Here is a 128,041-nt window from a genome sequence, read left to right as displayed (position 1 = left end):
CCCCCCCACCCCCCATCCAGATGTGTCCAGCTGTTGTAGGAGAGAGGTTGCTTGGGAAGCAAATAATCCATAGGGAATTGGTTGCTGGTAATCTATTGAAACAGACCAGGGAGCACCCAGCTGGTGACCCCCTGCCCAGGCAGAGAGAATTAAGCTGCCCCTCTACCCTTCTCCCTCACCCCCCAACACTGGGGACTGGGGGCACAGCCAGGAGGGCAGTGCCCATGTCCCCTGGGGTGCCACCCAGGGAAACGAGACCGAGGCAGGGTGGCAGCGGTGCTCCCTGACAGAGCTTTATTGGCCAGGCAGGGAGGGCTGGCACAAGGCGTGAGGGCTGGGCTAGGCAGGGCACACAGTCCCCCAGCCCTGGCAGAGTGGCACAGGCTATAGCCTGTCACGCACTGACTGCAGCAGTGCCCCCAGCTGCTCGTCCAGGGACACTTCGTCCCCATCGTTGGTGATCACCCAATCAAAGGCCACTCCCTGGTCCAGGCCACACTCAGACTCAGCATCATCCACCCCTGGGGAGCATCAGAGAGCCCAGATGAGGCTCCTGAGTGGGGGTCAGGATCCATCTGTGTGTCCACCCCCCCCCCCCCGGAGCCTCACGCCCACTGGAGCTGGGGGGGAGCTTGATCTAAAGCCTCTGGAGCTGGGGAGGGCTTGATCTAAAACCTCTGGAGCTGGGGGGAGGTTGATCTAAAGCCTCTGGAGCTGGGGGGAGCTTGATCTAAAACCTCTGGAACTGGGAGGAGCTTGATCTAAAACCTCTGGAACTGGGGTGGGCTTGATCTAAAACCTCTGGAGCTGGGGAGAGCTTGATCTAAAACCTCTGGAGCTGGGGGGAGCTTGATCTAAAACGTCTGGAGCTGGGGGGAGCTTGATCTAAACCCTGCAGCTCCTGCAGCCAGGGCAGTGGAGGCAGCAGAGCCGCACCGGGGATGCAGCCACAGTGCCAACGGTGCAGCCACAGTGCCAGGGCCACAGCTGCAAGTGCCAGCACTGCAGCTATGGTGCCAGGCCCGGTGCCAGGCTCGGTGCCAGCCTCAGGGGAGCAGGGCTGGCTCTCTCACCTGCTACAAAGACCCAGTTCCTCCTCTTCCTCGTCTCCTCACTGGCCACCACCCGCACGGTCTGCACCGCGGCGCCGTAAGCCTTCCGGAACCACTCCACGTCTGAGGGGCGCCGAGTGTCGCTCACCACCTGCACCCCCGGGGGGGCTCCATCATCACCTGCACCCCCGGGGCTCCATCAGTGCCCACCTGGCCTCCCCCCGCCGTGCCCCTCTGCACCGCTCACCCACACCGGCTGTGCTGCCCCCTCCACCGCTGCCCTGCAGAAGAAGCCGGGGTCGGTGCTGCGTCTCTCCTCCCCCCACCGGATCATATCCTGCCGGTGCTGCTCCTTGTAGGGGCTGGCATCCAGGAGCCGCTGGAAGTCCAGGCCGTGCTCCTGTGGGGAGAAGGGATCAGTGGGCACAGCCTGTGCCACAGGGCTCGGCATGGCATGGCTCAGCAAAGCAGGAAGCAGTGTGGCGCCGGCATGGCACAACGTGGTGTGGCACAGCATGGCACGGCATCGTGAGGCTTGGGATGGCACAGTGAAGAACTTGGCACAGCACGGCATGCCATGGCACAATTTTGCACAGCAGGGCATGGCATTGCATGAGACAGCGTGGGATGGCACATGGCATGGCATAGCAAGGTGTGGTGCTGTATGGCACTGCAGGGTGTAGCAGGGCATGGCAGGGGGTGGCCCAGCCAGGGGGTACCTTGGCATACTGCTCCTTGAGTGGCGCGGAGAGGCGCAGGATGGTGCACACGTCCGGGCCCAGTCTGCGGGAGAGGGATCATTGGCACTGGCACCGGCACTGGCACTGGGCAGGACATGGCCTCCCCGCTCCCTGGTACGGGCTCCGGCCCTCTTGGGGCTGGTCCCGCCCCTGATGCCAGCCCTGCCCCACCTGGTACCGACTCAGCCCCGGTCCTGGTCCCGACCCTGCTCCCTCCAGGTGCCAGCCCCACCCCCGCCCCGGTACCAGGCTTCATCCCTCCCGGTACCGGCTCCGCCCAGCCCCACCCCTTCTGTATAGGTCCCGCCCTTCCCGGTGCCTGTCCCGCCCCCGATGCGGGCCCTGCCCCGCCCGATACCGATTCAGCCCCGCCCCTGATACCATCCCCGCCACTCCCGGTGTCAGCCCTGCCCCTGCCGGTACCGGCCCCGCAGCTCGGAGGCCACGAAATCCTTCCCCGATTTCCGCTTCCCGCTCAGCAGCAGCACCACGCGCGGCGCCGCCATCCCGGCGCCCGGCCCCGCCCCTCGATCCCACCCTCGGCCCCGCCCATGGCGCGGGGAGTCCGGCCCCGCCCCGCACACCCCCTCCGCCCCACCCCCCTACCCCCGGCAGCCTCAGAATGGTACGGCCCGGACCCGGGGCGGAGCGAGCACCACTGACTCCGCCCCCTCCCCCTGCGGGGCGCCCGCGGTACAGCGCCCCCTGCAGGACGGGGCTGGCGCAGCGCTGCGTACCGCTGAGGGGAGGAAACCCCCAAAAGCCGTCGGGAATACCCTGGGATCCCAGACCCCTCCAGCACCTGTGACACCCCCACCCCCCCATTAATCCCCCCTTTCCCTCCCAGCAGCCCCCTTTGCCCTCAAACTCCAGCCCTCCCTCTTCTCTCCAGCCCTTCCTCTTCCCCTCCAGCACCCTCCCCATTACCCCCAGCCCTCCCTGTTCTCTTCCCAGCAACCCCCGTTGCCCCCTCAGCACCCCCTTTTCTCCCCTACATTACTCTTTCCTCCCCCAGCACCTCCCATTTGCCCCCCAGCATCCCCTGCTCCCCCCCCCACCAAGTGCCATCTGTTTCCCCATGTACCTTTTACCCTTCCAAAGCCCCTTCCGCCCCCCCCCCCCCGGACGCTCTTCCTCCTCACACAGGGCGCAGCTCAGCCCAGCGGTGACTTTATTAGACGGTGGCAGTGCAACATCACTCAGTGCATCCAGTCAGGGACCCGTCCCTACCCGGGCCCCCAGGGTGTGACAGCAGCCCCCAGCTCCCCCCCCCCAGAAACAACCTGTGGGGAGCCCTTGCTTGGAGGGTGCTGGATGAAGGCTGTGGTGGGGCAGCTGCCCTGACAAACTACAGCTCTGCCCCTTGGCTCTACCCCCTTGTCCCGTGCTGCCGCGGGGCTCTCCGGTCCCACTCCTTCCTGGAGGTGCTGTAAGAGAAGGGGGGACCGTGATGGGGCGTTGGGACTTGCTCCCCCCCAGGATCCCCTGGCACTGCCTGCCCTGGCTCACCTACTGTCCCCCGCGTAGTGCCGCAGCACGAACTCCTCAAAGTCATCGGCAGCCTCTTCGTCGCCTCGCTCCTGCCGCGCCACCTCCTCCAGCAACTCCTCCACATCATCCACGAAGTCAACGAAGCGCAGGCGGTCGTGGGCGAAGCTGCCATCGGCCCCGAAGGCGCCGTCCAGCCGCGCCGCCAGCCCCTCGAAGTGTTTCCCCCAGCCCAGCCTCCCCATGAAGCCCTCCAGCAGCCGCAGGAACTCCGCCTTCCGCACCGGCTCCAGCGCAACCCCCAGAACCTCCCGGCCCTCTTTGCGGGCGCAGTCGGCCACCCCCGAGCAGCCCTGAGGTGCCCGGTACTGGCTGAACAGGGGCAGCTCTCGGGGACCGCGCTGGGGAGGGCTGTGGGATGACTTCCCCCAGGATTTGCCCTGCTTATGCTCCCGGGGGGGTCGGGGCTCCTTCCCGTGCCCATGGGGTTTGCCTTGCTCCCTCCTCTCCCGCTCGTGGGGCGGAGGGCCGGCACCGTGCCGCTTGTACCGTTTGCTCTCCTTCTTCTCCGCCTTGAACGGCTTCTTCCAGGACCCGGGGAAAGGTTCGGCCTCCAGCTCCTGACCCAGGCGCTGCTCCAGGGCACTCAGCTCCTCCACGAGTCCCTCAAGCCCCCCGGGGCGCCGCGCCCGCTCCAGGACACTCGCCAGCTCCTGCTGCACCGAAGCCACCCAGCCGTGCCGCCGGGCCGCCTCCTGCCGCGCCGCGTTCTCGCCACGGGACGGGGCCCCCGTGCCGGGGGGCTGCTCTGCCGCCGGTTGCTTGGCCCCGGGGCCGCCCAGCTCCCCCACAGCCCGCAGGCGCTGCAGCTCGGCTCGGGCATCACGGAGCGCAGCAGCCTCCTGCTCCAGAGCTGCCTGCAGCCGCTGGTTCTCTGCGGCCAGGCTCTGCTGCTGCGCCCCGGCCGCCGCTGCTGCGCCCTCACTCTTCTGCAGCAGGGCCTGAAGTTCTTCTTTGTGGGCCTGGGGCAGGGGAGTTGGGGGGGCTGTGAGTGAGGTGGGAGGGGGAGAGCAGGGCCAGGACACAGCACTCAGCTTCCTCACCCACCTGCAGCTCTGCCTGCATCAGGCGGATCTCCTGGTTCTCCTTGGCCAGCTTGTCCAGGAGCAAGCTCACAGACTGCAGGCTCTGGGGGTCCCTGGTGTCCGACACGGGGGGCTTCTGGTGGGAGTCCTGGGGAAGGGAAGGGTGAGAGTCCTGAGGGGGTATTGGGGATGCTGCCTTCCCTTGGGGGCTGAAGCCCACTGCAGACCCTTCCTTACGTTGCTGTCAGCAGGCACTGGTGACTCCTGCTCCCCCATCACCACGTCCCGGCTCACCACACCCTCCAAGGGACCTGAGGTTGGGGACATCCAACCACAGCTGAACATCTGCACTGCCACAGGGCTGGCACAGTGCCCACGCAGGGCACTCCCCTGTACTCACCATCTGCTGGGTCATAGATGCCACCTGGGGAGAGGAAAGGATGCTGAGGGGGTGCCAAGATGCCAGGCCTGGCCCTGGATCCCCAAGCTTGCCTCAGGACTCACCAGAGACAACCAGCAGCCCCACAGCCACCAGCGCCAAGGCACCCAGCAGGTACTTGCTCATGCTGAGCCCTTCCACGTCACCGGTGTCCGGTGCCTCCCGGTGCAGGGCAGGTGTGGGAAGGGGGGGCCCAGGACGAGGCTCATGGCCCTGCCTCCGCCGCAGCCCCTCCAGGTCATCATCACTGCTGCTGCAGCTTTCCTCCTCTGCTGGTGGCCCTGGGGAGGGACGAGGGAGACCTCCAAGGAGGGTCTGCACCCCAGCTCTGCCCAGCATAGTCTCCCTCATGCTGCTGCCCCTCCATGGGCCTCACCAGCTTTGGGGGTGTCAGGGCAGGGACTTGGTTCAACCTCAGTGTGGGGCTCCTCCTGCTCCCCACTGTCGGGCACAGAGGGCTCCACGGAGCCATCCAAGGTGGGCACTGCCCCAGTCCTGGGGTCCAGGTCCTGGGGGCACAGGTGCTGGGGTGTCAGACAACCCCCCCCACAGTGCAAGCAGGACCCCAGTCCCTGGTTCCCAGGCTTACCTCCTGCTTGCTGCCCTCGAGGCACTCGGTCTGGCCAGGGCTGGCAGCTGGGGAGAGGGCAGAGAGCAGCAGTGAGCCATGGCACAGGGGGGTACCGGGCCTGCCCCGGCCCTATGGTTGCTGCCTGCCTGTGTCGGTGTCCTGGGTGCTTTCCTCCTTCTCCAGATCCTCATTCTCAGCCCCGTGGGAGGCTGAATCCAGCTCTGGACCCACCGTGTCGACCTGCAGACCCTGGGAGAAGCGGCACCCCCACCGTAAAGTGGCACCTTTGGCCCCAACCGCCGCTGCCCCTCCCTGCAGCCCTTCCCTGCTCAGCCAGCCGCTGGGCTGCTGCCCACCTCCCCCATCCCTCACCTCGCTGCCCGCCAGCACCCAGCTGCTGTCCGAGTCCCGGGACGTCGATTTCTCCGCCATGGAGCCGGCCCCAGAGCCACCTGCAAAAAGAAACGGACGGGCGGAGCGCCGTGACCCAGCTCCCGGTGCCACCGGGATGTGACAGGGAGAGCTGCGAACCCCACGACGGCCGATCTCCAAACCCTGCCCGCGGCTGCAGATCCCCGGTGGCTGCAGAGAGAGGCCCCGGGATGACCAAACCTCCTCTCTTGTGTCCCTCCCCGGGCACCAGCTGCCGCCGAAGGGTATTTTTAGCCACTGATGCCGCGCCCGGCAGGTGGTCGTGGGACGCGGGGCCCGACACGGGGACACCGAGATCCCGCTGGAAGACGGCGGGACCAGGAGGAGTATCCGGGGCTACCCTCGTCGTAACCCCAGTGACCCAGAGCCGGCCCACCAGTGACAACCTCCCTCCCTCCCTCCCTGCGGCCCCGGCACCGGGCGATGTCCGTTCCAGCCGTGCCCGCAGCCCTACTGCGCAACCCCGGCCTGGCTCCGCTCCCGGTGCCAGCCGGGGTGGCGAAAGGCGCCGTGGCGGTCCCCGGGGTCGCGAGGAGGGACGGACGGTACCTGGTGCGGCTGCCGGGCGCTGCCAGCAATCCCGCCGATAACTTTTCTCCGGTCTCTCCGGTAACTTTTCCCCGATGCCTGTCACCGCCCTCGGGAAGGGGCGGGCACGTGATGCGAAGAGCCAATGGGAGCGGGCGATGGCCTCGACGGACCAATGGGATGGCTCCGAGCGTAGGGCACGTGGGCCCCTCACTTCGGTACCGGACACTCTTCCCCCTCCCTCCCCATCCCCGGCGGGGGCGAGCGAGACACCGACACGCACGTTTCAGAGCTTTATAGCCACGGTACAAAAGTTTCCATTAACGATCGAATAAACTCGGGGGAGTAGGGAGGGGAGGACGGGGAAGCCACCGGGAGAATCCCGAGCACCGGGGCAGGTGGATGGGAAGCACTGAGCCCACCCCGAGCATGTGGAGGGGACGCACGGGGGCGGCTCCAGAGCCCCAAAGGGCTCACGGATGGCCGCGGGGCACCCGACTGCCCCCAACCCCCTGCATGGCACTGACCCCACCTGGCAGAGCTGGGGTGGCACCGGGGAGGGTGCCCCGGGGGTCACTGCAGCAGGGTGGGAGCCTCCCCCACAGCAAAGGGCTGGTGACAGCACGGCCACCACCGGTGTTCAGAGCCTGGCAGCAGATCCAAGTGGCATCAGGTGCCCAGGGGGGAGCTGCAGCTGATGCCCACGGAGGAGCTGCAGCCAGCGCCCGGGGGGGAGGAGTTGCAGCCAGTGCCCACGGAGGAGCTGCAGCCGGCGCCTGGGGGGGAGGAGTTGCAGCCGGTGCCCACGGAGGAGCTGCAGCCGGTGCCCCGGGGGAGAGGAACTGCAGCTGGCGCCTGGGGAGGGACTGCAGCCGGTGCCCACGGAGGAGCTGCAGCCGGCACCTGGGGGGGAGGAGCTACAGCCGGTGCCCCAGGGAGGAGGAGCTGCGGCCGGTGCCGAGCATTGTCTCTCCGGCTGACAGAGGGGGAGGAAGGGAGATGACAACTTAAAAAAAAAAAAAAAAAAAAAAAAAGGTTTGGTCCTAAATCGGTGTGGGGGGAGCGGGGTGGGGATGAAGCTGTACACGGCTGCGGGAAGGCAGCTCAGCCATCGTTGGCAGCCACCAGCTGTCCCATGCCCTCCCGCACGTAGACGGATTGGATCTCCTTGGTCTTGAGGCAGAAGTCGCAGGCCCAGACGGCCGAGGCCTCGGTGGTCAGCAGCCCGTAGGCGTTCTCCGTCATGCCGGTGCACTCCCGGTGGAACCACTTCTGGCACGAGGCCTCGCACAGGATGGCATCCTGGTCGTCGTTCACCTCGTTGCGGCAGGCCCCGCAGGGGTACACCAGCCCCGGGGGCGGTTGGTGCCCCGAGCCGCCACCGCCGGCTGCTTTGCCAGGGGCGGGCGGGGGGAGGCTGTTGGTTTCCGGGGTGCTGGCACCGCGGTTGGCACTGGTGGGGGCGAAACCAGGCTGAGCCCCGTTGACGGCAGCAGGGGAGCCTGAGTGCTGCTCCTGGGCGAAGGTGCTGGGGGGGTTATTGAGGTTCTTTCCCCCTTCTTCGCTGCTGGCAGGGAAGCCAGGGTCGGCCCCGGGGAAGGGGCTGGCGGTGGGGGGCAGAGGGGGCATGTTCTGCCCCGGGCGCTGCATGGGTGACTGTCCAAAGAGGCTGCCAGGTTGGCTGAAGCGCTGAGCCACGGCTGGTCCCCCTGGGGGGTTGAGGGCCGGCCCAGGACCCATGTCTCCCCGGGGGGGCTGCCCCATGGTGGGGGAAATCATGGGTCCGAAGCCCCCGACAGGCCCCTGCATGAGCTGCCCCGTGGGGGGGCTGAAGTTCTGTCCGAGGGGCTGGCTGAAGGGCTGCCCAGGGAAGCTCATGCCCCCAGGCTGGACGTAGTTGGGGTTCTGGGGAGGCATCCCGAAGGCCGGCCCCATCTGCCCGGGGGCGAAGGGAGGGGGCTGCCTCCGCAGGGGCTGCGGACCCCCACCGTAACCTGGGGGTACCTGCGGCGACATCCCCCCCTGGACGCGGAAGCCGCCGAAGGGTACCGGGCTGCCCAGGAAAGGGGCAGGGGCCGCCCCCACCTTGGGGGCTCCGAAGTCATCCTCGAAAGGGTTGGAGGCCACCAGATGATCCACCATGGGGGTGGGCGGCGGCGCGAACTCCGAGAGGTGCGAGTAGGCAGGACCCTGCGGGGAGAAGGCGGCGGTCAAGGCTGCAGCCCCCTTCCCGGAGCCCAGCCCCGGTGTCGCCCCTCCCGGTGCCGCCCCCCAGCCCGGCCCTACCTGCGTGTTGGATTTGCGTCGCTTCTTCTCGGGGCTCTTCATCTGCAGCCCTGCGGGGACAAGCGGCGCCGCGTCAGGCGGGGTCGGTGTGTGTGTCCCCTTACCCCGCTCCCACCGGCGCGGCCGCCCCCGCTCACCTGCCTTCCCCTGCTTTCGGCCGGGCCCGCCGGTGGCGGCGCTTCCCGCGGGGTGCGGGGGCCCCGGCGGGGGCGGCGGGGCCGGGACGCCTCCCTCCAGTTTCTCGGTGTGCGGGGCCGCCATAGCCTACTCACAGCCGCCGCGGCGCCATAGCCACAGCCCCGCCGCCGCCGCCGCTTCTCCGCTGGGCCGGAACCGGAAGCCGCGGACGCGCGGAGCCAATCACCGCGCGCCTTGTGGGGGGGAGCTTGGAATAGACCAAGCGGAGCTCAAGGCCGGGGAGGGTTAAGGGGTGGGGGTTGGAATCTGGGCCGAACCATGTGGGAGGCCCCGAGGCAAACGGAACGAAGCGAAGCCAGGGCGGAGCAGAGCGCAGGGAGGAGGATGCGTAGCGCACCATGAGCGACGCCCAAGAAGGGGGGGGAAGGATGGAAGGAACCATCTGGCGATAGAAAGGACCACGCTGGCCTGAAGGGAGGGGGCCGTGTGCCCGGTGGGTCCCGTCCCGTTCCCTGCCATCCCTCACACCAGCCAGGACCTAGAGAAATACCAACTTTAATACCAACCGCCGCTTCCTTTGGTATAGCGGAGCCCGGGGGGTACCCGGGGCTGTGCGGGGCAGGGCTGCGCTTTGGCTTGGGGGCAGTAACACCGTGCATGCTGGGGGGGGAGGGGGGGGGAAGGGCAGGAAATAGGGGGGGAGGAGCCCTGCCGCTGCCCCCCCCGCTCCCCTGGGGGCTACTGGAGCCGGCCGTACCCACCTGGGACCCCGGGAGTGGTGGTCAAGGAGGAGGGGGGTACGGTGGAGTACGTCCCGGAAAGAAAGGGGCACCGGGGGGGGGGGGGGCTAGGAGCACGGGGGGGCTCTGCCCCCGGCCCCCCGAAAATTGCATAAGAGTGTGGGACCTGCGGGGTCAAGGCACAGAGTTAACACATAAAAGTGATTGGGTACAGTCGGTGTAGGGCCAGCCGGGGCTTGTGCCTGGGGGAGCAGAGCCCCCACTGCAGCCCCCCTGCCCTAGCCTGTGGGCAGGGGACGAGGCTGGGCTGTCCCCCAGCTCCGGGGAGCTCGGCTCCACCAGTCCCGGGGCCGGTTTTGGTAGGAGATGAGCTGCTGTGCAAAGGCTGGAGCTGGTGGGGGGTCGGGGGGGGGCAGAGGGACTTTGGCAGGAGGAGCCCCCCCCAGCACTGCAGGGCAGCTCACGCCGTGCTGTGGGGCCACCAGCTCCACGTGGCAGGGGGGCACAGGCCCTGTCCCCAGCCATGTCCATGCTCAGTCCCGAGTGGAACACCCGGGTAAGAGTCCAAAAGGCTCCCTGGGTGGGGAGCAGGGCCTGGGGGGTCAGGGGGGCTGGGCAGCAGAGCCCCCCTGGGCACTCAGAGTCTCCTCTCCACTGGCTGCTGCAGGCACATCTCACTGCCAGCCGAGATGATGGGCAGGTGATTGTCCATGTGGTAGCTGATGAGGTGGCTGACGCTCTCGAAGCGGTGGTCTTTCGTCCGGACCTGGGGGGGACCAGGGAAAGGGCACTCAGGAGGAACACATCCAGATGGGGCTTGAAAGCCTCCAGAGAAGGAGACTCCACAACCTCTCTGGGCAGCCTGTTCCAGTGCTCTCTGACCCTCACACTGAAGAAGTTCCTCCTCACATTGAGGTGGAACCTCCTGTGCTGGAGTTTATATTCACTGCCCCTTGGCCTATCCCAGGGTGCAAGTGAGCAGAGGCTGTCCCTGTCCCCTCCCTCTTGACCCCCAGCCCTCAGGTACTTATAAACATTTATTAAATCCCCTCTGAAGTCTTTTCTCCAGCTGGGGTCAGTTGCATTCCCCTCACACCACTCTCCCCACAGAGGCCTTTGAAGATGCCCTGTGTGTGCCCCACTCTGTGCCCGTGGGACTGCCTCTTACCCCGGTGCTTCCCACCCTACTTGGCTGCCCATGCCCACGGGAAGCCAAAGGCACCAAGCTCCACACACTGGGCACCTAGCAGCCCTCACCCCACCAGCTCCACCAAACCCCAAACCACCCCAGAACTGCTGCCTGAAGAGTAATGGTAAAGCCAAGTGCCCTGGTGGCATTTGTGGCCTCCAGGGCCACCCTCCTATGAGGACAGGCTGAGAGAGTTGGGGTTGTTCAATATGGAGAAGGCTCTGAGGAGACCTTATGGAGGCCTTCCAGTGTCTGAAGAGGGCCTACAAGAAAGCTGAGGAGGGACTTTTTAAGGTGTCAGGGAGTGCTAGGACTGGGGGAGGGGATGGAGCAAAACTAGAAGTGGGGAGATTCAGGTTGGATGTTAGGAAGCAATTCTTCCCCATGAGGGTGGTGAGAGACTGGCACAGGTTGCCCAGGGAGGTGATGGAAGCCTCATCCCTGGAGGTATTTAAGGCCAGGCTGGATGTGGCTGTGAGCAACCTGATCTAGAGTGAGGTGTCCCATGGCAGGGAGGTTGGAACTGGCTGATCCTTGAGTTCCCTTCCAGTCTTGACAGTTCTGTGGTTCTCTGAATTATTGAGGCTGGAACAGACCTCTGAGATCATCAAAGTCCAACCTCTGACCTAGCACCACTGGATGGATCCTTGAGGTCCCTTCCAACTCTGACCATTCTATGATTCCATGACTGATTCTCTGCTCTACTCTGAGGTGTCCCTGCCCAGGGCAGGGAGGTCGGAACTGGATGATCCTTGGGGTCCCTTCCAGCTCTGACCATTCTATGATTCCATGACTGATTCTCTGTTCTACTCTGAGGTGTCCCTGCCCACGGCAGGGAGGTCGGAACTGGATGATCCTTGGGGTCCCTTCCAGCTCTGACCATTCTATGATTCCATGACTGATTCTCTGCTCTACTCTGAGGTGTCCCTGCCCACGGCAGGGAGGTCGGAACTGGATGATCCTTGGGGTCCCTTCCAGCTCTGACCATTCTATGATTCCATGACTGATTCTCTGCTCTACTCTGAGGTGTCCCTGCCCAGGGCAGGGAGGTCGGAACTGGATGATCCTTGGGGTCCCTTCCAGCTCTGACCATTCTATGATTCCATGACTGATTCTCTGCTCTACTCTGAGGTGTCCCTGCCCACGGCAGGGAGGTCGGAACTGGATGATCCTTGGGGTCCCTTCCAGCTCTGACCATTCTATGATTCCATGACTGATTCTCTGTTCTACTCTGAGGTGTCCCTGCCCACAGCAGGGAGGTCGGAACTGGATGATCCTTGGGGTCCCTTCCAGCTCTGACCATTCTATGATTCCATGACTGATTCTCTGCTCTGCTCTGAGGTGTCCCTGCCCACAGCAGGGAGGTCGGAACTGGATGATCCTTGAGGTCCCTTCCAGCTCTGACCATTCTATGATTCCATGACTGATTCTCTGCTCTGCTCTGAGGTGTCCCTGCCCAGGGCAGGGAGGTCGGAACTGGATGATCCTTGGGGTCCCTTCCAGCTCTGACCATTCTATGATTCCATGACTGATTCTCTGTTCTACTCTGAGGTGTCCCTGCCCAGGGCAGGGAGGTCGGAACTGGATGATCCTTGGGGTCCCTTCCAGCTCTGACCATTCTATGATTCCATGACTGATTCTCTGTTCTACTCTGAAGTGTCCCTGCCCAGGGCAGGGAGGTCGGAACTGGATGATCCTTGGGGTCCCTTCCAGCTCTGACCATTCTATGATTCCATGACTGATTCTCTGCTCTACTCTGAGGTGTCCCTGCCCACAGCAGGGAGGTCGGAACTGGATGATCCTTGGGGTCCCTTCCAGCTCTGACCATTCTATGATTCCATGACTGATTCTCTGCTCTGCTCTGAGGTGTCCCTGCCCAGGGCAGGGAGGTCGGAACTGGATGATCCTTGGGGTCCCTTCCAGCTCTGACCATTCTATGATTCCATGACTGATTCTCTGCTCTACTCTGAGGTGTCCCTGCCCACGGCAGGGAGGTCGGAACTGGACGGACCCTTAGAGCTCCCTTCCAACCCTAACAAATTTAGGATTCCATTAATTCCCCAGGCTGTGCCAAGCTGTGTGCCCAGCGTGTTTCCATGCACTCACCACTCCCTCAGGGTCCACCAGCAGCAGGTGCTTGGGCTGCCCACCCTGCAGGCCGGTCAGGACGTACTGGCCAGGGGTGGTGGTGCTCTCCCGCACCAGGAAGTCTCCGTTCACCTTCAGCAGCTTCTCGGCCTCCTTGCGGTTCATCTTCCCGTGGTACCAAGGCTCCCTTCTCAGCTGCTCCTCCATGGAGGCCAACACCTGGGTGGGAGGCAGCCCCATGGGCACGGCCTGGGGCACACGCAGGGCATCTTCAAAGGGTTCTGCGAGGAGAGAGGTGTGAGGGGAAAGTGACTGAGCTTGGCTGGAGAGGAGAAGGCTGAGATTTGAGAAATGCTGAGAAATATCTGAGGGCTGGGGGTGGGGGGAAGAGGGAGGGGACAGGGACAGGCTCTGCTCAGCTGTGCCCTGTGATAAGCCAAGGGGCAATGGATGGAAACTCCAGCACGGGAGGTTCCACCTCAACGTGAGGAGGAACTTCTTCAGTGTGAGGATCAGAGAGCACTGGAAGAGGCTCCCCAGAGAGGTTGTGGAGTCTTCTCTGGAGGCTTTCCAGCCCCTCTGGATGTCTTCCTGTGTGACCTGTGCTGGATTCTGTGCTCCTGCTCTAGCAGGGGGATTCAGTTTATCTCTGGAGGTCCCTTTCAACCCCTGACATCCTGTGATCCTGTGACCCTGCAGCCCCCCAGGCCTGGCTGTGGGCCCTGTCCCACTCACTCATATCAAAGAGGTCTCTCTGGGCGCTGCCATTGGCCGTGCCAGGGGTGCCAGCGGCCGATGCCAGCCGAGCCTTGTCCATGTTCTGCACGTTGACGTAGGATGGATCATCAAACAGGTCTGTGCGCCCAGATGTGCCCCCTGCAGCTGGGTACTTCTCTCTCCCTGCTGCCAAGGGCAAAAGGGATCATCAGCAGAGCTCCAGCCTGCCCTGGCCCCACCTCCAGTGGAGCCCAGCGAAGCAGACAGGGGCCTGGCCATGCCCCCTGGGTTACCTTGGGGTGCAGGGTGCTGCTTCCGGGCTTCATAGTCCCCAGGGCTTGACTGGCCAACGGGCTGTGGGCAGAGGAGGGTGGTGAACCCCACTGAACTCCCACTGTGCTCCCCCCATCACCCCTGCCTGCTCCAGGTGGCAGGGACACACCTGCTGTGGCTCTTGTGGTGGCAAAAAACCCCTGAGCAAACAGCCCAGAGCCCAGCCTGGGCCTCTTCCATCTCCCTTGCCACAGGAGGATGTGGCCAGAGCCTTACCAGTGTGGCCCCCAAGTGATTGGGGGTCTGAGCAGCTCCGTCCCGCAGCCTCATGTCCACCACCCCCCCGATGGGAGGCTCCTTGCCAGGGAAGTCATTGTAATACTGATGGTCTGGGGCTGGTTCCTCCTCTTCCTCATCCCAGGCAGAGCCATCAAACCCTGCCATCCTGGGAGGGTGCAGCACACATCAGCAGCTGCGGCGGCGGCAGCCAAGGCCACATCCTGCCCCACAAGTGAACCGCTCCCCCCAGCTGCTTCCCTCCACCTTCCTCCTTCCCACCCAGCCCTGCCCTCACCTGTCGTGGGGTGTCACCAGCTTTGGGGGGTTCTTCAGGTACTGCTTGAACCTCAGCTCAAAGGCCTGCCCGATGGTGCTGATCACGTCCTGTGCCAGGCCCTCAGGGCACTCCAGGATATGGCAGGCTGGGGAGGGAACGGGGGAGGTGGAGCATGAAATTCTCCACCCCTCCAGCCTGCCCTGTGCACCCCAGAGCTATTTTACAGGGGACCTAACGTCTCCTTTCCCCTGGCAGGGCACCCAGTGCCTCCCTGCCACCCTGAGCTGTGCCCAAACAGCCACCTCACGGCACTGTGGCACTTCAGGCCCTGGCAGCAGCCTCACCTCTCTGGTTGACAGGGTCTTTGGCAACGTAGGCAACGTACTCAGCTGTGTCCTGTGGGCAAGAGAGGGGTGAGATGGAGCTGCTGGGGAGCCCCAGACTTTGGGGATGGGGACCAACCTCCAGCAAGGGTGGGCAGGGCCCCTGGGTACTCACCGGGTCTCCCCCAGAAGCGAAGGAGATGGACTGCATGTGGTGGTTGGCAATGATCTGCAAGAGAGTTTTGTGGCATGTAGTCAGCAGCTCCTCTGTGCCCAGCCAGAGGTGGCACCACCTGCCTGCCAGTCTCCTCCCAGGGGTTTAGGAGCCTCCAGAGCTCTGGGTATGAGCCACAGGGCATCAGGAAAAGGGTTGGGACATCAATAGGGACACTGGGAGCAGGGGTAAAACCAGGAGACCTGACCCTAAGGCCAGAGGACTTGGGTCTGAGAGTCTCCAGGCCAAATCCTGCAAACCATTTGGGGTACTGCTCCCATCTCTGCACCCCTAAGGAACGGGGAAAAGCACTCAGCAGGTCAGGCAGCCCATCCAGACATCCCTTAGGGAGGCTGAGGACAACCACTGCCCCTTGGGTAGGGGGCCACGGGGATTTCTGCTCATCTGAAGCCCCCCCTGGCACCTCCCCTCTCACCTGCATGCAGTCAGAAGCCATGAGGTTGAGGCTGCTGGTGGAGATGGTCAGGGTGATGGGCATGCCAGCAAACTTCAGGTTGCTCTTGCCCAGGATGGAGTTCAGGGAGCGGCCACAGGGCTGGGGGCAAACAGCAGCATGGGGAAGGGGCTCCCTGGGCCAGGCACAGCCCAGCTACAGCGGGGACAGGGCACATCCTGCTGCCCCCCACAGCAAGAGACTGGCACCTCCTCCTCAGCACCTGGCCAGCTCTGCTGGGGTGGGAAACCAGAGCTCCAGGATGCCCTGCATGGGCACAGCCAGCTGGGGTCCAGGCTTGGTGCCCAGATGGCCCAGGATGCTCCCCCCAGCAGCTACCCAGCCCAGCCTCACCTTCCTCCTTCGCACAGCTCCCTTGGCACCGGGCACAGCCTCACACACCAGCCCAATGGCTTCCCTGCAGGGAGTACAGAGGATGTCAGAGGTGCCTGCCCTCCCCATTCCCCTGTGAACCCCAAGCTCTGGGACTGAGGACCCCAAGAAGGAGAACAGAAAGGACAGAGAGTGACAAACGAGCCCAGGAGCAGCACTGCCTGGGGGGGGTCTTCGAAGGTGGGAGAAGAGCTGCTGCCAGCTGGTGCCAAGGCAGCCTGGGGCCCACCCAAAAGCCCCTCCCAGGAGCTTGCACGGGGCTCAGACCACCACCCTCTCCCTCCCCACCCAGCAACATCCCCCAGGGAGAAGCAGAACTCACCTGGTGACCTGTGTCCTGGTGTTGAAATCCAGAGCCCTCATGGACTGGAGAACTTCCACGCAGCCCATGTACTGGGGGTGGGGGAGAGAGGGGGGTGGAGGGGAGAGAGAGAGAGGTCAGCCTGGCATGCGACCCTCCCCCACACACCCCTCCCAGTCCCCAGCACTCACCCGGACATGGTAGGAGACCCCGGGGCCCATGACCTTATCATCGGGGTGCAGCCAGCCGCGGGTGGGTTTATTGACGAAGCTGCCGTGCCTGGTCCATTCGTCCCCCCCCAGCTGGCCGCCTTCCACCCGCGTCTTCTTCCCGCAGCTCAGCTTGTTCATATCCTGGGGACAGACAGGGACAGGTCCCGCTGAGGCTGAGCCTCCAGCAGCAGCTCCCCCTGGTGCCGGCGCCGCCGTCCCGGTAGAGCTGGGCTCCCCCGGGCTGCCGCCGGCCGAAGAACCTCGCAGGCTGAGCAGGTTGGCAGGGTTGGAGAGCTTCAGGTTGGCCATTTTGGGGAAGAAGGAGCAGAGGGTGGTGGGGCTGTCCTCAGACTCGGGAGAGAGCTCCCCGAGAGACGCCGCGGGGCAGAGAGAGGAGGAGGAGAGGGAGGCAGGCAGAGACCGTGTGCCTGCCAGGGACTCCACCGGGGAAGCCAAGACCCCCAGGCCTCCCACTGCCTCTTCCAGCGAGGACACAGACTCGTTCCGCAGGTGGCTGTATTTGCTCTTCTGCAGCAGATCCATGCCCGGCAGAGGCCAGAGGGCCAGGGCTGGCCCCGTCCCAGGCAGTAGCAGCAGGGTTGGGGGGAGGGCAGGCAGCCGGCTGGGTCTCACGGGGGACCCATGGAAAGTCCGAGCCCCCTGCAGCCACCGGGAAGCTGCCCCCCAGCAGAAGGCTCAGCCAAGCTGGGGGTTAGCTCCACGCCAGCCTGGCATGGCTGACCGGGAGAGCTGGCACCAGGACACCGAGGCAGCAAGTCCGGGGGCGGGGGGGAGCTGCCCAGCTTAGCTCCTTGCCCGTTGCAAGCCGATCGATAGCGATCGGCGTCAGCAAGGATGCGCGGATCCGGCCAGATGCGGAGTGACCCCCGCGCTCCCGCCGCGGCGGGGAGGAAACGGGGCCGCGGCGACGCCCTGGGGAGCCACCGGTAACCGACAGCGGGAATCAGCGCACTCAATGCCCAGCTTGGAGCTCCTCAAGCCCCCACAACGCTCCTGCACCGGGCCAGCAACAAATCCAATTGTCTTCAGGCAGATCCAGGTCCAGCTCCCTTTGCCCCAGCGCCGGGTCCGTCCCCGCTGCCCCCTCCAGCCCCTCGCTGCCCGCTCCAGCCGTTAAGAGGAAATCAGAAGCATGAATATTTTAACGGCGTCAGACAAGGCAGGCACACAGCACATCCAAGCCCAGCCCAACCCCGTTGCCAGCCCCGGCCAGGAGCAAACAAGGTCCTTCTGTGGTGCCCAGCGCCACGCAGCCCACGTGCCGGCAGCGGGCAGCCGCCGTTGGCTCCCGGAGCTCTGCCGGGAGGAGCGGTGCCCGAAGCCGGGGGGGGATGCCACCGGGATGCAGGGACATCCAAGTGTTTCCAGCGCCAGGCTGTGGGCGCGGATCTGGCTCGGAGGGCTGGCGGGAGGAAGAGGAGGAGGAGGAGGAGGATGATGCTCGGAACAGGATACAGGTGGGCTGTCCGCCGGGCGAGGCGAGGGCTCAGCAGGGACCCCCGGTCATGGCGGGGTGCTGGCAGGAGAGGCGGCTGCGGCTAATTGCTGCTGTTTCCTGCATGCCAGGGGAAGAGAAGGGGCTCGCAGCTCATCGGCTGCTCCCGGGAGATGCAGCAGAAGCAGCAGCAGCAGCAGAAGGGGCTGCAGCCGAGCGGCAGGGCCGTGCTGACTCACGGCCGGCGGGGCAGGGGCTGCGAGGGCTGGGGCGCAGCGCAGGAGGGGCGAGGGGTGGGGACCCAGCTCCTATCTGGAGCAGAAAAATCAAGGTCACAGGCGGAGCTAGAGCGGGAGCGAGAGCACGCCGGGGGGCAAACCGCGGCCAGTTCCACTGCAGGGAGCCCGGCAGAGCCCCCACCTGCAAGTAGGAGGTGTCGGGGGGGGTAGTCCCTGCACACTGGGCACGCTGGTGGCACCTCGGGCTGGCCTGCCCACACAGTTCTCCAACCCCTCTTCCTCACCAGACTCCCTGGTAGGGGCATTCCACCTCCCGTGGACGCAGGCAGAGATTTCAGGCAGCCCTGCGGTGCTCAACCCTTCTGACCTGCCCAGGAGGTGCCTCCCGGGACACCAGGCGCTCCACAAAGCCAAGCACCGAACCAAACCCGAGTAAAATCGAGCCCAAGGGAAGGGCTCTCCCTGCCTGGCCCCACTGCCAGGCACCACCGAGCGCTGGTGGCTCCCTGCCCTGCTTCCCCAACTCTGGCACACAGCCGTGGGGACGGAGACATGGAAGCCGGGAGGGAGCTGGAAACAGCCTCCTGCATGGCACAGGGCGCGGGGGGCTGCAGCTCACGACGGGGGGGGGGGGGGGGGGGGGGGTCCATCACCCACCTCGGCCTGGCAGCAGGGCATCGCCCCGGCCGCTCATGCCACCTCCCCGAGTGCCAGGCCCCACCTCAGCCACCGCCGGCGGTGATCCCGCGGGCAACAGGGAGCCGGTGCCAGTCGTCCCGCGAAGTGCTCGTCCCCACCGAGGGCCCCTCGGCCACTTGGTGGTGACCTTCCCCTGGCCGGCAGCGCCGCTGCTCTAAAGAAAAGCAGGAAGCCGGGGGCCAGGGAGCCAGGAAGCTGCCAGCCCGGTCCGAGGGGCCAGAGCTGCCGGGGAGGGGGGGGAACCCGGCTGGGCGGCGTCCAACGCGCCCAGGGCTGTGGTTTTGCCCACAAGGGGTTCAAGTCGCTGGCGGAGGTGGAGCTGGGGGTCTCCCTGCACAGGCTCAATGAGCCCAAACATTTCCTGCCGAGATGAGAGCAGGAGGAAATTGGGCAGGAGGGGCTCCTCGGCCCCTCCCCAGCATCCCAGGGCCCGGCTGTCACCCAGACAGGCGGCAGGACTCGGGAACAGCCATCTCTGGCATGCAACCGAGGGGCTGGCACACCCCAGGAGACGTAGCCCCTTGCTCAGCCAGGCCTCTGCTTTTAGCAGATGGAATCATTCCTGATTTTATCAGCCTCTCCTGAGGCCAGCAGCCCACGCCACCTCACCAGCCTGCACCAGTCAGTGACAAGACCTAGAGCTGCTCCCAGTCCTCAGAGGCTTAGATGCCACACCCCCCCAAGCCCCAAGCCCTAAAGCCCACCCCAGGGCATCAGAGCCCCTTTCCCAGCAGGCTCAGAGTGCAGAAGGCAAAACCAAGGCGTGGGCAGAGCTGCAGAACACCAACCCTGCCCGAACAGGCAGCCCCTGAGCCCCATGCAGCAGCCCTGCCCCTACCCCTTTGCCAGGCAGGCTGGCAGTGAGCTCCTGCCCCCATCAACAGAGGATGAGCAGAGCAAGCCAGAACCACCCCGAGGGAGCTGGGGGACAGGGCCCAGCCCTGCTACTCCTCATGCTCCTCAAGCAGCACGGGGAGGCACCGGCTCAGCCAGATCCTCGCCAGAGTGGCAACAGCAGGAGGGCTACTTTTGGGCGCCTGGGGCTGGCACTTGGTGCACAGCGCCCGAGGCGAGGCAGAAGAGCAAGAGAGGGGAGGCTGGAGGCCTTGCTACCAGGCCAGCTCCCCGACATCCTCCCAGGAAACACAAACTGGGAGCTGAGTCAGAGACCTGGAACACGCCAGCGGTTTTGGCAAGAAATCACAGCCAGGAGCAGGCAGCCACGAGCCAGCCGCTGCCGCACGTAGGCGCCCGGGCCCCGGGGGTTTGGGGACCCCCTCGATCCCACAGCAGCCCTGGTGCAGCCATTCCCAACCCTTTTGAGGCTGAGAGGAAGCAAAGAAAACCACTCAAATCTAGCCAACAGCTGAGATTTCCCCCCACCACCACCACCTTCTCCCCCTCCAGATATCATAAGAGCATCGCTGGGTGTCGACGTCTTCCTGCGCCGCGCAGGAGAGGGGCTGGGAGACGCCAGCAAGAGACCTGAGGAGGAGGCTTTGGGGCCCTCCCTGGGGAGGGAGGGGAGGCAGGATCCACCACCGAAGCCACCTAGCCCTCCACCGAAGTCCTTACCACGTACTCCATCGCTGCAGAGGGCAGGGCAGGCCCCGGGCAGGGAACAGAAGGACACAGCCCCTCTCGTCTGGTTCCGACCTGCGGTTTCGGGGACAAACAGGGAGTTAGGGCAGCCCCATCCTGCACTGCCAAGGCAGTGGCCCTGGCACCAAGAGGCAGCCCTTTGCTCCTCCTCACCGACCACAGGCTGGCAGCAGCCCCCACGACGTGTTTGCCAGCACAGGGAAGCAGCCTTGCTTCCCATCCTGGGAAGGACGGCGCTGGGATGCACCAGGGCTGAGCCTGGTTCTGCTCAGACCTTACCCCCACCAGCAGTGTGGGGAGGGGACCAAGTGAGTGTGTGACCCAAGATGAGTGTTGGAGCTGACACCTGCCCTCAGCCTCAAAAGCACTGCCCAGAGACCAAGTGCAACCTGATCTAGGGTGAGGTGTCCCTGCCCAAGGCAGAGGGGTTGGAACTAAATGATCCTTGAGGTCCCTTCCAACCCTGACAGTTCTGTGATTCTGTGAAATGCAAGAGAGGAGAGTGGAAGTGGCCCAGGGAGGCAGAGCTGTCCCTTCCTGCCACCCCCTCAGCTGGCACCCTGCTGCAAATGGACAAGCAGAGGCCTCAGGGCTGCAGCCCCCTTCTCCCTGGGGAAGCAACGAAGGGAGTCATGGAAAGAGGCTACAAGAAGGAAGCCAGGAAAGGCAGGAAGCTCTGCAAGAGGAAAACAAGGCAAAAGAAACAGGAGCAGCTCTGGAGCCACTGCCCTTCCACCCCCACCTCCCAGCCAAGGCCAGGCCAGGCAGGCAGCACCCATGATTTATTCCTTGCAGCAATTGTGCCCTTATCTGGGCCTGTGAAAGCTGTGCCAGAGCTCAGGCAGGAGCTAACATGATTAGCTCATGGGGCAGCGAGATAAGGAGGGCCCAGCTTGGCAAGCAGAGCAGCACAGGGCCTGGCAGCACCACACCAGGTCACTTGGAGCCAAGCAAAGGCAACGAGGAGGCTCTTTGCACTCGAGTGACTGAGGTTGCTGGCAGTCAAGGAGAATCAAGACCCTGACCTGGGGTGCTCAGCCTCACCAAAGGCTCAGCTGTGTCCCTGCCACGGAGGTAAATGTCACCCTGCACAGCTTCAAGCCATGCCACTATCCAAACCAAAGGGCTGTGGCTGGATCCTCAGGCCCAGCTCAGCTGGGAAGAAACAGCATCTTTGACCCCTCTGGAACAAGCCAAGGCCAGAGCGTCCCCAGGGAGTGCTGCTGAGAGCTGAGCTTTGCCCACAGCCATCCACAGTACCCACTGGGCAGGACCCAGGTCACACTTCCTTGGCAGCTCTGTCTAGGGTCTCCCCAGAGAAGCACAGAGCATGTGGGCAACTCAGCCAAGAAACTCAACTGGAGAAGCAGGGACCACGGGCAGACAAATAGACACAACACCCTGTAAGGGCTACATCCACCCCTGACCACAACAGCCTGGTCCACTCAGGATATTTGCCTTCTGCCTCTTTCCGAAGGCTCCAAGCAAAAGCAGGGCTGAAGGCAGGAGGATGCACCCAGGCACTGCGGAGACCAAGCCCTGCTCCGAACCCAGCCAGCGCCCAGCCCCTGCTGGGGAGCACGTCTGGGACGTGGGAGTCTTTCTCAGGCCCTGACAGCATCCCTTAAGCCTCCCTTTCTCCTACCACATCGGCACACGGCCCTGACTGCCCGGCACCAGGCAACGCGAGCCAGAGCCCGGTGAGCCCTGGCTACACTCAGTGACCGCCACGCCGGGGAGGCCCAAAGCACCGGAGTCACACCGACGCCTGCAGACAATCAAGCGGCTGGCATAGCCCAGCACCGGCTTCGACCAGGCCACCCAGGGGACAAACCTCGCGGAGCTCCGAACCCACGGCGGGAACGCAGAGACAGCGAGAAAGGGCGGCCCGGTCCCCACAGCACCAGGCCCCAGGGGCGGCTGCGGCTGCCCCCCCAGTTCGCTCCGCATAAAGTATTAGTGGGGATGCCCACCGGCGAACGGGGAGGATTCGGCCCCGGCGGCAGCACCTCACCGAGTCACGGCCCAGCACCGCGGGGCCTCGCCCGCCCCGGGAGCTTGGGGCCTGCGCAGCCTCCGGGGGCCTTGCACAACCCAGCCACTGCCGTGGGGGCTGCGCAGGCCGCGCTGACCCCTCTGCAGCCCCCCCCCGGGCGCGGTCCCCCCCGCCCCGGGCCGGCCCGCGCGCTCACCGGGGCACCATCGGTCTCGCGCCGGTCTCCTCCGGTCCCGGCGGTCCGCGGCGCCCGCCCTCCCCCCGCCGCCAGCCACTCACTTCCGGCCTCCGCCCTCCAGCGCGGCCTCACCGCGCCCCCGCCACGTGACAGGGCGGGCCAATAGCGACCCGCGCCCGACCCGCGAGGAAACAGCGCCACGGCCTTGCCCCGCCGCGCGGGCACCGACCAATGGATTCTCGCTCCGCCCTGTGGCACGCGGCCCGCTGTGCGGCGTCGGCCAATGGGAGCGCGGGGCGGTGGCGTTTGAAAGCGCTGTGGGGGGGCGAAAGGGGGTGGGGAGGAAGGGGGGCACCAACGGTCCGGTGGGGCGCTGAGGCGAGGGGCGCGGGGGTTGCCGGGAAGGGGGCGGCCCGCCGGCATGGCGCACAAGCAGATCTACTACTCGGACAAGTACGACGACGAGGAGTTCGAGTACCGGTAAAGTGGGGTAGAGGGGACCTGGTTAACGGCTCCCGAGAGGAAGGGAGCGTCCCGGTGGTCGGTTTTTTTTGGTGGGGCGGGAGGGGATTGTCCTAGTAACGGATCCCGAAGGGGTTGGCGCGGGGTGGGGAAAAGTTTGATATCGACTGCTCGGTATAAGTGGGTTGTCCCGGTAACGGTTCCCTGGAGGGGGGCAGGGTGGCCCGGTAACGGGTTCATGGTACGTGGAGGGGAGGGAGGTGGTTCCCCGGTGAGGCGGAAGGGGTTTGCCCTGGTAACGTCCCCAAGGGTATGGGGGCTGTGGGGGAAGGAGCATTCTGGTAACGGTTTTTCGGTGAGAGTAACGGCTGGTGGTAAGGGGTGAGGAGATGAGGCGTCCCGGTGACCGTTCCCCGGCGGAGCGGGATGGAAGTCGTGTGGTTAACGCTTCCCTGAGGAGGAAGGAGGCCGTTAACGGATCGTTGTTGGGGAGGGAGAGGGCGAGAAAGGGGTTACCCCGGTAGCGATTCCCCTGTGGGTGGGGGAGGTCGCAGTAACAGCGCCCGCGTGGGGAATTTCCAGCGCGGGGGCGGGGGGACGGAGCGTTGCCCGCGGGGTACCGATCCCGAGTGCCCCGGTGGCAGCTGAGGGAGGGTGTGGGCCCGCAGGCACGTGATGCTGCCCAAGGACATCGCCAAGTTGGTGCCCAAGACCCATCTGCTGTCGGAGTCGGAGTGGCGCAACCTGGGCGTGCAGCAGAGCCAGGGCTGGGTCCACTACATGATCCATGAGCCAGGTGAGCCCCGGGAGGGGAGGCGGCGGCCGCGGAGCCCGGCCTGACCCACAACCTCCCGTTCCCCCCTGCCAGAACCCCACATCCTGCTCTTCCGCCGGCCGCTGCCTAAGAAGCTGGAGAAGTGAGTGGCTCATGGGAGCTCCACCGCCCGAGCTGAGACAACACCTTCCTCTTTCTGCTCCTCGGCGTTCCCAGCCCGGTGCTACCTGGGCAGCAGTTCAGTGACGAGGACCCCTCCCCTCCCTACCTGAGCTCCCTCCAAAGCTTCAATAAATGAACATTTGGGAACTTCTGTGTGTCATGGTTGGGAAGGTAGAAGGCGAAGGGGATTGAGAAGGGGCTCCCAGTGCTTCGGAGCATCCTTCCCGGATGATGTGGACAGGCTCCCGGAGCCTGGGAGAGGGTGAGGAATGCCTGGAGCATCGTGCGGGTGCGAGGACGGGGAGGAGTGGGTGGGGAAGGTGCCTCAGGGCGGCGGGGAGGCTCCGGTACCGGAGAGGCGGAGCTCCCAGTGCCCCGAGAGGCGCCATGGCACCGCCCCCTACCGGCCGGGATGACCCAGAGCAGCAGAGGAGGTTGGACGCAATCTATGTGGGTCCCGTTTCCTGGCCAATCCGCGCTGGCAGCGCTTCGTGACGGGCATGCAGCGCAGCCAATGAGGGCGGGAGGGCGGTGCTGCGGGCGGAGGTGGCCGGAGGCGGCTGGGCCCATGTCGGGGGCGCTGCGGGGGGTGCTGCGAGCGGGCGGAGCTCTGCGCGCCGCCGCCTCTCGCCCCATGGCAGTCTCTGGCAATACAGCGGCTCGAAACACCACCGCTGCCACTGCCGGCATCATCATCATCGGCGATGAGATCCTCAAGGTGCGGCCGGGGCCGGCGGCGGGCGGGCTGGGGTCTGCTCCTTGGCTGGGGTCCGGTGGTCTTGGGTCGCCCGGCCGTCACGGGTGCCTTTGTCACGGATGTCTCCGTCCCCTCAGGGCCACACGCAGGACACGAACTCCTTCTTCATGTGCCGGCGGCTGCGTGCGCTGGGCGTACGGGTGGCCCGGATCTCGGTGGTCCCTGACGAGGTGGATGCCATCGCCAGCGAGGTTGCCTCCTTTGCCACCCGCTTCACCTACGTGCTGACGTCGGGGGGCATCGGCCCGACCCACGACGATGTGACCTTCGAGGCCGTCGCCAAAGCCTTTGGGGAGAGGGTCGCCCCCCACCCCGAGCTGGTGGCCCTGGTGCACAAGTTCTTTGGCAAGAGGGATGAGCAGTGCCCTGAGATGAAGCTGGCTCGCGTGCCCGAGTCCTCCCACCTCAACTACGGCACGGACGGGCGCACGGGCAGCACCTTCAAGTACCCCTTGGTCAGCGTACGCAACGTCTACATCTTCCCTGGCATACCGGCGCTGATGGAGCGTGCCCTGGACGGCCTTGCCCACATCTTTCGCAACGAAGGGACTCACTTCCACTCCCGCGCCATCTACGTGGCAGCCGATGAAGTCCTCATCGCTCCCATCTTGGACCAGGCTGATGCCACTTTCCAGGGTCGTGTCAGTTTGGGCTCTTACCCAGACTGGGCTAACAACTACTACCGCGTGAAGCTGACCCTGGATTCGGAGTCGGAGCAGGACCTGGAGGAAGCTCATCGCTTCCTGATGGAGAAGCTGCCCGCGGGCATTGTGGTGCCCTTGGTGATAGACTGCATCTTGCCAGCAGCCACGGAGGTTTATGGCCTGGCTGAGTCAGGTACAGGGGGGGCAGTGCTACAGCAGGGCTCGGTGACCCCCACGCTGCTCCTGCAGCCCAGCAGGGCTGGGGGAGTGGGAAGAGCAAGCTGGGAGCAGAGGTTGCCCATTTTGTTGTGCTGGGGGCTTGATGGGTGCTGAGGTTTTGCTGACACTGCAGCTGCAGTGGGCTTTGTCCCACAGAGATGAGAGTGGGGTCATAACCCCAGTGCCAGTCCCTCAGAATGCAGCAGTGCCATGGTGCCCAGTCCAGGCAGAAGCCCTGGCACAGAAATCTTGGTTCCAAGCTGCGGTGCACATGGTGGCTTTGCAATGTGTCTGGAGACAAGATGTGCCTGGAGGGTGAGGTGCTGCAGGCAGCTTAGCCCCAGGCAGGCACCAACCATCCCCTCCCAGCAGGCTCGGCCCTGGGGCAGAAGGTGGCAGCAGCACTGAGAACCATCGAAGAGGCTCTGGATCGTTACAGCCTGGCCCAGCTCTGTGTGGGCTTCAATGGGGGCAAGGACTGCACGGCCCTGCTGCACCTCGTCCATGCTGCTCTGGAGAGGTACCTGGCCACAAGGCTCCACAAGCTCCTGGGGCAGGAGTGAGGGGAGCCCAGCTGGGCCTCCAGGGCTCTTCCCTGCCCTGCTCCAGGGGAATAAGCAGATCCCTGGGGCCCTGCTCACGGGGCCTGGGTGGCTGCCCTGCCTCCAGTCTCTATCCACCAGAGCCCAGCTACCACCAGTCTCTCCCCAGGCGTTACCCAGCGAGGCAGGAGAAGCTGCAGGTGCTCTACATCCGCATCACTTCCCCCTTCCCTGAAATGGAGCAGTTCATCCAGGCAACCGTCCAGAGGTACAGGGCAGAGAGGGGCACCCTGCCAGGCAGGGGGTGAGCAGTGTTCCCCCTGCAGCCTGGCCAGCAGCCACCTCTGGCTCCCCATTGCAGGTACAAGATCCAGCTCTGCACGGTAGAAGGCTCCATCCGGGAGGCCCTGGCCCGCCTGAAGGAGCAGCAGCCCCAGCTGGAGGCTGTCCTGATGGGCACACGGAGGACAGACCCCTACTCACGCACCCTGGCACCCATGTGCCTGACAGACCCCGACTGGCCCCAGTACATGAGGGTGAACCCCTTGCTGGTGCGTGGCCTCCACTTGCCCTGGCCCCCTCTGAGCAGAGGAGTGAGCCTGGCAGCTTCAAGTGATGAGGCTGGGAGCCAGGACCAACCCACCCCCAGCCCAGAGGACTTCCCTCCCAGTTCCCCCTCTCCCCAGATGATCTTCAGCCCTGTTGTGTGGCTCTGGGTGCCTCTTGCTGCAGCCAAGCTTCCTGCTGCTGCCAGGCAGGGCTCGTTCCTGCCTGCCAGGGGCTTTTCCTGCATTTGGAGAGGTGCTGGGAGGGATGGGGGTGCTCTGGGGGTCCCCGGGAACAGCTGGCTCTCCCATATGCCCTCAAGGGGGGCTGGTTGGCATCCCTGAGGGTGAGGGGGCAGCACACCTGCCTCTGCAGTCATCCCCTGCCCAATTCTGCCCAGCAGGACTGGACCTACCGAGACATCTGGGAGTTTCTGCGCAAGCTCTTTGTCCCTTACTGTGTTCTCTACGACAAGGGGTGAGGGCCTTGGTGCTGCTCTCCTTGCTTGGCACGGCCCAATGCCTATGGGCACGGCCAAATGCCTATGGGCACAGCCTGGCAGCAACCTTCTCTCTCCACAGCTACACCTCCCTGGGGAGCATGAGCAACACGCTGAAGAACCCAGCGCTGCGCTTCACCGACGAGCGGGGTCGGGACACCTACCGGCCTGCCTACGAGCTGCAGAACGAGGAGGAGGAGCGCACCTCCCGCCGCTGAAGGCCCCGCGGGCCATGCCGAGGCGGAGGGGGGAGGCTCTGCTGTGCCAGCCAGCCAGCAGCTGGCTCCCCTGAGGGCACCCCCGGTGGTGGTGGTGGTGGTGCTGCTGCTGCTGCTGCTGCCGGGGGTGACAGAATAAAAAGCAGCTGAATAAAGCTGCTGTGCTCAGCCTGTGTCTGCATTGCACTCGTGCTCGGCCCTGCTGGCCCCTTCGTGCCCCGCGGGGCTCAGCGGGAGCGGGGTGGGGGTGAGGCTTCGAAACAAAAGGGGCCCTGGGCAGTGCCCCCTCCCCGTGCCTGCTATTGTGGAGGCTTTTTGAAGCCTAGAGAATGAAGCAGGTTCCAGCGCTCGCCGGGGACCCACGTGTCGGCGCCGCCACCTCCCTGCGTCAGCTTCTGCTGATCCCTCACCGGCTATGTACCTCCTGGGGACCGCAGCTGCGCACCCGCCGGCCGCTCCGAGGCGAAGGGCACGGATGAGGGCACCGCCAGCAGCCACCAACGCCTCCCTGGGGCTGCGGCTGGGCTCCTGGCTGCTGCAGCTGCTGCGGGAGTGCATCTACCTCCTGCTCTGCAGCTGGTGCATCCGAGAGCTGCTGGACTAGCGAGTGTGCCCACCCTACCCTGGCACCACAGGACCTCTGGCCTCTCATGCCTGCCCCTGTGCCATGGGTGAGTGCCCTGCCTTCAACTGCCTGCTTAAGGGGTGGTGGGGGCCCAACTGTGGTGGTCCTGGGGGATAACAAGGGGCTGGGGGTGGTGGTTGAGGGGTGATGGGGTCTGACTGTGGTGTTCCTGCGAAAGTGAGGGGCTTGGCTGTGGTGCCTGGGGGGTGATGGGGGCCAAGCTGTGGTGGTTGTGGCAGTACCAAGAGTCTGGCTTGGTGGTTGGGGGGTGATGGAGGCCCAGCTGTGGTGGTCGTGGCAGTAACAAGGGTCTGGCTATGGTGCTAGGGGGTGAGGGGGGTCTGGCCATGGTGTTGCTGGGCAGTAATGGTCTCAGCTGTGATGTTCAGTTGACTCTGTTGCTTGGGGGGGTTGGCAAGGACCCAGCTGTGGTGTTTCTTGGGTGATCTGGTTGCAGCTGTAGTGCTGGGAAGGGGCTCCTCACCTCCTGTGCCTCTCTCCCCTCCCCAGGACTGCTTCTTACCCTGTAGTGTTGAAGCTGATGGACCCCCCAGCACTAGGACCCCACTCCAACCTGTGCACCCCTCGATTACAGAGACCCCAATAAACCTGAGCAGCACCTGACTGGCTCTGTGTGTTTGGTGTGGAGGAGGATTTTGGGAGCACAATCCACCCCCAAAACCTCCAACCCTCATGCTGGGTAGGGCTGAGACACCTCAGCCCACACATCACCTCTGCCTGGTTTTGAGGGTCCCCAAGCCCCTTGGGGCTAAGGGGCAGGAGTGGGAAAGCCATCACCTGCCTGCACCTCCTGCCTGTCCCTCTGCTGGGTTTATCCCTGCCTGTGACTCAGCCTCTTGGTCTCTATTTGTCCCCACTCCAGGCCGTTTCCTGCCCCACTCAGGCCCATCCAGCACTGACCCTGCCAAAAGCCAGCAGGGAAGCAGCCAAAGCAAAACGTCCCCGAAGGGCCCAACCTGCCTGGAGCCGCAGCAAAGGTCACGGCCAGCAGGACACATGGGGGCACAGCGACCCTGCTGTGGGGGTGGCTTGTTGGAGCCTCCCCCTCCCCGGTCCCCAGCACCTTGAGCCCACTGTGCCTTGGGTGCTTGCCTGTGCCAGCTGGCTGCTGGTGCCCAGCGGCGCTGCGGGGGCTGCCTGTCCCGTTGTCCCCGGCGCAGGGGAAGCTCCGAGGGCCTCAGGCTGGGGCGGCCGCGCCTGGCGCCAGCTCGGCCGCCCTTATCTTGGCGGGAAGTCGGCAGCAGGAAGCGTGGCCCGGCGCAGGATAAGGGTCCCGTTTACTTTAGCTGCTTTTGTTGTGCTTGGGCTCCCACCCTCACCCAGCCCCCCGTGGGGGACTCCGGTCACGGGGAGGGGGGTGAGAGGAGGGCTAACTGAGAATGGCAGGGCCCCCCCTTGCTTGGGGTGCCATGGTATGGGGGTTACCAGGACAGTGTCTTGCCCCTGCACCCGGTGGTTCCTCATCGCCCAGAGTCAGTTCCTGCGGCCAGATCCTGCCCTGGGACCATGCATTGGTGCCAGCCAAGCTCTTGGCTATGCTCAGGACCCGGTGCCATCCAAGCTCCCAGCTGTGCCCGGATGCCCATGGAGCCAGGCCGGCTCCAGCAGCCCTAAGTAGCATGGTGCTGCCCACAGGAGCCCACGCGTCTGGCGCCTGCCCTGCTGCTGCTACTACGTCGTAGCCCCGGCGGCGGCTCGGCCCCGGGGCTGGCCAGTGCGGGGCGAATCAATGAATTCCCCAAACGGGGAGGGCCGGGGGTGGGGAGAGTGTCCCGGCACAGGAAAAGCTCCTGGCAGCAGCTCCCGGTGGGCAGAGCGGAGCCGGCCGCCCCGACAGCACAGCCCCATGCGCAGCCCTGGCTCCTCGCACCCAGCTCTGCCACCCGCCGTGAGTGAGACCCCCACCCCCGCTTCCCCAGGGACCCCCTACCTAGCCCCGCACCGCGGAGGGGCGGCCAGGCGGGGCGGGTGGGTGCTGTGAGTAAGGGCATGCGGACCCCTGTCCTTGTCACCTCGGCACAGGCAGGTTCCGCCTGCATGAGGGGGGATTGTTTTGGGGGTCTGATGGCTTGTGACCTTGGGGTCACCCATCCCCATTGGGAGCAGCGCTGTGTCCTCTCCTGTCCGCAGGGACACGGGGAAGAGGCAGCTGCTGGGTGGCCATGCTGGGGGTCCCAGCTCTGCGGCATGGGAAGATGCACCGGCTCCCCACCGGGGACCCCCGCGGTGCAGAGGGGGGTGTGTGACAATTGTCCCTGTCCCATAGGTGGTCCCTGCCGTCCCTCCATGTTCCGCTCACGCCGCGCCGGGCTGGTGAGGCGGCTGTGGCGGCAGCGCTGCGCGGCGGCCGGCCCCGAGGAGGGTCCCGGTGCCCTCAAACCGGCGGCTCACGCCCTCTTCAAGAAGCTGAAGGACGAGGAGCTGGAGCTGCTGGTGCAGGCTGTGGAGAGCCGAGGTGCCTGGGAGTCCGGCTGCGTCTGGGCGCCACGGGGGGCCAAGCAGGCGCTGCCCCCCCAGGTCCTGCTCTGCCGCCTCTACCGCTGGCCCGACCTGCGCCAGCCCCACGAACTCAAACCCCTCTGCTACTGCGCGGGGGGCCGAGGGGGCTGCGGGGACCTGGCCGCTCTCTGCTGTAACCCTCACCACTTCAGCCGCCTGGCTGTGCCCGGTGAGTGCCGCTGAGCTCCGCCAGAGCCTCTCTTCTCGACCCCGCTCCCCGTCTTGACTTCTGTCCCCCCGGGTCAGCTCAGAACTCTGCGGGGGACAAGGATGCGCATCCTAGCCCCTCGCCCCACTCTCTCCCCACAACAGAGACCCCACCGCCCCCCTACTCCAAGGTGTCCTGCGGTCCTTTCTGGCCAGATGTGCCTCAGCACCCCGGCACCCAGCTCCTGGAGTTCAGCTGCAATGGTGGGGACTGGCACGGTAAGAGGGTCTCACCGTGCTGGGGGCTGCTCAGCTCCCCTATCCCAGCGGGCAGGGGGAGCACCAGGCAGGGCTGACACCCCCAGGCAAGCTCTTGCCCCCACTCCACAGCTGGCCAGGGCCAAGGTATGGGATGCAGAGCCTGAAAACCGGGGAGTGAAGCCCGCAGCCATTCCCGGTGGGAGGAACGGCCCCAGCACGGGACGAGGGGTTCCTGCTGGGGGACCAGCCTGGGCCTGACACCCCCCCCGTCCCCCCCCTCCAGCCTCTGTTATTTTTGGCGGCGCCGGGCTCCCCGCCGGAGGAAGTGCTGCCCACGGGGACACACACAATGTGCCTTGACGCACACAGCCGCGGCTCCAGCCTGGCTGCAGGCCACCAGGCCGCCAGGGCTCCACCTTCCCTGAGCCTGGGGTCCCCCCTTCACCACAGTCCCCAGGGACGGTGACCGGAGATGGCCTGGCTCTACGTGCAGCAGCTCCTTTAGCTCAAGCCCCGTGCCAAAGCCAGTGCTTGGACATCCCTGGAGCTCTGCATCCATCTGTCTGCTCCACTGACCCCTGCATGAACCAGGGGGCATGGACCCTGCCCTGTGCCCACTCCATCCCCATCACCTCTCCCCGTGGCCCCTCTGTGTGGCATCACTGTGCCTGGCCAGCAGTGGGTTCCTTTGTCTGGCCCCCTGCCTGTGCCCACTCCATCCCCATCACCTCTCCCCATGGCCCCTTTGTCTGTGTGGCATGGCTGTGCCCAGGCAGCAGTTGCTACATTTGCCTGGACCCCCCCTGTGCTCACACCATCCCCATCACCTCTCCCCATGGCCTGGGCAGCAGTGGGTGCCTTTGCCTGGACCCCCTCCTGTGCCCACTCCATCTCCATCACCTCCCCCTGTAGCCCCTCCAGCGTGGCTGTGCCTGGGCACTGGAGGGCACTCCCCACTATGCCCACACCATCCCCATCACCTCTCCCTGTGGCTCCTCTGTCTGTATGGCATAGCTGTGCCTGGGCAGTGGTGGATACCTTTGCCTGGCCATCCCATCTCCTCTGTCCCCCCACCAGACACCAGCCTCTCCTGGAACACCCTTAAGGACGGCTGCTGGTGCAAACTGGCGTACTGGGAGCACCGGACACGCGTGGGCCGCCTCTACGCCGTCCACGAGGCTTCGGTGAACGTCTTCGGGGAGCTGCCGCGGGGCAGTGGCTTCTGCCTGGGGCAGCTTCCAGCCGCCCACCGCAGCCGCGCCGTCCGCCGGGCGCGGGGCAAGATCGGCCGGGGGCTGCTGCTGAGCCGCGAGCCGGGGGGGGTCTGGGCTTACAACCGCAGCGAGCACCCCATCTTCGTCAGCTCGCCCACCATGGGGCCCCCTGGTGCCCGCCAGCTCCCCGTGCTCAAGGTGCTGCCCGGCTACTCGGCCAAGGTGTTCGACTACGAGCGGGCAGGGGGCGTGCTGGGCTGGCGGATCCCCGGGGAGGGGCCTTGCGACCCCCACTGCGTTCGCATCAGCTTCGCCAAAGGCTGGGGGCCCTGCTACTCCCGGCAGTTCATCACCTCCTGCCCCTGCTGGCTGGAGGTCCTGCTCAACCGGCCGCGCTGAGGGGTTGGTGGGGAGGAAGGGGAGGTGCCAGGGAGCTCCACCACCCCCCCCCCCGCCAAGACACCTGCGAGAGGGGCACAAGCTGGGGAGGGGCTCTCCCTGTTGTCCCCCAGCCTCTCTCTTGCAGGGCTGTGCTGCAGCAGGGTCGTCCTGGCCCAGTGGATCCTCACTGGGACCTTCTGCCCCAGCTCCTGGGCAGCCTGGTGGTGACCTTCATGCCTGGCTCGCAGCCCTGCCAGCCCCCACTGCCCCTGGTCACAGCCTGTTGCTGACTCCGGGCACTATTTAATCTCTTTCTCTCTCTCTTTTTTTTTATTTTAATGGTTAAATTTATTTTAATTTATATTATTTTTGTAGAAAAAGCTGAGCCCGATGCAGGAGCCCCAGGCCTGGGGCAGGCAGGGTAGGGTGAGCAGGAGCTGGGCAGGTGTGCAGGAGGCTGAAAGTGAGCAGGAGATGGAGAAGAGTCCCAGAGTGGTGGAAGGAAGAGGAGTTAGGGCAGGCAGGGAGGAACTGGAATGAACTGGCACAGCAGGGGGGGTGGGGCCAGTGAGCACAGCTGGAACATGGGGCACGTTGGAACAGCTGGGGAAGGGTGTGGCAGGCACAGCTGGAGTGAGTGTGAGGCAGGTGAGCACAGCTGGATGGAGGTGGGGCCAGTGAGCACAGCTGGAATACGGGGAAGGTTGGAACAGCTGGGTAAGGATGTGGCAGGCTCTGGGGTAGGTAGGCACAGCTGGAGTGAGTGTGAGGCAGGGGTAGGGGCAGTTAAGTACCCGTGGGAGGGGTGCAGGGGCAGGTGAGCATCCAGGTCTGGCTGCTGGGGGCAAATTTTGGCACCAGATCAGCAGCACCAGGACAGAGCTGCCAAGAAGGAGCTGAGCTTGGGGCTGGCCCGGGCCGGACACTGGGCCCAGTGTAGTGTCTCCTGTAACCTGTCCCCGGCCTGGGTCATTCTGGGCCCTTCCAGCCACCGTGGCACCGCGGGGCTCAACCCACGGGCAAGCACAGCCTTGAAGGTCGCGGGGTGCCCGGGCTGTGTCTGTTATTTATAACCCCAATAAACGGTGCCACCGGCACCTAAGTCTCCCCCGCCGTGTCCCCACGCGTGTCGGAGCCGCTCGGGTCTGGCCGCGGGGCTCAGCTCAGGGACCGGCAGTGCCCTCTGCAGGCGGACGTACCCGGGCCGCGATGACCGCCCGATCCTTCCTGCCACGCCGCCGGCCCGGCTGAGACGGGCCTGGCGGCTCCGTGGCCTCCGCCCGGCCCCGGCCACGCCGCGTCCCCGCAGGCAGGAGGTGAGTGGGGGCCGCGCCGTCGGGGCTGCCCCGGGGGAACGGGAGGGCGGGCGGTACCGGGAGCGCAGCCGCGGGCACCGGCGTAACGCCGCGGTTACGGACAGCGGCGGCCCGTAGGGGCGGGCGGAGGCTGCGCGGGGAGCGCTGGGGACCATGCTCGGGCCGGTGGCCGGAGAGCGAGGGCCAGGGCTCGGGTGGGGGCTCGGGGGGTGGATTTTCTGTGGATTCCCCCCCCCCACGTCGCCGCCCCGAGCCCGGTGGGTCGATGCCCACGGCGTGGCCGGGCAGAGGCCGGCGGGAGGCGGTGCAGGTGCACGGACGGACGGTGCGCGGAGGGAGGTGTGAGCGGTGTGGGTGGGGTGGGCGTATGCGAGGCAGGTGGACGGACAGATAGGGAGGAAGGAAACAGAGCTCGAGGCCCGGGGAGGAAACAGACACACTGGGCGAGGCGCGGCGGCAGGTGCCCGGTACCGGGGCCCGGCGAGCGAAGCAGTGGGAGAAAGCAGCCCCGGCGCTGGAGCGATGCCCCCCGGCGCGGCCCGGCCGCCCGCCCGGTGACATAACGTCTGCCGGGGCGGTGTTTGCCTTGGCAGCCCGCGGCGGCGGCAGCGGCTCCTCACACTTTCCGCCAGCGCCGGGCAGCGGCCGGGCTCTGAGTCAGTAGCGGGGATGGCGGGCGCGGGCAGGAGGGGGGGCCGGGGTGAGCTGAGGTGAGCCCCGGGCCGGGCCAGGCCGGGCCCCGTCGCTGCCTCCCGGGGGCCGGCGGCCGCCAAACAGGTTGCGCGGGGTCCCCGCCCAGGCACCTGCGGAGGGGCCGCTCGGGGGGGAGGGGGCGGGGGGGCGCCGCGCCCTGCCCCAGCGCCGCCGGGAACGGGGAGGGGCTGCCACGCCGCGCCCCTCTGGAATCCCGGCTCCCCGTGCCCGGCGCTCCAGGCCCCCCTGTGCCCGGTTGTCGGTGCCCGATCCTCCACGAAGCCCCCGCAGTGTCCTGTTGTCTGTGCTCAGTTCTCCATTGCCCCTCTTCCCCGGTGGCCTCTTCTCGGTACCCGGTTCTCAGTGCCCAGTTTTCGTTGCCGGGTTCTCCGTTCCTGGTTCTCCATCCCCCACTGCCCGGTACTCCATTCCCCGTCTCGGTACTGGGTCTCCCGATGCCCAGTTCTCGGTGCCCGGTTCACACCGTCCTTCCCTGCTGCTTCGGTGCCTGTTCTCCTGGTGCCCAGTTCTCGGTGCCCAATTCTCCATCGCCCCCCGGTGCTCGGTTCTCACTGCCCAGTCCTCCATCCCCCTCCCGTCGCCAGTTCTCCCGTGCCCGGTTCCCCCGCCCCCTCCCCATGCCCGCGGGGCGGAGCGGGACTTGCCCGGCCCCGGGGCTTGGCGGCCGCAGCGGGCGGGGCGCTCTCGGCGCCTGGCACCGGGAGAGGCGCCGGGAGGGGGGGGGAGGTGAAGAGAGGGTGCCGCACCAGGCTCTCTCCTTCTGAACACCGGGGTCGCTCCCGGCGCAGCCCCGTTAATCGCCGCCGTCCCGAGCCTCTGACTCAGCTCTTTCCGCCCCCCAGCACCGCACCCCGGTGCTGGGGGGGGGGGGGGGTTGCCCGCATGGCCCCCGCCCTCCCGGGGGGGGGGGGTGGGTGGTGTGGCGGAGTTGATGGGCAGCCCCAACCACCAATAGGAGGCCGGACCGCCGGTGTGCTGTCCAATGAACGAGACAGGGGCGGGCGCTTCCTGGAGCCCCGGCGGCGGCGGCGGCGACCGGGGGGGGGGGCGGGGTGGGGTAGGGTGGGGGGAGGCGGGCGGGGCACGACGGCGGCAGGTGAAGACGGAGGCGGGGCCGCGGCCCCCGGGACCGGCCCGTAGCTCGGGCGGGGCTTACAGGTGAGCGGCGGAGGGTGGGAATCGGACGGACCCACCGACGGGGTCTATACGGGAGGGATCGACCGACCGGTAGCGGGACCGGTGCGGCGGCTGCTTTTGCAGCCCGGTTGCGGTGAGTCGCGTGGATCCGGGATGCTACCGGCGTGCACGGTCGGGACGCGGAGCACTGTCGGTTCTCGTTTGCCGGGAGCCGACGGTGCTCCGCGTCCCGACCGTGCACACCCGCCGCTGCTCCTCGGCGCTGGAGCCGGTGAACACGTAGCCCGTGGGGTGGGGGGTGGTCACGCATGGCCTTTTCTGGGTCCCTCTGCACGGCCCTGCGGGAAACCGGTGACACTTGCATGTCCCCACTGCTTCCCGGGGCATCTGCCAAGCTTCTGGCAGGGATCCGGTTGTGCTGCTGCCATCCAACCGAAGTCCCCCCCACGGGCTCACCCCAGGGGTGGCAGGGTGCTGCCGCTGCCCCACCGCCCTTCCTGGCCTGGTGTGCGACGCGGCCGTATCCCTGGGTGCACCGGGCAGGGATGCCATTACGAGAGTGGAAAGGCTGCTCGGGAACTCCACTGCTGCACCGGTGCCGGTAGAGCCGGGAGCAGAGGGTGGCTGTCCTCATGTCCCAGCATTCTGTGCCATGCCAGTGACCCGCTTGGGCCTGGTACGCTGGCAGTGGTGGGTGCCTCACTGCTTGCCGTTGGCAAGAGGCCATACAGGGGTGCCCACTGGGCCTGGCGTCTTGGTGGCACCCGCCAAACACCGGTGGACTCTGCCCTGCGCGCACCCAGCCCTGCTGTACCTGTCCCCCCCGGCTGGCTGCCCCCAGCCGGCTGTTTGCCCGGGGCGGGGTGCGGTATTTACCCTCCCGCCGTGGCCCGCGCCACAGAAGACCTGTCGCCCTCGTTGCCCCGCTCGCCCCCGTTGCCGTGGCCACCCGTGACCCAGAGCTGCTTTCGCTGGGCCGAGGAGACGTGGTGCTGGATTTGGTGTGGGGTGAGTCTCAGCGTGCCTCAGTTTCCCCTGCCACAAGCCGGGCCGGCTGGATCAGGAGCAGGCTGGAGGGGGCAGATTGGGATCCCCCAGCACCGGCAGAGGCACAGGGCAGCTGCTGGCGGCTTGAGGCGGCGGTGGTGCTGCCGGTGCCGGGTGCCGAGGGGTTGGGCTCAGGAACTTGAAGTGGGTGCGTGGAGAAAGGGAAGCTGTTGGGCAGGGGAGGGTGTGGGGCAGCAGGACTGGGGCTAGGGGTGCCCTTGCTGGGGATGAGGTTGAAGAGCAGCTGAAGCCCGTAGGCATAGAGGGGTGATAGGCAGGTGGGGGGGCAGGAACGTCAGTGTTGGTCTTGGGGACTCTCTGAGACCACATGCCTGGGCACAGGCTGGCAAGCACCCCCCTTGCTGGCAGTGCTGCGGTGCTGAGCCCGAGGCCGTGGCAGCGTGGCTCTGCCAGCTGGTGCCGGGCACCCTCGGTGCACACGTGGCAAGAGTGCGAAGGGCCTGAGCGCGGGAGGAGCGGGCAGTGGGTGCGTGGGGGGGGGTGCAGGGCCAGCGCAAGCCCCTATGCCCCGGCCCTCGACGGGGTGGCTACTGCCCCACTCCATGGAGCAGTAGAACTTCTCCTTCGGGGCAGGCGGCGGATGATGAAACCACGGAGAAATCTCTCCTGGCAGCTCTCGGGCTGCTGGCGGGAGCCCCCGGGAGCTCTCGCTCCCCCTGCGCCGCCGCCGCCGCCTTTCCATGGTAACCCCACCGCGGGAGCCAGCGGGGTGCTGGCGGGGGAGGCCGCCCTGTCTAGGGGGGGCCGGGGCGGGGGTTGGGGGGAGGTTGGCGCCCGCCTGGCTCCCTGCGGCAGAGCTGGCGTCCCCGACATGCCCCGGGAGCTGCATGTCCACACCCCAGCGAGCCCTGGGGCAGCCGGAGGGACCAGTGAGGGGCTGGGCCGAGACCCGTCCGACTCGCTTCATGCCATGGAGGTGACGCTTGGGTGGCCGCGCAGGCGGCGGGGGAGGCGGCCGTGCCCACTGGCCGGTGCCCATGGCTTGGTGACCTTCAGCGCACTCCGGTGCCCAAAGCCGTGTTCCGTCTCCGGGGATGGGGCTGAGCAGTTTGCGTTCACACCGACGGGGTGGGAGCCACGGGCCTTGGGTGCCCCGGTGCCACCGGGAGCCGGTGGCGTGACTCGGCGGGGCTGGCTGTGGGCTGGCGGGGGGGACCGGAGCCGTGGCGGGCGAGGGAAAATGAAAGCAGGTGATGCGGAAGGAGAAGTAGGTCAGGCGAGCGCTGGCCTCTCCCGGCAGCCTCGGCTGCTCTGCGTGCTCCGCTCCGCTCTGCCCCGGCTGTCCCCACCGCGTCCCCAGGCCCCATGGGCAGCGGCTGGAGGGGGCGGTGAGTACGGGGGGGGGGAGGGGTCCTGCTGCCAGGTGCTGGGTCCGTGGCAGGGTGGGTGCCAGCCGCTGGTAAACTGGGGAGCGCGGCCAGGCTGGCTGGCACACGGTGGGCACAGCAGCCAGGCTGACAGTTTTGCTTAGCTTCCCCTCCCAGGGAGTTGTGCCCAGGGAGAAGGGGATTGGGGGCTGCGGTAGGGATGGGCAGGAGGGTTCTGCACTTTGTGTCAGCTGTGGGACTGAGGAGGGGAGGGGAAGGGGATTCCCGTCCTACTAGGGCTGTGCTCAGCCAGCTGGCACAGTGGGGACATCCCGGTGGGGCTCGGGGCTGGGGACAGTTTGGGGACAGCCCCAAGTGCCCCAGCAGGGCTCCATGGCCACCTACCCTGGGCTCTGTGCTACCACGGGGCTGTTTGACCTTCTCCTGGCACGGGGCTGGCTGGGGGGTCTTGCTTATGGTGCTGCGTGGGTCAGGGAGGCTGCGGCGGGCACGGCCTCGCTGGCAGCTACGTGGGCTCAGGGGGGATTAGAGATGACTGGCCCCCTTCCCTCCCCCCCTTCCCTCCCCGGGGATCAGCCGTGGGCAGCGGGGAGCTGGCAGCAGGCAGCTGCCGTGGGGGCGGAAGCTGGGCTATTTCGGGGGGTGTGGAGGGGGGGCTGTGGGCTGGCACTGTCCTTGCTGGGTGACCCCACTGGGACCAGCACCGCCCTGGTGCCAGGACGGAGCATCGTAGCCCTTCCTGTGCCAGCTGAGGTGCTGAGTCCCTGGGGTGCCATGAGGACAGGGACCCCACATCAGGGAGGAGGTGCCAACAGCCTGGGGGGGCCCCTGGGACCGTGTGGCACGACAGGACCCAGGGGGTCTGGCTGCCCTCCAAGGGGCTCCCGTGACTGTGTGCTGCAGGGTGAGCAGCACCAGAGCTGGCTCCCCCTGAGGCCAGTGAGCGGAACCAGCCCATCTGTCCCAGGCTGAAGGCTGGCAGAGCCTTGTCCTGTTGCCACTGGCACCCGTGTACCCAGGACCAGGCTATCTCAGTGCCTTTGCATCCCATTGGAGCCCTGTCCAGGCTGGGTTGTGCAAGCTGGGGTGTAGCAGGATGCCCAGGTCCACCATGCTCCTGTTAAGTGTTGGCAGGGGTGCCCTGGGCACCAGCCAGACTTAGAACCCCTCTGAGCATCACCTGCCTTGGCACAGCCATGGCTCCTTGGCTGCTGGGGGACCTGTGGGTTGCTTTCAACCCATGCTGGGGTGATCAGACGTGGGGTTTGCTGCTGTTTCCTGCCTGTTCCCCCCCTGCCTCCCCTAGCTCCATTTCAGCAACCTCTTTCCTTTCTCCTTTCCTTCCTTCCTTCCTTGCTTCCTTCCCTCTGCCTGTTCCTGCCTGCGCGTGGCCCCACTCCCCAGGCCGCCCTGGCAGGGAGCAGCTGGGGACAGCTGGGGACAGCCCACGTCCGGCCTCGGGTGGCCTCTCCCAGCACTGGGGACAGCGACGCTCACAGCACAGCCCGGGGGTGACCAGAGAAGCCACACGTCCTTGGCCACATCTGCCCTGCCTACCCACGGGTGAGCAGGGCACTGTGGGACCACTTGTCCTGGCAGGTCGGGGTACCCTGTGGTGAGACATGGTGCAGGGCATGAGGATGCCCATAGCTGAGGAGCCTATCCTGCCCTCAGGAGAAGGGCGTGTGGGTGCCACGGTGCCATGCAGGAGCCAGGATGATGCTGGAGTTTGTCCTGGCTTCATGCAGGATTGGGCTGGGTCCCATCTCTGGTGCCACTGGCCAGGGTGCCAGTGGCTAAGGCAAGGGTGGAGCTTAGAGAAGGATGGATGAAGGTCAACCCCAAAGGGCAGCACCTTGACCGCCTGGTCCCAGCTGGGTGGGCACCCTCAGTGCCCCCCAGCCAAGGTGAGCAGCAGTTGGTGGCCAGCGTGTGGGTGGTTGCAACACCCCCAGGGTGGGGGGACCTGGTGACTCACCCCAGTGGGGCCTGGCCACCAGCGGGAACCCTGAGTCAGGGCTGCGTGCCCATGCTGTGCCCCTCCCTGCCCGCCTCGCCCACCTTATCTCCCGCCCTTAGCACCTGGCACACCTGGGCCAGGGGGGGCTGGCGCCATTCCCCTCCTTTATGGGGAGCAAAGGGCAGGCAGAGGGTTGGCAAGCAGGTGCCACGTCCCTCCTTCTCTCCTGGGGACGCTGGCCTGGGGCCATGCCCAGCAGTGTGCCCCCTCCAGGGTGGCCAGCCAGCCTGGAGCATCATGGCAGTGTGGTGGCCAAAGCTGCCTGCTCCACCACTGCCTCTGGGCATTGGGGCTGACCTGTGGTGGCATGACCAGCACCTGCCTGGTGTCCTGGGTGATGGGGAAGGCGAATGCTATGCCAGGGTGCACCGGCCTGCACGGATGAGATGCCAACAGAGCCGCTGCCCGCCTGCCATCCCCAGTGCCCGCCCGTGTGGTTGGAGCTCTTGCACAACTCAGCCCTTTCCGTGAACGTTGCTGGGGCCAGAGGCCCCCTCCCTGCCCGGCTGTGCGGCTGCCCTGGCACGGGGCTCTTCCCTTTTCTGCCTGGCCCTCGTGCTGCTGGCACCACTGGCAGAGCTGTCCAGAGCCCGGCCATAGCCATGCCAGGGTGCTGTGCTGGGGCTTCTGCTGCCTGCCTGGTGGGCAGCCCCACCACAGTGCCCTGGCACGGCGCTGGCCGGGTTGGTGTGGGCGGCCGGGGCGGATGCTGGGTGCTGGCGGTGGGGTGTGGGGAGCGCTGCCCGGCTGCTAATTGCTGTTTAGCTGGGGACGCAGAAGGTGTAATTAGGGGGGGGATTGCGCGAACCTGCAGCCAGCCCCCAGGGGGCTGCGGGGGCTGTGGCCCACTGGTAACCCTGCCCAGGGAGAGCAGAGGGGACCAGGTAACACGATCCAGCCAGGGCTGGCCCTCGGGCCCCTCCCTGGGCCAGGACGTCCCACAGCCCCCCATGAGACCTGGAGGAGCTGCTGTGGGGGCAGAGCAGGACCTGCAACTGCAGGGCTAGGGGGTGGCTCCAGGGCTGGCCAGGCAGGCCATGGCACGCCGCACCAAGCCCAGCCCTGCGGTGACAGCCCCACTCCCACCGAATCCAGGCACCCTCCTGGCTTGGCTGGGCTGGCCACAACCAGCAGCAAACAAATGCCCGGTGCCGAGCACCCAGCACCCTGCCTTGAGGCATCGATAGAGCAAGAACCCATCCAACGCCCTGGCACGGGGCAGGGGGCCAGGACAGGTGGCAGGGAAGTGATGCGGGTGGCAGGGAGGGGATGCCCGTGGCACTTGGGTACCCGTCCTGGCGGCGCTGGGAATTTCCTCCTGCAGGAGGGAAGCCAGGGGATACCCCCCTTGGCCGGTTCCGGGTTGGCACCCCACGGCCCGGCACCGTCCGCCAAGGGTTAATGCCGGTGTGTGTTCTGGGAAGCGGGGCTGGGAGGTGCGTGACCCGGGGTGTGGGCGTCGACTCCTTTTGAGGTGGGATCCTGCGCTCAAGTGCAGCGGGGAGCGGGGCCAAGTTCACACAGCACCACCTCTGCCTTCCCCTCCCTGCCGTTCGCGGGCCACCGACCCGGCCGCGGCACAGCGTCGGAGCCACACCGGGACAGAAAAAAAAGGCGCCAGGTGAGCTGCGTGCCCACCCTGTCGCCCCAAGCCCGCCCCGGCGGCTGAGAAGGTGCTGGGGCGATGGGAAGCTGCTGTGGTACTGGCGGGCATGGGGAGGGCTTGGGTATGGCACCAGCCGGGAGGTTGCCGGGATGCTGGCGTCGCCTGAGCCCTGCGCCGCCCTCGCTGCCGATGGGATGGGATGGGAAGGGAAGGGACAGGTGGAGAGGTCTGGGTCGCTATGACCTGGCAGAGCAGGGCCCGCACCCTGTGTCAAAAATGCCAGGCAGCCGGACGTGCCTCTGCCTGGCTTGAGCAGCAGGGAAGTTTTTTTGGCAGCTGGAGGGAGCCATGATGCCAGCATAGGGCTGCTGGGCAAGAGGTTGGTGTGGGGGCTCAGTTGGGCTTCCGGCTGCTTGGCTCTGGTGGAGGTGCCTGGGTTGGTGCTGAGGCCACCACCGGACCTGCAGCTGCCTGTTCCGCCATGACAGGGCTGCCTGTGCCCATCCTCCAGCCCAGTTATCGTGCCGGGCTGGCACCGGGCCCCAGTTCCTGCACCAGGCAGTGCCGCCTGGGCGCGGAGGCAGACCTGAGCTGTGGCACTTGGACCCCCTTCCTCACTGCCAATGGCTGCCTTGCCTTGGCACACAGCTGTGCCCACTGAGGCACTTGAGGTGCCTGAACACCACAAGCTTTCTGCGTGGCATTGAGGGCATGAGGAGCTGAGTGGCAGTGAAGGGTTGGGGTGGTGCAGTGGGTCTCACTCCTTGGCACCGTGGGTCAGGGGGCTCTGTTTATCCTCTTCTCTCTTGAAGCCATTTGCTTTCATCTCTGCTGGCTGTTTGCTCCTTTCAGAGCGGCACCGCTTCCCCCAGCTGCCTGCCCTCCAGCACCAGGACCCCCAGCACAACTCTGGCATGTGCCCACTCCAGGGCTACCAGCCCAGCCAGACCTCAGCCCATTGCCTTCCCCCCGGCAGGGCAGAGGAGCTACACAGCCCCCAGCCCTGCAGCCATGCCACCCCCCTCAGCAGGGCAGCCAGCACTGGTGCCACTGCTGCTCCCTGCCAGCTTTGAGCAGGGTGATGGGAGGCAGGGGAGATGCATGCCCAGACATCTGGGTGCATTTCCCAGCTCCCTGAAGTTGAGGGGCCTGGCAGAGTGAGGGGCTGGGGGCCATGTTTGTGGCTGGTGCCACACTCCCCTTCCTGGGTGACTCATTCTCCCCAGTGCAGCTGTGAAGTCCCTCGACAGCGTTTGTCACTCTTGTGACTGCGAGCAGTGGCACTTAGCAGCAGCCTGGGGTGGGGGCTGCACTCCCTGGAACCCTTGCCCCTCTTCCCCATGTGGGAGCTGGTAGGGGAACACTCAAAGCATGCCCTCCCGCTCCAGTGCCTCTACTGTCCTCAAGCTGAGGCTGGTGCTGGCAGAGGCTGGCACTGTGTCCATGTGCCGGGTGCCATCCTGGCTCGGCAACACAGAACAAAACCAGTTCCCGTGCAGGGTAGGTGCTGCAGGGATGGACTCCCACTCTGCTGTGTGCAGCTGTGCCAGGCCAGCCAGATCCCCCAGGGCTGGGTTGGGGGGTGGGAGGGCAGGTGAATAAGGGCTGGCTGCAGTTGTGCCAGGCAGCACAGGCTGGCGACGGGATGTCAGGGTGACCTGAGCAGGCATTGTTCCATGCCACCCTCCCTGGCATGGGAGCTGGCTCAGCATGGGGAGCATCCCCCGCTTTCCCCAGCCCCCTGTGGCTCCCTCAGCCCAAACAGGCCTGGTGTAACCAAGAGAACCGTGGCATGGTAGGGGCACAGGCATCACCACCAGCCCCCTCCCCAGCCTGCGCTCCCTGTGTCGTCATCTGCAGGGACGGCCAGGGACAGATGGAGGGGAGTTCGGGGTGACTCTGGCTCCCTCACACCTCGTCCCCCCCATTTCCTTATCAGCGCTGTGATCTCCTCGATGGCAGCGCCCTCTCAGCATGTGACTTCGCTCCAGCGGGGAGGATGCGCGGGGGGGTGGGGGTGTCGGGGGAAGGAGCCATCGCTGCCGCTTTGGTGCAATGGAAAATCCCCCTCTTGCCACTGCCTCACCCCCGCGCTGCCCCGGGCCCCACCGCCCTCGTCCACAGGCATCCGGCCCCGTGGCCGCTCACAGGGGTCCTTGGCTCCGTGTCCAGGCTGAGCGAGGCCTCTGCCAGTGAGTTCTGTGGCACCGGCGGCAGCAGCTGTGGCACGGCGAGGCTGGGGGTGGCCATGTCGGCTCCTCGGAGCACCCTGCCACCAGTCTTGCTGCTGCATTGGGCTTGGGCACTCACTCCCTTGGTGAAGGAGTCGTCACGTGGGCACATGCCAGTGGGTGCCAGCCCTGGCCCTGCCAGCAGGAAGAGCCCCATGAGCACCCTGTGCCCAGGTGTCTCTCATGGGACCAGGGTGTCCATCCCACTGCCACTGGGTTTGAGCTGGGGCAGGCAGCAATGGAGGAGGGTACTGGTGCCACCCTGCTCCCAGGACCACCACTTCTGATGGGCCTTGGGGACCCGCAAGACTCTGGGCTGCCCTCAGCGGGCACCACGTCCCCATCGTCCCCCTGCAGCTACCCAAGGCATGGCGCGGGGTGCCCGCCTCCCCTAATCCTGCCCCCGATGCTAATCCTGCCTAATCCCACCGGGGGCTGTCGCTGCCTGTTGGCTCCCGGGACTCTGATGGTTTAATCACCCCTAATCCGCTCGCCCCCGCCACAGCCAGCAGTGGGGACCCCGGCTGGTGGCAGGACGGGCTCCTGGCAAGCGAGAGGGGCACGGCCATGGGCACTTGGCGTCGGCGCCAGCATCCCAGGCGGTCGGCACTGCCCGGCTCCCAGTTTCAGGGGCGGCTGCCGCCTGCCCTGCCGGTCGGGCCTGCTCGGCAGCGGCTGGGGCGGCTCCGCAGCCGGTTGCTCCGGGGCCGTTCCCAGCCGCCTGCCGAGGCAGCCCCATCTTGGCGGCTGCCCAAGCGCAGGGAGCGGCCGGCTCGGGGATGGGCTCATGTGCCGGGGGCCGCCGGCCGCGCCGCCCCTCCGCGGGCAAGAGGGGGCACGTCCCCCGCGCCCGCCGACGGCACAGCCTGGCTTGGCACAGGCCGGCACGGCGTGGCGGGGCCCGGTGCCGATGGGTCTGGCATGGCTCAGCAAGGCCTGGTGTGGCTCAGCGATGTCCAGTGTCATATAGGATCATAAAACGTTAGGGGTTGGAAGGGACCTTCAAAGATCCTTGAGTCCAACCCCGTGCCAGAGCAGGACCTGCACAGGTCATGCAGGAACACATCCAGAGGGTGCTTGAAAGTCACCAGAGAAGGAAACTCCACAACCTCCCTGCCACTCTCTGCTATGGCTCAGCTTGGTTCGGTGGGGCATGACTCTGGCAGCACCCACAGCCTGGACGTGGCAGTGCTGTGTGCCCCCCATTGCCTTTGCCCGGAGCACAGGCAGGGCTGCAGCCACCAGAAAGACCTCCCACCCCAGTGGCACCCAGCAGCACTGGGCAGCCAGGAAGCCATTACCCACGGCTGGGCATGGGGTTGTAGCTGTGGACCTGCTGCCCATGCCCTGCCTGCGGGTTGGGAGGGTTCCTCCTTCCCCCACGCTCCATCTCCCACCTGCTCCAGCTCCATGAGGACAAGCAGGTTCCCAGTGCAGCACTGTGGGGACGCCATGTGCTGGTGCTGGCAGTGCCAGGCTTAAGAGATGAGGCCAAGCCCTGCCAGCTACAGCGTGGGAAAGGGCCGGCTCGCACAGGCAGGGCTTGGCTGGGCGAGGAGCGGCCCCGGGCTGGGGCAAAGGGGGAAGGAGGGGGCCGGGCCCCCAGTGGGAGCGGGGGCAGGAACCGGCGGCGCGGGTGCTGATCCTAATCTGCGGTGGCAGGAAGCGTGGCCCCCGTTCCCAGCCCGGCTGGGCTCCGTGGGGCGGCCCCCGGCCCTCGGGGCCCTCTTCCCGGCACTCACCCGCCCACCCGTGCCCGCCGCCGGCGAGGCCCGCGTTCCCAGGATGGTGCTGCCGGGAGTCGTTGGCTCTGCCCGGCCGTGCCGGGGGACTGCGGAAAGGGGGATGGGGGGTGGGCTGGTGCAGGAAGCGCTGTGCCTCGGCACCGTTCAAAGGCACCGCGCCGAGATTTCCCCCTTTGCTGTGGTGGCACTGGGGGGGCGGCACGGGCAGCCGGGTGCTGGTGGTGGAGGAAGTGTGGGGGTCTGTGGTGGGGGGCCCTGCCACCTGCTAACCTCAGCGGGAGGTATGGGGGGCTGAGCTGGGTTGTCAGGTTGGTGTCCCACCAAAACCTCAGTCCCTGCTGCTACCACCACCACCCAGCCCTGTGCAATGGAGGTTTTTCCTCGCACCCTAGCTGCACAGCAGAGTTGATGATGCTTCGAGCCCCTGGCGTCTCGCCTGCCTGCCCATCCTTGGGTGACTTCCCGTGGCAGTCGCTGAGCTCATCCCATCCTTCCCGCAGGTGAGGACAATGGCCAGCCCGGAGGACGACCTCATCGGCATCCCCTTCCCCGAGCACAGCAGCGAGCTGCTGAGCTGCCTGAACGAGCAGCGGCAGCTGGGGCTGCTCTGCGACGTCACCATCAAGACTCAGGGGCTGGAATACCGCACCCACCGCGCCGTCCTGGCCGCCTCCAGCCGCTACTTCAAAAAGCTCTTTGCCGGACCGGGGCCGGGCCAGGAGGTCTGCGAGTTGGACTTCGTGGGGCCGGAGGCGCTGGGGGCGCTGCTGGAGTTCGCCTACACGGCCACGCTCACCATCAGCAGCGCCAACATGGGGGAGGTGCTGCGCGCCGCCCGCCTGCTGGAGATCCCCTGCGTGATCGCCGCCTGCGTGGAGATTCTGCAGGGCAGCGGCATGGAAGCGCCCGGCCCCGACGACGGCGACTGCGAGCGTGCCCGGCGCTACCTGGAGGCTTTCGCCACCCTCCCCGAGGGCGAGGTGCCCGCCCCGCCGCCCCCTCGCCCCGCTGCCCGCCGCAGCAAGAAGACTCGCAAGTTCCTGCAAGCTCGTGGTGCCAGGCTCAACAACCACGCCGAGGAGCCGCCCGCCGAGACCGGGGGCTGCAGCAGCCCCCCGCCACCTCCTCAGATGCCCTCACCTCCTCTTCCCGAGGAGCTGCCTCTGCCCTATGACAGCTTCGAGCTGCCCGAGGAGGAGGAGCTGCCCCCACACTCCTTTCCCTTTCCCTACCAGCCTCCTCTGTCCCCCGAGGAGGCTGCCTCTGATGAGGACCCCATCGACCCCGACCTGATGGCGTACCTGAGCTCGCTGCACCACGAGGCGCTGGCACCCGGGCTGGACAGCCCTGACAAGCTGGTGCGGAAGCGCCGCTCGCAGATGCCCCAGGAGTGCCCTGTGTGCCACAAGGTCATCCATGGGGCCGGCAAGCTGCCCCGGCACATGCGCACACACACGGGCGAGAAGCCCTTCGCCTGCCAGGTCTGCGGGGTCCGCTTCACACGGTGAGTGCTGCCCCCGCAAGGATCCTCCCTGCCCGATGGCATCCCCCCAGCTCCCGCCCCCTGTGTCACCTCCTCTGCCAGCCCTGGATGTGGCTCTGAGGAACCTGATCGAGTGTGAGGTGTCCCTGCCCATGGCTAGGGGGGCGGAACTGGATAATCCTTGAGTTCCCTTCCAACCCTGACAATTCTGTGATTCCATGTCTGGGTTCAGGGGGGTGAGGGGGAGTGTGTCTTCTACACCCCATGAGTGCTGCCAGGTGGATCCTGCCTGTCTGCTGGGTACCTGATGGCATCCCTCCATGGCACCTCCCCTGCTTGTGCCTCACCACCTTCCTGGCATGATGCAGTGCCTGTCTGGGGAAGGGTCTTCTACACCCCATGACTACTGCCAAGTGGATTCTGCCTGTCTGCTGGGTACCTGATGGCATTCACCCCATGGCACCTCCTCTGCCAGGCCTGGTGGTGCCTGACTACATGGTGCAGTGCATGTCTAGGAGGAGGTCTTCTACACCCCATGAGTTCTGCCAGATGGATTCTGCCTGGGTACCTGACAGCATCCTCAGTGGCACCTCCTCTGCCAGCCCTGTTGGCTCAGGTCCGGGGAGAGCCTTCTGCACCCAATGAGTGCTGCTGGATGGATCCTCCCTGCCTGCCCACCAGGTGTACCCAGCAGCAACCCATGGGGACATTCACCTGCCAGCACTTGTGTTACAACACAGAGACTCCTTTGCCACCACCACCAATACCACAACGGTGCCCACACAGCCCAGAAAGACAGCCAGGATGTGGTCCCCTGACCCCTACCACAGGGCTGCTAGCACCATCCTCTGCCTGCTGCAGGCCAGGTGGCTACTTACCCAGGGGTGCTGCCCACCTGATGCCATTTTATGCTGCTCAGTGAAGTTGGTTGTGTGTCCCCTCTGCTCCTGAGGTCCTTTGGCTTTTCCTGGTTGTTTTACCTGCTCAGGAAGCAGGCTAGGTAGTTTTGTTTCAGGATCTTTTCCAGGCTTGTTTTTTGGCACTGACTTCATCAGCAAGCAGTGATGGTGTAAAGGCCAAGTTTAGTGGGTCCAGAGGAGGCCATCAACACGATCAGAGGGTTGGAGCACTTCCCTTATGCATACAGGCTGAGAGAATTGGGGCTGTTGGAGCCTAGAAAGGAAGGCTCCAGGGAGACCTTAGAGTGGCCTCCCAGTACCTGAAGCGGCTCCAGGAGAGCTGGGGAGAGACTTTTTACAAGGGCTTAGATTGATAGGATGAGAGGCAAGGGATTGAAGTTGGAAGAGGGCTGGAACTGGATGATCTTTAAGGTCCTTTCCAACCCAAACCGTTGAATCTGTGAGTCTGTGAATCTAGCCTGTGCTGTTCCCCCCCTCCCCCAGGAACGACAAGCTGAAGATCCACATGCGCAAGCACACGGGGGAGCGGCCCTACTCCTGCCAGCACTGCAGCGCTCGCTTCCTGCACAGCTACGACCTGAAGAACCACATGCACCTGCACACGGGCGCCCGGCCCTACGAGTGCTGCCGCTGCCACAAGGCCTTCGCCAAGGACGACCACCTGCAGCGGCACCTCAAGGGCCAGAACTGCCTGGAGGTGCGGACCCGCCGCCGCCGCCGCGACGATCCGCCGCCGCCGCCAGCCGGCCCCCCGGGGCTCGACCTCTCTAATGGGCGGCTGGAGGGGCTGCGTCTCTCCATCAGCCCCTTCTGGGGGCCGGGACAACCTAAGGAGGAGGAAGAGGAGGCGGAGGGAGAGGAAGGGCCTCAGCCGGACGAGGCCGTGCCGGTGGTGGAGACGGCGTAGGGCCGCCGCTGCGGCGGGTGCCGTGCCGTGCTGTGCCGTGCCCACCGGGGTTTCTGTTCCCGTTTTTCCCCGTCACGGTTCGTTCCCAGTTATGCAAAGGGGGAAACTCCCCCCTGGCCGATTTGCACAATGGGGTTGGGGCGGGGAGATGTCTCCGCCGCCCCCCGCCCGTGCCCGGGTGGCAAAGCCCCAGCGGGAGCAGGGGGAGGAAAACGGGACCGGTTTGTGTGTCCCCCGCAACCTCCCGTGGATGCACACCCACCCCTCTCTCCCTCCCCAGCGGGGCCGGGACCGGGACCGAGCGGAGGCGCTCCTGGACCGAACCCCCGCCCCCCCTAACCCCGCCACCGCCGCCGCTAAAACCGAGGCGGGGCCGGCAGGACGCCCCCTGGCGGTCCCGCCCCATGCTCTCCCCTGTTGGTGGCGGTTTTGGGGGGCGCGGGGGGTGGGGTGTGTGTTCCAGCCGCCCCGAGCTGTACATAGCTTGTCCCACTATCCCCCCTCCCCATCCCGAGCAGCCCCTCCCCGGCGAGCCCCCCCTCGCCCCTGCACTCCCGGCTGCTTTCTCTCGGTTGCACTATTCGGGTGAGCCCACCCCCACTCCCCCTCTCCCTCTTTCACCATCCCCTCGACCCCCTAAAACCACCCCGGCCCTGTGGGATCTCCCTCTCCCCGGGGGTGGCCGGGTCCCAGCGGTCACCTTTCTGCCCTTTGCACATGCCCAGCCTCCCCCTAGGGCGCAGCCCCCCCTACCCCGCAGGGCTAGCAGGGGACCGGCACTATTTGCCTAAAATAAGAGTTTATCTATATTTAAAAAGATGATGTAATATATTCCCCCCTCCCTCCCTCCTCCCCCTCCCCCAAAGACCCCACCTGGCCCCTCCGCTGCTGCCCGACAGCGCTGCCCGGCCCCCACCCCGCGTTTGTCTCTTGCCGTGGGGTGCCGGGAGGGGGTCCTGGGGACGGGGCGGGGGGCTCCCCGTCATGGCTTTAAAAAAAGTGCCTTATGGTGAACTTGAAACTTTTCGGCTACTTGAACCTCTCTGGTGTCAGGAACCAAACGAATCATCGGCGGGCGGGCTGTGTGTCTGTCCTTCCCTCCCCTCCCCGCCCCGCCGGGTCGCCTCTGTCTGTCTGTCTGTCTGTTTGTGTTTGTTTTTTTAAACGAAGGCTGCTTGGTAATAAACGGAGAAGCAGGGACCCCTCCCCCGCGGCCGGCTGTCTGTCTGTCCTGTGCCCTACTCGGTGGGGTGGGAGATAGGGGTACCATGGGGCTGGAGGCACTTCAGAGATGGGGGCAAGGGTAACATGGGGCTGGGGCCACCGTGAGAACAGACCTAGGAGCACCACGGGGATAAAAATGGGAGCACCATGGGGATGGGGCTGGGAACATTAAGGGGCTGGGGGCACCATGAGAATGGAGATGGAGACACCACAGGACTGGGAACGTGGACATTAAGGGGCTGGGGGTACCATGGGGAAGGAGCTGGGGGCACCACGGGTGTGGGGGCACAATGGAGCTGGGGACACTGTGGAGCTAGGGCCACGGCAGACGTGGAACCAGGAGCAACATGGGGCTGTGGGCACCACAAGGTCAGAACCATCATGGGGTGCCAGCTGCCAGCTCAGGGCACTGGGATGCTGGCACCTCAAGAACTGGGTGCTTTATTCACCAACCCCTCCCCACCCGCCCCGGCAAGTCCTGGCTTCCACCATGCTGCTCAGGCTCCAGCCACGTCTCCGGAGCCCGGCCCTGTGTCCTCTCCGCCGCGTGGCACCACCCTGCCGTCACCGGGCCCTGCCCTCGCTGTTGGGCAGCTTCACCGCCACCACCTCCTCCAGCTCGCTGCCACTGCTCTCTGCCCGCTCCTGATAGCCGAAGTCCACGCTACCAGGGGGAAGATCAGCGTCAGGGACCAGCCACCCCCAGTGCCAATGGGTGCCAGGACCATTGCCACTCCCATCAGCCGCTGTCACCTGTGCAAAGAGCCGTCTGAGCTGTCCACACCACTACTGCCCCCGTCGCTCTCTCCGCTCTCCTCCTGCTTCAGCTGGGCTTGCAGCCGGGCTGCCAGCTTGGAGGGCAACCTTCGGGCACCCCCTTGGCCCTTTGCCACTTCCTGAATGCGTTGCCGCAGCAGCCGCCCTCTCTCCTGTCCCCGCAGCGTCCTCACAGCCCCCAACCACAGCTCCATCGTCTCCTCATCGCTGGAGTCCCTGCGGGGATGGGGCAGGGGCAAGGGGCAGCGGGGGTGGGCTTCAGCCTCCCTACGACTTTGCTGCAGCGCCCCCGGGGGTTCTGGTGGGCTTCTTGCAATCCCTTCCCCTGCTCACATCTCCCTGTCCTCGGTGTCAGGGTAGGTCAGGAGGCCCATGCAGATGGAGCAGAGGTTGTTGAGGTTTCGGTGGCACTCGCTGCAATACAACCCTGGGCACAACGAGGCCGTGAGAAGAGTGGGAGATTTTGGGGGGGTAGGGGGAATGTCCCAAATCTAAGGACAGAGAGGGGGTGGCTCCTACCTTTGCATCCAGGTGTGAGGCACTTGATGAAGTCTGGCTGCTGTGCCATCCCACAGGCCAGGCATTTCTGCTGGATGCCCAAGAGCCAAGCGAGCCAGGCAAAGGCAGGCAGCCTGTGGGCACAGAGCTGATGCTCCATGGTGCAATGCCACCGTCGAGGATGCTCCAGGGGTGGCATTGCCTTTTTACAGTGCTACTTCTGGGGTCTGGATGGCTCCAACCCCATGGCTGGGAGCTTACCTGGAGACGAAGAGGAGGAGGCGTGGGTTGGTTTTCTGTGTGTCGGCCACGCGCTGCATGGCAGCTTGGTGCAGGGCATTTGCCAGCACTTCCCTTCGTGCCAGGATGGTAGTGTGGAGGAAGGAGATGCGCTCCTAGCACGGGGAGGATGGGTAAGGGCAGGTGGCTGCTGAGGGGGCCTGGGGAGCTGGGGTGGAAGGAGCTTCTCACCTTCTCACGGTAAGGGTAGTAGGCAGCACACACTGCCCGGCGCAGTCGTGCCACATACCCACCAAAGACAGTGATGAAGAGGCAGATGCCATAGAGGAGTCCTGGTGGGAAGAGAAGAAGTCACACAGGGTCAATCCCACCCCCCTTAGCCTCCCCCCCAAGAGGGTGCAGCACCCCTGGTCACCCATAGTGAGGTAGGTGCTGTAGTCAGGCTCCAAGGGCTGGAGGAGGCAGCGCTGGGACAGCACCGAGATGTTGCCCTTCTGCAGCGTGTCGAAGGCAGAGACCAGGTCCCGGAAGATGTCGCTGGCATAACCTGTGCCACTGACACTTATGCCCAGCTCCACTGGCGCTGTGGGGCAAGCAGCTCAGTCCTGGGGCACCCAGCACCCTCAAAGCCCTAGCCTCCAGCCGGTAAAAGCACCCAGCGGTGCTGCCCCGGCGCAGTGTGAGGTCCTGCCCCGGCGCAGCATGGGTGCTGCTCACCTCTGGCAACGATCTCCCCCTGGAGGTGGTGCTGGACCAGATCCAGCAGCCAGAAGAGGCTGTAGTCAGCCATGACGATGCAGACCCCCAGCAGCAAGTGGCGCAGGATCCCCACCAGCTGCAGGCCGTACAAGCTCCGCTCCCTCTGTGTCATCCACGGTGCAGCTGCGGACGCAGGAGCATCATCAGCCCGGTGGGACCGGACAGGACCCCCTGGCTCCCTGGCACGGGGCTGGACTAGGGGAACACCTTCCTTGCAAGGAGAGACTGAGGGAGCTGAGGGCTCTTTATCCTGGAGGAGACTAAGAGGTGACCTCATTCGTGTTGATAAATACATAAAGGGTGAGTGCCAAGAGGATGGAGCCAGGCTCTGCTTGGCAATGCCCAATGGCAGCACAAGGGGCCCTGGGTGGAAGTTGAGGCATAGGATGTTCCATGGAAACGGGAGGAAGAATTATTTCCCTGTGAGGGTGGCAGAACACTGGAACAGGCTGCCCAGGGGGAGTAGTGGAATCTCCCTCTCTGGAGATAATTCAAAACCTGCCTGGATGTGTTCCTGTGTGATCTGCTCTAGGTAATCCTGCTCTGGCAGGGTGGGGGTTGGACTGGAGGATCTCTCGAGGTCCCTTCCAGCCCCTAACACTCTGTGATTCTGTGATGCCCCCCCGGGCATGGGGCTGACCTGGGGGGATGTAGCGGCGATTCTCCCAGGCGGTCAGGGGCAGCACGGTGGCTCTGCCCTGCTGTGCCCGCCGCAGGTCCAGTGCCACGAACTGCCTGGTGATGTAGATGTTGTCGAAGGAGTCATCCTGCAGGTACCGGCGACGGTATCGCAGCGCCCTGGAGGCACACAGTGGGGGGACGCTGGGACGCTGGTCCTCGTCCCCCTGGGAGGGGCCAGAGAGAGACCGCAGCCCACTCACTGGAAGTACACGTAGAGGATGGCAAAGAAGGAGAGGTGTGTGAAGAGCCCCAGGACCTCCCGGATGGGGTCCAGGAGCTCGCCCACATTCTCCATGATGTCCAAAGCCACCTCCCCCAGACTCTTGCTGGCGTTGAGCTGGACATCAAAGTAGTGCACGGCTGAGATGTTGAACTCAAACTCTCGGCGGACCTTGTTCAGAGCTTCCTCCAGGGCTGTGGTGGTGACAAGGGACTGCGTGATGCTGAGGATTAGGGTAAGAGCTGGGGGGCGGGAAGCAGAGGGAGGGGAGAAGGGGACCCCCTGAGCCCCCCCCCTCCCCGCCCCCCATGGCACCAGAATACACACGGACTGAGATGTTCTTCTTGATGAAGGACTGGAGGTACTGCGGGATGACGCAGAAGAGGAGGGTAACTGTGGAAAGAGGGAATCTGTGCCAGGCTGCGGTCCCCACGGTGGGCAGGGGTCTGCTCTGCTCCCACAGACACACTCCGGAGAGGGGCAGGGACCTGCATACGTTTGGCCAATCCACACAGCGACCTGAAGGGGACCATGGTGTAGCAGAGGAAGGCGAAGAAGAAGAGGCTGCGCTCGCAGTTCTCCTTGGCGTCGTCAAAAAGGCGCAGGCAGCGCTCGTAGGGGGCACCCAGCTCCTCGTTGCAGATCTCGGTCATGTTCAGCAGCCACGTCCAGACGTTGCCCAGCGCTCGCCCTGCGGGCACAGAATGGGCACTGAGGGATCGGCAGGAGGCCGATGGGAACAGGGGACAGACTTGAAAGCAGGGTGCAGAGGGTGCTGGAGGTGAGGAGACTCGGGGACACCCCCTTCCCCCTACCCCCCACTCACCAACGTGGCTTACAGAGTCCATGATGGAGCGAAAGAACTTGCGGATGTGGTCGCCCACAGTCTTGGCTTTCTGGGCGATGTGCTTGATTTCAGACAGGGCATCTGCAGAGAGGGAGGACCCTGACTGCCCCCTGATCACCCCGACTGCCCCCTGATCACCCCCTGACCATCACCTGCTGGGCAAGGGCAGCCTGGGGCTGGTCAGTGCTGCTGGGGCTCCCTGGGGAAAGGACCTTCTCAGCTCATCACCTTCCCCCAGCCCCTGCTCTCACTCATCAGTGGCTCCTGGGCAAGCATCCTCCCAGGGCAGGGACCCCCCCAGCCCATCCCATGCCCCCCAGCCCCTGCTCTCACTCAGCAGCGGCTCCTGGGCAGCTTGCACCCTCTCGGCCGTCTGATTGAGGGCGAGCTCAGCTCCGCACGACAGCGACTCGGCGGCCCGGGAGAAGTTGTGCAGGACGTTGGTGCAAGGGCCCTGCACGGCCATGCCCAGCACCAGCACCAGCATCAGCACCTTGCCCTCTCCTGTGGGGACAGCGTGGTCCTGGGGGCTCAGCTGGGGCCCCGCATCTCCCCAGCACCTCTCTCCCCAGCTCCCAGCTTGGAGACCGATGGTTGCTTACTGGTGAAGATTTGGGGCAGTGACAGCAGCACAGTGATCCGTGCTCTGCTGAAGAAGGCCATGCTCAGCCCCAGCCCTGCTCCCAGACTGATGGTGGTGGCCAGGCAGTACCAGATGTTGTGGCCCTGCACCAGCAGCACCAGAGCCCCATACAGGCTGGCCAGGACCAAGCCCAGCACGAAGCCACCAGCACTGCGGGCCAGTTCCAGCGCCTGGCTCCCCTCCTCTGCCTGGCACATCAGCCATGGCTGCTTCTGCCCAGACTGCGGCGATGGACTTTTCCTTTGGGCATTCAATCCCTGCCCCGAGGCCAGCGCCATGCTTGGCGGGGGGCTCTCCCGGCTCCAGCTGCTGTCCCGGGACGCGGGTGCTGGGATACGGGGCTGGAACAGGCGGTTCACAATGTGCCGTCTCCAGGGGAGCGTCCCACGGCGGGGGGTTCCCAGGGAGCATCCTGCGGTTGCCAGGACGAGCCGCGGAGCCGCGGAGCCACGGAGCCAGCGATGGACCCTGAGCGAGAGCTCTCGTCTGCTACAGAGGCAGGCAGGAGGCAGAAACCACCCAACACGAGTGAGGTCCCCTCCCGCCCCACACTCCCGGCCAGGGCTGCCCGTGGGTAGGGGCAGAGGCAGGGCTGAATCCTGAACTCTGCCCTCCCTACCCAGCCCTGAAGCGTGTGGTGGTCTCGCTGCTGCCCGCCCCCTGCAGCCGCTTCCTCTGGAGCTCGCCGGACCAGCACCGTGCCAGCAAATTCTTCCTGAGTGCTGGTGTGGGGATGCTCTTTGGCCTGGGTGAGTGTGTCAAAATGCTGGGCACGGCTCGGGGCTGGTGGCACTGGGGGCTCAGGGCACATCTGTGGTTGTTTCAGGGCTCTGCCAGCTTCTCATCGTTCCCACGAGCATGAGCGACACGCACAAGGTGCAGCTGTCCTGTGGGCTGACCGGTGAGGATGGGGCTGGGAGGGGGGCTGGGTTGACAGAGGCTGTTGGGATACCCCTTGGGGGTCTCTGAGGGACTGCGAGGACATCTCTCTGCTCCTCACAGGGGTGACTGCTTTGGGCTGGGCCACGTCCCCTCACTTTCGCTGTGCCAGCCTGCTTATGGCCCCCAAATTCCTAGGCAAGGAGGGTCGGCTCTACATCCTCTCCTTTGTCCTCGCTGCCATCTACAACGGTAGGGTCCCCCCCGTGCCGTGTCCCCCCCCCTTTCCAGCAGGGTCCCAAAGGGCTGGTGAGGTCTGAGACCCCCCTGGCTGTCACTTAGGGCCTGTGACCAACATCTGGCACAACCTGGAGGAGGTGACTCGCTCTCTGGGCTGCATCGCTGAGCTGCAGGTCAACCACAGCCGCCAGCTCTGGCTGGTGTCGATGGCTCCAATGCTCAGGGTGATGGAGGACATGGAGGTGAGGTTAAGGGGAAGGAGGGGGCCAAGGTGGGCAGCGAGGGGGCAGCAGGGCTGAGTCTCTGTCTATGTTTCCCCACCCCTGGCAGCGGAGTGGGAAGACTCTGAACACAGAGATGCAGAACATCTCCCGTGCCTTCGTGGGGCTGAACGAGGAGGTGGCCAGCAAGGCAGGGTATGACCTGCGCCAGAACCTGCACACAGACCCCCAGAGGGCCTCCAGCACCCAGGAGATGTTCGAGAGGAAGACCAAACTGCGCTGCACCTGTGAGCAGGGAGGGCAGGGGGCTGGCAGCACACAGGGAGGGCAGAGGGCTGGCAGCGCACAGAGCGAGCAGCGTGCTGGCAGCGCATGGGGTGGGCAGCCACCGGCAAGGGGATATGGCTGCCTGCAGGTCCCACAGGGCACCCTAGGTGGTGCTGGGGGCCTGGTGGGGGGAGCGTGGGCAGCTGAGAGCTCCTTTTTCCTCCCGCCCTAGATCTGATCAACCTGGGCATGCAGCGCTGCCGGGACTGGTTCAGTGAGAAGCATGAAGCCTGCATGGCAAAAGTGTTCGTGCCTGTCATCAGCCACGTCCTCTGCCTGCCCATGAAGTTCGCTGCTCTCTGCCACATTATCAAGGGTGGGTCACGGGTGGCTCCCCCCTCCCTCATCCTCTCTTGCTGGGGCAGCTCCAGCTCTGCTGCCCTGTAGCCTCAGGGTGGCAACTTGCAGCCTGCCCCCTGGCTTCTTGTGGTGGGTTGGAAATTCCACCCACCCACCCCGCTACCCAACATGAACTTTGCCAGACCAGGTCAGTTTGGAAGCAAATGAAAGCTGTATTTACAGGCAAAACTCCAATCTACAGTGAAATGCAACGAATGTCTACAAATACACAGGATTTACAAATATTTACAATTAAGCAAACAGCACAAGGACCACCACCACCCCACCCCACCCCCCGGCCAAAAGACCAGGGGAGCTGTAACAGCTTCTCCCTCCCTGCCTCCCCCTGCCCTGTACAAAGGGAAGAGAGAGAAGCAGAGAAAGTTAATACCAGGCAAAGCAATGCAGCCAAGATCAGCAGAAGCAAGTCAGTGTCTCCTCAGTGAAGAAGGGAGAGGGAGAGGGAGAGGGAGGGGGAGGGGAGGGGAGGGGAGAGGAGAGGAGAGGAGAGGAGAGGAGAGGAGAGGAGAGGAGAGGAGAGGAAGAGGAGAGGAAGAGGAGAGGAAGAGGAGAGGAAGAGGGAGAGGAGAGGGAGAGGAGAGGGAGAGGAGAGGGAGAGGAGAGGGAGAGGAGAGGGAGAGGAGAGGAAGAGGAGAGGAAGAGGAGAGGAAGAGGAGAGGAAGAGGAGAGGAAGAGGAGAGGAAGAGGAGAGGAAGAGGAGAGGAGAGGAGAGGAGAGGAGAGGAGAGGAGAGGAGAGGAGAGGAGAGGAGAGGAGAGGAGAGGAGAAATTGTTTTGGGAACCAAATCTTATGGAGAGAGATCCCTCCAATGGAATTGTTTAGAATAATCATTCTTTTCCTTTTTTTTACACCCAGCAGTGATTTATTTACCTTTTTTACTACTTTTCTGTTCAAAATCAGTAAAAAAAAAAATTTTTTTTTGAAAGGCGTAGTCTAAAACTACCACACTTCTCTTGGTACTGTCCCTGTCCCCCCACCCCCCAGTCATGCACGTCTGGTGCTGGAACAAGATCCCCGTGGAGGGCAACTTCGGGCAGATGTACGACCTGGTGAACAAATCTGTCGCCAGCCTCAGCCGGGAGTTCAGCGCCAGGGTCGTCTACCAGGTGGGTGCCCGCCCCCCTTGGCACGCAGGGCGAGGAGGGGAGGGCCGGATTCTGCGCGGTGCCACGGCCCTTTCGCCGCAGGAGAAGCACCACGACATGCTGCTGGGCGTCAACGTGTCGGCAGCGCAGCTGTTGGAGGAGGTCACCTCCCAGCTGCAGCAGCACAGCGCCCGCATCGGCCGGACCGTCTCCTTCCTGCGCCTGCTGCTCTCCTTCACCTTCCTCCTCGTCTTCATCTCGTGAGCCTCGGGGTGGGCAGTGGGCAGGGGGGGCAGCCGCAGGGTAAAAAGGGATGGAGGCCTCCTTTGGTGACAGATTTGGTGGGGTAGGGAGGAGCATGGAGACCTCAGGGGCCAGCAGCAGGGAGGTTGGGGCAGGTGGAGAGCCCTCCCAGCAGGTCCTGGGGCAAGTCCTTTGCCCCCTTGGACATCTGGGGCAGGTGGAGAGCTCTCCCAGCAGGTCCTGGGGCAAGTCCTTTGCCCCCTTGGACATCTGGGGCAGGTGGAGAGCTCTCCCAGCAGGTCCTGGGGCAAGTCCTTTGCCCCCTTGGACATCTGGGGCAGATGGAGAGCTCTCCCAGCAGGTCCTGGGGCAAGTCCTTTGCCCCCTTGGACATCTGGGGCAGGTGGAGAGCTCTCCCAGCAGGTCCTGGGGCAAGTCCTTTGCCCCCTTGGACATCTGGGGCAGGTGGAGAGCTCTCCCAGCAGGTCCTGGGGCAAGTCCTTTGCCCCCTTGGACATCTGGGGCAGATGGAGAGCTCTCCCAGCAGGTCCTGGGGCAAGTCCTTTGCCCCCTTGGACATCTGGGGCAGGTGAAGAGCTCTCCCAGCAGGTCCTGGGGCAAGTCCTTTGCCCCCTTGGACATCTGGGGCAGATGGAGAGCTCTCCCAGCAGGTCCTGGGGCAAGTCCTTTGCCCCCTTGGACATCTGGGGCAGATGAAGAGCTCTCCCAGCAGGTCCTGGGGCAAGTCCTTTACCCCTTTGGACATCTGGGGCAGGTGGAGAGCTCTCCCAGCAGGTCCTGGGGCAAGTCCTTTGCCCCCTTGGACATCTGGGGCAGATGAAGAGCTCTCCCAGCAGGTCCTGGGGCAAGTCCTTTGCCCCCTTGGACATCTGGGGCAGATGGAGAGCTCTCCCAGCAGGTCCTGGGGCAAGTCCTTTGCCCCCTTGGACATCTGGGGCAGATGGAGAGCCCTCCCAGCAGGTCCTGGGAGCCTGGGGGGCAAATCCTTTGCTCCCTTGGACCTCTGGGACAGGTGGAGAGCCCTCCCAGCAGGTCCTGGGGGACAAGTCCCTTGCTCTCTTGGACCTCCCCACTCTTGCCAGGGCTTTCTACTACACCAAGCAGTACTGCCAGGACATCTGCTTCGACAACCTCTACATCACAACCTACTTTCGCCAAATCGATGCCCGCCGCAGAAAGCAGGTGAGGGGTTGGAGAACCATGGAATTGTTAAGGTAGGAAGGGACCTCCAGGCTCATCCAGGGCATGGGCAGGGACACCTCACACTAGAGCAGGTTGCTCACAGCCACCTCCAGCCTGGCCTTAAAAACTTCCAGGGATGAGGCTACCACCACCTCCCTGGGCAACCTGTGCCAGTGTCTCACCACCCTCATGGGGAAGAATTTCTTCCTAATATCCAGTCTGAATCTCCCCATTTCTAGTTTTCTTCCATTCCCCCCAGTCCCATCACTCCCTGACATCCTAAAAAGTCCCTCCCCAGCTTTCTTGGAGCTCCCTTCAGATACTGGAAGGCCACAAGAAGGTCTCCTGGGAGCCTTCTCTTCTCCAGACTGAACAACCCCAACTCCTTCAGTCTGTCCTCATAGCAGAGCAGCTCCAGCCCTCTGCTCATCCTCATGGCCCTTCTCTGGACACCTTCCAGCATGTCCACATCCTTCTTGTAATAGGGGCTCCAGGGGAGAGGTGGAGGGCAGTCCCCCCACCCCCAGAAGGGGATCCCAGGGAGCTGTGCTGAGCTGCCCTACTCCTCCTTCTGTTGGGTTGAAATTACCAAACACCCCCTCTGCCCCCAACTAATTTGGAGAAACTACCCCCCAAAAATAAAATCACTCAGACCAGCCCAGGGATGGAAGCAAATGAAGCTCTCTATTTGCAAGCAAACTAAGCTCTAAAAAAACCAAATCAAACTAAAATCTGCAAATATGAAATGCAATGGATATGTACAAAAATATACACTAGAGTGTACAGTAGAGAGAGAGATTTACAATTTAGAAGTTCAGAGATTCACAGAATGGTTTGGGTTGGAAGGGACCTTAAAGCTCATCCAGTTCCAACCACCCTGCCCTGAGCAGGGACACCTCCCACCAGCCCAGGGCTGCTCAAGGCCTCATCCAGCCTGGCCTTGAACACCTCCAGGGAGGGGGCATCCATGACCTCTCTGTTCCAGTGTCTCATCACCCTCACTGTAAAGAATTTCTTCCTGATATCCACTTTAAATCTACCCTCTTCCAGCTAAAAGCTGTTGCTTTTATAGTAACACAGAAACTCCTCAACCCCTACCCTGGATAGATCCAGGGGATTTGTTCACTTCTTCCTCTCCTCCCTCCCTCCTTCCCATTCCCTCACTCAGTAGTCAAAACAGAGATCCCCTGCAAGGCCACAGAGGAGAGAGAGAGAGAGAGGGGAAAGTTGCAAGCAGAAGCTGCAGGACGAGAAAAAAGAGAGCAAGAACTCTTTTTGCCTCTGCTCTGTATCCCCATTAGCAACCCAATGGCTCCTGCAGACCTCAGCACCGTTTTCCCATTGCATCCAGTGGGCATTTATTTTGCTTCCAGCCCTTTGCAGCCAGGGGTTGGGGCTGAAGTTCTTCCTTCAAACTCTTAACCTCCCTCCCTCCCTCCCTCCCTCTAGCACAAGCGAACGCTGCTGCCCCTGCACCGCTCGGAGGTCTCTGCTGTGGTCTTCCCCTGCCGCCTGGCCGTGCAGCTGCCCGAGCTGCGTAACGTGGTAAGGGGCTGTGGTGGGATGAAAAAGAGCCCTGAAGAAAGGGACTCAGCCCTGAAGGAAGGGATTTGGGGGTGCTGGTGGATGAGAAGCTCAACAGGAGCCACCAGCGTGCACTTGCAGCCCGGAAAGCCGATCACATCCTGGGCTGCATCAAGAGAAGCGTAGCCAGCAGGGTGAGGGAGGTGATTCTCCCCCTCTGCTCCACTCTGGTGAGACCCCACCTGGAGTACTGCATCCAGTTCTGGAGCCTCTATTACAAGGATCTGGAGGTGCTGGAATATGTCCAGAGAATGCCACGAGGATGAGCAGAGGGCTGGAGCTCCTCTCCTATGAGGACAGACTGAGAGAGTTGGGGTTGTTCAGTTTGGAGAAGAGAAGGCTCCCAGGAGACCTTCTTGTGGCCTTCCAGTATGTGAAGGGGGATCCCAGAAAGCTGGGGAGGGACTTTTTAGGATGTCAGGGAGTGATAGGACTGGGGGGAATGGAGGAAAACTAGAAATGGGGAGATTCAGATTGGATGTTAGGAAGAAGTTTTTCCCCATGAGGGTGGTGAGAGACTGGCACAGGTTGCCCAGGGAGGTAGTGGAAGCCTCATCCCTGGAGGTTTTTGCAGCCAGGCTGGAGGTGGCTCTGGGGAACCTGATCTGATGTGAGGTGTCCCTGCCCAAGGCAGGGGGGTTGGAGCTAGGTGATCCTTGAGGTCCCTTCCAACCCTATCAATTCTATGATTCTATATCACCCCCCCTCCAAACATTAAATCTGCCAGCCCAGCCCAGTTGGTTGGAAGCAAATGAAGCTCCAACCCTCAATGAAATATAAGGGATAGGTACAAAATATACAATATTTACAGGTATTTAGAAACAGCACAAGAACCTCCCCCTCTTGGCCAAACACCCAGGGGAGCTAAATAGCTTTCCCTTCCCTACTCCCCTCCTTACCCCTCCCTGGACACAAAGGGACAAAAGAAAGAGCAGAGAATTGGTTTTTTTTTAGTACTTAGGTAAAACAAAAGACACAGCCAAGGTCAAGCAGAAGCAAGTTGGTGTCTCCCAGAGTGAGGGAGCCAAAAGTAAAACTTACATTACCAGCCTTATGTTTATTAGCTCTCCAATGGGATTGTCCAGAACTTCATCATTATTTTCCTTTTGACACCCAACGGTGATTCATTTACATTCTACCACTTTCCATTCAAGATCTGTGGAAAATTTTAAAGGTACAGCCTGAAACTACCACAGGGGCTGGCAGGGAGCTGGGGAGGAGGGGCACAGGGGAAGAACTGGGGCTGGGGAGGGGGTCAGGCTGTGACAGATCCTGCTCCCTACAGGTGCTGGAGCTGCTGGAGTGCATCCCACCCCTGCTGCTCCTCCTGCTCGCCTGTGGCCTGGACCACACGCTCTTCACCATGCTCAGCATCATCCAGAAGCACTCCTTTGTGGAGTACTCCTTCCACAGTGAGCCCCCCAGCCCCCTGCAGCAGCCCCCACCCCATGGCCCCACTGTGCCCTGCAGCAACGTGAGGTGTCCTAGAACCATAAAGAATATCCTAGAGTGGGATGGGTTGGAAGGGACCTTAAAGCTCATCCAGTTCCAGCCCCCTGCCATGGGTAGGGACAGCTCCTACCAGCCCAGGCTGCTCGAGACCCAAGCCTGGAGGTGGTCCCCCTACCCTCCACCTCCCCAGCCCTACAACCCCCTCCCATGTGCTGCTGTCCCACAGGTAGCCACCACTTGGCTGTGCACGTGTCAGGCACATCCCTGATGGCTCAGCTCCTGCGGAGCACCATTGGGGCCTTCAACACCTCCTCCACCACCCAGATGGAGACATCTAACCTCGGTGAGCCCCTTCAGGAGATGGAAGCCCCCCTCCCCCAAGCCCTATGGCCTGCCTGCCCTTGCCTGTGAGACGGGCCTGGGTGCAAGGGGGGGGGAACTTTCCCAAGTGGGCTCAGCACTGTCACTTTGTCCCTAGCCTGCCTGCCACAGCCCCAGGGCATGACGAGGCAGCAGTATGTGAGCAGCTGCCTGCCCATGGTCATGCTGGTCCTGCTCTGCCTGGCCCAGGTCTATACCTACCGCCTGCGCCGTGCCATCGCCGCCTTCTACTTCCCCAAGGTGAGCGGCCGGCGGGGGGCTGGCCTGGCTCAGCCTGTCCCAAGGAGCAGACTTTGGGGGGGGAGGGAGTTCCCTTGGCTGCCCCCCACCTCCTTTTCACCTTCTTCCTTGCTGCTGCCAGCGGGAGAAGAGCCGAGTGCTCTACTTCTACAACAAGCTGCTGCGGCAGCGCCAGCACTTCGTGCAGCGGCAGCGGCGGCGACTCGCCCGGCGGGCACGGCAGCCACCAGCACTGGTGAGGATGTGGAGCTGGGACAGGGATGTTGGGCTGGGGGCATCACCCTGTCCCAGTCGCAGGTCTGTTCCCCTCCGTTGTGACCGCTCAGCCCCACAGGGCTCTGTTCCCTCCTCACCCTCCCCACTGCAGGGCAGGTCGGTGCTGGAGTGGTGCTGCCAGCGGTGGCCTCGCCTGCGCCGCTGGATGCGGCGGAGGTGCACAGTGTGTGAGGCACCTGAGACCCCCCGGGACCGGCTGTGCCCTGTAGCCACCTGCCAGGCTCTGTTCTGTGCGGTGTGCTGGAAGGAGGCAGGTGGCATCTGCCTGGTTTGCACCCCCGGGCGCTGCAGCCTCTCCCAGGACAGCAGTGAGGAGGACGTCAGTTATGTGGCCTGAGGGAGACCACCTCTGCCCCGCCCCCCCATAAAGGCTGTGACCCCCCCTCCCCCCCAAACCCGTGCATGGCTTGAAGTGGGGTCTGTGGGGTGGGTTGGTTGGGGTGGGGGTCTTTGGTGTACAGAGAGTTGAAAGGAGGTGTGAGGGTGATGAGGGTTGGGAGCTGGAGGGTCTTCTCTGTAGGGGATGGTGAACAGAAGGGTCTCTGAATCATGGGTTGGGGCAAGCAGAGGTAATGGAACTGGGGAGGGGTCTCCACTGAATGGGATAGTGAGATGAGTAGCTGCAGGGCAGAGGGGGATGCAGATGGGGGTCTAGTGGTGCAAGGGAGGAGTGTCTGGTGTCTGACGAAATGAGGGTGAGGGTCTCCACTGGAGGGGATAATGCAAACAGGGGTCACCAGAGCATGGGATGGGGAAGCTGGAGGTCCCCAGCACTCTCCGTGCTGAAGGCGGAGGGGGTCTCTGGAGCGTGGGATGGGCAAGGTGAGGATCTCCACTCTACTAAGTGCTGACCGCCGGGGACTCCGGAGCACGGGACGGAGAAGCCGGGGGTCCTGCTCCACAGCCGCGGGGAAGGGAGGGGATCTCCGGGACAGGGAACCGGGCAGGGGCAGCCGGTTCCCGGCGCACACGGAACAGCCCCCGAGGCGCGGCCGTCCCGGTTCCCCAGCTCCCCGGCGCCGGGCGGGGCGGGGCGGCGAAGCCGGGCGGGGACCGGGCAGGAAGTTCCTCCTCCCGGGCCGGGCCGGACCGGGCGGCGGCGGCGGCAGTGGCGGCGGGGCCATGCGCGGCGGGAGCGCCGGGGGGTCAGCTCGGGAGCCGCCTGCCCGGGGCCGCTGGGCCCCGCTCGGGCTGCGGGAGGGCGATGGGGCCGCGGGCGCGGCGGCTGCTCCTCGCTGTGGGGCTGCTGCTCGCCGCCGGTACCGGAGTCAGCTGGAGCGGAGCAGGTGAGCGGGGACGGTGGGAGCGTCCCGGGAGAGTCGTCGATCCCCCAGCCCGGGGAGGGTCCGCTCGTCGCCGCTGTCCGGGACATGGCAAAGGCACCCTCGGAGACCGGGGAGGGGTGGGGGGAGCCGAGCCGCTCGTCTGTGAATACGCACCAGGGACAGGACCGGGAGTCGCAGCCCCGCGGGGATGCTCGGTGTGTCCCGGGGAGCGCGGCTGGGTCCAGGCGGACGAAGGGTGGACTGCGGGGGCGTGGGGGGCTCTGAGTCAGACGGGCCGGGCCTCCCAGCCCTGCCCCGGTCCCCGCACTGGGCAGCTGACGCAAGGCCTGACAGAGGACCCCGGGGAGCCCATCCCGAGGCGGGACCGAGCGCTCCCCGTGTCCGCCACCCGCAGCGGGGGTCACCTGCGGGCATGCCTCCCCCCGGCTCAGCCCTGTGTGCTGCGGCCGGGAAATGCCAAGGGGATTCGTCCGCGAACTACCGGGGTGAGGGGGGGAATTCTTGGTCCTGCACCGCCCCCCCCCCCCCCCCGCCCCCCGCCCAGAACCCCAGCCCCTGGTCCTGGGGTGCTGCACTGTGACAGGGACCGGCATGTGGCAGGTGACTGTAGGGGGCTAGGATGTGATGGCAGACCAGGGCCACTGGGATGTGCCGGGGTGACCGTGAGGGGCTGGGGTGTGCTGGGGTGACCGTGGGGGTCTGGGATGTGACAAAGCTGTGACAGCAGCTCCGTGCCCCGTGCAGGTGACAGCTCACCACAGCACCACGCAGTATTGGGACACTCCTGGCAGGTGACCCCACAGGTCCTGCAGGGTGACCACACGCTCAGCCTGGCACAGGTGACCCAGGTGAGTTCCTGCCCGTGCCCCCGGCGTGCCACTGCCACGCAGGGGCTTGTGACAGTGGGCTGGGGGCTGCCTGCCCTCCCCCCACCCTCCCTTGCCCCCTTCCTGGCCCCAATCTCCGGAGGGGGCGAACAGTCAGAGCTTCTGGGGGGCATGAGGAAGGGGCCCCAGCAAACCCCCCCAGCTTCCCCACATCTCCTGATGCCAGGAGCTCGCTTGCTGTGCCAGGGGCACCCACCCTGCTCTCGGCTGGCGGAAGGGCCCGGCTGCTTCGCGGCTGCTCGGCGGCTGTTGGGAGTCTCTCCGACGTTTCCGCCGGGCTGCACCGGGCAGGAAGCGCAAGGGGCAGCTCGGGGGTGGGGGAGCCAGGCTCTGTCCAACCCCCTCCCCTCCCCTTTCCCGGCACAATGAGCTGGAGGGAGGGACGCTTCCTGCGGGGTGTGAGGGTGGAGTATGGGGTGGGCAGGGGGATCCCTTCCGCCCCCTCCCTCCGGGCACGCGCCAGGGCCAGGCGGGTCCCTTGACACCCTACTGGGGGGTCATGGCCTCGCAGAGGGTGAGTGGAGATGGGAGGGGACCGGCACCTTGGCACAGGGTTGGGTACCCTGGGGCAAGGGGGTCTTCCTGTAACTGCTGCCTGTGGCAGGGGGGATTCCCCAGCCAGCTGCGGGTGCTGCTGGAGCTGGAGGGGACGCAGTTGGTGCTGGAGCTGGAGCAAAATTGGTGAGTCGATGGCTGGCTGGGGTGGGAGTGGGGTGGGAGTGGGGTGGGGGGGTCCCAGGACTCCTGTGTCCATGAATGGTGCATGCAAGGTCCCCACCTTGGGCTCTGTCTCCACCCTCCATGGTGCTCAAGGGGTGGGGGTTTGGGGTAGGGGTTTGGGGGACCCTCTCTGTCCGTGGTGCACAGGGAGAGGGGGTCCCTTGTTCCCCTTCTCTACCCATGGCTGCCGTGGGCGTGACAAATACCTCTGGCAGGGAGCTGGTGCCGGGCTCCGGGGCACTGCTCTACTACCTGCCCAATGGCACGAGGGTGACGCAGGAGGCCAGCAAGCAGGTAGGTGCCAGGCCTGTGGTGTTCTCAGTCCCTGAGCTGGCCCTGGTAAGGGGCTGCCTCCTGAATCCCCCTCCTCTGCCTTAGGAGCACTGCTGCTACCGGGGGACAGTGCAGGGCTTCCCGAGCTCCTGGGCCAGCCTCTGTGCCTGCGCTGGACTCAGGTGAGCCTCTGGCTTTGGCACTCCCTGGCACTCAGGTGAGCCTCTGGCTTTGGCACTCCCTGCCACTGGCTCCCACCGTGTTGCTGATGCCTCCTCTCCCTTTTCCCAGTGGCCAAATTTGGCTGTCAGAGACCAGGAGCTATGGGCTGGAGCCGGATGCCAGCGGCCCCCCAGGGCAGCACATCGCCTACCGGCCACGGGAGGTCTGGTTGGCACCACGGGCCTGCGGGCAGGGCCCCCCAGACCGTCCCCAGGCAGAAGAGACAGAGCCACCTTGGCCACAGAGGGTAGGTCACCCACAGGGCTTGTCCAATGGGGGAGGCTCCCCTTGCCCACTCCCTGACCCCCTTTCTTCCACAGGGCAAGCGGGCACTGGCAGAGCAGAGGTTTGTGGAGCTGGTGATGGTGGTGGACCACGCTGCGGTGAGTGCTGGGCAGCTGTGTCAGCTGCAGGGGCTGCCCAGCTCCCCTGCCAGCCCCCTTGACACTGCTCCTGTGCCCCCAAGGCCCAGAATTACCCTGACCTGCATCGTGTCCGCACTCGAACCCTGGAAATTGCCAACCAGGTGGATGCGGTGAGTCGCTGCCAGGATCTGCTGGGCACCATCCGTGCCAGCCCCATGCTCAGCTTGGCTGTGTCTTCACTGCCATGGTCCCAGGAGTCTCTAATGCCACCTCCCTGTTCCCCCCCAAGTTCTTCCAGCCGCTGGGAGTGCGGGTGGCCTTGCTGGCAGTGGAAGTGTGGAGCGAGGCAGACCTGATCCCGGTGGATGGCAGTGCCAGGGCTACGCTGGAGCGGTTCCTGCGCTGGCGCCGGGAGGAGCTGCTGCCCAGGCTGCCCCATGACAATGCCCAGCTTCTGACGTGAGTGGGGGACAGGATGGGGGACAGGGGATGAGGTGTGCAGGCAGCCCCCCACCCTGACCCTGGCACTCTGTCTTGCCAGGGGTGCCCGCTTCGATGATGTCCTGGTGGGGATGTCCACCCAAGCCTCCATGTGCTCCTCCGACCGCTCCGGGGCAGTCAGCGTGGTCAGTGCCTTCTGTGGTGCCCCCTGTGCCCCCGCCTGCCTGGCTGCCTGCCCTGACCCTCCCTGTCCCACAGGACCACTCGGTCAGCGTCCTGGTCGTCGCCTCCACCGTGGCACATCAGCTGGGGCACAACCTGGGCATGCGCCATGACGGTGCCAGGCGCTCCTGCGACTGCAGCGACCTCCGGGAGGACCGTGGCTGCATCATGGCATCGCCCACGGGGTGAGGGCAGAGGCAGGGCTCTGGGGGGTGGGAGCTGAGCCCCCTCCTCACCTCACTGACCCCTTGCTGGCTCCTCAGGCTGACTCCTGGCTTGAGCTTCAGCAACTGCAGTCAGCAGGACCTGGAGCTCAGCCTGCGCCAGGGCCTGGGCTGGTGCCTCTCCAACGTGCCCGCACCCCGCAGCCTGGCAGGGACCCCCCGCTGCGGGAACCACTTCCTGGAGCCAGGGGAGGGCTGCGACTGTGGCCTTAGCATGGTAGGGGGGGGATGGCTCTGGGTGGGCTGGGAGTCCACGCTGCAGCCACACCCTCACCCTGCTTCTTCTGAGTCTGGGGCTGCCCATGCCAGGGCTCTGCCCAGGGATGCCAGTCCCAGACCCGCCATGGGGCTGCTGGTGCCACCTGCTCACCACTGCCTCTCTGCTGTCAGGAGTGCACCGATCCCTGCTGCAACAGCAGCAGCTGCCAGCTGGTGCCCGGCGCTCAGTGCACCACGGGGGACGCCTGCTGCCAGGACTGCCAGGTGTGTGGGGACGGGCAGCTGGCAGTGCTGGCACCCCAGCCACTACCCCAAGGGGTAGGTTTCTTCTCAGGGGGTGGGGGCTCTCCACTCATCTGACTCTGCCCCCACCGCAGCTGCGCCGCGCTGGGCACCGTTGCCGGGACCCCCTGGGCGAGTGTGACTTGCCCGAGTTCTGCGATGGGCTCTCACCCCTGTGCCCACCGGACAGCTTCCTGCAGGACGGGCAGCCCTGTGCCAGCGGGCAGGCCGTCTGCTACGGCGGCGCCTGTGCCACCTATGAGGGGCAGTGCCAGCAGCTGCTGGGGCCAGGTATGGCAGGGCCAGGGCTGGGGCTGGGGGCTGGGGGAGTGGGTGCTGAGCTTTGCTGCTCCCCTGCTGCAGGTGCTGGCCCTGTCTCCAGCTCCTGCATGGCATCACTGAACGGGCATGGGGATGAGCGTGGGCACTGCGGGCAGCTCCCCAATGGCTCCTACGTTGCCTGCACCCAGCAGTGAGTGCTGTCACTTCCCCCTTGCCACCCTCCCTGTGCCATCTGCCCCCTGCTCCTGACCTCTGTGTCTCTGCAGGGATGCTGGCTGTGGGATGCTGCAGTGCCAGCGTGCCAACGCACGTGGTTACACCCCAGAAGGGTCCTGCCAAGGGACCCTCGTGCCCTGGGACAAGGATGTGAGCGATGCAGCTATGGTGTTGCCTGGCACTGCCTGTGGCCCTGGCAAGGTGAGTGGCAGGGCAGCAGGAAGGGGCCAGGGGCTTTGCCCACTGCTGACACCCTGTGCCCTACAGGTGTGCCTCCAGCACCGGTGCCAGGACGTCTCTGCCCTGGGTGACCAGCAGTGCCAGAGCAAATGCCACGGGCACGGGGTGAGTGCAAGACCCAGGGGTGGGTGCTGGTGCTGGGGACCTGCCAGGCAGTGCTGAGGCTCAGTGTCACTCACTCAGGTGTGCAACAACCACGGGCACTGCCACTGTGAGCAGGGCTGGGCACCCCCGAACTGCAAGAGCCCTGGTGTAGGGGGCAGCCAGGACAGCGGCCCTGCCACCCTGGAGCGAGGTGAGGGCAGAGGCAGGAGGCTGCCAGTGCCAGGCAGAGAATGGGGCTTTGTGTGGCTGGCACGGCCAGAGCTGGCATGGGGTGCAGCAGGGGGGGCCCTGACGCCGTCTCCTCTCCACAGCGGGCAGCGCCCTGCCCACTGCCTTGCTGCTGAGTGCCCTGCTGGGGCTGGCCCTGGTGCTGGGGCTGGGCTGTGCCCGCCGTGCTGGGCTGCACAAACGCCTCTGCCAGCTCAGCAAGAGAACCTCCTGCCAGTACAGGTAACCAAGCTGGTGGGGGACGGGTGGCATGTGTCCAGGCAGTGTCCACCCCATGCCTGCCTGCATGTGGGCACGTCGGTGCAGGGTGGGTAAACAGGGCACACACCTGTGCCCTGGCAGTGCCCACAGCTGCCTGCCTGCATGTGGCACACTGGTGCAGGGTGGGTAAGCAGGGCACACACCTGTGCTAGTGCAGAGGTGCCCCATGGAGGCTGCCCAGGTGCTGTGCTGCATGCCCTCATCCCCCAGCAGGTGCCAGTCTGTGTGTGTGTGCCTGTGTGCATCCCCCCTCCAGCGTAGGCAGCAGACCCTGGCATGCATCCTCCTCTGCCACCCCATGCCACCGCGGTCCCTCCCCGCTGCTGGCCGCCCCCTTCCAGCCCCCCCCAAAGGCTGAGCCCCCAACTCTTCTCCCCACAGCGCTGAGCCCCAGGTGCCATTCCTGGGTCCAGAACCCCCAGACGTCCGGAGAGGGTAACGTCACAGCTGGCACCTGGGCACCGTGGGGCTGTCCCTCAGCCATCCTGCTTCGCAAGGCCTCCGGTGCTGCGCTCTTCCCCTGGCAGTGCCACCCGTGGGGTGTAGGGCAGCCCTGGGCTTGCATCTCCTGGTGCCGAGGGGTTCGTTTCTCTTGGGCTTCTGCTGGTGTCGGTGTGATTCGGTTGCTGCCCTGGGGGTTCCTTTGACTGCCTGGAGCAGACTCTGTGTGGGGGGGACCTGATCCTGCCTCTTCTCTGCAGGATCTCCCAACCAGAGCCCAGGTCGGGCAGCCAGAGGCCCCCTGAGCGGCCCCGGCCCCCACAGTGGCGTCAGGCAACAGAGCTGCAGCCCATGCACCGCAGCAAGGTGAGAGCTGGAGGGTGTGTGGGGGGTTGGGGGTGGAGGGGGCTGCTGGCGGTGCTGTCTCCTCGGTAACTGCCTGTGGTTGCCGTGGGGACCACGGTTCGGTCTGGTTGGTGCTGAGGAGGCATCGCTGGGTACCAGCTCCAAGCATCTCTGCCTGCTGGGGCTGTGTGGTTCCACTCCGTTGGCATCACTTTGGGCTGGGAGCAGCCTGGCACAGCCCTGGGCCACGCTGCTTTGGTGCCCTGTGCCACACTCAGCACTGGCCACACATCTCCAGGATGGGTGCCAGGCCAGGGGCTGCAGCAGCCGTCCAGGGTCCTGGAGCAGCTGCCCGCGGTGGGGGGGTGGGGGGGTCTGTGCTTGGCGGTGGGAGGGGGGTCTCTGCATGCTGCATGGCTTGCCCCCGCTGCAGGGCTGCATGGCTGCCTGCCCCCTCTCCCTCTCTCTGCAGCCGGCTGCCCTCAGCTCAGCCCGGCCTGACCCACCCTGCCGGCCCCTCCCGCCGGACCCTGCTCCCAAGGTAATGCCTGGGCCGGGGTGGGGGGTCCTGGGCAACACCTCTCTGGCCCCTGCTGCATGTCTGGCTGCGCACCAGCTCCCGAGGACCTGTGGACTGTGGCCTCTCTGTGGCACATCTCCCACTGCCCAGTGCCCAGCAGAGCTGGCACTGCCAAGGGGAAAGCCCTGACTGCCCCCTCAAAAAGCCTCCTGCCTGGTGGGAGGCTTGACCCTGTGGGCACTGGTCCCCCCCCCTGCTGTCTTGGCTGTCCTGCAGCTGTCTCACTGTCCTTGCTCTCTCTGCCCAGGCTGCCCCCCCGGACAGGCCGCCCCCCCCCACACGCCCGCTGCCCGCAGACCCCATGGTGCCAGGCACTCAGGTAACGGCATCACAGCGGCGGCACCGGCGTGTGGGGCAGGATAGTGTGAGCCTGGGCAAGGGAGATGGTTTGGGCCTCCCCTGAACGCATCAGGGCGGGGGTCGACCCAGAGTGGAGCTCTGACCCTCCCAGTTCCCCTGCAGCCCCCAGGTCTGGCCAAGCCGCCCCCACCTCAGCGGCCGCTGCCATTGCACCCCCTGGGACCTTCGCAGAGCCACAGCGAGACCCCTCCTGGACACTCCTATGTCATGGTGATTCCTTCCAGGTGAGCAGGGAGAGGGCTGCAAGGCTCCAGAGCAGTGTACCAGCATGGAGGGAGGGGGCTGCCAGGTGGACTGGGGTAACATGGCAGCAGCGTTGGGGTGCTGAGGGGAGGCTCTGTGTGCAGAGCCAGGGGCCAGGGTGGGCGTCTGCAGGGCTCCAGAGCAGAGTGCAGGCTGTGTGGGGCCAAAGAGGGATCCCAGCCGGAATAGGGAGCCCGAGCACTACACTCGGGGCTGCAGGGGACCCTGAGCTCGGGGCTGCAGGGGAGCCCGAGCACTACACTCGGGGCTGCAGGGGAGCCCGAGCACGACACTCGGGGCTGCAGGGGACCCTGAGCTCGGGGCTGCAGGGGTGCCCGAGCAGGACACTCGAGGCTGCAGGGGACCCTGAGCACGGGACTGTGATGCGGCTCCGGCCCCACCCGTGCCCTCCTCTCTCCACAGGCCGCCCCCTCCGCCGCCCGCGGAAGCCCCGCGGGAGGTGTGAGCCGCGGGCCCGGCGTCACCGCAGCCGCCGCGCTGGAGCCGCGGGCCAGGCCCTCGCCGCCCGCTTGTACAACGTCAATAAAAGGGCTGTGAGCTGCCTTGGTGCTGCCTCCGCCGGACCAGGGGGACCGGGAGCAGCGTTATGGTGGGGGGGGGGGGGAAAGGTTGGAATGTATTCGGCCATGGAACTACACTTCCCGGCATCCCCTGCGTCGCCCGCCGGAAGTCGCGGCTGATGATAGGAAGTGGTTCTGACCGCCTGCGCCCCCTGGCGGGAGCCGTGCACGTCTCCACCGCTTTGAGGGTAGGGAAGGGAGGGATGGGGCCTCCCGTGGAGCCACGTGGGCATGGGCACGTGCGGGAGCCGCCCGTGGGCATGGGAATGGGCGCGGGAGGGAGGGGCAGGGACGGGGGCAGAGGCAGGGATGGGGGTATGTGTGGGGGGAAAAGGGACAGACATCTGTGTGAGGGCTCATGGGCATGGGCAAGGGCATGCGGGTGTCTGCGAGGGGACGTGGGCACTAGCAGGGACAGTGACACGGACATGCGTGTGCGTGGGAGGGGACGCAGACGTTCGTTTGTGTGCAGGTGACACAGACACGGGCAAGGATAGGGACACGCGTGTGCGAGGTGACCTGGATGGATGCTGTAATGTGTGAGGGGACAGGGACATGGGCACGAGTGGGAGCTCACGTGGGCATGGGTACATGTATGTGCAGGAGCTGCCACAGACGTGTGTCACGCGTGTGCGAGGCGGTTTGCAGGAACATGAGGTGTGTGTGCAGGAGGTGACACGGACACATATGTGCAAGAACAGCCATGTACACGGACATGTGTGCGCAGGAGCCGCCCCACGCGTGTGACACACCTGCAAGAGTCTCCACACATGTGCACACGCGTGTGCATGAGCTGCCACCTGTCCACGGGCCGGCATCGCCCCTCCCGGTCCCGCTGGCCCTAGCTGGTCCCGGCGGGCGGTGGGTCCTGATGCCCACCCAGGGGTGTGGTGGGCACGGGGACCACCCGGTGCTGCTAGTCCCGCGTGTCCCGCCCGTGCCGGGCAGTGCCGGTGCCTGTCGATGTCCACGGTACCCAGGCGGGGCCGAGTTAGGGTGGGGCCACCGGGAAGGTTTCGGATCGGAGCCGGAGGTGCCGGATTGGGGGCGGGGCTGCCGGTCCCGGTACTGATGGATGTTGAATGTGCCGGTCCGGCTGCCGGGAGGGGATGGGGGGGTGTTCCGGGGTGCCAGTCCCGGTCCCGCGTGGGTTCTGGGGTGCTGGTCTCGGTATTGGGGCCGCCCCCCAAGGGTTAATGGCACTCGGGGAAGTTGCCGGGCGGCGGCGCAGCGCGGATTGGCCCGAAGTTGGCGGGGCGGGCCGGGCCGTGCCGAGCCCCGCCGGGCCGGGCCGCCTCCACCGCCGCCGCCGCCCCCCGCCGCCCCCCGCCCCGGCGGAGCCATGCGCCCCGCGCCGCTGCTCGGGCTCCTGCTCTGGGCATCGCTGCTCCGGGCGACGCCGCCGCCGGTGCGCGAAACCCGCCACGGCATCCACTGGAACAGCAGCAACCCCAGGTACCGCAGCCTCCCCCGCCGGCCCCGCCGCCTTTGTGCGCCCCGGGCCCCGCCGAGCCCCGGGCCCGCGCCGCCCGGACGAGCGGAGCGGGGCGGGGCGGCCGGGCGGTGGGTTCCCGGGCGGGGCGGGGCTGGCGGGCACCGAGCCACGGGCAGCCCTGGTGCTACCGGGCCCCCCCCACCCGTGTGATACCGAGCCGGTGAGTACCTCCCGGTGGTTCCGAGCCACCGGGTGCCTCTGGGGGATACCGAGCCGGTGAGTACCCCCAAGTGGTACCGAGCCAGCAGGCATCCCCGGCGGCACCGAGCCCCCGGTGGCGGTGAGCAGGTGAGGATCCCCGGTGGCACCAAGCCACCAAGCACCCCTGGGCGTTCCCGAGCTGGTGAAGTCTGATGGTGCAGAGCACTGAGCAGTGCTGAGCCACTGGGCATCCCTAGTGGCACCAAGCCCCAGAGGGTACCAAGCCACTGGGCATCCCCAGCACCACCAAGCCTCAGGGGATACCAAGCACTGGGCATCTCCAGTGGCACCATGCCCTGGGGGATACCAAGCCACTGGGCATCTCCACTTGCACTGAGCCCCAGAGGGTACCAAGCCAGTGGTGCTGAGCCCTGGGCAGTAACAAGCCACTGGGCATCCTCCAGTGGTACCAATCCACCGGGCATCCTCCAGTGTACCAAGCCACCATGAGCTTTCTGGTCCTGAGTCCTGAGTGGTACTGTGCAGGTGGGCAGCCCCAGCGGCACCACGCTTTAGGAGGTACCAAGCCACTGGGCACTCCCAATGGTGCCAAGTCCCCGATGATACCAACCTGCTCTGAGTGTCGGTGTCCTCAGCATCCTCAGGTGGCATCAAGCCCCGGGCACCCTTGCTGGGTTTGGAGCTGGTGGGCAGCCCTGGAGCACCAAGCCTAGGTCTCTTCGGGTGGCATCAAGCTGGAGAGTGGCACTGCCTGGGTTGCTGGTCCCCAAGGCAGATGCCCCACTGGTAATGACCACTGGGCACAGCTCAGCCCCTGTCTGGCCAGGGCTGCTGCCCACAGGCTCTGCCAATCATCAGTGGTTTGGGGGCTGGCCCCAGTCCCCCTTCCTGGCCTCCTCCATTTTAGGTATTTCCTAACTCTGGGCAGCTCAGGGTCTGGTGGGAGCGGGGCACAGGTTTGGGGGGCACTGTGCTGAGGGTCTGAGATCTCTGCTCTCCCTCAAGGGTCTCATGCCCTGGGCCCACAGCCCAGAACTGGGACAGGTGGGCACACTGTGGCAGGCTGGGGGCACCAGCGCTGCCTTACGTCCCGTGGGAGTGGGGACCTGTGGATGAGAACCATGGGAAGCCACCACCCATGGGTGCCCCGGAAAGGGAGGGCTGCATTCTGCCCTCTGAGGGGTCAAGACAGGGCCCTCGTCCCTGGCAGCTCTTAGCTGTGCCCGGGCTCGCCCTGGCCAGCGTTGCCCAGTGGGATGCGCTGAGTCAGCAGGAGCCTGTGCCTGGTCCTGTTCTCAGAGAGCCCCCAGCCTGGGCGGGGGGCAGTTGGGCCCTGAGCCCCTCCTGGCTTATCGAGCTGCTGGCACCAGGAGGAACACAGCAGCCTCTGTCACAGCTGCCAGGACTCGGCATGTGGTGCGCGGGGCCTGTGCCCACATCAGGGCAGGAGGATGGGGCTGGAACCGGCCAAGGTCTTAACACCAGCCCCTTCCCCAGCAGGCCAGGGTGACCCTGCCAAGCCAGGCGCTAGCTTGGCAGTCCCAGCCCTGCCCAACACTGCCAGCAAGGCCAGGGCGCTGCCAGGCTGGTATGTGCCCAGGTTGTGGCAGGATCCGGCCGGTTGGCAGACGTGGGCACAGGGCGGAGGTCGCTGCCCTGCCAGGGCTGGAGAGGGGGAGCAGGGCTCCTGCTGCACCACCTGGCTTGGGTTGGCAGGACCAAGCATGTGCATACCTGTGTGCATTTCCACGTGTGTGTGTTTGCACGAGTATGCATTTGCACATGTATGTGTTTGCACACGTGTGTGCACATGTGTGTGTATCTGCACGTGTCTGTATTTGCATGTATGTGTGTTTGCACACGTGCACACGCAGTTGTGTGTTTGCACATGTGTGTGTTTGCACGTATGTGTATGCACAGCTGTATGTGTTTGCCCTTGTGTGTGTGTTTGCACATGTATGTCTTTGCACATCAGTGTGTTTGCACACAAGTGTGTCATCACGTGTGTGTGTTTGCACATGTGTGTGTATGTTTGTACACGTGTGTGTGCTTGGACACGAGTTTGTGTGTTTGCATATGTATGTGTGTTTGCCTCTGTGTGTGTTTGCACATGTGTGTGCTTGTACACGGATTTGTGTGTTTGCACATGTGTGTGTTCGCACACGTGTGTGCCCACAGAGGTGCCAGCTCCACCCCGGCCTAGCTGCACTCTCGACACAGCCACGAGCTGACTCCATTCCCTGCCCTTGCAGGTCCCCAGGCTTGGGCCCCCTCCCCCTGCCTCCATGGCCAGCAGAGCTTCCCTGTGCCCCCTGCCCTCACCAGCCGCCCCCCTGCCAGCGTGTGCCGGCGCAGGAGGCAGCGTGCAGGAAGTGCCCCCACAGGGGTGTCGATGCCAATCAGCGCCAGGGCGGTGAGGAGGGCGCCTGGGGTCGAGGGGCTTTGTGCCCCGGCCGGTGTTGCTCGGACCCCCTCCCGGCCACAGCAGCAGAGCTCATTCAGCTCCAGCGGTCTGCAGCTAATCCGCGCTGATGCTTCCTGGTGTGGAGCGGGTGGGAGCCTGGCAGCTGTTTTGGCAACAGCTTGGCTCTGCCCTAGCGCAGGGCAGCAGAGGGGCGGGGGGGGGGAGGGGAGGTGTCCCTCCTGGGGGGCACAGCAGCACTCGTGGTGGTGCCAGCTCTCCAGCTTGCCCTGCCCGGCAGGTTCCTTCGGGACGACTACGCCATCCAGGTGGCCATCAATGACTACCTGGACATCTACTGCCCGCACTACGAGGGCACCGTGCCCGCCAGCCGGGTAGAGACCTTCACCCTCTTCATGGTGGACCAGGAGGGCTACAGAGGCTGCTACGAGACCCCAGGTGCCTTCAAGCGCTGGGAGTGCAACCGGCCCTGGGCACCCTTCGGGCCCATCCGCTTCTCGGAGAAGATCCAACGCTTCACCCCCTTCCCGCTGGGCTTCGAGTTCCAGCCGGGGGAGACCTACTACTACTACTGTGAGTCCCTCCCCGGGGCAGGGTCAGCTGGGGGCGGGTCCCACCGGGAACCATGTTTGGGGCACATGGGAGGGTGCAGCGAGGATCTGGGCACAGCTGGGATGAGGGTGTAGGGAAGGGTCCAGCCCCAGCAGGGCTCTGGATGGAGCTGAGGTTGGGGTGAACTGGGAGGTGTGGATGCAGCCAGCGTGGAGGTGCCTGGGAGGGAGGATTTGGGTGCACACAGGGATTGGGGTACATGAAGGAGTATTGGGGTGCATGAAGGGGTTGGGGTGCGCTGAGAATCTGGGTGCAGCTGGGGTTGGGGTGTTTGGGAGTGTCCAGCTGCATTGGGGCTCTCTCCATGCAACCAGAGTTGGGGTGAGCAGGGTGGTCTGGGTGCATTTGGGGTCGGGACGGTTGAGGTGCGTGGTGGGGGAGGGAAGGAGAGGGTCCGGCTGCACCCGGGGATCCGGATGCAACAAGGATTGGGGTGCACGGGGAATGGTCGGGGGGGTCTGGGTGCCCCGGGGTGCGGACGTGGGCGGTGCCGACCCCACAGCCCGCCGGGAGGGGGAGCCCCAGGCCCGGCGCTGGTCCCGCCCGGCCGTCGCGGGAGGGGGGGATCCCGGCCGTCGGGGGTCCGTGGCGGGGGGAAGCCGCTGATGAGTTCCGCATCTGCTCAGCTGTCCCCAGCCCCGAGAGCGCCGGGCGCTGCCTGAAGCTGCGCGTCTCCGTCTGCTGCAGAGGCACGAGTGAGTCCATCTCGGGGGTGGCTGTGCCCCGAGGGTCTGGGACTCCCCATCCCCTGCTATTGGGGCCACTCGGTTCCCGCTGGGAGCCCTGGGGCCTCGGGGGCGACATCGTGTGCCCCGGAGGAACTGGTCGCTGACACTGTCGGGGTTTGTTTCAGCACCGGAGGCGGCGACAGAGGTTCCCAATTCGCAGCCCCACGGGCGTGGGGGGTCAGAGGGTGAGTATGGGGTGGGCAGGGGGATTGGGAGGAAGCCCAGGACCTGGCTCATCCTGACCTCTGCTCCTGCCCTGGCAGATGCAGTGCCCGCCCGGGGCATCGTGGCCCCACTGCAGCTCCACACCCCGTGCCTGGCACTCATGCTCCTGGCCCTGCTCTGGATCTGACCCTCGGCGTTGCCCACGGCAGGGAGGTAGACTCCTCTGCCCTGCTGCCCACTTCCAGACTCTTTGTCCACTGCCGTCCCCCTGCCAGAAGCCTGTGGGGCAGCCTCGGGCCATGACGCACCCATCAGACCTCTACAAAGCTGAGCTGGGGCCAGGAGCTCTGGGCTGGAAGGTGAGGGGGGGAACTGAGGGGCTCCGGGGTGCGCGGTGCTTCTAGGGGCTGGTCCCCCTTGCCGTGCCGCATCATCCCCTGATGGGGCTCTCTCCCTCTCAGGGACCTCGCTTCCCTCTGGCTTCACCACGCATGGGTCCCGCTGGCTGCCCTGCCCTGGCACTGGGCACCCCACAGCTCAGCAGACGCCTGCGCTGCCCCAGGGCTATCGCCTCATCTAGTGCCTTCCCCCATGGAATCCCCACCCCAGGGGGCCGGGGACCTCCCCCCCACCCCCCGCCCCAGGCCCTGGAGCAGGGCTGCCGGATGGAGGCAGGCGCCTGGCCCCTCCGCTGCCTTGTCCTCCGGCGAGGACACACCGATCTGTCTTCTGGGAAGACGCTCCGACGGTTTGGTTTTAACCCCTGGTAGTGACTGAGCCGAGCAATACAGTGTTTGCAAGATCACTGCGCCCTTGGGCTGTGCAGCCCCCACCCCTGGCCTCGCGCTGCCACCGCTCCCCCTCCTGCCGGTGCCCACCCACCCCCAGTTCCCTCCTGCCTGTGCCCACCCGCCCCCAGTCCTCTCCTGCCAGTGCTCACCTGCCCCCAAGTCCCCTCCTGCCCTTGCTCACCTACCCCCAGTCCCCTTCCCTGCAGAGATGCTGGGGTACAGGCTGGGGTGGTCGCCCCCCCACCAGGGGTTCCTGTGCTTCTCTTCCCAACCTTTAAGGCCGGGGGGGGTTTAATTGCAGCGATTTGATACTGAGACCTCAGCTCATGTCACAGGGAGAGCTTTAATTACAGCCGAGCTGCCCGCAATTAGCACCTGACAGCAAGACCCAGGGCCGGCCGCTGGCGCCTGGGATGGGCCAGTGGTGGTGGTGGGGGGTGGGTCGCTCACCCAGAGCCCCCAGCTGGGCACCGTGGTCCCTTTCTCACTGCCCTTGGGCTGCCCGTGGGGCAGCGATGCTCCACCCTGCTGCATACCCCCTGAGGATGCACCACGAAGTATTGTGAGGGGGTGGGGTGCAGGGGGCACAGCTGGGGTTTCACCCTCTTGCCAGTGCGGTGCCCAGGTTGCTGCCAGGGCCAATCCCATGGCACAATCGGGTCCCTGCTGGGGTCACAGCCGTGGGGCAGAGCTGCAGCAGCCTGCCCCAGGCTCGCCAGCTGGGCAGGAGGGCTGTGGGAGGTTTGTTTGTCCCCCCCCTGCCCCAGGGTGCAGCCCCGCTCCTCACTGCCCTCCTCGGGGGGGGGGGCCCAGCTGGGGCCGAGTTCCCCGTGGGGCTAGCAGCAACCAAGCCCCCACAGCCCCCTCCCCTCCCAGGCGTTGCCGGCCGCCTGCCGCAGTGGTGCTGGGCACGTCAGACAGGTTTTATGGCTTCTCGGGAGAAGCTGCTTGGCAAGAGGCTGAGCAAAAAGCATCGACCGCGCCCCTCCCCCCGTGCTGCTGTCTGCCCTTCCCCCGCTGCACCCCGCACCCCCTCTTCTCACGAGCAGGGGCACCCCACACCATGGTGGGCAGTGGGACCTGGCCCCACCGTGGGGGCCGCAAAGGGACCCAGAGGCTGCCTGGTGTGTGTGGGGGGACATGTCCTGGGCGCCCCTCCTCCCATTATTGTGAGGATGCTGGGGAGGCTGTGCCGTGTGGGACCCCCACCCAGGTGAGCACGATGCCGTTTGCAGGGGGAGGAATGCCAAAGGGATGTCGTGCAAGGTCCTGGGGGCGACCATGTCCCAAGGGACCCCCATCTGGAGACATTGGCTGGGGACATCCCCGAAAAGGAGCCCCCATGCAGGGGTGTCAGGGGTGATGCTGCCCTGCAGGACCCCCATGCAGGGATACTTGGAGGCTGTGACCAGCAGGACCCCCACATAGGGATTCCGGGGGGCTGTGCACTGCAAACCTCTATGTAGGGATTCTGTGGCAGCTGTGACCAGCAGGACCCCCACACAGGGATGCTGGGGGGCTGTACTCTGCAGACCCTATGTAGGGACTCTTGGATGGCTGTGACCTGCAGCACCCCCTCCGCAGGGATTCTGGGGGGGGCTGTGCTCTGCCGACCCTATGTAGGGACTCTTGGATGGCTGTGACCTGCAGGACTCCCATGCAGGGATTCTGGGGGGGCTGTGCTTTGCAGACCCCTATGTAGTGATTCTGTGGTGACTGTGACCAGCAGGACCCCCACGCAGGGATTCTGGGGTGTTACCCACCTTGCTGCCTAAATCCTACACTCCCCACAAGGCTTTCCCAGGTGAGGCTGGGGGGGGGGCGGTCCCTGTGGAGCCCCAGGGATGGGTGGCAGTTCCAAGAGTAGCAGGGGGCCCTGTCCTTGAACGGGGGTTGCTTGGTATGCGGGAGCCGCTGCCGGCTTCAAATCCCATCGACTTCCAATGAGCAATGCCATCAATAAAAGCTAATTGATGGCACGGCCGCTCCAAATCAGATTCCCCGGCCCCTGAATCGAATTGATGGCTCCGCGCCCCGCAGCCAGCCGCGGCAGAAATTGAATCTATTAAAGGAATCGGCTCCATTAGCCCCGTCCCTTCTGTCTCGCAGTCTCCCCACCTCGGGGGCTCCCCCCCTCAACCCCACTGCCAGCCCCCACTCCCGGCTCCCCGCTGCCACCCACACCAACCGAGCTGCACAGCTTGCCGAGAGATCCAGGTCCCGCTGGGGAAGGATGGGGGGGCGCGGGGTGAGGGGGTGGGGGTGCCCCGGTGGCCTCAGCCAGTGGGGCCGTGCCCCACAAAGGCAACCCTGGGTGCTGCGGGCGGGTGGGAGTTAAAGCCTCGGAAAGGGCGAAAGAAAAATTTATCGGCAGGAACAGAAAATGGTGTGGAATGGTAAGAGGCAGCCCTGAGATGAGGAGGGGGGAAAGGGGCAGCCGACCCTGCCGACAACCCGGGAGGCACAGCGGCAGGGTGGGAGCTGAGCCGATGGCCTGACCTGGCTGTGCCCAGCACATTGTCCCAGCTCACTGTTGAGCTGGGCACCGTGGGTGCACCCTGGCACTGGGACAATCCTGGGGACTTGGCCCCCAGCTTTCTGGTGTGCCCAGCAGTGTGCAAGAAAGCTCCTGGCGCTGGCTTCTCCCTCCGTCTATGCTGCCAGGGTTCCCCCACCCACAGCCATGCTGGAACAGGAGCCTTGGCACACCCTGACACCCCTCACCACCCTGGGCTGGGAGTGAGCTTGAGTTCTGTGGCCATTCCAGGGCACACCGGGTGGGACACGGGTCCCCCCCGGACAACTGGATGGGAGGATCACGGCTGCCCCCCTGGCACTGGAGCCCATCCTTACCCATCTCCCATGGGCGCAGGGCAGCGGCTGCAACCCCCACCCAAGAACTGCCGAGAGCATCCTGGAGATAGGAAATGGCTCCGTGTCACCATGGAAACGGGGCCACCGGCTCGCCATGCCGAGGGGACATGCCAGCCGAGGGCACACGTGTGCAGAGCCCCGAGGAGCACAGCGCTGCATGAGACGGGCGCCGGGCACGGTGCACAGCACAGCAGGCACTGCCCACTGCCTCCTTTGGCACATCGGTGCCACACCACGGAGCCCATCACCTGCCTCGGCCCTGCTCCCCCATCACGGGGGGGCATGCACACGGTGGGATGCCACCCCAGCGGGATGCTACCCTAGCGGGGTGCTACTCCAGCGGGATGGCACCCTAGCGGGGTGCCACCTCAGCCGGGCAGCTCTGCAGCACTGCGCTGGCGCTGAGCGCTGGGTGCGCAGGGCCGGAGCAAGCTGGTTCCCAGCAGCTGCCTGCTGATGTGCGTCGTCAAGGTTATCATTTAGCAAAACACTCAGCAGGGGCTTGGGAGGGAGCCGGCCCCCGCCGCTAATTAGCCGGAGCGGCATGCACCGAGCCCGCACCTGCCATAGCAATGAGGACTGTGGGCACCAGGCGTGCCAGCTCGCACCGGCGTGGTACCACACAAGCGTGCAAGGGGCATCAGATCCTGCCAGCGTCCTGCAGGGCTAGGGCTGGGTGCTAGGGGCACAGCTGCAGCTCTGTTGGCCGAGTCCCAGCGCCAGGTCGCAGCAGAGGTCACCGCCGCCAATCGCCGCTGGCCTGGTGCCAGGGCAGCAGCTGGTACAGCAGGGATGGCACTGGGAGCATGGGGTGTGCGCTCGTCAGCCTGGGCACTGTTAGGTTTTGCACACCTGGGGTGTGTTGAGTGTCTGTCCATCCCTGCCTGCTTCCATCCCTGCCCTTGTGACTGCCAGGGTGCCAGCGGCATCTTTGCAGGGCTGCCCGCTCCAAGTCCGCTGTAATCCTGATGGACAATAATCCTGCGGTGCCAGCTCTGGGATGGGCAGGAGCTGCCCTTGCAGCAGCAGCACAGCTCAGCTGCCAGCTCTCAGGGCTGTCTGCACCTGCTGCATACTAAGGGTCCATGATGCTGGCACTGCCTTTACTGTGCCCTGTGCTGAGACTCTTTCTGGATCCCCGGGGACAGGCTGGGTATCCTGTGAGCACAGCCCTTGCCACCCATTTGTGCCCCTCCAGGCTTGTGTCTGTCTGGTAGGATGCTGCCAGGGATGGAGGGGCCCTGGCATCAAGGGCTGGAACGGCAGGTGTGATGCCCAGGCACAGCATGAAGGTAAGTCCCTGGGGTGAAGCTGGCAGGGGGGCCTTCCTCATGCCAGGGGCCCCAGCCTAGGAGCCCTGCACTGCCTCTGTGCCCACTGTCCTGTGCTGCTTTGATCACCAGGCTGCTAACAAGCTTCCCTGGCAGAGACCTTGTTAGCCACACAAGAGCCCCATGCTGGGCACCATGTGTCTTCAGTGGGGAAGGGGCTGGTGTGCCCAGATCCACCACAGGCAAACTCTCGGGTCCCTGCTGTCTCTGACGTCCCTGTTGGTGCCAGCCTGAGGACAGGGCAAGGGCCAGGGCCAGGCAGATGCTGGGGGTTGGCAGGAGTGTGGCACGGCCGGTCAGTGGCCAGCCCGTGGCCAGAAGTGGGCGCAGCAGGAGCAGATCGATGCTCTGAATTATTTAGCTCGAGAGGACAAAGCAGCTGCAGCACAACACCCACACAGGGGGCACCACAGCATACTTGCAGCTGGGCATGGGACCCACGCCCCTACCTAGCCCAGACAGGGCAAGCAGGCATCTGCTGCCAGGCTACAGGGGCAATGCACCTGCCCAGGATCCCCTGCCACCCCTTTGGGTGGTGGATGCTGAGGAGTGGGGCACATCAGTCCCCCCAACTGCACCAGGCTGTGCCCAGGTGGTGCCACCGCTACCTGCTCTGTCCCCTGCTGGGCATCCAGAACCACGGCCACCGCCCGGCCGGCAGCAGGGGGCTGGTGTGGCTGCACCCTGCAGAGGGTGCCCTGCGTTCACTGCGGTCCCTGCAGGGCAAGCTGTGAGCCACGGCTGCCCACACCCCTCGCCCCCGGCCCTCCTCTGAGCCTTTGCATTATTAAACCCACCCTGTGCCATCACTCACGGCCGGCCTGGCAGCGGCACCGCATCAAACCTGATGAATATTTCAGGCCCTGAAATCTCCTGCTCCTGCGTGCTTCATCCTGAGCCCCCAGTCCCTCCCCCCGCTGCCTCCCCAATTTATTAGCTCGTTTGCTTCCCTGCAATTCTGCCTGGCACCAAGGGCACAGAGGAGCACGGTCACTGTGCGCTCTTGGCCCCTCTCCCCAAGCCCACTCGTGAGAGGCGGGGGTCATCCACCACCGTGGCTCCAGCCCAGGGTGAGACAGGGATGGGCTGAGCCCAAGGGTGGGTGGGCAATGCCAGAGGTGGCTGCACATCCCTGGGGAAGAACTGGAGCAGCCCCACACTGGTGGTGCCAACTCGAGGTTCCTCTAGACCCCTATGCCCAATCCTGAGCCCTTGCTTGGCACCGACGGGTTGCAGTTCCCTTGGCATTCTCACCTGCAAGGAGCATAGGTCACAGCATGGACATATCCTCATCACTCCCAGCCTGGTATCCTGCCGTGTGCCCACCCCCTGCCACCTCTGCCAGCACTCCTGGCTGGTCCCGGTGGCCCCTTGGCCAGATTAACATCATTTAGGCATCAGGAACGGGCACCACAGAGATCTGCCACCGGCCCTGGGGCAGGCTCCAGCACTGCCATCTCATACCAGCACGGGTGCTGGGTTCCACCTGCTCAGCTCCCTGCCCAGTCCTAAGATCTCCATTGCCCCTCACACCTCTCCTGACACCCCCATAGAACCACCCTGTGCCCAAACATGCCAGGGTCATGGCACTGTGCACACAGCTGCTAGCATGGTGACACACTGGGGAGCCCTGGTACACACCAACAGCCCTGGCACACACCAACAGCCCTGGCACACAACGACAGCCCTGGCACACCTGTTCCTGTGCACACCCTGGGTGCTCACCCTCGGGCTGCATGTGGCGCCCTGGGCATGGGCATCAGTAGCTGAGCTGGTCTGACCTAGCCACAGGCATCATTAGGGGAGAGCAGATGGCACTAGGGTGATCCCTGGGGATGCTGCAAGGCCCTAACAGGGCTCTGGTGAGGGCAAGTCTGGGCTGTGGGCACCTTGGGGGAGCTGGCATGTGATATCCCCATGCCTGCTGCGTGCTTGGGTGCTCCTGTGGTTGCTCCTGTGGGCTCGGGGCAAGGTGCTGATGGCTCCTCGTGGCCCAGATGCAGATGCCATCAGCCCCATTCTTGGCTCTCCATCACTGCTCTGCCCACTGCTGTTGATGCATGCCCAGGTCTGACAGGTACTGGGGGCCAGCAGGCTGTAGCCTGTGCCCCAGACAGTGCCTGCTGCAGCCTCTGCAACCCCCGACCACCGTGCAGGGGACAGCAGGGCAGCATAGCTGGGGTGAGCAGACCACCAGGCTCCAGGGTAGACAGGGATGAAGTCAGTGGGGAGCCAAGGGCTTAGGCTGGCAGCTGCAGCTGCAGCTCCATGTCCTTGTCCCTTCCCCAGGGAGCTGTGGCTGCCATGCTGCAGCGGGGCTGGGTGCCAGCCCCTGCCATGCTCGCCCTGCCCACGTCGAACGACTCCCTTCCGGCACAACCCTCACGCCTACGGCACATCCTCGCCGTGGCCGTGCTGGAGCAGGAGGGGCCGTGCTGGGGCCAGCGAGGCCGGGGCTGCTGCTGGGAGATGATATTGGAGTGATCTTGAGGCCAGGAGGGAGCTTTGCCACGCGGGAGGAGAGGAGAGGAGCGGAGCAGAGCTGGCTGAGTCACCCAGTGCCAGCTGCTGACTCAGGCGCTTCCTGCCAGGTAGCCTCTGCCGCCGGTGCGTGGGCTGCCGGCATGCAGCATGCAGCAGAGGGGGCAACCAGGACCCTGGCACCAACCTGGCAGCCCAGTCCAGTTCTCGTGGTACTGCAGGGTGGTCCAAGGTGAGACTGGCATGTGTGTGGGTGCCTCACAGCATGGTGACATGTTTCCACACGGGATCACCCACTAGCAGCACGGCCACAAGCTGGGGTGGCATGCAGGGAGCACAGCTGATGGACCGTGGGAACTACGAGGAGCTGGCTGGCAGCACCTCCCACCCGGCACCTCTGGCTGCCCACACCAGGGCTGGTGGTGTTTGGCACAGCAGAGCCTGCCGGAGCCAAGCTTCCGTCAAGCAGGCGCCTGGCGCCCAGGGCAGGGACCCTGCGGCTTCCTCCCTAGTGGGCAGCAGGAGCAAGCCCAGCACCGTGAGGCCAGCCCGGGGCTGGCAGGCGTCGGGGCCAAGAGCCACGCACGGCTTCATCCGGCAGCTCCACAAGGAAGCTGGTTTTCTCCGACAACCCTTTCTGTACCGCCAGTGCCAGCCGGGGCAGCCACCCGCTCGCGGCCGTGGCCCGGCTGCTGGTGGCCAGCTTTGTGCTGGCAATTAACCCTCCTCTGTGATCCTGTGCCATCAAGCTCCGCATCAATTAACTCAAGCCATTCAGGTGCTAATTAACCAATCGCCCCCATAGCAGTCGGAGTCGCCGAGTTCACCTTCAGCCCCCTCACAGCGTGAGGCCACTGCCCGGGCCTGTGGCTCACTGTGGAGGTTAGCTGGTGGCACTGCCTGGACCTGTGCCTCACTGTCGAGATGAGCTGGTGGCTGGTGGCACTGCCTGGACCTGTGGCTCACTACCGAGGTGGGCTGGTGGCTGGTGGCACTGCCCCCCCCGCTCACCTCCCCTGTGTCACATCCCAACCCTGGATCGTGCTGCCACGGCTCCAAACCCAGAGCCAAAGCAGCCCCAGGAGGTCCGTGGGATGCTTCCAAGGCTGGGAGTCCCCTCTCTCCTCAGATGTTGGGGGGGGGGGGTGTCTCAGCACCCCACACCCTCACCCGGGCGGTGCTTGGCTGATGCTCTCGGAGATGCTGACACGGTGCGACCATCCGTGAGGCCTTCATTCAAATTTAAAGACCGACAGAGGGATAAAAGTGGAAAGGGGCAGCAAGGAGCAGAGTGGCTGCGAGCCCGTGGGCGTGAGGGGATCCTGCTCCGGGCGTGCCGGCCAGGCGCGCCCCCCGGGCAGGGGCAGCAGCGTGCCCCAGGCACCCAAGCAGGGCTGCGTGGGGCTGCCCGATTCGTGAGGCCAAGTGCTGCCGGGAGGAGCTGGCAGCAGCCGGGGTCTCTTCTGCTCTGTGTGACGTGCCGGCAGCGCTGGCTACCTGCTCCTCGACCCGAATGCCATCTCCTTGCGGCCCTGGCCACCCCCTCCGTGTGTCATTGGCATGTTCTCGCCATGCCCGGCTGGAGACGTGCCAGCACCTGGCTCCCACCGGCGGGTCAGGAGCCCTGAGCTCAGCACCTTTGGGGCCGTGTAGGTGTGGCTGGTGAATATTTAATGCCCACGTTTTCACCGAGCCCTTTCTTGGTTACACTCCTGCCTCCCTCCCAGCTCTCTCGCCATGTTTATTTATTTAATGAATTATTTATCGGCTCCCCCTCTCGCTCGGCTGGGCGCTGCTCTGCCGCTGGCCCCCTCCCCGTTCCTCCCCCCTTTGCCCCGGCTCCCAGCCCGGCGCGATGATTTATTGAATGCCGGCTCTGCTCTGCGGTTGCGACATGCTGTCACAGGAAGCCGCGGTTAAATATTAACCAGGGAGGGCAAAGCGGGTCCCCTGCCCTGCCAGGCACACGCAGCTGGCATGGACCCCTCTGCCCCACCTCGCTTTGGGCATGGCAGCCAGCATGGCTGCTGCTCGTAGCTGCCCACTCCAGGCAGCGAGTGGGGGGCTGTGCTCTGGTCCCCTCTGCTTTCAAATCAGAAACCTGCTGGCCCTCAGCGTGCCAGGCTCGGGGGTGGAGGAGATGAGGGGCTACAGAAATGGGGAGGAACCAGGGTTGCCTCATGCCCAGGCTCTCCTGGAGTGCTTGAGGCCTCTCATGCCCTCCTGGGAGCAAAGCTACCCAGGTGGCCACTCCCACCACAGACACCACCTCCTGCTGTGGCCTGCAAAACCCATCCCAAACCCTGCATGTGCCAGCTGCCACAGCCGGGGTCCACCCTGAAGCCCCAGAGGTGATGTTTGTTGGGTGCTGGCACCCACATGTGGGTGCACACAGCAATGCTCAGGGTGTTTTTGGCCACCTGGGTCCCTCCGTTCCCCCGTGGGTGCATTCCACTGTGGGCCCCCACGTTGGGGTGCCCCAGTGTGGGGGTCCCCACAGTGAGCAGAGCAGCGTGCAGGTGCTGGTGGCAGCGTGTGCGTTGCCATGAGCTGGGGGTTTCCATGTGGAGGTGTTTTGTTGCCATGGGTTTGCTGAGCCAAAGCGTTTCCATGGTGGCAGCGCGGTGCTGCTGGGCCCTTCCAGAGGTGCAAACCCACCCCTCGGGATGCCCCAGCCCCAGGGCACACTGGGAGGGAGTTGCTGCCACCACCACCAGCATGCCCTGGCACCCTGGTGCCTCAGCCCCTGAAGCCCCTCCTGCCTCCCAGCACCCACCCTGTGCCTGCCTACCCCCCTTCCCAGGCCAGCCAGAGCCCTTTTCCACGTGTTGTGTTTTCTCCACTTCACTTCTCTGGATGAATAATTAATTGAGGCTTTTTTTGGTCCTCCGGGTCCTTTCGCCAGCCCCCTCCCCCTTCCCAGCAGGGCTCCGGCGAGGGCTTGGGCCCCCGGTGCTGCCAGTGTGGATGGGGGCAGGGGGTGCTAGGGCACAACCCTTCCATGGGCATCACTGACATTCCACAGTGCTAAGAAAGGACTTGATGGGGGCCACCACCATCCTTATCCCCTGCATGGGCTGGGGCATCATCCATGCATCTAAAAGGGCAATGGGGAGCCTGAAGAAAAAGCCCTGAAAGCACAGCTGCTCCACACTTGCCAGCAGCTTCCCTGGCAGCTTTGGGCAGGGAGAAAACCCTCCCAGCATTGGGTATTGGGGAGCAGATACCCCAAGCCTTGGGGTTACACCTTCCCAGGCCTGGGAACTGCTGTGGTGACAGGAGGGCACCGAGGGTCATAGCGTTTGGCATCGCACCACCCCATCCCTCTTGCACCACCTTCAGCATTCCAGCGGGACGGGCAGCAGCTGGGGCCGACTCGGGCAGCAGCCGGGGCCGACTCGGGCAGCAGCCGGGGCCGGCCCTGCCAGCCCGGCCACACTTTCCGTGGCCTCCCACTTCCATCTGTAAGCTCCTGGGGCTGCCAAATCTCCGGGGTCATGTGCAAAGCCGACGCTGCCAGAGCAGAGACTTGCCGGGTCGGTGCCCGAGGTGTGTGCATGTGCTCGGGCGCGCTCCCGCCTGGCAGCTCCATGCTTGGCACTGGCATGAGCGTGCCCGTGTGTTGCACACGTGTGCCGGGGCAGGGATCACCTGGTACATGGGGAACGCCGGGCGGTGCCACATGGTAGTTGCTAAGGGATCTTGATGAGGATGGGTGGCTGGAGCTGGCACCCAGCTCAATCCCTTCCCACATGGTTGGTGGGGACTGGCACCTGAGGAGCACCCACCACCCCCACAGCAACTGCCAGCTGCCTGGGCATCTCTGCCCCATGGACCCTTGAAATGAGGCAGGGGGTGAGTGAGCAGCCCCATGGGTGGATGCTCAGCTTCGTGCAGGATCCTGGGGCAGGAGAGGGCAGGTGGGAGAGCCTGGAACAGTGGTTATGGCCCTCCAGCACCCAGGCTGCCCTGGCACGGTGGCCTCCCTCCCACCAGCTCCCACCGGTTTCCAGGGTGGCCAAACCCCACTGTGACTTGCCCTGGGGTCACAAGGACCCTGAGGGGCCCTGAGCCCTCACTCACAGCTCGTCGAGCCCCAGCGTTCCCGCACACAGAGATCCCAATGTCAGTAAGACATGACCCTGGTGCCCCCACTCATGGGGGTCCCGGGGGCACCCCGGTGGCACCTGGTCCTTGTGGGACTCGACCCCACTGCTGCCACCCTTGGAGACCCTCAAGCCCAGTCCCGGCACGACCCTTCTCCACGGTGCCGATGCCAGTGCCGGTGCAGGCGGGCCCGGGGCGGTGTCGGGAGTGCGCGCGGGGGCGCGGCGGCGGCGGCAGCGGGCGCGCGCTGGGCGGAGCTGGGCGCCGGGGGCGCGGGGCGCGGGCGGCTCCGGGCTCGGTTCTCCATTCATCGGGATCGCGGCGGGCTCCGCGGCGGCGGCAGGATGGCTGCGCTCCTGCCCCTGCTCCCGCTGCTGCTGCTGCTGCCGGGCCGGGGACCGCCGGGGGTCCTGGGCAACCGCCACGCCGTGCATTGGAACAGCTCCAACCTGCAGTGAGTGTGGGGCCGCCGGTACCGGCACCGATACCGGCACCGGGAGGAGGGTGTGTGTTTGGCGGGGGGTGATGTCCCCGGGACCGGGCGGGGGGAGCCGCAGGAAAGGACGAGGCGGGGACGCGCCGGGGATCACGCTGAAGGATGCGCGCAGCAGTGGCGATGGGGGCGGGGGGGCCGACACCGGGCCGGGGGCGCGCGCGCCGGGACTGCGGGACCCCCGGGTGCCGGTGTCCGCGCGGCGCCCCCCTGCGGGCGGGGCCGCCGGACCCCCGCGGTGTAGGTGCCGCTGCCCCCGTCTCGCCCTGCCCGCGGAGTCGGAGTCGGGGCTAGGTTTGGACCCGACCGGCGCAGGTACCCGGGGCTGCACTGCCGGGCGGGGCACGGGAACTGGCGGGGTCGATGGGGCTGCGCTCGGCGGCTCCCGGTGCGGGCGCAGGTGGGTCGGGAAACAATCCTCTTCTCTCCTCATCTACGCTGACCCGCTCCACGGTGGGCACCGTGTGCCACGGGAAGGGCACGGCTGGTGTCCCACCGCCTTTCCGAGGTACCGGCCAGGGCAGGTGGTCTCGCTGCGGCGACCCCGCCGCCAGACGCGCCCGCCGCCTGTCTGGGAGCGGGAGCGGCACGGGCGGCGCGGCGCGGGGTGGGGGGGGCGACGGGTGCCCGCCGCCCCCCCGCCTCTCGGGCTGGCAGCGGTGCCAGCTCCGGGGCAGCAGCCGAGGACGGCGGGTCCGAGAGCTCCCGTAGGGGTTGTGGGGGCGAAGCGGGGATTACGAGTAGAGGTGTGGAAACTGCCGTCGCGCCCATGGCCACCGGGAGCTCGGGCGGTCGGTGGCCCTGGTCCCCCGACACCTCCCTCATGTCTGTTCCGGGGGCTGCGCCCTGCCCTCGCCCGCCTTGGGGCTGTCCGGTGGCGTGAGGGGCATGACATCCACACCAGGGATTTGCACAGCTGCGCCAGAGGGCAGCGGGCACTGCACAGGTTTTGGGGTGACGATGGGCACGGCTGGGCTGGGCTCCCCCCTGAGGCTGCGAGTCCACGCAGGGTCCAGGGACCCCTCTGTGGGGCTCGGGGAGCTGCGCCTGCTGCAAGCGCCCAGCTCCTCTTCCGTCGCCGGGGCGAGCGCACAGGGGTGTGGCGAGGACGTGAGCCCAGACGGAGCATCCCCCGCTACCCACCGGCGTGGGGGCTCCCCCGATTCCCCCCGCCCTGCACCCCTTTGCCAGGGAGCAGTGTCCCCTGCAGTCGTCGTCCCCCCACCGGCCCCCTCCCCTCCCATTGGTTTTGTGTCGCCAGGCGGAAGCTTGGGCCCCATAAATCGTGCGTGTGTGCGACGTGCCGAGGCGCAGCACAATGGTGAGGCGCTTGGCTCACCCCGCTGTGCTTCGGCACCCCTCCTGCACCCTCTTCCTCCAAGTGCACCCCCTCTCATCTACCAGCCTCGCCCCCCACGCTGTGACATTGCCAGGACCTCGAGGTGGGGAGGTAGGAGGGCAGCTCCAGTGCCCCCACCCTTGCCCCGTCACAACCAAAGTGCCACCACCAGCAAGGGGCAACCTCTCCCTCACCGTATCACTCGCAACCGTGTACCACGGCCTGGCACTGCCTCGACACCTCCCCTTCCGACTCCCCCCCCAGGGACTGGGTGGAGGGGGTGCCAGCCATGTGCCCACCGTGCCCAAGCTGGGGGGGGGGTGTCGCAGCCAGACGCCCGTGCCCGCTGCGCACGCGTCTCTGGCGCGGCTCCGAGCGTCCAGCTCAGGGCACGGGCGGCGCACGGTGGGGGCGGCTGCGGCAGAGACGTGTCCCAGGGACTCCCGGAGCCGATATTTATTGTTAGGCAGTGCGGCAGCTCGGCCGCAATTATAGTCGCGCGGCAAAGTGTCTGGATTAGATAAATTATGGGGGGAATTAGGGCTCCCTGGGCCGCAGCCTGCAAATCCCAGCAACCCCGCTGCAATCAGAGCAATAAACAAGCCCTGCGCGGCCCCCCCTGGGGCTCTCCGGGGAGGGGTGGGATGCTGGAGGGCTCAGCTAGGGGCTGCTCCTGGGGGGGTCTGCGACAGGCACCCCCAGAAATTTATTGTATCGCCCTGGGCACCCTGGTGAAGGAGGAGAGGGTGAAGGGCTGCCCTGCGGAGCCCAACCACAGCACCTAGGGTCTTGGAATTGCTTTGGGGAGTGTGGGTCTGGTGGTGGCTTTTGGGAACGTGGCAATGCTCCTCAAGTCACCACGGTGGACGGCTGGTGGTGTTGGGGGAGGGCAAGAGGGCCACGGATTGAGCAGGACACCCCTCCTGCAGCACGTTGAAGGTGCTGATGGCAAAGCCCAGGGGAAGAGTGGAGGTGAGGTCAGAGGCTCAGAGCAGCGGAGGTGCCTGCTCCTGCTCGGCCGGGTTGGTCCGGCTGCGCTTCCTGCCTGTCCCATCAGCTCCACTGGTGGTAGCCGGCGAGCCCCGGGGGCATAGGACAATCTCCGGCTGGTCCTTTCCCTCCACGCCCAAGACTTGCCGGGAACAGGCTTGGTGGCACAGGACGAAGGTCGACGGTGGCCACCTAGTGCTGGCATTCAGGAGGGGAGGATGCCCCCCTGTGGGCCCCATGGTTTGTGGCCAGGGGCTCCTACAGGTGTCCCCAGCTCGGGTCCCAGTGTGCCAATGCATGCAGAATGCCATCTTCCCGCAGGGTGTTCTGGATGCCAAGGTGGGGATAGCATTTTTTCCCCATGCATGGGTCTGACATGGCTGATGCCACCCTGGCCCCTGGGAGCCCCCCAGAACAGGTTGGAGTGACACACACAGGTCACACACTGCATCCCTGGCTCCAGTGTGGGGACTGGCAGTGCTGGTGCCTGAGGCCTCAGGGTGCCCGGGGTGCTGTGGAGAGGGCAGAGCAGAGTGGCTGTGAGATGGGAGCAACTGAGAAGCTGGTGCCTGGCTGAGGCAGGCATGTCAGAGCCCACCTGTGTGCAGGGAGTGCCCAGCATCCCCTGAGGTCCCTCCCCAGCCACCGGTGCTGCCACCACACTCTACGACAGCTTTTATCTGGCTGACTTTGTGTTTCAGGCAACCAGAGCTGGAGCAGGCTCTCGAGAGCCCTCGCATGGAGCAGCCTCTCCTGGGGGAGTCTCTCACACGGGAGAGGAGCCACGGCCCTGCTCTGTGCCCGCCGGGGGGGCCTGTGGGTGCCCGGGTTCCTGGGTCCTCTGTGGCTGCCAGACTCTGACACCGGGGCTGTGCCCGGCCAGATCCTTCCATCACATCTGGCACCTGCGAGGCTGGGGATGGCATCACCTGCATCAGCAGGGATGCCCCCACCCCAGTGGGTCCCAGGGGCATTCAGCAGGAGGTGCTGCAGCACAAGGGGCAGTTCCCTGCCCAGCCAGGTTGGGGAAGGTGGTGATTACATCTCTCAGCAGCTAATTACCCAACCTCACTGCCTGCAAAGTTCTTAGGTGGGATGAGGGGCTCTGCCCACCCCCTCCTCCCACGGCTGTGCCCCCAGACAGGACCCTGTGCGGCACAGAGCCCCCAGTCACCCATGGGTGCTGGCTGCGGCGCTGGCGGGAGCTGCTGCCCCGAGGGCAGAGGGTGCCGTGCCCCGTGAGTCACCGCGCTGGGCGGCACCGAGCCCCGGCAGCGTGACCGGGGCCCACGAGGTTCCCGTGGGAGAAGGGGCCACGGCGTCGGGGTGCGGAGGTTATCCCGGGGTGCAACAGTGCCGGGGCCACCCGTTCCTGCCCGGGCTGCTAATTGAGTCACTGGTTGCAGATTGATGGTTTAATTAAAACCCAATTAGAAACCTCATTGATCTTGTTAGCAAAGCGGGAAGGTCCGGGGCTTTAGCGGGGATTAAAGGGATCGCCAGGCTGTCGATAGGAACGAGGGCGCGGGGGCATCTCTTCTGGGGATCCCGGGAGCAAGGCTGTGCCAACCACATCGAGGTGGGTGCTGCCTCGTGGCACCACAGTGCCTTCTCCTGCCACCGTGTCCCCAAGGAGCAGCCCCCCCCGTCTCCCCAGGAGCTCCGGTTCCCTGAGCGGGGAGGTGGTCCCGAGGACACCGTGTGCCGGCGATGCTTTCTGTGCCCACACCAAAGGAGTTTGGGGGGGGGGGTGGTGCTGGGTTAGGAAGAGGGGGGCGTGCTGTGCCACCCGTGTGCGTGGGCTGCGTCGCTGGCGCTGTCTGCCGAGCCAGCGCGCGTGTGCGAGGCCGTCTGGGTGCCGTGACTGTGCAGCGTTGCCTGCGTGGGGAGGGTTGGCACAGGGCGGGGGTGCCCAGGCTGAGCCACCCTTCTCCCCCAGCGGTGAGCGGTGGGTGCAGGCGGACGCTGTCTGTCTGTCCGTCTGTCCCTCTGCCCATCGGGGCTGACTGACCGTGGCGATCCCTAACGCCTTCACCTCTCGTGGGGTGACTGGAAAGGGAGCGCGTGAATCCGTGGCACTTTTTTTGTTCCCTTGGCTTGATCGATGGCCCCGGATGTGCCGAAAGGGCGAAGCTGCCTGAGCCAAACAAAGGATCCGGCTGTGCTGGAGGGTGGTGTCCACCCTGGCACCCGGTGCTGGGGGGCGCCATGCCATCAACCGCACCGGGGGGACTCCTTCTCACTGCTCCTGTCCTCACTGATGGCGCTGCCAACGTGGGATGGATGCTGAGCTCAGCTCCAGCTATGCCACTCTTCAAGCCTTTACGTGGGGACAATTCCCCGCAGCCCGAGGGTCTAGGCGGGGGTCTGGGCTGCTGCCGGGGCGTGCTGCAGTGCACCAGGCGCTCCCGAGCAGTGCCTGAGCGAGCGTGCGGCGCTCAGCCCAGATTTATCACAGCAGATGGGAGCGGAACAGCCGCCCAGCTCACCAGCGGCTGCGGCTTGCCAGGTAGTCGAGGTCCCGCCGGTGCGGGGACGGTGGGCACGGAGCCCAGCCTATGCTTGGGACAGTTCTGCCAGGGGGACATCCATCTGCCCAGAGCCGACAGGCTGCTGGAAGGTACCACTGCTTTTCAAAGCCCTGCTCTAAAAATGCAGTCGTGCAGAAGTGATGCTGCCCGTTCTGCTCCTGCACTTAACCCTTCGGGCACTGCCCGAGCCTGCCGTGCCCCACCGGCTGCACCACGGCTGGAGGGTCTGTCCTGACCCATGTCACCTGTCGCTGAGGTTTTCTGACAGTTGTGGGAGCTGATAGGGACTGGGCAGCCCTTTCCCACCCAAGAGTGTGTGTCAGTGACAAAAGCGGCTGAGACCCTCACTCTGCGTGCCTGTTCCCAACCTCCCGCCTGAGAAGGGGCCCGTGGGTTCCCTGGATGGGGCTAGGGCTGGGCCGGGCACTCGGCTCTGCCTGCCCTGCCCTGCCAGGTGGTGCCACAAACAGAGCCCAGGGCACTCCAGTGACAACATCAGCGCTGCTGGGATTTGGGGACATGCAGCTGTGTGGGGTGCTGCTCTGCACCCGTGGGACTGGCAGCCACGGTGCAGGAGCCAAGCGTGGCCAGGACACAGTGGTGTTATGGCTGAGGTTGCTACCAAAGGCTCCTGGATGTGCCCTGGGCCATGGTGGCACCGTGGCTCTACCCACTTGGGGCTGTTCTCCAGCCCCTCCCACCAGCGGTGCCCGTGGGGAGCCCATCACACTACCTGGACTCCCCTGGTGCTGGTGTGCCCCAGCCCAAGGGGGACACCTTGGTGCCGTGTGGGGCAGAGGTCGTTAGTGAGGCTGTTTATCAGGAGCCACACTCCTTAATGAGCACCAGTGTGGGGTCCCGAGAGGGTGCATGTGCCTCAGTGATAGGTGCCACAGGGCGAATGGGGAGTTACAGCTCCCTGGCACCTCAGGACAGGGTTTCCCTTAGCATGGCAGAAGCAGGGGCCGGGTGTCACTCCCGGCCAATGCAGAAACCCGGGGCCGATCCTGGGGAATGTGCTTCCCCTAGTCCCTCACTCCCCTTGGCACAGCCACAACCTGGCCATGGCAGGCACCAGCTGCCAGCACCCACCCTGCTTTGGGGCAGCTGGCTCGGGGCACGCTGGCGTCTCAGCCCTGCGTCCCGCACGGAGTTAATTGCAATTTTCTCCTCGGGGCCATTTCTTTAATAATAAGCTTTTTTTTTTTTTTTTTTTCTCCCCCTTCTCCCAACCACATCAAAGGAGGAAGATGAAAGGTCCCGGCGCCCCGCGGAGCAAGGGTGGCTGCCTCAGCACCTTGCTGGTGGAGGGAGCTGCCCGGTGGCCAGCGGGCGCTGGGATGGGCCAGGGAATAGCGGCTGCGCATCAAGGGAGGTGCCATGTGGGGCTGTGCTCCTTGCCCCACGGGTGACGATGTTTGCTGTAGGCCCTCCACAGCCCCCACTGGCCACAGCAGCAAGTCCGAGTGGAGAGGCAGCGCTGCTGGGGTCCCCCTTTCCCAGCAGACACTGAGTGCTCCTTCAGTTCTCTCTCTTGGAGCCTGATGTGTACTGGGGTACCACGGGCCCTGGCACGGTGCCAGGGCTCCCCAAACAGTGCCAGGGGCGGTTGTGCAGGGTGGGGTGTCTGCACCCGTTGTCCTGCCCACTGCCTGCCCAGCCCTGCCAGGGAGACCTAGGAAGCCAACTCCACCCCGGGCAGGGCATCGGGGCGAGGGGGAGGGGGTACTTCCAGAGTGCTGGGTCAGGGACTCCTGAGCCCAGATTTGCCCTGACAAGGTGAGGAAAGGGACCCCAAGATGGAGCAATCCACCCTGGGTGAACCCAGCCAGGGTGCTGCATCCACATCTTGGGGGAGCCAGGTGAAGGACCCCCAAGGCAGCGGTATTTGGGGAGGGAAGAGGGGGGGGCACACAGGAGTGAGGTCCGGTCAGGGTGGGCGCTGCCACGTTAGCTCGGTGCAAAGCCGATGCTTGGCAGCGCTGGCTCGTAATTAATTGGCAGGAGCAGTGGGGTCAGCTCGGCAGCGAGGATTACCGCGGCCGGGATTTCCATCGGGCGCGGATTAGGAGCCAGCGGAGCCTCTCCTGAGTGGATCTGAGGGGATTGCTGCTCCTAATCAATGTAAATGAGGCTCCCCCAGGGCCAACCTTTACGGCATTAACGAACTAACGGGATTAGCCAGAGCTGGGTGAGAAATCCTTTCTCTGAGCGCTGACGCGTGGCAGGGCTGGGGCCACGGTGGGCAAACCGCTGTGGGTCGGCTTTAGGCTGCTGGAGCTGGGGAATGCTGGGGCCCCGTTTCCCTCCCTGCACACTCAGGGACTGCGGGACTCTTGTGCCCATCAGTCTTGTGGCCAGGTTGCTCTGTCTGTCTGTCTGTGTCTGTCCCCTCCTCAAGGCTCTGACGGCAGGTTCATGGCAGGATCCAGCAGCATGGGTGTCGTGCACTCGGGCTCTTACAGGTGTCTTACAGGTGTCCCACCCGTGCGTGTGGCTCGGTACCCACAGCATCTGGCCCCGGGCTGGCCTGTGCCAGCCGAGATAGTGATGCTGCACTGCAGGTCCATGGGGCTTGAGGTCGCACAGGGGTCCCAGTGTGTCGGGGTGGGTCCAGATGGAGATTGAGCAGGGAGATACCTCCGGGGTCGTCTCTGCAGGCTCTGTCTCCCTTTTAAAGAGGGAAACGACGTTTGGGAAGGTGCAGAGAGTGTCCCTGACCCTCTGTGCCTGCTTCCTTCGCTTGCAGTCTGCGTCGGGAGGGCTACACGGTGCAGGTGAACGTCAACGACTACCTGGACATCTACTGCCCGCACTACAACACTTCGGTGCCCGAGCACCGGCTGGAGCAGTACGTGCTCTACATGGTGAACGCGGAGGGATACCGGACCTGCAACACCAGCCAGGGATTCAAGCGCTGGGAGTGCAACCGGCCCCACGCACCGCACAGCCCCATCAAGTTCTCGGAGAAGTTCCAGCGCTACAGCGCCTTCTCGCTGGGCTACGAGTTCCGCGCAGGGCAGGAGTACTACTACATCTGTACGTGGGGGAGCCGGGCTGGGACCCCCCCACAGACCCTTCTGTCCCTGGATAGGTCCCCTGTGCCCTGCCCCATCTGGTTTCTCAACACCGCATCTCCCGGCTGGGTTCCCTCTGCTCCTCAGGATCCTCCTATGTCAACTCCCCCCTCTGAACCCTGTCTGGATGGCTGCAGGCTCCCCCAGTAGTGGGCAACCTGATCTCAGGGATGGGGGTGTGGGGAAGGGTGGGGTTGTGAGGGGGGGGTGGGTCATGATGCAGGGGTGAGGTGAGGACGTAGGGAAAGATCAGGGTGCGGGGGAGCAGGATGGGGATGTGGGTGGGAGTGCTGGCACAGGTGCAAAACTCAGGGTGCTGATGCAGACGTGGGGTGCTGGAGGGGTCCCGATGGCCCAGGACGGCGGTACAGGATGCTGATATAGGATTGGGGTGCTGAGGTGTGCTGGTGCAGTTCGGGGCTGCAGGGTGATGAAGCAGATGCAGCTTTGGGATGCAGGATGGGGGTTCTGCTGCTTCACCCCCAAGGCAGGGCCAGACCCCACAATGCCTGGACCCACTGAGCCTCCAGGTGCCCGGGGCTGGGGTCACCCAAACGACCCCAGCCCACTCTTGCCTTACAGCCACCCCAACCCACAACCACCGCCGGGCCTGCCTGAAGATGAAGGTGTTTGTGTGCTGTGCCACTAGTAAGTACCTCTGTGCCCTCCCCGGGGGCTGTGGGCAAGTGGGGGGCTGCGTGGCCTGCCGGTGGGTTCCCCATCCCTTCTGGGTCTCCCATCCCTTCCGGGGTGTGGGCTGTGCCACAAGGTGGCCAGGGAGTGGTGACACCCCGCCGTCCTCTTTCCCTCTTGCAGCGTCGCACTCCGGGGAGAAGCTGGCACCCACCCTGCCGCAATTCACCCTGCGGCCAGAGGTGAAGATCGAGGACCTGGGTGAGTCAGGCAGAGACCCCGGCCCCGCAGCACCGCATCCCCGCTACCACCTCCCACGGGGCGGCCCCAGCCACGGGATGGGGGTCAGGGCTGCTTTAGTGCCACCCTCACCCTCTCGCTCTTCTCCACAGACAACTTCAACCCAGAGATGCCCAAGCTGGAGAAGAGTATCAGTGGCACCAGCCCCAAGCGGGAACACTTGCCTCTGGCTGTGGCCGCTGCACTCTTCCTCATGACGCTGTTGGCCTCCTAGCTCCTGATACTGGTGGGGGACCGGCCAGCACGGTTCTGCCAAGCGGGGACCCCCTAACCTGCTGCCCCTCATGAGAGCCAGTGGGGAACCAACCACGGGACCACCCGGCTCCTCCGCATCGCCACTCCCCCCCTGCCCGAAGAGCCTCCCCATGGGGCTGGGGGCCACGGCAGATGCCATTCTTGGCTGGGACTCACCCCCTATCCTGCCAAGGGCTGCGTCCACATCTGCCAGGATGCATCTTGGTGCCGCTGCGTGCACCGCACCTTCTGCCGACACCGTCCCGCACGGCACAGAGCCCTGCCCCTGGAGTCCTGCCCGCAGTTCAGGCGGTGTGCTCGGTGGCTGGAAGGGGGCAGTGCCAGGCTGGGGAGCCCGGTGGCCGGGCAGCCTGTACATACCTATATAGAGATCTATACATACTGTACAGAGAGCGACTAGAGATATATCTATACTGTACCATAGCAGCGGCGCCGGCCCCGCGCCGGCTTTGTACATAGTCGAACGTGTTGGATTCTCCTCGTCTTCCGTGAAGACCTGACCTATGCAAACGCACAGACACTTTTTGGGGAAACAAAACAAACAAACAAAACGAAAAAAAAAAAAACCAACAAACCAATCTCAACTTTTTTTTCAAGTGCTTTGGCTGGTGATTTTCATATTCTGCTCTTAGTCTATTAAAAAAAAAATTAAATAAAAGGATAAAAAACACAACCAACCTACCAAAACGATCCCTGGTCACAGCGGTGTGAGGTGCTCCCAGTCAGCCAGAGGTCTGCCTTGCCCCTCACCGTGGGCTCCAACCGGGGTAAGGGATCAGGGGAGGGCAGCGAGCACCAGATGCTGACCTTCCCTGTGCCACCCACCTCACCACTCCCTGGCACTACAGCTCCAGCCACAAGTTCGGCACCTCCGGCGACCATAGAACTCCAGGGGGCTGCGGAGTGCTTCCTCTGCCTCCCACCAGTTCTGCCCGCCCTCCATCGACCCCCAGGCACCGGCACAGAGGGACGCGGTGCTGCTCGCAGGAGGACATACGGAGAGCAGGCAGTACCCGCAGGTAAGGGAGGTGTGAAGCCAAGGGCAGGGCCTTTGGTGTGTGCCCCCAGGGAGCGCTGGGGGACGGCGGCTAGGAGCAGCCCCGGGAGGAGCAGGCACAAGACGAACTCTTCTGGCCATCCCTGCCTGCTGCAGGGGGCGAGTGGCAGTGGGATGGCACCCAGTATGCCCGGGAGCCCCGTGGGAATCCCCACATCAGCCCCCCTCCGGCACGTCTGGCTCTGCTGGGCATGCCAGCTCTTGCTGGCCTTGGGGGGATCTGGCACACGCCTGTCTGCGCGGCGGCTCTGGCGGGATGGGGGAGATGCCCTCAGCTCCCCCCGAGTGCCTCCAGTGAGGCAAGGGGGTACATGGGGAGAGGGTTATGCCTAGGGATCTCCTGGGCATGGGGTCACATCTCAGGGGCTGTGGAAGTGTGGGGCACCTCTAGCCCCCCGCAGTCCCGCGGGATGCAGGGATCAGCTGGGTGGGTCCTGCCCCTGGCACCCCAGTGTGGGGGGGGCTCCGCTGTCCCCAGGGAGGGGGGGAACCGGTCTCCCCACAAGGCAGGGAGGGTCCGGGGAGGGGGCTGCAGCTCCTCTCCCAGTGGGGACTGATGTGTCACGGACACGGCCTCTTGCTGAGGGGTCCCCACAGGCATTGTGGTAGTGCTGCCGCTCTTCCCCCACCTCAGCGGGCGCTGCTGGGCGGTGGCTCGGCGTCCCGCCGGCCCGGGCTTGTCCGGGTGCGGGAAGAGCCGGCGAACCCGTCAGACGGGTCCTTCGAGCACTCTTGCCTTGCCCTGGGCTCCCCACGTCCCCCCGCCCCATGCTCCTGCAGGCCTTGCCCTCTGTGGGGCCGGGGACTCTGCCCTGGGCCCCCCTCTCGAGGGGAACTCGGGGTGACCCCAGCACCTGGTAGCTGGCTGGGCATGGCATGGCCAGGGACTGACTGAGGCAGCATCGCCCAGCACTGCCCAGGGCTATATGGGCCCCCTGGACCCTGTCTGCGGCGATCAGCCACAGCCCCTGTCCCTGTGCAGGGCCACACGGTGGCAGACAGGCTGGGGAGCCTGGAACAGCCCTGCTGGCTGCTGCATTGTGGCAGGGAGCTGGGGACTGAGCTGGCCACCTAGGCACAGTGTGAGCTCTGCTTGCAAAATCCCTCCTGCTGCTTGCCTTGACCTTGGCATCGTTCCCTGGCATGTGTGGCAGTGCTGCCAGCTCGGTAGGGACTGGCTGCCCAGCCCTGCTCCACTCCATGCCCTCAGGCAAGTTCCAGTGTGGCATGCTGGGGGCAGCCTGGACCAGCCAGGAGACTCCTGGGGTGCTGGTACAGGGGATCACAGAATCATAGAATTGTTAGGGTTGGAAGGGACCTCAAGGATCAGCCAGTTCAAACCCCCCATGCCATGGGCAGGGACACATCCGGCCTGGCCTTAAAAACCTCCAGGGATGAGGCTTCCACCACCTCCCTGGGCAACCTGTGTCAGTGTCTCACCACCCTCATGGTGAAAAACTTCCTAACACCCACTCTGAATCTACCCATTTCTATTTTTTTTTTCCATTACCCTCCTAGTCCTATCACTACCTGACACCTTAAAAAGTCCCTCCCCAGCTTTCTTGTAGGCCCCCTTCAGATACTGGAAGGCCATAACAAGGTCTCCTTGGAGCCTTCTCTTCTCCAGACCACAAGCTGGGATCCACAAGCCCTGCTGCCCCAAGGCAGACGGGTGCCCTCACTGGGACTCCAGTACTGGAGCTCAAGTGCCCTCCAGCTGCTGGGGAGCTTCTACAAGCATGGCAGCAGGTCTAGCTCTGGGCACAGGGTGTATGGCTGGACTGGCCATGTGGCACAAGGCTTTGCATCAGCCCATGGCAGCCTCTGTCCTCCCAGGCAGGGCTGGGTGCATCTCATTCTCCGGCCACACGCATGGCGTGGGCAGCTGGTCTTGGGGCTGTGGCTCTGCCCCTTCCACGCACAGCCTGGCATCCAGCCGTGCCTACCTGCTGGGCTGCACGCAGCCTGCCCAGCACGTCACCCTGGCCTTCGCTCCTGGCCGTAGACTGGACTGCTCCTCTTCCTCCCCCAGCCTAACTCCGGTGACGTCAGCCCAGGGCAGGGGCTGGGGCGCACCTTGGGTGTCCCAAGCTGAGAAAACCATAAATGGTTTGTCACGAGCTCCGTGGCCTCTGGCCGGCCCCACCTGCCCCGTGCCACTCTGCTGCCAGTGTTTATAGCGTGAAATGGCTTCACCTTTGTCCTGCAAAGCTGCAGTCGGTGCAGCAGCAGCCCTGCCTGCGCGGGCACTGACCCACAGTCACACACATGTGCCAGGTGGCATGGCCTTGACCACACACACACATGTGTGCACCACTGCTGGTACACCCCTTCCCTGCTGCTGTTTTGGGTGCCACGCACCCTGCATGGGGTGCTGCCCACCCTGCCAGTCACCCCAGCCCTGCCATGGCTCTTCCCCACCATCAAGCCCCAGGTGAACCAGCATGGGAAGGCAATGGGGTACCCTCCAGCCCCGGTTTATCCCTCCAGCTGTCCCTGGAAGGGGACTTGTCCTTCTTCCCCCAGTCCAGTCATTGATGTTTGCACTGCCCTTTTGCGTAGGCCAGGCAGGGCAGTGACATTGGGACCTGGCCAGGTCCCCATGGCCTCACTCCTAGGCCTGTCTCCATGCACTGGTGGCCCTGCTCCAAGGCTGAGGCTCACAGCGCAGGAGAAAACAGGGGAATCCCTCAGCTGACAGTGCCAAGTACCACATCCTGTCCCAGTGTGGTGCTCCATGAGGCTGGTTGCCCCTCAGGGCTTGCCCCAGCCTTGCCAGGGAGAACAGCCTGGACTTTCCAAGTGCTGCACAGCCCCCGCATCGCTGCTCCCTGTCTCGGTTCCCCCAGCACCTGACACAGGCACAGCCTGCCCCTGCCACGGTGGGGCCAGTGCCAGGCTGATATCAGGACCCTGGGGAGGGAAATGGCTGCAGTGCAGAGCAGCTCCCACCGCTGCTTCTCGGCACATGCCAAGCTCTGGCTCTCTGATCCCAGCGACCTGCGGCCCCTGCGGCACCAGGGGTGTTTCCAGGAGGTGCTCCCCAGTACAAGCCACGGCAGCGCCGACTTCCCGGGAGCGGGAGGCCTCGCACAGCTATTATGGCGCAGGAGATGATGTCAGGCCTGGCGCAACCAGGGAGGAACAAAAAAAAAATCAGGTCCCCCTCCCCTGGGGAGCTGAGGGTGGGGAGTGAGGTTGGGATATTAGGGGGATGCGGGTGGGATGTGGGGCACCCCAGCCCCACAGCCTTAGCCTTGTGGGAGCCTTCAGCTGCCAGAGCCGCCAGAGCCACTCTCTGGTTACAAGCCGCGGTGCCGGGCGCCTGCCCGAGCCCCCCTCCAGCGTGCCAGGGGAGCGCTCCTCGCACGGCTGCAGCGGCGGGCATGCAACATTACCCACAATCAATGGATCATTATGTAATAAACAAGAGGAAAGTTGTTTTGCAAATGCGGCTGAGTTATCACTTCACAACACGGCGCCGGCAAAAGCAAGCATCTCTCCGCCGGGTTTAACAAGGATGGATCGGTGCTGGGGGCAGATGGGGAGCAGATAGGCAGCACCACGCTCCCAACCAGGCAGCCGGCAACGCGCCCGCGGTGCCCGCAGCCCCCACCCCACCCCTACGCTATGCTTAGGAGGAGGGAGGGCACGGAAGGAGCAATTTCACAAAGTGAAGCAAACAGCGAGCAGGGTGGGGGATGCGTCTGGGGTTCATCCTGGGGGATGGGGGAGCAAAACCCTGGTAGAGCAGAGGCAGCTGTTGAGGGGGGCTGGGGGTGGGTGGGGTTGTTGCCCCCAGCATTTGTCAGTCCTCAGCACTTTCTGGGCAGCCGCTGCAGCTCCCCAGCTTCATTTTCCTAGGGACTCCGGATGGCTCCCAGCATTTCAGGTAAAGGGGTTCCCATGGTAAGGGCTGGGAGGGCGTCAGGCCTGCAGTGTCCCCCACTTAGCTGGACCCCATCGCCGGCTGTTGAGCCCCGGCAAGGAGGAGGCGGTCGCGGCTCAGCTCCTTTGCTCCGAACCCTCCGGGGCTCGCACCACCTTCCGCGGGGGGCACCCCCCTGCCACGCAGGACCCCAGGAGGCGATGGCACCGGGCAGGACCTTTCGCCCCCAACCCAGGTTCCGCATCACGACACCCCCGGAGCCTTTGCCGATGTGTCCGAGCCCTCGCCCGGTACCGGCCGTGCGTGGGGCCATCCCCCCCAACCTGCGCCGCCGGTGTTGTTGTTGTGTCTCGGCCCCGGTGCGCGGGGCGGGGCGCGGGGCCGGGCGGGGCGGTGGCGGTGGCGGGGCCGTACTTAAGGCAGGGGCCGGGCGTGGGGCTGGCCCGGTGGAGCGGATGGAGCGGCCGTGGGTGCCCCTCGCCCTGCTGGGGCTGGGGCTTGGTCTATGCTGGGCGGCGGTGCCCCAGCCTGGACACCACCTCGTCTACTGGAACAGCTCCAATCCCCGGTGAGTGCAGGCCTCCCCCTCCCCCCGCCATATCCCCCAGCACCGGGACCCGGCGGCCCCGAGGGCGCCGACGGCGCAGCTCCCCCCAGCCGGGGCCGGGCGCTCCCCGGCGGCCTTTGTCCAGGGCGTGCGGCGGGGACGGAGCCTCCATAGGACTGGGGAGGGGAGATGTCGAGCCCGGGGAGAGCCGGTTGGAGCTTGGGGAGGGAGGGAGTCGAGCTCGGTGAGAGGGGGGCGAACCCTGTGGCGGGGTCGGGGGGGTGACGGAATTGCGGTTTCCACGGCGGCGGGGCCGGTGCTGAGCCCGGCGGGGCGGTCCCGGGGCGCAGCCGCGGAGCGGCGCGGCCGATCCAGGTGTAGACAAGGGTTGGGAGGGAGAGAATCGGGGGGGGCCTTTCCGTTCCCAGGGCCAAGCGGGAATGGGGCCTCTTCCTTCCCCGCGGGGGTGGCGCGGCGCCAGCCCCGGCGCCGGGGCACAGGGAGGCTGTTGACAAACACGGGACTGGCCCCAGCCCCTGCCGCTCGGGCAGGATGTGCGGGGGGTGGACTGACCGGGACCTGCACCCCCTAACTCCCCCCGCGACATGGACTGTGGCTGTGGGGCCGACTCTCATTCCAGTCACTCGACCCTCAGGCTGCAGGGGTCGCTCCCAAGCCGTGATCCCTGTTTGTAGGGCTGCCCCTAGAATCACCAGACCCCCTCCCCCCACCCCCCAGACTGTAGGATTGCTCCCCTTTGGCTTTAGGAGGGTCCTCTCTAGGCACCAGCCTCCCCTAGGGGTGTCCCTGCCACCAGCTGTAACTCCTAAACAGTGGGGCTGCAGCCTCACCTGACTGCAGGCTGTGACCCCTAGGCTTTAGGGGGCCCCCTTGCCCTGGGCTGTGCCCCGTAAACTAGGGAGATTGTGTCCCCCTGCTGTGGCATGACCCCTAGGCTGTAGAACTCCCCCCATGCCCAGGTCCCAGCCCACACGGTTGGATTGTTAGCCGTGTTCCCTGGACTAGAGAGGTATCCCCTCTCTGGGTGGTCTTTCCCAGCTGTAAAGCCTCCCCCCCAGGCACACCCCTTCCCCCACACACGTTGTAGGGCTCTGTGTCATGCCCCATACCTCAGGGTGCCCAGGGTCTGCAGGGGTTTGGTGGTGAGGGCTGGCACTGTGCCTCACCACAGCTACTGCAGCCAGCGAAGTGAGGGCAGCCCAGAAAGGCCTCTGCCTGGCTGCCAGTCCAGTCCCCCCCCACCCCCCGGGTGAGGTGTGGGGAGCAGAAGGGCTGGAGCCAGGCTGGCTGCCCCATGGGCAGGAGCTGCCCCACAGGCTGGTGCTGCCGACGCCTCCTGGCTTGGGGAGTGTTGGGCCGGGCAGGGTGAGCGTCCCAGTAGGTCCCCTCCCTGCTCCCTGGCTGCTGGAGCTGTGAGGCAGTGCTGGGAATGGAGGTTGCTCTCTGTGTGTGTGTGTGTGTTGGGGGTTGGTCCAGAGTGGGCTTTCCCTCCCAACGCCAGCCTGGGCACTGTGGGACTCTGCAGAGGGAAGAGTGGGCTGAAGGTTGTCCTATCTGAGGAGTTGGCTGTGGACAGGAGGCTGCTGTGTCAATCGGTGGAGAGGGGATCTGGGGGACCAGGGGGAGGGGTGTCCCCCCTACCTCTCCCTGCTGGAGCTGACCCCTGCCTCCCTCCTGCCCCAGGTTACAGTGGAGTGACTACACGGTGGTGGTTCGCATCAATGAGTACCTGGACATCATCTGCCCGCACTACGAGGAGGGGAGCGTGGACCCCCGGGTCATGGAACGCTACACCCTCTACCTGGTGGAGCTGGAGGAGTACCAGGCCTGCAAGCCACGCTCCAAGGACCAGATCCGTTGGGAGTGCAACAAACCCAGTGCCCTGCACGGCCCCGAGAAGTTCTCGGAGAAGTTCCAGCGCTTCACCCCCTTCACGCTGGGCAAGGAGTTCGAGGAGGGGCGCAGCTACTACTACATCTGTGAGTGCCTGGTTGGTAGGGGGTGGTTGTCTGCCACGGGGGGCTGGGGTCCCTGCTGGGCTTCTATGCCTCTAACCCCTCGTTGTCCCTTTCAGCCAAGCCCATTCACCACCACGGGGAAGCGTGCCTGAAGCTGAAGGTGACAGTGGCTGGCAAAGGCAGTAAGTATTGCCTGGGTACCCCCCCACCCATGCCCTCCTCCCCCTCAACTTTCTGGCTCACAGTGTTGGTGCCCAGCTCGGCCTTTCCTGAGCTGAGTCATGGCCAGGCCATGGCCCCCTGCCAGCCCCGGGGTGTGGGCACATGTGGCTTGGCTGGGAAGGTGCTGGCTGCAGTGGGAGGGAGGGGGGTCAGGGGGAGATGGACCCTGGTGTGAGACTTGGCTTGGAGGGGGAGTTTGGGGAGCTGCCCTCCACCAGCCTCATCCTGCATTTGCTTTGCAGCTCAGGCACCGCCTGTCCCGGCCTCTACCCAGAAGGGGAAGATCCAGGCAGGTAGGTTGGTGGCTGCAGGTGGGATGGGGTCTTGGGTGGTCATTGGGGCTGGCAGGAGAGCAGGGGCTGAGCCCAGTTGCTCTCCCAGGGGAGTGGGGCTAGCTGCAGCCCCTGCATGGGACAGTGTGCTGCTGGCTTTTGGGGCACAGCACCTCCCTGAGAGACACTCACAGCTCCTCTTTCCCCACAGATGATGCAGCTGCACACGTGCTGAGGAGCGTGGGGCAGAACTCAGCGATGCGAGGCAGCAGCCCCTTCACCTTCATCAGCCTCCTCCTGCCCCTCCTGGTGCCACAGGGGCTGTGAGCTGCCCCACCGTGCCCAGATGGACCAAGGCTGCAGCTGCTGGGGATGGTTAGGACCTCCGTGGTCCTCCGGCATGCCACAGGCTGACCTGCCCTGCACACATCTGGGCAAGGAAAGGATTTGTCAGTATTAGAGGGCCAGAGGGTCCGAAGCTGAGCTGAGCAGCCCAGAGCCCTTGGGCCTCCCCAGCTGCCCTTGCAGGCAGGATGGTGTCAGGAGCCAGAGGCTGAGCGTGAGCCCAGGACTGGAGGGGGCTGCGTGTACCCTGGACTGGAAGGGGGCAGGGGGCTGGCACCCCTGCCCCAGGAGCCGAGCTTGCCCACGGTTGGCCCTTTGGGTCTACCTCCACTGGGGGCTCAGACTGATGTGTCCTGCAGGCAGGGACACGGTGCTGGCCCTTGTGGGCAGCACCCTGAGGGCTGTGGTCCCTTGGTGTTACCCAGAGCATGGATGTACTGGAGATGCCTGGCAGCTGTGGAGTGTGGGGCTGTAGGAAACATTTCCCCCTCCCCACCTTCTTGTGCCCCTTCCCCCAGCCTTCATCCCACCTCACTTTGGGGGGGGCAGTGAGAGCTGCCCTTAAGCCTGGATGTTGTTTGTTTGTTTTTTGGGGTTTTGTTTGTTTGTTTGTTTTTTTGGGGTGGGGGTTTGTTTTGTTTCTTTTTTTTTTATTTAGGGGTGTTTTTTTGTTTGGGGTTTTTTGGTGATTTTTTTTTTGGTTGGGGTTTTGGTTTTGAGTGTTTTGTTTGTGTTTTTTTTTTTTGGGTGGGTTTTTTTTTTTTTTTTTTCCTTCTTTTCCGTGCTTGAGAGCTTCGAGATCGGCCGGATTGAGTTAGCGCATAGAGATCTGGTTGATGGATACGGGGGCGCTGTTTGGTGGAGTCCTGAAGGTGGATTTGGGTACGTGTTTTGTCGCTTGTCGAATGGTTAGGTTTTGCTTCGCACGACCGGAGTGGTTGGCTGAGGATGAAGTGCATATGAGCCGGTACGAAGGATGCGAGTGGGGCTTGACGATGGGGATTGGGGATTGAATTTTTTGGGATGGTCGGGATGTTTCGTTACGTAGGGATGAGGATTAGAGGATTTGGGTATGGAGGGGGGAGACGGGCCGGGCTGGTGTTGCGGTGACTTGGAGGTGATTTCTCCTCTAAAGTGGATGACCCGCGCGGATGGGGGATTTGGAAGGTAGGGATCGGGTTTGCTGGATTGGGGAGAAAAGAGGGAGCCGTCGCTTGGATAGGCGTGGATGGGGTGATTTGGTTGGTGGGATGAAGGACCGATTATGCGGACTGGGGGATGGAGGGGATTACGGCGGAGAGGTGGTCGGTAGATGCAAGATGTAGCAGCTTTCAGTTGGAGTGAGGATTTTGGAGGGCGGAGTAGGATGTTGGGGACAGGGGTGGGAGATTAGGGTAGTGATGATTGCGGCTAGAGGGGGATGAGGGGAGAGAGACGGTGTGGAGCTTCGGATGCCGATTTCGGATGGCGAATTGATTGGGTGGGAGGTAGGAGATGGGTGATTATATTTGTTTTGTCGTGGTTGGAGAGCGGTGATGGGGGGGGTGAGAAGCATGACTCTTGGTAGGATGCCAGAGGGGCACGATGGGAGGAAGGCGATTATGAGGGAAGACTTAGGTCCGGGAGGGGGAGGTGGGGGATTGGGAGGAGGGACTTAGACTCCTCGCAGCAGCACCTGCCACCTCCCCCGCGCGGGCGCTTTGCCCACCCTGGTTTGGACGCATTTTCTAACACGGAGATGTTTTTTGTTGTTTTATAACTTTTGTGCTCTGAATAAATAACCAGAGGGATCGAATGTGAGCACCTGGGCTGCAAGGGGGAGGGGAGGGGAGAGAGAGGAGTGGGGTGGGGTGCCCACAACCGTGGTGGGCTAGGCTCCCCTGGCCTTGGGGTAGCACGGGAATGTCGGTGCAGGAATGGCCGCCGGATGGCAGGGGATTTGTGTGGATAATTAATTAATTGGTGGTGTTTGCTCAGGGCTTTGAAGTTGGAAAAGTGCCACGCAGGGCTGGAGTCTGCTATCAGTTGTTTTTATCTGGTGACACAATAGAGCCTCCCAGGGACTTGGGGAATTGGGCCTCGGTGGGGGGAGTAGGAGGTGTTCCCTCCCTTTCTCAAGCACTGCGTGAGCAGCTTCACGCCTGGGGCAGTGACTGTCTGATGGTGGACCGCAGTTGAGTGGAGGGTGTTGTAGAGATGCTGCCGGAGCCGACGCTAGGGCTGGGTTGGGGAGCTCAGCCTGGCCTGGAATCCCCTGTCGCGGGAGTTTGGGCTCCGCTGGGAATGTGCTGGCCCCCGGGGTGAGAGGGGGAATCCAGGGATGTGGAGAAGGGTGGGAGTGGTTGGGTCGCCCCGGCGGGGAATCCGCAATCCCCGTCCCACCCCGGTCCCCGCCCCCCCACCCCCCCCCCGCCCCCCCCTCCCCCCCCCACCCCCCCCCCCCCCCCTCCCCCCCCCCCACCCCCCCACACCCCCCCCGCCCCCCCCGCCCCTCCCCCCCCCCCCCCCCCCCACCGGGGGTGGGGCGCCCGGCCCCCCGCCCCCCCCCCCCCCCCGCCCCCGCCGCCCCCCCCCCCCCAGCCCCCCCCCCCCCCCCCCCCCCGCCCCGCCCCCCCCCCGCCCCCCCCCGCCCGCCCCCCCCCCCCGCCCCCCCCGCCCCCCCCCCCGCCCCCCCCCCCCCCCCCGCCCGCCCCCCCCCCGCCCCCCCCCCCGCCCCCCCCGCCCCCCCCCCCCCCCGCCCCGCCCCCCCCCCCCCCCCCCGCCCCCCCCCCCCCCCCCCCCCGCCCGCCCCCCCCCCCCCCCCCCCCCCCGCCCCCGCCCCCCCCCCCCCCCGCCCCCCCCCCCCCCCCCCCCCCCCCCGCCCCCCCCCCCCCCCCCCCCCCCCCCCCCCCCCGCCCCCCCCCCCCCCCCCCCCCCCCCCCCCCCCCCCCGCCCCCCCCCCCCCCCGCCCCCCCCCGCCCCCCCCCCCCCGCCCCCGCCCCCCCCCCCCGCCCCCCCCCCCCGCCCCCCCCCCCCCCCCCCCCCCCCCCCCCCCCCCCGCCCCCCCCCCCCCGCCGCCCCCCCCCCCCCGCCCCCCCCCGCCCCCCGCCCCCCCCCCCCCCCCCGCCCCCCCCCCCCCCCCCCCCCCGCCCCCCCCCCCCCCCCCCCCCCCCCCCGCCCCCCCCCCCCCCCCCCCGCCCCCCCCCCCCGCCCCCCCCCCGCCCCCCCCCCCCCCCCCCCCCCCCCCGCCCCCCCCCCCCCCCGCCCCCCCCCCCCCCCCGCCCCCCCCCCCCCCCCCCCCCCCCCCCCCCGCCCCGCCCCCCCCCCCCGCCCCCCCCCCCCCCCCCCCCGCCCCCCCCCCCCCCCCCCCCCCCCGCCCCCCCCCCCCCCCCCCCGCCCCCCCCCCCCCCCCCCGCCCCCCCCCCCCCCCCCCCCCGCCCCCCCCCCCCCCCGCCCCCCCGCCCCCCCCCCCCCCCCCCCCCCCCCCCGCCCCCCCCCCGCCCCCCCCCCCCCCCCCCCCCCCCCGCCCCCCCCCCCCCCGCCTCCCCACGCGTACCCTCCTCGCCCGCGGCGCCCCCCGATTCGTGGCTCAGGTTGGCCCCCGCCGCACCACCCGCCCCTCCACCAGCCGCTCCCCACCCCTCGACACTTCTCATCTACCCTCCCCCCCCCGCGTCTCGCACCGCCCCGCCTTCCCCCCCTCCCGCCCCGCCGATCCCCCAGTGCCGCCAGCGACCCCCGGCATCCACCACCGCCCCGGCACGACTACCCCCCGCTCCCCGCCGGCCCTCCCCTCCTCACCCCCCCCACCACCCCCCGCCGGTCCGCTCCCCCTGCCCGCCCCCCTCCCGCACCGTCCCTCCCGACCTCAGCCCACTCCCCCACGCCGCCCCCCCCCGTGACCGCCCACCCCCCCCGCCGCACTCCGCCCTGCCCCCCAGCCGCCGCCGTGCGCGATTCACCCCCCGCACGCGCGCACCCCCCCCAGCCCCGGCTCGAACCAGCCCGCCGCCGCCTCCCCCGGGCCGATTATCCCGCCGAGACGCCCACGCCCCCCCCCGGCCCGCCCTCCGGCGCCCACCCCCGCCCCCCCCCCATCCCCCCGCCCCCCCCTCCCGCCCCTGCCCCCCCCCCGAACACCCGGACCCATTCCGCCCCACCGTAAGCCAACCCCATTCTCCGGACGCCGCACACCGTTGTCCTGACCCCGCCCCCCGCATTATGCCTCGTTAGACTCGATTGTGTTTGATTGTGGATTGGTGGTACAAAGTCTGTAAGAGCCAAGTTTAATGGAGTTTGTATGTAGCCCCCCCCCCTTCGATATTGTTCACATTTAGGACTGTTACTGTAACATTTTTAAGAGGCTCAGTCGGTCGGTGAGTTTTGGGTGTCTAGCTTGTGGTTGGGAGCATTCGTTTAGCTTGTTGTAATTATGTTGGTCGATTTATCGGGTATGATGGCACTTAAGAACTGTCCACACTGTCACGATCGCTGACGCTGGCGTTGATTGGTTTGGGCGGTAGCGTTCGAGGGGAATCCTTATAGAAGTGCGGCAGGGTTTTCCTTTGGGGGCTAGGTTTGAAGCTGCGACAGGCGTGTTTTTCTGCTAGCTTGTTGGAGGATACGGTATTATGAGACGATATCGTAATACCATTGTCTGCCAGGTCTAGTTAATACGATCGATCTAGGTTGTCTATAGCTTGTCATGTGGATACGGAGTCTGCCATCCGAGGTGTCGCCTCGATAATCTACGGCCTCTCGTTCACTGGGTTTCTTCCGCATCAGTTGTCCGGATATCCAGATACGTCATACCACTAAGACTGGATCCCCCCCCCCACCATCATACAACCTGTTCGTAGCAGTCTACTTCTCATATGATAGGAAAATGCGTCCAGGGAGGATTTCCAGCTAGGAATACACGGGTCTTGCATTGGCCTGTCGTGTCCTTCGCTTCCAAGCCTCACCACCATCTGTCAATAGCCCACACAGTCTCACTAGCTGATAACATGCACATCGGAAAGCAACAAAAGGGCGGGACTTGGCATTCTTTGCATTGCACACTTGTTCCATGTTACTGTTCTTCGCGTTTTTTGCGATAAGCAATCTTTGTAAACAAACACGTGGTAGAAATGAAATCCAAATACAACAACGAGGCTTTCTATTTTGTTTCTGCACAGAACCAACTGACCCTGCAAATTCCCCTAGTAAATAATTATACTACTCAGGGACATCTATATTTAGGAGAAAACTGTTGCTAGATTTCAGACTCTGCACAAACCTAAACTGTGTAGGCCCTCGACTATGTAGAAATATAGATATAAAGGTCGGATTGATCACTCAATCTGAGTCGGCTAAACCAAAACCAGGCACACCATCTGCTGACAGTAAAGTAATGGACCCTAAGAGCTTATCAATCCCCCCTGGGCAAGTCTGAATGGTTCACCTTCTCTGCAGCCCTCTGAAACAGAATTAAATTTGCACTGCGGAGTGGGGTAAAAGGTCAACATGTTACTGCTAATATGGCTTTAACCCTCTATGCAAACCCATCCCAGAAGAAAAGAGTCCCAGCCTCACGGCTTGCTTGGGTCTCTTCCTGCTTCTTGGTGCATGATCATCGTATACCACATAGACACCACTTATCACAGGACTCGGCAACAGACCAGGTTTGAGGCTTCTGAAGTTCGTCAAGATCACTCCCCTGGTGTGTCGCGGCGCAAGCGGCGGGTCCCGCACTCCCAGCTCACACTGTGTGTCTCCACCTTTAGTTGGTCGTTTGAAGCTCTGTCTTGCTCCTCCAACGCGGAGTTTTGTAGTGACTAATAATAACAGGCTTCCCTGGACACTCTGCCAGCTTTAATGTTGCCATTATGTGACGAGACTAAAAGCTCCGTGTCTCCTCGTGCATCTGTTGATTCAGAATCTTTCATGGTTCGATTTGGGGAGCAATACGGCAAGATTCCATGATTCTGGCGGCGGCGCCACTGCTTGTGCAGCGCTCAGGGCAATCATCCAGATGAGACATGCTGGCTCACAGGACTGGGCCGTCCCTTCCCCACCCCCCGCCCCCTCACCCAGATTAAAATGCGCGTGTCTTACAATTGCTTGATTGATTGGCAAGCAGCCTCTGAGGAATTAAATTTCAAGTCTGGGCGCGGACAGACCCTGGCAGGAGAGCCGGCAGGAGAGCATTTCTTTTCCTGTGGGCGCTATTGTCATGAACTCGATGAAATCAAAGCCTTCTCACTTCCCCCCCCCCCTATCTCTCCCCTCCCCGCCCCCCCGGCAGGTTCGTCATGGCCTGGATTAATTTTGTGTATGTTTTTCAGTAGGTCTTTCCCTAGCTGCTGCTTTAGGAGGTTAGTCTCTGAATCATTCGCGTCGAGTTCAAAACAATGCCACGCAACCCTGTGGCCGGTGTGAATCCAGCAACGGGGAGGAAAGCCTGTTGGCTCGTGTAAACGTGCCTTCCCCTGGCGCGTAAGCAGGGGGTGCGCACTGTCCGCGTCTCGTTTCCTTTGCATGTCCTCTTGGAGCTTCTTCAGGTACAACTTGATTTGCCTCGAGGTCTTTATCATTCTTGTGTAGGTTTAATATCCGTTATTCGGCGCTGGGCTGAGGCAGTAGCAGGCTACCACTTCTCTGCTCTCTATTCATTTGTGTGACACGTAACATGGCGATTATTACGTACGCGCAGAGTGAGAGGAGGGAGCAGCAACCGCGCTGCAAGCTGGGGCTAGGTCAGTGCCAAATGAATTGGAGGTGAACAGACAGCCGTGGGACCTAGTGTCAGGTGCTGGCTCCGCCGCCTTCCCACCTGCGGCCCCCTGCCCGCCGCCCCCGGGCCCCCGCCCGCCCCCCGCCCCCGCCGGAAGGCGCACCCCCCCAATCGGCCCCCCCCTCCGCCGCCCGGCCCCTCCCACCGGCCCCTCCCCTGGCCCCCCCGCCCCACAGCCACCCCCCGGGCGTATCAAGGTCCGCCGCCGGCGGTTCCCCCGGGTCGAGTTTACGGGCTGCCGTCCCCCCGCGCTCGGCCCCCCCCCGGCGCCTGGCAGCTCCGCAGTGTGGCGGCACCGATCCGCACGACACCCAAACCCGCAATTTCCGGCGGCCGCGGCGCCGCAACCCCACCGCCGTCTCCCGCCCCCTCCCCGCGCCCGCGACGCCCGCCCGACGCACCCGCTCCCCCCCCCCCCGGCGACGCCGCCAGACCCCCGCCGTGCCCCGCCCTCTCCCCCCCGCCCCCCGGCCCGCACGGATTGATTCCGCCCGACCCGGCGGTCTCCTCCCCCGCTGCCACCTGCCCCTCCGGGCCCCGCCGGCGCCGCCACAGACCCCCAGCGCATCGGGCTCCACCCGTGCCGGCCCCCCCCGGCACCCCCTCCCCCGCCGGCGCCTCCTGCCCCTTCCCCCCCCCCAGGCGGGGGGCGCAGCCACACCTGCGGACCTCGGCGCCTGATCGGATCCACTCCCTCCTGCGCCCCTCCACGAGCCCTCCAGCAGCTGCCAAGCCCCCCTCACTCACGCCTATTTGCGCCACAGGAGAATAGGGCTGCTCCGCGCGAGTGTGTTGGGGATTGGGTAGGGTCCGGGAAGTGGTCGAGACGCGCTTGGGCGGAATGTGGGGATTTGCAGGGAATGTGGCGCGACCCCAGGGCCAGATGGGATTGGGGGGTGGGACGGGGAGTGAGGCCAGGCTCGCAGAATCCGTGGGGAGGTGGAAGCTTAGGGAATCGGCGTCACAGGGAGAGCTGCTGGTGCGGGTGGGGAGGGTTGGAGGGTGGTCGTTTTGCTGTTTTTATTTGTAGCGTTGTTTTTTGTTTTTTTTTTGTGTTTTGTGTGTGTTCGTTTCTGTTTTGGGTATTTTGTTAGGTGTTGTGATTTTTCTTGATTTTTTGGGTCTCTGGGCTTTGATCATCCTGGGGGGGGGGGGGGACCCCCCCATGGGGGTCGGCAGATTATATGACATGAGGCTCCTGGACTTGGGGGCCGACAGCGTTGGGACGGACCGAAGGAGGAGCGCTGTCGGTCCCCTGCACCGGGGTCGCTGGAGCGCTGGGGTTCCCCCCTGGCATTCGGCGGGCATGGGTTCGGGAGGAGGTTAATTCCGAGGCTGGGCACTATGGGCTTCTGGGAGTGGCCCATGTCGGTCGGGGTGGGGGGGAGCGTGACGCGAGCTGCGGCATTCCGAACGCGGCTGAGGGCTGGGGTCGTTCCATTCCTCCCCAGCTGTGGGGTGCCCCTCATGGGGTTACCCCGGTCCCAGTGGCGAAGTGTCAGGGTGCCCGGCTCGACGCAGGGCGCTATCCGCCTCCGCAGGCTGCTTGCTCGGTGTCCCGCGCACCCTCCCCTTCCGACCCCCCCCTCCCCGCCACTCCGCTCGCGCGCTCGATGTCGCGGCCGAGTGTCCCGCCCCGCGGTAGTGCGTCCGGCCCCCCGCCGCGGGCAGCGGCCGCCCCCGCCCCGGTGCCACGGCCGGCGGCCCCGCTGCGCGCTGCTTCCGCCGGCGCCTGCTGGCATTACCCTCGCCATGTTCGGGGACCGGCCTGTGAGGCCGGCACCGGTGGGTCGCGGTGGCGGGATTGGGACGGCACCGTGTGCAATGCGAGCCTCTAAAGGGCGGGGGATGTGGGGGGAGGTGCAATGGGGGGGCACTGGGGCAGTTTCAAGGGGGTGCGTGGGGGACACGGGGAGGGCCCATGGGCAGATTAAGGGGGTGCAATGGGGGGGGCATGAGGAGGGTGACTGGAGGTCAAGGGGTGGGGGCGGGGGGGGGGGGGGGCGTGTGGTGCGTGGTCGGCATTTGGGGCGGCGGGTGGGGGGGGCGGAGGGGGAGGGTGGGGGATGTGTGTGGGGGCGCGCGGTGGGGAGGTGGCGGTCCTTAGGGTGGCTGGGGGGAGCAGCGGAGAGCTGGCGTGGGGAGGACTACTTGGGGTGTCCCCAGGGGGTTTGTAAAGGTTGGGGAGGTAGGGAAAGGTCTGGGGCAGGGCCTCGGGGGGCAATGGGGGGCATGGGGAGGTCACTGGGGCAGCCCCAGGGATGCAGAGGGGTGCACAGGGAGGGCACTGGGGCATCCCAGAGGGTGCAAGGGGAGCATGGGGTGAGAAGGCCACTGGGATGGCCCAGGGGGTGCCAGTGGGGGGGCAGAGGGAGGGCATTGGGGTTACCTGGGGGGCATGGGGAGGGCAATCTGGGGCAGTGCAGGGGATGGCGACGTGGGGTGCCACAGGTGAGGCACTGGGGGCATCCCAGGGGTGAAAAGAAAGGCGCATGGGGAGGTGTCGTTGGCGGGGATGGCGGGGGCGGTGGGCGGGGGGGGCGGGGGTGCGGAGGACGTCGGGTTGGGATGGGAGAGGTGGGGAGCGGGGCGGGGGGGGGGGGGAGAGGGGAGGCGGGGGGACGGCGGAGTGCGCCGGGTATACGGGATTGGGTGGGGGGGCTGGCCGAGGGTGTGAGATTCGGCGGTGGGCTTGGGGGGAGGCCGGGTGGCGGCGCTGTGTTGATTGAATGGGGGAACTAGGGGGTCTCGAATGGAATCGGAGTGTGGGATATTTCCGGGGCGGCCTCTGCTTGCTGAGGCGGCGGCGGGGTGGATGGAATTGGCGGGTTCGCGCGGGCGGTGGGGTACGGGGCCGAGCCGGCAGCGGTTGCTGGGTTCTGGCGGGTGGTTCCGGCGGATTGCGGGGGGGAGAGTTGCATTTAGTTGGAGGAGTTGTAGCCTGAGACAGACGCGGCCGACCGGAGGGGCCTGGAAGGCGGGGTGGTGGGAGGGGGGGGGGGCGGGGGTGTTGTGGCCGGCCGGGTGGCCGGCGCCGCGGGGTGGGGGGGGGGAGGGGGGCCAGGGGATTAGGGCGAGGGTGTGGTGTGCGATTATTGGGGCGTGGCGAGGGGGCGGGGGGGAGGTGATGAGATTTGGGACGGAAGGGAGGGATGGTCGCGGCAAGGGGTAGGGGGGGGGTAGGCGAGTGGCTGGGGTGGGGACCAGGGATTGGCGGCGAGCGGGTGGCGAGCGGTGGTATGGGATTGTGGTGGGGGGGTGTTGGGGAGGTGGGATCGGCGGGAAGGCGGGGTGGGGGGGATGGCGGGGGGGCAGGCCGTAGGGGGGACACGGGGCGGCTTGGGGGATGGGGTTGGGAGTAGGAGTTGGTCGACTTCTCACCGGCTCCAGTCTGTAACAATCCTAGTCTCTCTTGGTGTATCGCTGTAGCACGCTCTAGGCACGATGTGAGGTGGGTGGGGAGTGCGGGCGCGCCGCTGGTGTGGATGGGTTGATTTGGGGAGCAGGGCGATGGAGGCCCTGGGGATTTGGGGGGGGTGGGGGGTGCGGCGGCGGGGGGGAGTGGGGCCGAATGGGTAGTGGGGAACGGGCCGTGGGTGGGCACGGGGGTCCGGGGTGTGGTTCGGGGCGAGGGGGTGGGCGCGGGGGGGGGCGGGCGCGGGGGGAGTACATGAGGTGCGAGGGGTAGGGGGAGGGGTGGTTGGTGCAGTCGGGGGCGGAGGTGGATTGTGTCCGGGGGAGGGCGGGGGGGGAGTGGCGGATTGCGTGGGGGGGGTGCCATGGGGTGGGCCGGCCGGGGGGGTGGGGCCGGTGGGTTGGAGTAGGGAGGATTGCATGGGCGGGGATGGAGGGCGTTGGTGCGGGATTGCGGGATTTGAGGAGGGTTGAGCGGAAAGGTGGGATGCGCCGGGGAGGCGGTGGGATGATATTGGGACTCGCAGGGTTCGCGTGCCAGGGGGGTTGGGCGGGAGGAGGGGGCAGGCGGGCTGTCGGAGAGGTGGGGCAAGCAAGAGGGGGGGGGGGCTAATGATGGAGTGTTTGTTGGGGTCCGGGGTGGGTGGGGAGATGTGCGGCGATGAGGGCGAGGGATGGGCCCGTGTTGGGTGGAAGTTGGGTGGCCGAGAGGGGAGGGTGGGATTGGCTCGGGGGGGTATCGCGGCCAGGATATGCTGTGATGGGCGATGAGGGGCCAGCTCTCCGCCCGGGTGGATCGGTTGGTGGGATCAATTTCGGGATGCGGTGGGCACGGTTTATCGGATTTGGGTGGGGGATTGGGTGTCGTGTGGGTGTTTTCTGGATATGGGGGATGGAGGCCCGAGAGGCCGGCCGCTTCGCAGGAGGGGAGCGAGTGTGTTTCAGATGGGAGTGGGGGGGTCCGGTGAGGGGGGATGTGAGCTGGGGTGGGGTGGGGGCGAGGGGAGGGATGAGACGGGGTGGTGATTAGTGGGCCTACGGGTGTGTGGGCAGGGTGGGGGATATTGCAGGGGGGTGGGAGGTGGTTGGGGCGTGGGGTGGGATTGGGAGATTCGTGTAGAGGGTGAGACTGGGGTGGGTACGGCCCGGGGGGCTCTAGGGGGCCGGGATGGGAGTGAGGTCTGAATCGATTGGTGGAGGCTGGGGGGCGAATTTTGGGGCGGGGAGTTGGTTCGGCGGTGGGGGGTCGTAGGGTCGGGGGTGGGGGCGAGGCCGTGACTAGGCCTGGGCGGCCGGTCGAGGGCTGATGGGCGCGAGTTCGCGTCGGCGGGGTGGTGGGGGGCCGAGGGAGGATTGGGGCTGGGTGGGGGAGGGTGGCGGGGGCGGATATTTGGGGGATTCTACGGGGGCCAGTATGGATAGGGGCGGGAGGCATGGCCTCGGGGGTCGGGGGGGCGGGGATATTGTTCGGGGTGGGGGTGGTAGGGGGGAGGCTGGGATCGGATTCGGGGGGGATTGGGGGAGGTGGTTGATTGGGAGGTGGGGGCGTTGGGGGGGGGAGGGCGGGGGGACTTATGAGGAGGGAAGGGAGATGGGATTGGGGGGCGGGGGCGGTAGGGGGCGGTTTGCGGTGCGCGATTGGGTAGGGGCAGGAGATTGCGGGCATGGGGTAGGCCCCAGGGGGTATAATGGGGGGTAGGGGAAGGCGCTGAGGCGTGGGAGGTGAATGATCGGTGGAAAATTTTAGGGTCCCCCCGACTTTGGTGGCCGGGGCGTAGCGTTTGGGGTTTGCTGGGGCAGCCCAGGGGTGCATGGAGAGTTAATGGGGAAGGCTTTGGGGGTGCAATGAGAAGGGCATTGAGGCAGCTCAGGGGGTGCAGTGATATCCATTGGGGGCACTGGGTCCGATTCAGGGGGTGCAATGGGAGGGGGACTGAGGGGCAGCAGGCACTGGAGTTTGGTGGGGCTGGGGTTGGCAGGGGTGACAAAGGTGAAGGCAAAGGGACAGGAGGGAACTGGGGATGTGTGTGGGGCCTTGGAGGGGCAAGTTGCAAGTGCAGTGGTGCATGTTTTGAGGGGTGCCTGCTGGGACTGCAGCCCTCCCTGCCCCCCAGCCCCCCTCCCCCAGCACTGCACCCCCCACCCTGTGGTAGCAGGCACCCAGGAGGCTGCTGCCTCCCCTCTCCCTAGGTCTGACCTGCGCCAGATGTTGGCAACCAAGAGCGTGGAGAACATCCAGTTCCTGCCCTTCCTCACCACTGATGTCAAGTACAGTGGGGTCGAGTTGGGGAGGAGGGGAGGGGTCACATCCAGTTCAGTAGGGAGCTGGTTCTCAGTGTGAGGACATGGACCTGTTGGAGCAGGGCCAGAGGAGGCTGCAAGAAAAATGAGAGGCCTGGAAGCCCTCTGCTGTGAGGTCAGGCTGAGACAGGTGGGGTTGGTCAGGCTGGAGAAGGCTCCAGAGGAGACCTTCTGGTGGTGGTTTAGTACTTGGAAGAGATGATAAGAAAAAAGAAACAAAAAAACCCTTTTTATCAGGGCCTCTTGTGACAGGACAAGGAGTGATGGTTTAAATGAAAAGAGGGAGGGTTAGGCTGGAGAGAAGGAGAAAATTTATTACACTTGAGGGTGGTGAGACCCTGGCCCAGGTTGCCCAGAGAGGTGGGAGATGCTCCATCCCTGGAACCATTCCAGGTCAGGTGGTTTGAGCAACCTGCTGTCGCTGCAGATGTCCCTGCTGACTGCAAGGGGAGGTTGCAGTAGATGACCTTTAAAGGTCCCTTCCCACCCAAACCATTCTGTAATTCGATGGGGGAGGGCAGAAGCCCCCAGCCTGCAGCATGGAGCATCTGTGCTGTTTGCCCTGCAGCAACCTGAGCTGGTTGGGCTATGGATGCCTGAAGCAGGACTGGACACTGATCATTGTCAACACCCTCGGGGCAGCGCTGCAGACCCTCTACATCCTGGCATACCTCTACTACAGCCCTGCCAAGGTGGGGTCTGGCCTTGCCTGGATCAATGTGGGGGGGGGGTGGGAGAGGCCCTCACCCTGACTCTCCTCCTCCTCCTCCTCCTCTCTGCCCCAGCTCCCTGTGCTGCTTCGGAGCCTGCTGCTCCTGGCTGTGCTGGCTGCTGGCTATGGCTACTTCACCCTACTGATTGCTGACCCACGGACACGCCTGGCACGCCTGGGGCTCTTCTGCAGCGTCTTCACCATCAGCATGTACCTCTCACCGCTGGTTGACCTGGTGTGTGGGGCTCTGAGGGGCAGGGGGAGGGGGCTGTGGTGCTGCTGGGTTTGCCCACCCCAAGGCCCAGCTTGACATTTCCTTCTGCAGGCCAAGATTGTCCAGAGCAGGTCAACACGCTGCTTGTCCTTCCCCCTGACTGTCACCACCTTCTTGGCCTCCACCAGCTGGACGCTCTACGGCCTGCAGCTCCATGACCCCTACATCACGGTGGGTTGGAGGTTGGTGGGTGGCTGAGGGATGCTCTCCTGTTCCTTCCGGTCCCATTCGGTGCCACCCAGTCCCATTCGGTGCCACCCAGTCCCATTCGGTGCCACCCAGTCCCATTCCATCCCATGCAGTCCCATTCCGTCCCATCTAGTCCCATTCCATCCCACCCAGCCCCAATTCCATCCCACCCAGTCCCATCTCATCCAGTCCCATTCTGTGCCAACCGGTCCATTCCATCCCACCCAGTCCCATCCATCCCACCCAGTCCCATTCCATCCAACCCAGTCCCATTCTATCCCACCCAGTCCCATTTCATCCTGTCCAGTCCCATTTTGTTCTACCCAGTATCCCATTTTGTCCCATCCAGTCCCATTGCATCCCACCCAGCTCCAATCCCATGCCACCCAGCCCCGTCCCATTCCACCCAGTCCTGTCCCATCCCACCCAGCCCCATTCCATCCAGTCCCAATCCCCTCCCATCCAGCCCCATCCCCTCCCATCCAGTCCCATTCCATCCAGCCCCATTCCATCCAGTCCGAATCCCATCCCATCCAGCCCCATCCCCTCCCATCCAGTCCCATTCCATCCCACCAAGCCCCATTCCATCCAGTCCCAATTCCATCCAACCTAGCCCCATCCCACCCAGTCCCATTCCATCCCATTCCCTCCCATCCAGCCCCATCCCATCCAGTCCTATTCCGTGCCATCCAGTCCCATTCCATCCCATCCCGTCCCATTCCATCCCATCCAGTCCCATTTGGTGCCATCCAGTCCCATCCCATCCCATCCAGCTCCATCCCATCCAGTCCCATTTGGTGCCATCCAGTCCCATCCCATCCAGTCCCATTCCGTCCCATCCCATCCAGTCCTATTCCGTGCCATCCAGTCCCATTCCATCCCATCCCGTCCCATCCAGTCCCATTTGGTGCCATCCAGTCCCATCCCATCCAGCCCCATCCCGTCCCACCCGGACCCCCCCCTGCCGCATCCCGTGCCCGCTCAGCGGTGCTCAGCCGAGCGGTTGGCACCAGGCCGTGCCCGGTCTGGCTCCGTGGGTGTCACACAGCCGAGCCCGTGACTGGGCTCAGCGAGATGAGTATTGATTTTAATTAATTAGATGGGAGAAGGCCAATAAATCTCCCCCAGCAACGCAGGGGCTGGAGGAGCAGTGGGGGAGGGGAGCTGCAAGCTGGGCAGATCCTCTCCCTCCCTTGCCCAGCCCTCCCCCCCCTCCCCCCCGTGCCAGCCATGCCACATCCTCCCACAGATTCCCAACGTGCCTGGCATCGTCACCAGCGTCGTGCGGTTCTGGCTCTTCTGGAGGTACCCTCCCGGCCAGGAGAAGCCCTACAGGCCCCTGCATGCCTGAGGGGGTCCTGCTGCCCTCCCCCTTGCCCCCACAAGGAAGGAGCCCCCACATGTTCGTGGACCAATGAAGGATCCCCCAACCTCTGCCAGTCTCTCCCAGCAGGGACTGGCACCAGTTGCTGAGCCCCAGCTGCTGCTGCAGTGCTGCTGTGCCCTCGGCCAAGGGTTGCCTGCTCCTTGCAGTTCCAGGGCCCAAGGAGGGCACTTCATGGTTTGCCCTCAGTGGCATCTCTCCAGCTTTTGGTCCTTCAGTGACGGTTGGGTTGGTCTCAGCAATGCCTTTGGGGTGCCAGGAGCCATCCCTGGGCACCCTTGCCCGTCCTTGGAGACCCTTGGACAGTCTTCCATGCCTACAGCTCTGCCCTGGTGCAGGGCTGGGGCTGCTGGGCAGCTCTGCCTCTCTTTTGTACCACTTCAAGTGCCTTTGAATAAATCAGAGCCTTCCCAGCACCTGCTTCTTGTTCCCCTCCCTGCTCGGTGCTGGCTGTGGACTGGGGACAGCTCTTGTCCCCACAGCCATTTTCACCCCAGGATGATGATGATGATGATGATGGAGTCCCCTTGGGCTCCAGAAAAAAAAAAAAAAAAAACCAACCTCCTCTGGCAGCACTCATTTTCCAGAAGTGAGGAAGCATCAGTCTCAGTCCCAGCAAGGGAGTAGGCACAGGGCTGGGTTGGGGCACTGTTTGGGGAGGCTGCTGTGGCCCCCCCCAAGCCCTGAGCAGCAGTCTGGGGACAGTATGGAGACAGACTGAGAGAGTTGGGGCTGTTCAGTCTGGAGAGGAGAAGGCTCCCAGGAGATCTTCTTGTGGCCTTCCAGTATCTGAAGGGGGCTACAGCAGAGCTGGGGAGGGACTTTTTAGGATGTCACGGAGTGATAGGACTGGTGGGGAACAGAGCAAAACTAGAAGTGGGGAGATTCAGATTGGATGTCAGGAAGAAATTCTTCCCCATGAGGGTGGTGAGAGACTGGCACAGGTTGCCCAGGGGGGTGGTGGAAGCCTCATCCCTGGAGGTTTTTGCAGCCAGGCTGGATATGGCTGTGAGCAACCTGCTCTAGTGTGAGGTGTCCCTGCCCATTGGCAGGGAGGTTGGAACTGGCTGAGCCTTGAGGTCCCTTCCAGGGAGGTTGGAACTGGCTGATCCTTGAGGTCCCTTCCAGCCCTGACAATTCTGTGATTCTATGAGAGAGTCACAGAAGGGAAAGACAAAGCTGCTCTGCAGCTCAGACACAGGGCTGGCTGCAGCCACCACGCTGGCAAGCTGCTAATCAATGCAAACCCTCCCTGAGCCCAGGCCATCGAGCGGCCCCTTGGCATCGACCCAACCCTGATTAACAAATTAGCCATGATCTGGAATGAAGTTATCAGGCAAGAGCATCAGCAGAGGGACAGGAATGTGTTTGGGTGACCAAATTACACAAGAGCCAACACAGAGCCTTGTAGGAGACTCCCCACAGCTCTATGTGGTCAGCCTGGGCAGGTCCTGCAGCCTCATTCCCACAGCTGCACTTGGTCAGGTCCTCAGCCTCATCCCTACAGCTCCGCTTGGTCAGGCTGGGCAGGTCCTCAGCCTCATCCCCACGGCTCCACTTAGGTCTTCAGCCTGATCCCCACAGCTCCACTTGGCAGCCTGGGCAGGTCCTCAGCCTCATCCCCACAGCTCCACTTGGTCAGGCTGGGCAGGTCCTCAGCCTGATCCTCACAGCTGCACTTGGTCAGGTCCTCAGCCTCATCCCCACAGCTCCACTTGGCAGCCTGGGCAGGTCCTCAGCCTCATCCCCACAGCTCCACTTGGTCAGGCTGGGCAGGTCCTCAGCCTCATCCCTACAGCTCCACTTGGTCAGGCTGGGCAGGTCCTCAGCCTGATCCTCACAGGGCCACGTGGTCTGGTCCTCAGCCTCATCCCTACAGCTCCGCTTGGCAGCCTGGGCAGGTCCTCAGCCTCATCCCCACAGCTCCACTTGGTCAGGCTGGGCAGGTCCTCAGCCTCATCCCCACGGCTCCACTTAGGTCCTCAGCCTGATCCCCACAGCTCCACTTGGCAGCCTGGGCAGGTCCTCAGCCTCATCCCCACAGCTCCACTTGGTCCGGCTGGGCAGGTCCTCAGCCTCATCCCCACAGCTCTACTTGGTCAGGTCCTCAGCCTCATCCCCACAGCTCCACTTGGCAGCCTGGGCAGGTCCTCAGCCTCATCCCCACAGCTCCACTTGGTCAGGTCCTCAGCCTCATCCCTACAGCTCCACTTGGTCAGGCTGGGCAGGTCCCCAGCCTCATTCCCACAGCTCCACTTGGTCAGGTTGGGCAGGTCCTCGGCCTCAATCCCCACAGCTCCACTTGGTCAGGCTGGGCAGGTCCTCAGCCTCATCCCCACAGCTCCACTTGGTCAGCCTGGGCAGGTCCTCAGCCTCATCCCCACAGCTCCACTTGGTCAGGTCCTCAGCCTCATCCCTACAGCTCCACTTGGTCAGGTTGGGCAGGTCCTCAGCCTCAATCCCCACAGCTCCACTTGGTCAGGCTGGGCAGGTCCTCAGCCTCATCCCCACAGCTCCACTTGGTCAGGTCCTCAGCCTCATCCCTACAGCTCCACTTGGCAGCCTGGGCAGGTCCTCAGCCTCATCCCCACAGCTCCACTTGGCAGCCTGGGCAGGTCCTCAGCCTCATCCCCACAGCTCCACTTGGTCAGGTCCTCAGCCTGATCCCCACAGCTCCACTTGGTCAGCCTGGGCAGGTCCTCAGCCTGATCCTCATAGCTCCACTTGGTCAGCCTGGGCAGGTCCTCAGCCTGATCCTCATAGCTCCACTTGGTCAGCCTGGGCAGGTCCTCAGCCTGATCCCACAGCTCCACTTGGTCAGGCTGGGCAGGTCCTCAGCCTGATCCCCACAGCTCCACTTGGTCAGGCTGGGCAGGTCCTCAGCCTGATCCCCACAGCTCCACTTGGTCAGGCTGGGCAGGTCCTCAGCCTGATCCCCACAGCTCCACTTGGTCAGGCTGGGCAGGTCCTCAGCCTGATCCCCACAGCTCCACTTGGCAGCCTGGGCAGGTCCTCAGCTTCATCCCCACAGCTCCACTTGGTCAGGCTGGGCAGGTCCTCAGCCTGATCCCCACAGCTCCACTTGGTCAGCCTGGGCAGGTCCTCAGCCTGATCCCCACAGCTCCACTTGGTCAGCCTGGGCAGGTCCTGCAGCCTGGCTGACGCAAGCTGGATTAAGGAAGCAGTGGGGAGGACCTTGGCAGAGGCTGTGCTCAGGCTCAGACATTCACTTACACCTCGCAGCCTGGCCTGGGAAAAATCAATAGAGAGGAGAGAGGCAGCACAGAGCCCTGCGGTGGCTGCGGGGACGCGGAGCTCCGGCTGCGGTGCCCCAGCTGGGGCTGCTGCTGGGCTTGCCTGGCATGCTCCATCTTGCCACTGCGGCTTGCAGAGCTCCAGCTCCCCGTGCCCGCTGCACTTGCAGGTGGCTGTGCCCCAGGGCCTCACCCCTGGGGCCGTGCTCCCTCAGGCCCCCCCACATAGAATCAACCAGGTTGGAAGAGACCTCCGAGATCATCAAGTCCAACCCTAACCAATCAACCAGACCATGGCACTAAGTCTTAAACACCTCCAGGGACATTGACCCCACCCCTGCCTGGGCAGCCCATCTCTTTCTGGGAAGAAGTTCTTGCTAAGACCAAGCCTAAACGTTCCCCTACACAGCTTGAGACTGTGTCCTCTCCTTCTGTCACTGTTGCCTGGGAGAAGAGACCAACCCCCACCTGGCTACAACCTCCCTTCAGGTAGTTGTAGACAGCAATGAGGTCTCCCCTGAGCTTCCTCTTCTCCAGGCTAAAGGACCTCAGCTTCCTCAGCTGCTCCTCATGGGGCTTGTGCCCCAGACCCCTCCCCAGCCTTGTGTCCCAGACCCCTCCCCAGCTTTGTGCTCCAGACCCCTCCCTTTGTTGCCCTTTTCTGGACACATTCCAGCACCTCAACATCTTTCTTGAACTGAGGTGCCCAGAACTGGACACAGTACTCAAAGCGTGGCCTAAGCAGTGCTGACTCCGGGGGCAGAATGATTACCTGGTCCACAGCAGCCCACAGCTACCCCCAGCAGCAAGCAGGCTGCAGCTCCCAGCCTGGGTGAAGGTGCTGTGGATGCTCTGCCCACCCTGGGACACCCCCAGCAGCAAGCAGGCTGCAGCTCCCAGCCTGGGTGAAGGTGCTGTGGATGCTCTGCCCACCCTGGGACACCCCCAGCAGCAAGCAGGCTGCAGCTCCCAGCCTGGGTGAAGGTGCTGTGGATGCTCTGCCCACCCTGGGACACCCCCAGCAGCAAGCAGGCTGCAGCTCCCAGCCTGGGTGAAGGTGCTGTGGATGCTCTGCCCACCCTGGGACACCCCCAGCAGCAAGCAGGCTGCAGCTCCCAGCCTGGGTGAAGGTGCTGTGGATGCTCTGCCCACCCTGGGACACCCCCAGCAGCAAGCAGGCTGCAGCTCCCAGCCTGGGTGAAGGTGCTGTGGATGCTCTGCCCACCCTGGGACACCCCCAGCAGCAATCAGGCTGCAGCTCCCAGCCTGGGTGAAGGTGCTGTGGATGCTCTGCCCACCCTGGGACACCCCCAGCAGCAAGCAGGCTGCAGCTCCCAGCCTGGGTGAAGGTGCTATGGAAGCTCTGCCCGCCCTGGCACGGGGCAGCTTTCCCTGCTGACGCACCAGGCTGAAACTTGGCTGCCAAGCGGTGGCTCCGGCTGCCGGGAGTGGCCGTGGCGTGGCCCCACTCATGAGGCCGGAGGCAAGTGGAGCACCTCTGGGGGACACAAATGCTCGCTGCAGGCACGTGTCCCTGCAGGGAGAAGCTGCTGGAGGGGTGTGTGTGTGGAGCTGAGTAGCCCCTGGATGGTTAGGAGTAAGTGGAGGGTTGCGAGTAGCCCACAGAGGGTCACTGTCCTTGCTCCGTGCCAAGGCTGAGGTCTGGGCACCAGGCAGTGCCACCCCACAAAAGAGCCACACAAGAGGCGAGACCACGGGAGCTGCCCACCCTGCTCTGAGTTGCCATTGTTGCTCAGGAAACAGCTAATTAGTTGCTCCTGCTAATTAGCCTGAGTCCTCCCTCATGATACCAACTGCTCCTTTTTGCAGAAAGGATGCGCAGCGGCTAATTAAAAACAAGAAAGTCCTTTGGCAGGTATGCGAAGAAGCTGGGGAGGCTGCCAGGAAGGCAGGCCCCAGCATGTGTCACCACCAGCAGCACAGCTCTTCCAGCCAGGCCAGCAGCATGGATCTCACCCCCCCACACCCCCTTTCCCCAGGACAGAGGGGTACCCCCGAACAGAGGCTGGCCAGGGCCATCCCCCCGCGGTGGGGGATGCTGCATGCTGCTTGCCCCCCTTCCTGGTGAAGCCCAGAGAGCTGTGCCAGCATCTGCCTGCTGCTGTCCGTGGGGGGAGGGAGGGAGGGAGAGGGGCAAAGGAGTGGCAGCTCAGCTACTGAGCCAGCAGGAGCAGGGAGCAGCCCCCCGGCGTGGGCTGAGCTGCCCCAGCAGGCCGGGGGAGACCACAGAGCTCTTGGGTGCTCTACATATTAAAAGCTATGCCGCCTGCTCCACCCAGCCAGGCTCTCTCCTCCTTCCCTTGGAATCCGGCCAATGGGCTTGGGATGAGTCTTCTCCAGCTCCCACCTGATGGTGTGAACCACATCTGAAAGCAGCTGGGAATGTGCTCTGCCCGCAGTGC

At 65.0% G+C, this 128,041-nt stretch overlaps 17 protein-coding genes across 20 annotated transcripts; 10 read left to right on the top strand and 7 right to left on the bottom strand.

The window, feature by feature from the left end:
- Nucleotides 1-384: 384 nt before the first annotated feature.
- On the bottom strand, nucleotides 385-2,298 carry PMVK (phosphomevalonate kinase). Its single transcript, XM_054397003.1, has 5 exons — nucleotides 2,216-2,298; nucleotides 1,772-1,835; nucleotides 1,300-1,452; nucleotides 1,074-1,203; nucleotides 385-521 (listed from the first exon to the last, which is right to left on the bottom strand). The coding sequence occupies exons 1-5, from the start codon at nucleotides 2,296-2,298 to the stop codon at nucleotides 385-387; spliced, it is 567 nt and encodes a 188-aa protein (XP_054252978.1).
- Nucleotides 2,299-3,091: 793 nt separating this feature from the next.
- On the bottom strand, nucleotides 3,092-5,807 carry PBXIP1 (PBX homeobox interacting protein 1). Its single transcript, XM_054396940.1, has 10 exons — nucleotides 5,748-5,807; nucleotides 5,543-5,624; nucleotides 5,394-5,440; nucleotides 5,181-5,313; nucleotides 4,870-5,085; nucleotides 4,766-4,789; nucleotides 4,603-4,676; nucleotides 4,388-4,513; nucleotides 3,302-4,302; nucleotides 3,092-3,219 (listed from the first exon to the last, which is right to left on the bottom strand). Exons 1-10 carry the CDS (start codon nucleotides 5,805-5,807, stop codon nucleotides 3,162-3,164), a joined length of 1,821 nt encoding a protein of 606 aa, XP_054252915.1. The 3' UTR covers nucleotides 3,092-3,161.
- A 1,632-nt stretch (nucleotides 5,808-7,439) lies between these two features.
- Nucleotides 7,440-8,774, bottom strand: PYGO2 (pygopus family PHD finger 2). Its single transcript, XM_054397002.1, has 3 exons — nucleotides 8,759-8,774; nucleotides 8,622-8,671; nucleotides 7,440-8,525 (listed from the first exon to the last, which is right to left on the bottom strand). The coding sequence occupies exons 2-3, from the start codon at nucleotides 8,661-8,663 to the stop codon at nucleotides 7,440-7,442; spliced, it is 1,128 nt and encodes a 375-aa protein (XP_054252977.1). The 5' UTR covers nucleotides 8,664-8,671; nucleotides 8,759-8,774.
- Nucleotides 8,775-10,134: 1,360 nt separating this feature from the next.
- SHC1 (SHC adaptor protein 1) lies at nucleotides 10,135-22,433 on the bottom strand. Of its 4 annotated transcripts, none has more exons than XM_054396985.1 (12): nucleotides 22,408-22,433; nucleotides 16,199-16,360; nucleotides 16,029-16,099; nucleotides 15,668-15,731; nucleotides 15,296-15,415; nucleotides 14,667-14,874; nucleotides 14,341-14,467; nucleotides 14,043-14,211; nucleotides 13,787-13,847; nucleotides 13,512-13,679; nucleotides 12,795-13,057; nucleotides 10,135-10,265 (listed from the first exon to the last, which is right to left on the bottom strand). In XM_054396985.1, the coding sequence occupies exons 2-12, from the start codon at nucleotides 16,355-16,357 to the stop codon at nucleotides 10,137-10,139; spliced, it is 1,539 nt and encodes a 512-aa protein (XP_054252960.1). In that variant the 5' UTR covers nucleotides 16,358-16,360; nucleotides 22,408-22,433; the 3' UTR covers nucleotides 10,135-10,136. The 4 variants fall into 4 exon arrangements, with proteins under 4 accessions (XP_054252960.1, XP_054252959.1, XP_054252957.1 ...); XM_054396984.1 differs by lacking the exon at nucleotides 22,408-22,433 and having other exon boundaries at nucleotides 13,512-13,631; nucleotides 13,775-13,847; nucleotides 14,667-14,718; nucleotides 14,821-14,874; nucleotides 16,199-16,762; XM_054396982.1 differs by lacking the exon at nucleotides 22,408-22,433 and having other exon boundaries at nucleotides 14,667-14,718; nucleotides 14,821-14,874; nucleotides 16,199-16,762.
- A 371-nt stretch (nucleotides 22,434-22,804) lies between these two features.
- CKS1B (CDC28 protein kinase regulatory subunit 1B) lies at nucleotides 22,805-23,917 on the top strand. The gene is made up of 3 exons (XM_054397006.1): nucleotides 22,805-22,869; nucleotides 23,520-23,647; nucleotides 23,720-23,917. The coding sequence occupies exons 1-3, from the start codon at nucleotides 22,811-22,813 to the stop codon at nucleotides 23,770-23,772; spliced, it is 240 nt and encodes a 79-aa protein (XP_054252981.1). The 5' UTR covers nucleotides 22,805-22,810; the 3' UTR covers nucleotides 23,773-23,917.
- Nucleotides 23,918-24,356: 439 nt separating this feature from the next.
- FLAD1 (flavin adenine dinucleotide synthetase 1) lies at nucleotides 24,357-27,213 on the top strand. Its single transcript, XM_054396939.1, has 7 exons — nucleotides 24,357-24,506; nucleotides 24,623-25,382; nucleotides 25,778-25,928; nucleotides 26,120-26,218; nucleotides 26,312-26,501; nucleotides 26,900-26,973; nucleotides 27,078-27,213. Exons 1-7 carry the CDS (start codon nucleotides 24,357-24,359, stop codon nucleotides 27,211-27,213), a joined length of 1,560 nt encoding a protein of 519 aa, XP_054252914.1.
- A 2,917-nt stretch (nucleotides 27,214-30,130) lies between these two features.
- LOC128978934 (mothers against decapentaplegic homolog 6-like) lies at nucleotides 30,131-32,379 on the top strand. The gene is made up of 3 exons (XM_054396970.1): nucleotides 30,131-30,527; nucleotides 30,671-30,784; nucleotides 31,844-32,379. Exons 1-3 carry the CDS (start codon nucleotides 30,146-30,148, stop codon nucleotides 32,377-32,379), a joined length of 1,032 nt encoding a protein of 343 aa, XP_054252945.1. The 5' UTR covers nucleotides 30,131-30,145.
- Nucleotides 32,380-36,400: 4,021 nt separating this feature from the next.
- LOC128978902 (basic proline-rich protein-like) lies at nucleotides 36,401-42,376 on the bottom strand. The gene is made up of 8 exons (XM_054396938.1): nucleotides 42,312-42,376; nucleotides 41,235-41,360; nucleotides 40,242-40,317; nucleotides 39,482-39,534; nucleotides 38,309-38,429; nucleotides 36,901-38,112; nucleotides 36,634-36,819; nucleotides 36,401-36,520 (listed from the first exon to the last, which is right to left on the bottom strand). Exons 1-8 carry the CDS (start codon nucleotides 42,374-42,376, stop codon nucleotides 36,401-36,403), a joined length of 1,959 nt encoding a protein of 652 aa, XP_054252913.1.
- A 3,638-nt stretch (nucleotides 42,377-46,014) lies between these two features.
- On the top strand, nucleotides 46,015-48,836 carry ZBTB7B (zinc finger and BTB domain containing 7B). Its single transcript, XM_054397011.1, has 2 exons — nucleotides 46,015-47,030; nucleotides 48,413-48,836. Exons 1-2 carry the CDS (start codon nucleotides 46,036-46,038, stop codon nucleotides 48,834-48,836), a joined length of 1,419 nt encoding a protein of 472 aa, XP_054252986.1. The 5' UTR covers nucleotides 46,015-46,035.
- Nucleotides 48,837-50,624: 1,788 nt separating this feature from the next.
- Nucleotides 50,625-55,003, bottom strand: DCST2 (DC-STAMP domain containing 2). The gene is made up of 15 exons (XM_054396936.1): nucleotides 54,685-55,003; nucleotides 54,416-54,586; nucleotides 54,062-54,163; nucleotides 53,732-53,926; nucleotides 53,563-53,628; nucleotides 53,216-53,429; nucleotides 52,975-53,132; nucleotides 52,293-52,457; nucleotides 51,991-52,158; nucleotides 51,807-51,907; nucleotides 51,605-51,730; nucleotides 51,357-51,483; nucleotides 51,171-51,264; nucleotides 50,814-51,053; nucleotides 50,625-50,724 (listed from the first exon to the last, which is right to left on the bottom strand). Exons 1-15 carry the CDS (start codon nucleotides 55,001-55,003, stop codon nucleotides 50,625-50,627), a joined length of 2,346 nt encoding a protein of 781 aa, XP_054252911.1.
- On the top strand, nucleotides 55,002-63,553 carry DCST1 (DC-STAMP domain containing 1). The gene is made up of 16 exons (XM_054396935.1): nucleotides 55,002-55,299; nucleotides 55,349-55,474; nucleotides 55,552-55,626; nucleotides 55,728-55,856; nucleotides 55,947-56,086; nucleotides 56,175-56,352; nucleotides 56,565-56,708; nucleotides 57,737-57,858; nucleotides 57,940-58,097; nucleotides 59,184-59,283; nucleotides 60,733-60,828; nucleotides 62,153-62,279; nucleotides 62,546-62,662; nucleotides 62,798-62,940; nucleotides 63,062-63,175; nucleotides 63,308-63,553. Exons 1-16 carry the CDS (start codon nucleotides 55,002-55,004, stop codon nucleotides 63,551-63,553), a joined length of 2,313 nt encoding a protein of 770 aa, XP_054252910.1.
- Nucleotides 63,554-64,029: 476 nt separating this feature from the next.
- Nucleotides 64,030-72,124, top strand: ADAM15 (ADAM metallopeptidase domain 15). Its single transcript, XM_054396934.1, has 26 exons — nucleotides 64,030-64,038; nucleotides 64,121-64,502; nucleotides 65,247-65,350; nucleotides 65,994-66,070; nucleotides 66,325-66,403; nucleotides 66,488-66,564; nucleotides 66,674-66,851; nucleotides 66,925-66,987; nucleotides 67,071-67,139; nucleotides 67,259-67,428; nucleotides 67,511-67,595; nucleotides 67,669-67,817; nucleotides 67,896-68,073; nucleotides 68,247-68,339; nucleotides 68,453-68,648; nucleotides 68,721-68,829; nucleotides 68,906-69,056; nucleotides 69,123-69,200; nucleotides 69,279-69,390; nucleotides 69,512-69,650; nucleotides 70,071-70,124; nucleotides 70,391-70,496; nucleotides 70,948-71,016; nucleotides 71,303-71,374; nucleotides 71,518-71,639; nucleotides 72,082-72,124. The coding sequence occupies exons 1-26, from the start codon at nucleotides 64,030-64,032 to the stop codon at nucleotides 72,122-72,124; spliced, it is 2,964 nt and encodes a 987-aa protein (XP_054252909.1).
- A 2,257-nt stretch (nucleotides 72,125-74,381) lies between these two features.
- On the top strand, nucleotides 74,382-78,010 carry LOC128978897 (ephrin-A4-like). The gene is made up of 6 exons (XM_054396933.1): nucleotides 74,382-74,454; nucleotides 76,149-76,309; nucleotides 76,582-76,891; nucleotides 77,557-77,625; nucleotides 77,784-77,843; nucleotides 77,922-78,010. Exons 1-6 carry the CDS (start codon nucleotides 74,382-74,384, stop codon nucleotides 78,008-78,010), a joined length of 762 nt encoding a protein of 253 aa, XP_054252908.1.
- Nucleotides 78,011-79,754: 1,744 nt separating this feature from the next.
- On the top strand, nucleotides 79,755-98,984 carry EFNA3 (ephrin A3). The gene is made up of 6 exons (XM_054397007.1): nucleotides 79,755-79,783; nucleotides 89,751-89,861; nucleotides 97,510-97,799; nucleotides 98,420-98,485; nucleotides 98,654-98,731; nucleotides 98,863-98,984. The coding sequence occupies exons 1-6, from the start codon at nucleotides 79,755-79,757 to the stop codon at nucleotides 98,982-98,984; spliced, it is 696 nt and encodes a 231-aa protein (XP_054252982.1).
- Nucleotides 98,985-104,426: 5,442 nt separating this feature from the next.
- LOC128978953 (ephrin-A1-like) lies at nucleotides 104,427-107,318 on the top strand. Its single transcript, XM_054397008.1, has 5 exons — nucleotides 104,427-104,539; nucleotides 106,223-106,518; nucleotides 106,614-106,679; nucleotides 106,962-107,012; nucleotides 107,203-107,318. The coding sequence occupies exons 1-5, from the start codon at nucleotides 104,427-104,429 to the stop codon at nucleotides 107,316-107,318; spliced, it is 642 nt and encodes a 213-aa protein (XP_054252983.1).
- Nucleotides 107,319-116,475: 9,157 nt separating this feature from the next.
- LOC128978896 (uncharacterized) lies at nucleotides 116,476-119,170 on the bottom strand. The gene is made up of 2 exons (XM_054396932.1): nucleotides 117,472-119,170; nucleotides 116,476-116,969 (listed from the first exon to the last, which is right to left on the bottom strand). The coding sequence occupies exons 1-2, from the start codon at nucleotides 119,168-119,170 to the stop codon at nucleotides 116,476-116,478; spliced, it is 2,193 nt and encodes a 730-aa protein (XP_054252907.1).
- Nucleotides 119,169-122,331, top strand: SLC50A1 (solute carrier family 50 member 1). Its single transcript, XM_054396931.1, has 6 exons — nucleotides 119,169-119,173; nucleotides 119,695-119,772; nucleotides 120,374-120,497; nucleotides 120,591-120,752; nucleotides 120,843-120,962; nucleotides 122,230-122,331. The coding sequence occupies exons 1-6, from the start codon at nucleotides 119,169-119,171 to the stop codon at nucleotides 122,329-122,331; spliced, it is 591 nt and encodes a 196-aa protein (XP_054252906.1).
- Nucleotides 122,332-128,041: the final 5,710 nt, after the last annotated feature.

This window comes from Indicator indicator, chromosome 40 (assembly GCF_027791375.1).
Source record: "Indicator indicator isolate 239-I01 chromosome 40, UM_Iind_1.1, whole genome shotgun sequence".
NCBI classification, from domain to species: Eukaryota; Metazoa; Chordata; class Aves; order Piciformes; family Indicatoridae; genus Indicator; species Indicator indicator.
The sequence above is the reverse complement of the archived record's forward strand: the minus strand, read 5'-3'. Positions and strand labels throughout refer to the sequence as shown.

What these genes read in the sequence shown, in the direction of transcription:
- PBXIP1 (XM_054396940.1), bottom strand. Translation starts at nt 5,807, where the DNA reads ATGGCGGAGAAATCGACGTCCCGGGACTCGGACAGCAGCTGGGTGCTG. An exon ending in GGGTGCTGGCGGGCAGCGAG is followed by an intron (nt 5,625 to 5,747) that starts GTGAGGGATGGG and finishes CGCTTCTCCCAG; the next exon opens with GGTCTGCAGGTCGACACGGT. An exon ending in CACTACGCGGGGGACAGTAG is followed by an intron (nt 3,220 to 3,301) that starts GTGAGCCAGGGC and finishes CTTCTCTTACAG; the next exon opens with CACCTCCAGGAAGGAGTGGG.
- PYGO2 (XM_054397002.1), bottom strand. Translation starts at nt 8,663, where the DNA reads ATGAAGAGCCCCGAGAAGAAGCGACGCAAATCCAACACGCAG. An exon ending in GACGCAAATCCAACACGCAG is followed by an intron (nt 8,526 to 8,621) that starts GTAGGGCCGGGC and finishes TTCTCCCCGCAG; the next exon opens with GGTCCTGCCTACTCGCACCT.
- CKS1B (XM_054397006.1), top strand. Translation starts at nt 22,811, where the DNA reads ATGGCGCACAAGCAGATCTACTACTCGGACAAGTACGACGACGAGGAG. An exon ending in GACGAGGAGTTCGAGTACCG is followed by an intron (nt 22,870 to 23,519) that starts GTAAAGTGGGGT and finishes GTGGGCCCGCAG; the next exon opens with GCACGTGATGCTGCCCAAGG. An exon ending in CTACATGATCCATGAGCCAG is followed by an intron (nt 23,648 to 23,719) that starts GTGAGCCCCGGG and finishes CCCCCCTGCCAG; the next exon opens with AACCCCACATCCTGCTCTTC.
- LOC128978896 (XM_054396932.1), bottom strand. Translation starts at nt 119,170, where the DNA reads ATGCCCGCAATCTCCTGCCCCTACCCAATCGCGCACCGCAAACCGCCC. An exon ending in ATTGTTACAGACTGGAGCCG is followed by an intron (nt 116,970 to 117,471) that starts GTGAGAAGTCGA and finishes ACCACCCGCCAG; the next exon opens with AACCCAGCAACCGCTGCCGG.
- ZBTB7B (XM_054397011.1), top strand. Translation starts at nt 46,036, where the DNA reads ATGGCCAGCCCGGAGGACGACCTCATCGGCATCCCCTTCCCCGAGCAC. An exon ending in TGCGGGGTCCGCTTCACACG is followed by an intron (nt 47,031 to 48,412) that starts GTGAGTGCTGCC and finishes CCCCTCCCCCAG; the next exon opens with GAACGACAAGCTGAAGATCC.
- DCST2 (XM_054396936.1), bottom strand. Translation starts at nt 55,003, where the DNA reads ATGGCGCTGGCCTCGGGGCAGGGATTGAATGCCCAAAGGAAAAGTCCA. An exon ending in CAAGAAGAACATCTCAGTCC is followed by an intron (nt 53,430 to 53,562) that starts GTGTGTATTCTG and finishes TCACCACCACAG; the next exon opens with CCCTGGAGGAAGCTCTGAAC. An exon ending in GGGGGAGATCGTTGCCAGAG is followed by an intron (nt 52,159 to 52,292) that starts GTGAGCAGCACC and finishes CTTGCCCCACAG; the next exon opens with CGCCAGTGGAGCTGGGCATA.
- PMVK (XM_054397003.1), bottom strand. Translation starts at nt 2,298, where the DNA reads ATGGCGGCGCCGCGCGTGGTGCTGCTGCTGAGCGGGAAGCGGAAATCG. An exon ending in GCCTCCGAGCTGCGGGGCCG is followed by an intron (nt 1,836 to 2,215) that starts GTACCGGCAGGG and finishes CCTCTCCCGCAG; the next exon opens with ACTGGGCCCGGACGTGTGCA. An exon ending in GGGCAGCACAGCCGGTGTGG is followed by an intron (nt 1,204 to 1,299) that starts GTGAGCGGTGCA and finishes CCGGGGGTGCAG; the next exon opens with GTGGTGAGCGACACTCGGCG.
- EFNA3 (XM_054397007.1), top strand. Translation starts at nt 79,755, where the DNA reads ATGTCCTGGGCGCCCCTCCTCCCATTATT. An exon ending in GCGCCCCTCCTCCCATTATT is followed by an intron (nt 79,784 to 89,750) that starts GTGAGGATGCTG and finishes CGGCGGCGGCAG; the next exon opens with GATGGCTGCGCTCCTGCCCC. An exon ending in GTTTGTGTGCTGTGCCACTA is followed by an intron (nt 98,486 to 98,653) that starts GTAAGTACCTCT and finishes TCCCTCTTGCAG; the next exon opens with CGTCGCACTCCGGGGAGAAG.
- SHC1 (XM_054396982.1), bottom strand. Translation starts at nt 16,762, where the DNA reads ATGGATCTGCTGCAGAAGAGCAAATACAGCCACCTGCGGAACGAGTCT. An exon ending in TCGCTTCTGGGGGAGACCCG is followed by an intron (nt 14,719 to 14,820) that starts GTGAGTACCCAG and finishes TCTTGCCCACAG; the next exon opens with GACACAGCTGAGTACGTTGC. An exon ending in CTGGTGACACCCCACGACAG is followed by an intron (nt 14,212 to 14,340) that starts GTGAGGGCAGGG and finishes GCACCCTCCCAG; the next exon opens with GATGGCAGGGTTTGATGGCT.
- FLAD1 (XM_054396939.1), top strand. Translation starts at nt 24,357, where the DNA reads ATGTCGGGGGCGCTGCGGGGGGTGCTGCGAGCGGGCGGAGCTCTGCGC. An exon ending in TTATGGCCTGGCTGAGTCAG is followed by an intron (nt 25,383 to 25,777) that starts GTACAGGGGGGG and finishes ATCCCCTCCCAG; the next exon opens with CAGGCTCGGCCCTGGGGCAG. An exon ending in TGAGGGTGAACCCCTTGCTG is followed by an intron (nt 26,502 to 26,899) that starts GTGCGTGGCCTC and finishes TCTGCCCAGCAG; the next exon opens with GACTGGACCTACCGAGACAT.
- LOC128978902 (XM_054396938.1), bottom strand. Translation starts at nt 42,376, where the DNA reads ATGAAAGCAAATGGCTTCAAGAGAGAAGAGGATAAACAGAGCCCCCTG. An exon ending in AGTGCCCTGCTCACCCGTGG is followed by an intron (nt 38,430 to 39,481) that starts GTAGGCAGGGCA and finishes GAGCCCACGTAG; the next exon opens with CTGCCAGCGAGGCCGTGCCC. An exon ending in AGCCTGTGCCCAGGCATGTG is followed by an intron (nt 36,820 to 36,900) that starts GTCTCAGAGAGT and finishes TACGGGCTTCAG; the next exon opens with CTGCTCTTCAACCTCATCCC.
- LOC128978953 (XM_054397008.1), top strand. Translation starts at nt 104,427, where the DNA reads ATGGAGCGGCCGTGGGTGCCCCTCGCCCTGCTGGGGCTGGGGCTTGGT. An exon ending in GCGCAGCTACTACTACATCT is followed by an intron (nt 106,519 to 106,613) that starts GTGAGTGCCTGG and finishes TGTCCCTTTCAG; the next exon opens with CCAAGCCCATTCACCACCAC. An exon ending in GAAGGGGAAGATCCAGGCAG is followed by an intron (nt 107,013 to 107,202) that starts GTAGGTTGGTGG and finishes CTTTCCCCACAG; the next exon opens with ATGATGCAGCTGCACACGTG.
- SLC50A1 (XM_054396931.1), top strand. An exon ending in TCTCACCGCTGGTTGACCTG is followed by an intron (nt 120,753 to 120,842) that starts GTGTGTGGGGCT and finishes TTCCTTCTGCAG; the next exon opens with GCCAAGATTGTCCAGAGCAG. An exon ending in TCCATGACCCCTACATCACG is followed by an intron (nt 120,963 to 122,229) that starts GTGGGTTGGAGG and finishes ATCCTCCCACAG; the next exon opens with ATTCCCAACGTGCCTGGCAT.
- LOC128978897 (XM_054396933.1), top strand. Translation starts at nt 74,382, where the DNA reads ATGAGCTTTCTGGTCCTGAGTCCTGAGTGGTACTGTGCAGGTGGGCAG. An exon ending in GCGGCACCACGCTTTAGGAG is followed by an intron (nt 74,455 to 76,148) that starts GTACCAAGCCAC and finishes CTGCCCTTGCAG; the next exon opens with GTCCCCAGGCTTGGGCCCCC. An exon ending in TGCCAATCAGCGCCAGGGCG is followed by an intron (nt 76,310 to 76,581) that starts GTGAGGAGGGCG and finishes CCAGCTCTCCAG; the next exon opens with CTTGCCCTGCCCGGCAGGTT.
- ADAM15 (XM_054396934.1), top strand. An exon ending in GCGACTGTGGCCTTAGCATG is followed by an intron (nt 68,074 to 68,246) that starts GTAGGGGGGGGA and finishes CTCTGCTGTCAG; the next exon opens with GAGTGCACCGATCCCTGCTG. An exon ending in CCATGGTGCCAGGCACTCAG is followed by an intron (nt 71,375 to 71,517) that starts GTAACGGCATCA and finishes GTTCCCCTGCAG; the next exon opens with CCCCCAGGTCTGGCCAAGCC.
- DCST1 (XM_054396935.1), top strand. Translation starts at nt 55,002, where the DNA reads ATGCTTGGCGGGGGGCTCTCCCGGCTCCAGCTGCTGTCCCGGGACGCG. An exon ending in GCTGTCCTGTGGGCTGACCG is followed by an intron (nt 55,627 to 55,727) that starts GTGAGGATGGGG and finishes TGCTCCTCACAG; the next exon opens with GGGTGACTGCTTTGGGCTGG. An exon ending in GACCAAACTGCGCTGCACCT is followed by an intron (nt 56,353 to 56,564) that starts GTGAGCAGGGAG and finishes CTCCCGCCCTAG; the next exon opens with ATCTGATCAACCTGGGCATG.
- LOC128978934 (XM_054396970.1), top strand. Translation starts at nt 30,146, where the DNA reads ATGTTCCGCTCACGCCGCGCCGGGCTGGTGAGGCGGCTGTGGCGGCAG. An exon ending in CAGCCGCCTGGCTGTGCCCG is followed by an intron (nt 30,528 to 30,670) that starts GTGAGTGCCGCT and finishes TCCCCACAACAG; the next exon opens with AGACCCCACCGCCCCCCTAC. An exon ending in CAATGGTGGGGACTGGCACG is followed by an intron (nt 30,785 to 31,843) that starts GTAAGAGGGTCT and finishes TCCCCCCACCAG; the next exon opens with ACACCAGCCTCTCCTGGAAC.